This window comes from Oncorhynchus kisutch, linkage group LG1 (genome assembly GCF_002021735.2).
Source record: "Oncorhynchus kisutch isolate 150728-3 linkage group LG1, Okis_V2, whole genome shotgun sequence".
NCBI lineage: Eukaryota > Metazoa > Chordata > Actinopteri > Salmoniformes > Salmonidae > Oncorhynchus > Oncorhynchus kisutch.
The window spans coordinates 46,166,231-46,296,248 of record NC_034174.2 but is presented as its reverse complement, the minus strand read 5'-3'; the positions used below and the strand labels follow the sequence as shown (position 1 = coordinate 46,296,248).

Genomic DNA, 130,018 nt, shown 5'->3' with positions numbered 1-130,018 from the left:
GCAGTCACGAAAACGCCGAAGAATATTCCAAATGAGCTCCATAATATCGACAGAAACATGGCAAACGTTGCTTATAATTAATCCTCAAGGTGTTTTTCAAATATCTATTCGATAATATATCCACCGGTACAATTGGTTTTTCAGTAGGACCAATTGGAATAATGGCTACCTCCTGTATTTTACGCGAGAATCACTCTGTGAGCCATTAGGTGACCAGTTTCGCAATGTAGCCGCTTACGGGTATTCTTCAACATAAATGCGTAAAACTATGTCACAATGCTGTAGACACCTTGGGGAATACGGAGAAAAAGTAATCTGGTTGATAGCCCATTCACTGCTCAATACGGATGCATTGGAACACAGCGCTTTCAAAACATGAGGCACTTCCTGATTGGATTTTTCTCAGGCTTTCGCCTGCAATATCAGTTCTGTTATACTCACAGACAATATTTTTACAGTTTTGGAAACTTTAGAGTGTTTTCTATCCTAAACGGTCAATTATATGCATATTCTAGCATCTTGTCCTGGCAAAATATCCCATTTACTACGGGAACATTGTTTTTCCAAAAATGAAAATACTGCCCCCTAGTCAATGTTTTAATCAAACAGCACTTTGAATGGGTTGAAACCGGTACTTGCATGAACTCTACTACGATAGACCATCATGACATATGGTAGAAGAACATCCCAGTTCAACCCACTGTCCCCCATCCTGGATGGAAAAGACTGTCCCTGAGTCACTCCGAAGCCATGTGGTAACTTTGGACCACGCTAGTGGCTTCCGGTCTCGCACAGCTCGTGCTCCCAGAGAAAGTTGGTCTCCCGTTGACCTCCCTCCCATTGAAGGAGATTCGAGATTCGAGATTTGGTTCGAGATTTGTGGATGTTCAACACATCCACAAACTCCTCTGTCCATTTTGAGATATAATCTCACTCTACTAGGATGTACTTTTCCCATTGGCGGTTTTAGTGAGTGGAGCAAAGATATCCACAGCTATACGTTCACACGGCCAAGAGGTGACAGACAGGTTTAGGGGTGCACAGGGCGGCCGCCCTTGGGCTTTACGGGACGTGCAGTCCACACACTCCTTACACAATTTTGCGACATTGTCAAACTCCCCGGCCAGTCGAAACAATCTTTGGCTTTCCTCTGTAGCACTCCTAAATGACCCCCTGTTGTTGTGCTATGTAGAATGTCCAAAACTGTAGGCGCCACAGCTTTGCGGAGGACCACTTGTGTCTTACAAATGGCATCAGCATTAGGCAAGGGGACATGCACTAAACTCAGCCCTTGCACCTGAAGCTGATCCCATACTGGCACATATTAAGGCTTGATTATGCTACCTCCCTGCACTTGTCCCTTATACTCTACTTCTTTTAAGCTAGAGGAGGAGGCGTATTTCTGCGTCTTCTTGTTGGGCGTCTGAAAAGTCATCTCCCACCCCTGCTTCCTGTTCTGGCCATGCCAGCTGGTTGACATGCATCAATGCGCAAACCACAGGGCACTGATCAGAGGGAGGGCTTGACGCAACACAGGGCGTGGCAGAGAATGCTGGTAGCCTCGACAGGGTGTCTGCATTCGCATGCTGCTTTCCGGGGGCGGTGCACAATCTTATATTGAAAATTGGCCAACTGTTCCACCCACCGAGCTAGCTGCCCTTCTAAACCTTTAAAGTTGTGCAACCATCGTAGGAGGATGTGGTCTGTTCGCAGAATGAACTCTTTGCCTAAGGGGTAATGTTTGTAGTATCTTCTGAAAGTAACCATGCCCAACAGCTCCTCCTTCGTTGTAGCATACTTGCATTGTTGCTTTGTCAGAGCTCGACTAGCATATGCTACCATACACTCCAATCCTTACTACTTTGGTATGGTACAGCTCCAATTCCTTCATTGTTATCATCGGTACCTAGGATAAAGGTCTTGTTAGGATCTGGGTAGGACACGACTGATGCAGTAGTGAGGCTAACTTTCAACTGCGTGAATGCCCGCTGGTAGTTTTCCCGTCATTTGAAACTGTCTTCCTTTCTCAGTAAGCTGATGCAGATAGGGGCAAGATTGAACTGGCGCAGCTTGGAAAGAACTTCATCCAAATGGAGGAGATGTTCTTGAACGGTATGACCGGACACAATGTCATCCAAATCAACTAAACGGGTGGTCTACTGTGAATCTGCTAGGACTACATCCATCAATCTCTGGAAGGTACTTGGTGCATTGCATAAACCAAAATGTAAAACGTCTGGTAGGAAACACCGTTTTTGATCTGACTTTGGGTTCCAACCCGACTGTCTCGAGGGTGGAGAACCAGCGAGCCTTGTTAAACTGTCAAGAGCATCTTCAATTCTCCGGAGCAGGTAAGCATCTTTCTCAGTGACATCATTGAGTCTCTTTCTTTTACCAGAACGACAGGGGCTGTCCAGGGGCTACATGAGGGGCGGATGATGCCATGCTTTAGCATCTGCTAAACGTGGTCTACGGCTTCCTGTTGCAGTTGGAGGGGGATCCTGTGCGGGGCCATTTTAATGGGTTTTGCGTTACCAGTATCTATCTGATGCATCGTAAGGTGAGTTTGCCCTAGATCCGTATCTCCTGTTCACGAATGGAATGAAGTGCGTTCAAAACCTCTCGTTTCCAAACCAAATTGCGCCACAATGGTGTTTACAGACCAGGAAGTGGTGATGTCCTCTTTTCTCCGCTTTTCGAAGTCCACTGTTTCACTATCTACCTCCACCTCAGTAAACAGAGTGGCAATTTCCACGCCCCATTTTAGAATTTGGTTCTCATCAGTCATATTAATTACACGTACTGGCATTACCCCCTGGTCAACTGTCAAGGTGGCTCATGTCGTGTGTACATCACAATGGTTGAGCAAAGAGGAAGATGGTTCCAGCATGCCTTTGGTGTACTTCTTGGAAAGACCTTCAACTGCCCACGGGATAATTACTTCGCAACAGGGTGAGAGTACTGTATCATAGTGAACAGTAACAAGTTTGGGTTTGTTAGCATCATAGAACAAGAGAGGTAGCTTCTTTCCCATTAGTCGGTTTCATCTTCCCCCATATCAATCACATCACCAAATGTAGCTACAAAGTCAGTGCCAAGCGAAATGTCTTATGGCAGAATATCCACCATAAGAATTCAGTAACTACAGCTAAAGATTCAAATTGACAAATGGTCTGCTAACAGCCCAGGATCTCAATTCCCCCCCCCATTAGCTACAGCAACTTAGCCCTGGTAACCCATCAACTCAGTGTCTCCATTAGTGTTTTTTAGCAATGGAAACAATTGAAGCTTGAGCCCAGTTATCAACTGGTCGACGGTAGTCCCACCCACTTAGTTTAACATTGAGGTACACCCCAGAAGTGTTCTTGTCACATGGAGAGGCCATTCTAGAAGGAGGAGGAGGGGGGGTGAGCATTTGGCATGTAGTGCACACCCGCTCTAGTTTTCCGGCAGGTAGCGGCAGTTTCTGCGTGTATGACGGTTACATCCACATTCCTAGCAGAATTTGCTTCAGCCTCTGTTCCCTCGGTCATAAGCAAACCCGCTTTGTTCCCTAGTAGCGGGCCTAGCAGAACGAAGACTGACTCGCCAGTCCCCACTACATACATAATCAATAAAATGATCACGTGTAAACATATCCAGAGTAGTGGCATCTGCAGTCGGGTACGCTTTCTCCATTAACCGACATAGAGCATTGCCAAATTCCCGGGCTGTTTCGTTATGCAGCCTCCTCCTAGCCAGGAAGTTGGCACAGTTCCCATTGTGACTGTCACAAGGGACTAAACATTTCCCAATACCATTTTTCAACTGTGTAGTCACGTCTATCATCAACGGCGAGACCGCTATTAATGTCCTGAGCCCACCCTGATAGTAACAAAGAGATATATTTTATGCTGCATGTTGGGGGGATGACCATTATGGGGATGACCATGTTGGCTGACCATTATGTGGGACGGGGGCTACCATCTGGGCCGCACCTGTGCCTAAGTTTGTGTCCTCATGGTCTGACATATAAATATATATCCCACCAGTGTAATAATGCTCACAGGACCACACGATAGGTGGGGCAGTTACTGGATTGAGCAAAGTAGTGTGATGCAGCCACCATCTTTGTTTGACTGGTATGGTCCAGCGAGGTTAGGACACAAAGACAACACGGATATCTAAAACAATTATCTTTATTAACAACACAAGGCAGAGTGCATGAAATGCAGTCTGGAATCCCCTTTGTTTGCCCCACATACCCCACGTTATATTTTCAAAACATTTAACAAGACTAGGCCAACGAAAGAGGACATCTGACATGACATTGAACGTTTTAAATATAATGTTTATACTCACCAAAAGCTGAGTCTCCCCTCTCTTTAAAATAGTAACAGTAGTTGTTTTCAAAACGGTGTTTTAGCTGTGATTTACATTTTCAAATGTCATGTGCCTGCACTTTCAGAATGAGTCTCTCCCTTCACTCGGTGCACAAAGTAGGGAGAGAGAGTGAGAGCATACAGCAAAACAGGGACAGACATAGGACATGACAATAATACATGCCGCTAATGGCTAAATATACTGAACAAAAATATAAACGCAACATGCAAAAATATCAAATATTTTACTGAGTTACAGTATAAGGAAATCAGTCATCTGAAATAAATTCATTAAGCCATAATCTATGGATTTTACATGACTGGGAATACAGCTATGCATATGTTGGTCACAGACACCTTAAAAAAAGGTAGGGGCATGGATCAGAAAACCTGTCACTATGTGGTGCAACCACCATTTCCCTCGTGCAGCGCGACACATCTCCTTCACATATAGTTGATCAGGCTGTTGATTGTGGCCTGTGGAATGTTGACCCACTCCTCTTCAATGGCTGTGCGAAGTTGCTGGATATTGGCCGGAACTGGAACACGCTGTCGTACAAGTTGATCCAGAGCATCTCAAACGTGCTCAGTGGGTGACATGTCTGGTAAGCATGCCATTGGGACATTTTCAGCTTCCAGGAATTGCGTAGAGATCCTTGCGACAAGGGGCCGTGCATTATGATGCTGAAACAGGAAGGAGGTGGATGAATGGCCGAACAATGGGCCTCGTCGATCTCGTCATGGTATCTCTGTGCATTCAAATTGCCATCGATAAAAATGCAATTGTGTTCGTTGTCCGTAGCTTATGCCGACCCATACCATAACCCCAGCGCCACCATGGGGGACTCTGTTCACAATGCTGACATTAGCAGACCGCTCAACCACACAATGCAATACATGTGGTCTGCGTTGTTAAAGGTCAGTTGGACATACCGCTAAATTCTCTAAAACAGAGAAATGAATGTTAAATTCTCCGTAAACAGCTCGTGTGGACAGACCATCTTGAAGTCAGCATAACAATTGCACACTCCCTCAACTTTAGACATCTGTGTCATTGTGTTGTGACAAAACTGCACATTTTAGAGTGGCCTTTTATTGTCCCAGCACAAGGTGCAGCTGTGTAATGATCATACTGTTTAATCAACTTCTTGATACGCCACACCTGTCAGGTGGATGGATTATATTGGCAAATGAGATGCTCATTAACAGGGATGTAATTTGTGCACAAAATTTGAGAGAAATACGCTTTTTGTGTGTATGGAAAGTTTCTGGTATTTTTTTCAGCTCATGAAACATGGGACCAACGCTTTACATGTTGTCTTTATGTTTTTGTTCAGAGTAGTTAAACACTGATGTAAGTAGCCAGACTAGGCTACATGATATGTTTTGAATTGGCTATCTATTTTTTTATTTTATTCTATAGGCTAGTCTACCTGCTGCTGCATTGTCTCTCTCTCCTTGAGCAACAGCCCCCTCGACTTTCATGACCAAAAGAAAACTGTTTGCTGACCAACAATCTGCTATAACTGGGCAAATAACTCACTAACTAGCAAGGAATAGCTAAACACGGATTTAGTTTTAAATTCAAACCCGCTGGCACCTGAAGCCCCCATGAGATCCCAAACCTAGAAGAAGTACTGTAGCTAGCTAGCTAGACCTCCTCAGCAGCAATGTTATTAACTGTCATTGAAGTTGGTGGTCACTACTGGTTTCAGATGACAAGTAAAACTCTCCGCCATGTTTTGGTAAGGGCACCAAAGAATCCTCAAAACCAATCACGACAGATAAGTAACAGGGAATTGTTAATAATTTCCTTGTTTTTTAAAATCAAATGAATACATATTTTGATGCTCCTGGACACATAATCAGTGATGTAACCTGGAGTCATAGGGTGTTTCGGGGTCAACATCACACACCCTCGCTCAGGCGACCCAACCAAGGTTGATCAGATCCTGACTTGTCTCCAGGTAGCATTACGCTGCTCCCAATGGATCTCCTCTCTTGATCCAGAGACATTGTGCTGCTGATGGCTCTTTTCCTCTTCACTCCCTTGATGCCAAGTGCGCTGCAGGCTCTGTAGAGGGATTGCCCAGCAAAACCCTTGGAGCCTACCTCGATAGGCATGGACCTAGCCTTCCAACCCTGCTTCTGACAGTCGTTGACAAGTCCCTCGTACTTTGCCCTCTTCCTCTCGTACGCCTCCTGAAGACGATCTTTCCAAGGGACTGTCAGCTCAACAATAATGATGGTCTTTGTTGGACTCTGACACCAGGGTTATGTCTGGTCTCATGGTTGTCTTGACAATGTGCGACAGGAACTTAACATGGCTCATCACGTAATGTCTTTGATGACCCTAAAATGTTTGATGTTGATAGGCCATTGTGAAGTGGATTTACAAAAGATTGTACGTGTCCATTTAAATCTGATTTCAAGATTTATCAATAACCCTAAATTTAATGATGTTCCATAGGCCTACACACTGAATTAGGTTTTATTTGGACCTATGGTTTATGGACCTATGGTTTCCAAAATGTCCAAGATGGAGGAAAATCTACCCAAACAGACCTAATGAGTCCTTGAGGAAAATGTGTGCACCACGAGGAAAGACACCTACATACAAAGTTTCCCGTCACTAGGTGAAACGGGGCAGCAGATATGAAGGTTTAAGTTAGACTGCTTGTAACAGTGCCACCTATAGGCCAATCAGTGCCATTCTTTTTGACCAAGTTACTCTAGTTTCTATGTGAAAAATGTAGAAATAAATTATCAATCTATGTTTGAGTTATTTGACCATGTCAAGGGGGGGAAAAATGAAGAATCACAAAAAGGATGAGAAAGCACTGTGACAGCAATGAGATCCTGAGCACATTACAGACCCCTCTGTGGATGCCAGAGCAAAGAAACCAATATCCCTGTGTACTGTACATGCACTGTAGAAAATAACAAGAGTTACGTCAAGGTAGTTATATGAATTAAAAGAACAAAAAAAAAATCCACCTTTAAAAAAAAGGGTACTATACAATGGAAAAAAACTGTAAAAAAGGATGGTATAGAGACACGATTGTACGATTTTAGAGACGAGCGGATGGTTGAAGTCAATTTATTCTGCCTGCTTTAAATTTTACAGCGGAGAACATCTTAAACAGATTCAAAATATGCATGTGAAGGATAAAAAAAATACATTTAAGTTACGTGAAAGGAATAAAGTTCAGAGCTCTGGCTGTAAACTGAAAATATGAACATTTGCATGTTTTAAATGTTTATTGTAACCTATAACCCTTAATGCTTACCCTGATCCCAAACCCCCTCATTTGAGGATGCTGCTACTATCTAAATAAACACAAATCAATATTTTCTATCATCTGTCTTTCAGCTCCAATTCTTTACTTAACTTCAACAGTTGCATTTATGTGGGTGTTGATTTACAGTTACCCTCATGGAATTAGCTAAACAAATGAATAAAAAAGCTACTGTATTTAGCCCTTACGGTTTATCATAATGATCTTACACAAAAACATGAACTAGTAAAACATGAAATAAGTATAAATATAATCATTGAGCCAGGTGATAATACTGTAGCCATTCTCTACATACAACATCTTGTAAGAGGCTCAAAGGGTATGCAGACATAGGACATTTTGCCATCAGTAGCTAGTGCTGTGAAAGTTTTTGCCCCTTTCAAATTTTCGCTACTTTTGCATATTTTTGATACTGAATGTTATCGGATCTTCAACAAAAACCTCATAGTAGATAAAGGGGACCTGAGTGAACAAATAACACAACAATTACATACTTATTTTAATTTATTTCAGAAACAAAGTTATGGAGCACCCAATGCCTCTGTGGGGAAAAAGTAATTGCCCCCTTTCACTCAATAACTGGTTGTGCCACCTTTAGCTGCAATGACTCCAACCAAACGCTTCCTGTAGTTGTAGATCAGTCTCTCACGTCGCCGTGGAGGAATTTTGTCCCACTCTTCTTTGCAGAACTGCTTTAACACAGTGACATTTGTGGGTTTTCAAGCATGAACTGCTCGTTTCAAGTCCTGACACAACATCTCAATTGGAATTAGGTCTGGACTTTGACTAGGCCATTCCAAAACTTCCCATTTTGTTGCTTTTTAGCCATTTTCACTTGATTGTGTGTTTTAGATCATTGTCTTGCTGCATGACCCAGCTGTGCTTTAGCTTCAGCTCACAGACAGATGGCCTGACATTTTCCTGTAGAATACTCTGCCACAGAGCAGAATTCATGGTTCCTTCTATTAAGGCAAGTCGCCCAGGTCCTGAGGCAGCAAAGCATTCCCAAGCCATCACACTTCCACCATCACGCTTGACCGTTGTTATAAGGTTCTTACTGTGGAATGCAGTGTTTGGATTTCGCCAGGCATAACGGGACCCATGTCGTCCAAAAAGTTATACTTAAACTCATCTGTCCATAGAACATTCTCCCAAGAGTCTTGATCATCCAGGTACTTCCAGGTGCTTTTTGGCAAACCTGAGCCAACTGTTTGGACGAGATGTGTCCCATTATGTCAGACGAAAACCAAGGAAGCGTTTGGTTGCAGGCATTGCAGTTTTAAGGTGGCACAACCAGTTATTGAGAAAGAGGGGGAAATTCCTTTTTCACACAGGGAATTGGGTGTTGTATAACTTTGTTCATTAAATAAATAAAATAAGTATATTTCTTTTTTTGTTATTTGTAAACTCAGGTTCCCTTTATCTAATATTAGGTTTTGGTTGAAGATCTGATAAGTCAGTATTAACAATATACAAAAATAGAGAAAATCAGAAAGGGGTCAAATACTTTTTCACGGCACTGTAGAGAAAGTCATAGTTGTGGTTTCAAAACTACATCAGTAGGCTGTCCTGATGGGCTGAGGTTGCTGGTGTGGCGGGGATTGAGCTGTATATGTGGTATATATCAGACTAGAGAAAAGAAACAGGCAGTTACACTTTAGACCTTTTGAAAATACACATTGTACATACTGTATTATTGATTTAAGATTATTTAGACATGAAGTGCGAAAAATGCTAAAGTTTGTATCCTTTATTTGCATTGGATTTGTACTACAAATTGTAAAAAGTTAGCATTTGGAAATAGTAGCCAGGTAAATAAAAGCAAAGCATGGATTGTTGTCATACCTTGTCAAAAGGATGCTTACAGGGTAAGGAAACCAATTTGTAAATGTGTAATTTTGTTGAACTATCCCTCTAATTGAAGTTCCTACAATGCATTTGATGTGATATAAATACACTTTTTATTTTAAAGAAAACTATGATTTTGTCATTTCTTAGGAAAGCAGCTTGGGCAGCAACATCTGGGGAGACTGAGAATAAAACCAGTTTGGTCCCAGGTGGACAGCCCATTTGAAACCAACATTTACAGCCTACTTATTGCCCTAGCGGGAAAATTGGGGACTTGGGTCCCAGGTGTTTACCCAAATGGGTTACAATGCAAGTAAGTCCTCAATTCGCCCGCTAGGACAACTTATGAAGCCCAACATGGCAACCACATGTGGGGCCAACGTGGTTATTTAGGACAAAACTTTGCTGGCCCCTTGTGGTTATTCTTTATGAGGGCTCAAGTGTTAACCCTTCGGGGCAGCATTTTCACTTTTGTATGAAAAGTGTGCCCAGAGTAAACTGCCTGCTACTCTGTCCCAGATGCTAATATATGCATATTGTTAGTAGTATTGGATAGAAAACACTCTGAAGTTTCTAAAACTGTTTGATGTCTGTGAGTATAACAAAACTCATATTGCAGGCAAAAACCTGAGAAAAATCCAACCAGGAAGTGGGAAATCTGAGGTTTGTAGTTTTTCAAATCATTGCCATTCTAATATACAGTGTCTGTGTGGTCATATTGCACTTCCTATGGCTTCCACTAGATGTCAACAGTCTTTAGAACCTTGAGGCTTCTACTGTGAAGGAGGGGGGAATGAGAGGGGAATGAGCCAGGTGTCTGGCAGAGTGCCAAGAGCTTGTGACGCGCGTTCATGTGAAAGTAAGCTCGCGTGCCATTGCTTTTCTACAGATAAAGGAATTCTCCGGTTGGAACATTATTGAACGTTTATGATAAAAAGATCCTAAAGATTGATTCTATACTTCATTTGACATGTTTCTACGACCTGTAATAACTTTTTGGACTTTTCGTCCGACCTGACGGCTGGACTTACACATGCGTTTGGATTTGTTTACCAAACGCGCTAACAAAAGGAGGTATTTGGATATAAATTGAGGACATTATCGAACAAAGTAAACATTTATTGTGGAGCTGGGATTCGTGGGAGTGCATTCTGATGATCATCAAAGGCAAGTGAATATTTATAATGCTATTTCTGACTTCTGTTGACCACACAACATTTTTTTTTTTACCTTTATTTTACTAGGCAAGTCAGTTAAGAACAAATTCTTATTTTCAATGATGGCCTAGGAACAGTGGGTTAACTGCCTGTTCAAGGGCAGAACGACAGATTTTGTACCTTGTCAGCTCGGGGATTTGAACTTGCAACCTTTCAGTTACTAGTCCAATGCTCTAACCACTAGGCTACACTGCCGCCCCATGGTGGATATCTGTTTGGGTTGTTTTGGTCTCGGAGCGCTGTACTCAGATTATTGCATGGTTTGTTTTTTTGAAATCTGACACAGCATTTACATTAAGGAGAAGTATATCTCTAATTCCATGTGTAACACTTGTATTTTCATCAACATTTGAGTATTTCTGTAAATTGATGTGTCTCTGTGCAAATTCATGGAATGTTTTGGAGGCAAAGTCAAAAGTAAACTGAGGTTTTTGGATATAAATATGAACTTGTTTGAACAAAACATACATGTATTGTGTAGCATGTTGTCCCGGGAGTATCATCTGATGAAGAATATCAAAGGTTAGTGATAAATTTTATCTCTATTTATGCTTTTTGTGACTCCTCTCTTTGTTCGGAAAATGGCTGTATGCTTTCTGTGATTAGGTGCTGACCGAAAAGCCTTTTTGAAATCGGACACTGTGGTTGGATTAACGAGAAGTTTATCTTTAAAATGGTGTCTAATACTGGTATGTTTGAGAAATTTGAATGATGAGATTTCTGTTGATTTCAATTTGGCGCCCTGCAATTTCATTGGCTGTTGGCGTTCCCAGACAGGTTAACCCAATTGGGTTCAAATCTGGGGCCCACATGGGTTATCATACATTTGCACACTGTGGTCCCTCAATAAGACCAACATGAACCGACATAAGGGCCAACGTGGATACTGAGGACAAAACTTAATGGGCCCACTGTTGGGTTTCTCTAATGGGGCCCGTGGAACAGCCCTTCATTAACCGATATGTGTCCCACATGGAAATGTTGACTGAGAAGTTGGAGTGAGATGGATTTTTGTCCGTTATTCTGATCATTTTTATCATCGATAAAACATATATGATCTCAAACACAGTTTTCTGTTCCCAAAACGAAAATCTGTTATGAACAGAGTGGACTAAGTTTTACAGACTATCCTTTGGCAAAGGCGTTGTTGAGAAGGAGTGCAGGGGCAAATTGAGTTATTGCACACGTGCACTTCACAGAGTAGGTGTTCCCTAACAGAAATATGCAAATACATGCTAGAGCGTGCCAATGGGATCTAGTTCGTGCTTGGCTCTGCCCACCTCCTTGCTTGTTCTGTCCAACTATGATCCACTTGGATTATTTTGCTCCTATTGGAAACGACAGGCTGTGGTCTATCTTGGTTTAGTTATACAAATCTTTGCCTACATCTCCCAGAAAAGGATGTCAAGGGGGTATTTTTAGATCTAAGAAATATAAAATAAATAGTTAATAGTTCAAAATTTGTTAAGTTATCTTGGTAAAGTCTTTGATTACCCTAAACATTGTCAAGTTGATAGGTCATTGTGAAATTCATTTGCAAAGTATTTTAAAGAAACAATTGGATTCCCTGGTTTATCAATAAGTCAGCCATCTCTGAACTAATCACTTCGTTTAGCTAAATTAAGAGATGTACCATGGGCCTACTTACCGAATTGGGTGTTATTTGGACCTTTCCTGAGAATACACTTTTCAAAGTTTTGAAAAGATTTCCAAGATGGAGGACAATCTACCATGTCATTGAGGCAAATATGTTCAGCCTGAGGACAGACACCTACATACAAAGTTTCAAGTATCTAGGTCAGGGGTATTAAACAAATATTTCCCCAGGGGCTGCATTCGGTCATAAACGAGGTCCGGAGGACCCCTAAATAGTCCTCCACTTTTTCCACATTTTGTTATTCTAAAAATGAATTTAAAACAAAATCCCTCACCAATCTACACACAATACCCCATAATGACAAAGGAAAAACTGGTTTTTAGAATACTTTTCCGAATGCACTGAATATTGAGTTTGTTTTTCCTCACTTAAACCAGCTGTATATTTGACACTCCTGCTCTAGGTCAAACGGGGCAGCGGATATGAGGGTTTAAGTGAGTCTTCTTATAACAGCTCCACCTATAGGCCAATCTTTTTGACCAATTACTCATGGCCTCTAGTTTCCGTGTGCCAAATTAGAAAAAGAGTTACCAAACTATGCTTGAGTTGTTTGACCATGTCAAGTTATTTGACCATGATGATACTGACCTTGTGCTTTGATGAATTGGAAGGTATCTAGAAATAACAAGAAATTGAATTTTTTTCAAAACCAGTATAGATTGGCATGAGTCACAGTTCTATAGTAACATAATGTTAGTAACTATTCACACAAGCTCATGACATTATTACTTCAGATCAGACATCTTATTTCAATTGAACTTATTTAGTAGTAATGGCAATACTCCTCTAGGCAAAAAATAACATTCAAATCAAAGTAGAATGGACTGATAAAATGAGGCATCAACTTACCACAGCTGTAGAATGCTACAAGAACTTGGAATGGAGGAATAACTCACAGACAAGGAGGATGACCAAAAACAGATGACCAGCCATATCAGGGATGAACAATACCATTTTCACAGATCCTCCGACTCAAATCAAATTTTATTTGTCACATACACATAGTTAGCAGATGTTAATGCGAGTGTAGCGAAATACTTGTGCTTCTAGTTCCGACAATAGTAATCGACTCTCACAAACTACTAGGATTATGGTGTCTGTGACTTAGAGAACGGTTTGAATAGAGAGATAGATGAGAAACTTCCTTGCAGGAAAACCACAAACAAAGTCCATTAACTATCAAGTAGTGTCTCACATCATGAGGTTGGGGGAAGGTCAATCAGTCAATGTTCTGTAGTTATATTTTGCTCCAATATTTGACAATGAACCAAAAAGCGTTAGCTTCACTGTCCGAGTAAATTCATATGTTTTGTTTGAGGCCTATTTGACTGCGACACCTCTGAAAAAAGAAGTAAGGTTCATGTACAGCATTGGCAACACACAAAAGTTAATATTCTGGCTGTGACTCCATGTCTGGCTCTGTAACTCAACAACACTACATTTCTGTTGACATCTTGAGGTGCTTACAGAAGCATTCATATGTTTCTCATGTTGGTATTTTTAGTGGGTGAATTTAGTTTGGGTTTTCATATCTAGAATAGTCTGGTAAAGATGTTAAATGTAACCATAGCGTCAGTTGAATGTATCTGAGGTTTGGTTCAACTTCAACAGTTGCTTTTTATGTGTAAGGTGGATGTTGGTGTTGTTTTACAGTTTGCTTAACTGACACCTAATGGAATTAGCTAAACAGATGGGGGAAAAAAAGCCAAGCCACCTCAGTTTATCAGAATAAAAACATGAGAAATAGACTTACCAGAAATAGAATGACTGAGACAGGCGTAAGAGATAGGTAGGTGTTTAACAGAAGGTCTTATTGTCTGTCTATTAAACTCAAGACATGCTCTATATACAGCATCCTGTGAGAGACGAGCGTTTAACTTGTTGAGCAGAACTGACATATTACATTATACGAGAGGGGTATCTGGGATCTGTAGCTAGAGAAAGTGACAGTTGTGGTTTCACTGAGTTTGCTGGTCTGTCGGGGATTGAGCTGAACACGTGGTCTATATCAGACTACAAGACAGAAAGAGACAATTTGGCCTATGGTATTTTGCATATAAATGATATAGTAAGAACAATTTAAAGAAGTGCAGAACACAATCACATGGGTGATGGTGAATTAGACAAATTATGGCTCATTTTTACTTGTGCTGTACATTTTGAGATGCCTGCGTATCTACTCCAACAGTGGGCATTAATGTGGATGGTACAGAAGTGATCAGACTGTAGTTTCCTGTATCCCCTGATTCCACCTAGAAGAGAGAGAGAGAGAAAAATAGATCTTAGTTATCCTGTCTGTCTGTCTGGCACAGTAGTCAACCAACTGTTGGTTTGACACTTTGAATGTTCAACGGTCGTTCTTGAAATGCGAAGGCATTTGGGCATTAATACATTCTTGTTTATTTTTTATTAATTTTAATGTATTTGGGTACATCTTCCCATTATAAATCAACTGATATGGCAGCTCAATGACTTTAAATCATGTTTACCATGATGGTAACATTGTGCCATCAGTAGAGTAATAACACCAATGACAATGTTTTGGTTGTTTTAGTTAAATACCCTTTCAAGATAATTGACTAAATCGATATGATTAATAGTTTTGCTCACAATAAAATTGAGTTACACCAATGGCACTTTGTATTGAGACACACCAAATGATCAATGGAATCCTCAAGTGTATGGCATACTAAAAGGGAGGGATTCTTTTAGAATGTTCTTTAATGGCCTCCTGTGTGGTGCAGCGGTCTAAGGCACCGCATCGCAGGGTCACTACAGCCTGGGGTTGGATCCCAGGTTGTGTCACGACCGGACCGTCCCATTGCACTACTTTGTGAGAATCTTTTTTACTTAAAGTATGTGTTTACCAGCATTTTTACTTGAGTCTGATTAATTATCTGAAGAAAAAGTTCATCTGATAATACCTGTGGAATATAAAAATACTTGCTTGACATAAATTTGGGGTCATGTAGAAATGTTCTTGTTTTTGAAAGGAAAGCAATTTGTTGTATCTATTAAAATAACAAGAAATTGATCAGAAATACAGTGTAGACATTGTTAATGTTGTAAATGATACTTGTAGCTGGAAACGTCTGATTCTTTATGGAATATCTACAGAGGCCCATTATCAGCAACCATCACTCCTGTGTTCCAATGGCACATTGTGTTAGCTAATCCAAGTTTATCATTTAAAAGGGTAATTGATCATTAGAAAAACCTTTTGCAATTATGTTAGCACAGCTAAAAACGGGAGCTGATTAAAGAAGCAATAAAACTGTCCTTCTTTAGACTAGTTGAGTATCTGAAATAGCATTTGTGGGTTCGATTACAGGCTCCAAATGGTCAGTCTATTCTTGTTCTGAGAAATGAAGGCTATTCCATGCGAGAAATTGCCAAGAAACTGAAGATCTCATACAACGCTGTGTACTACTCCCTTCACAGAACAGCGCAAACTGGGTCTAATCAGAATAGAAAGAGTGGGAGGCCCCGGTGCACAACTAAGCAAGAGGACAAGTACATTTAAGTGTCTAGTTTGAGAAACAGACGCCTCACAAGTCCTCAACTCGCAGCTTCAATAAATAGTACCCTCAAATCAAGTCTCAATGTCAACAATAAAGAGGCGACTCTGGGATGCTGACTTTCTAGGCATTGTTCCTCTGTCCAGTGTCTGTGTTGTTTTGCCCATCAAAATCTTTTCTTTTTATTGGCCAGTCTGAGATGTTTTTTTCTTTGCAACTCTGCCTAGAACTCGGCCAGTATCCTAGAGACGCCTCTTCACTGTTGACGTTGAGACTGGTGATTTGCAGGGACCCCGTTCCGCCAGCAGAACCCCTCGCCAACAGCCAATGAAATTGCAGGGTGCCAAATACAAATCAACAGAAATCTCATAAATCAAATTTCTCATACATACAAGTATTAGGCACCATATTAAATATACAATTCTTGTTAATCCAGCCACAGTGTCTGATTTCAAAAAGGCTTTACAGTGAAAGCTCCACAAACGATTATGTTAGGTCACCACCAAGTCACAGAAAAACCCAGCCATTTTCTTCAGCCAAAGAGAGGAGTCACAAAAAGCTCAGATAGAGAGAAAATTAATCACTTACCTTTGATGATTTTCATCAGATGACACTCATAGGACTTCATGTTACACAATACATGTATGTTTTGTTCTATAAAGTGCATATTTATATCCAAAAATCTCATTTTACATTGTCGTGTTATGTTCAGTAGTTCCAAAACATGCAGTGATTTTTGCAGAGAGCCACATCGATTCACAGAAATACTCATTATAAATGTTGATGATGTTGATTCAAGTGTTATGCATGGAACTTTAGATAAACTTCTCCTTAAGGCAACTGCTGTCTCAGATGTAAAAAAACAAACAGAAAAAGCATACCATGCAATAATCTGAGTACGGAGCTCAGAGCCCAAACCAGCCAAAATAAATATCCGTCATGTTGCACAGTCAACATTAGTCAGAAATAGCATTAGAAATATTAACTTACCTTTGATCTTCATCAGAATGCACTCCCAGGAACCCCAGTTCCACAGTAAATGTTTGATTTGTTCGATAAAGTTCATTGTTTATGTTCACATACCTCCCTTTGTAAGGGTGTTTGGTAAACAAATCGAAACGCGTGTGCAACTTCCAGCGGAAAGGTCAGACAAATTCCAAAAAGTTATATTACTGGTCGTAGAAACCTATCAAACTATGTATAGAATCAATCATTAGGATGTTTTTATCATAAATGTTCAATAATTTTCCAACCGGAGAATTCCATTGTCTGTAGAAAAGCAATGGAACGAAAGCTACCTCTCATGTGAATGCGCGTGACTGAGCTCGGGGCTACTGGCAGAACTCTGACTCATTCCCCTCTCATTCGGCCCCCCTTCATAGTAGAAGCCTGAAACAATGTTCTAAAGACGGTTGACATCTAGTGGAAGCCTTAGGAAGTGCAACCTAACAAATATCCCATTGTGTATTCGATAGGGGCCGAGTTCAAAAACTACAAACCCCAGATTTCCTACTTCCTGTTTGGATTTTTTTCTCAGGTTTTTTCTGCCATATGAGTTCTGTTATACACAGACATCATTCAAACAGTTTTAGAACCTTCAGAGTGTTTTCTATCCAATACTAATAATAATATGCGTATATTAGCATCTGGGGCTGAGTAGGAGGCAGTTTACTCTGGGCACGCTTTTCATCCAAAAGTGAAAATGCTGCCCCCTATCCCAAAGAAGTTAATGAAGCTGCCAGTTGAAGACTTGCTGCCAGAGAGACTAGGCGATCACAAACTGTCTCCCAAACCCCCAGTGACCTCTGCTACCAGGTCACCAATAGGTTGCTAGGGAGCAGGACACCTGGAAGTCCTTCTGCCTGCTGAGGTCAGAGCCTCCCCAGTCTCTCTGCAAGTGGACAAGAGTGATGGAGTGCGTGGACAGAAGTGAGTGATGTTGTTATTGAAAGTTGTGCATTTATTGTTGGTTGTTACTATTGCTGATGGTTAATAGTAGTTCATGCTGTGTATTATACAGTACTTTTTTATGTCACTATCTCCTTATACAGTTAATATTATTATTGCTCATGTGCTGTTACTTATTCATTCTCATGCTATGTTTATTAGTATATTAATTCATATTATTCTCTGTTCAGAACCACATCCATCTCATATGTCCTCTGGAAATAAAGTAATTTAGTGTGAGTAACGCTGTGCGGTTGCCGTAATCCTCTGACTGGGAAAGGTGGGTTTTTCATGCTCAGTAGTTTACCACGTGTATCAAGAATGATCCACCACCCAACGGACATCCAGCCAACTTGACACAACTGTGGGAAGCATTGGAGTCATCATGGGCCAGCATCCCTGTGGAACGCTTTCGACACCTTGTGGAGTCCATGCCCCAACAAATTGAGGCTGCTCTGAGGGCAAAAGGAGATGCAACTCAATATTAGGAATGTTTTGAACACTCAGTATATGATGATACTATTATTCATAACAAAAAAACAGGTAGCTAAATATCACGTGCCTTTAATGAGAAGAGTTCAAATCTAGGTCTATTCATTTCATCTTTGGATTCTAAAATAGTTTGAAATCGGCATCTATTTCCTATTGTTCATTTCATTTCCATGATCATTGCAGAATAAATTCCTCACCTTTACTGACTGTGATGGTTTCATACTTGCGAAATAGCTTATAGGCCCTCTACAGCAGGGCTGCCCAACCCTCTTCCTGGAGATCTACCATCCTGTGGGTTTTCAGTCCAACCCTAATTTAACACACCTGATTCTACAATCTACTTCCGGCACCGACAGAGATGGCCGCCTCGCTTCGCGTTCCTAGGAAACTATGCAGTTTTTAGTTTTTTTACGTGTTATTTCTTACATTGGTACCCCAGGTCATCTTAGGTTTCATTACATACAGTCGAGAAGAACTACTGAATATAAGAGCAGCGTCAACTCACCATCAGTACGACCAACAGTATGACTTTCCCGGAGCGGATCCTGTGTTCTGCCTTCCACCCAGGACAACGGAATGGATCCCAGCCTGCGACCCAATACAACAACGTCGTAAATGAGGCAAACAAAGCGGTCTTCTGGTCAGGCTTCGGAGACGGGCACATCGCGCGCCACTCCCTAGCATACTACTCGCCAATGTCCAGTCTCTTGACAACAAGATTGATGAAATCCGAGCAAGGGTAGCATTCCAGAGGGACATCAGAGACTGTAACGTTCTTTGCTTCACGGAAACATGGCTCACTCGAGAGACGCTATCGGAGTCGGTGCAGCCAGCTGGTTTCTCCACGCATCGCGCAGACAGAAACAAACATCTTTCTGGTAAGAAGAGGAGCGGGGGCGTATGCTTTATGGTTAACGAGACGTGGTGTGGTCACAACAACATACAGGAACTCAAGTCCTTCTGTTCACCTGATTTAGAATTCCTCACAGTCAAATGTCAACCGCATTATCTACCAAGGGAATTCTCTTCGATTATAATCACAGCCGTATATATTCCCCCCCAAGCAGACACATCGATGGCTCTGAACGAACTTTATTTGACTCTTTGCAAACTGGAATCCACACATCCTGAGGCTGCATTAATTGTAGCTGGGGATTTTAACAAGGCTAATCTGAAAACAAGACCCCTAAATTGTATCAGCATATCGATTGCGCAACCAGGGCTGGTAAAACCTTGGATCATTGCTATTCTAACTTCCGCGATGCATATAAGGCCCTCCTGTCACGATCTTCCTCCTCTTCATCTGAAGAGGAGAGGCGAGAAGGATCAGAGGACCAAAATGCGGCGTGGTGTGTGTTCATGATGAATGTTTAATTAAAGAAAGAACTGAACACTGAATACAAAAACAATAAACAAATAAAGACCGTGAAGCTATCATAAGGACTGTGCTCACACAAGCAACTAACATAGACAATCACCCAACAAACAAACAGTACAACCCAGGCTACCTAAGTATGATTCTCAATCAGAGACAACTAATGACACCTGCCTCTGATTGAGAACCATACTAGGCTGAGACATAGAAATCCCCAAATCATAGAAAAACAAACATAGACTGCCCACCCCAACTCATGCCCTGACCATACTAAATAATGACAAAACAAAGGAAATAAAGGTCAGAACGTGACACCTCCCCCACCCTCCTTTCGGAAAAGCTGACCACGACTCCATTTTGTTGCTCCCTGCCTACAGACAGAAGCTAAAACAAGAAGCTCCCACGCTGAGGTCTGTTCAACGCTGGTCCGACCAATCTGATTCCACGCTCCAAGACTGCTTCCATCACGTGGACTGGGATATGTTTCGTATTGCGTCAAACAACAACATTGACGAATACGCTGATTCGGTGAGCGAGTTCATTAGAACGTGCGTTGAAGATTTTGTTCCCATAGCAACGATTAAAACATTCCCAAACCAGAAACCGTGGATTGATGGCAGCATTCGTGTGAAACTGAAAGCGCGAACCACTGCTTTTAATCAGGGCAAGGTGACCGAAAACATGACCGAATACAAACAGTGTAACTATTCCCTCCGCAAGGCAATCAAACAAGCTAAGCGTCAGTATAGAGACAAAGTAGAATCGCAATTCAACGGCTCAGACACGAGGTATGTGGCAGGGTCTACAGTCAATCACGGATTACAAAAAGAAAACCAGCCCAGTCACGGACCAGGATGCCTTGCTCCCAGGCAGACTAAATAACTTTTTTGCCCGCTTTGAGGACAATACAGTGCCACTGACACGGCCCGCAACCAAAACATGCGGACTCTCCTTCACTGCAGCCGAGGTGAGTAAAACATTTAAACGTGTTAACCCTCGCAAGGCTGCAGGCCCAGACGGCATCCCCAGCCGCGCCCTCAGAGCATGCGCAGACCAGCTGGCTGGTGTGTTTAAGGACATATTCAATCAATCCTTATCCCAGTCTGCTGTTCTCACATGCTTCAAGAGGGCCACCATTGTTCCTGTTCCCAAGAAAGCTAAGGTAACTGAGCTAAACGACTACCGCCCCGTAGCACTCACTTCCGTCATCATGAAGTGCTCTGAGAGACTAATCAAGGACCATATCACCTCCACCCTACCTGACACCCTAGACCCACTCCAATTTGCTTACCGCCCAAATAGGTCCACAGACGATGCAATCTCAACCACACTGCACACTGCCCTAACCCATCTGGGCAAGAGGAATACCTATGTGAGAATGCTGTTCATCGACTACAGCTCAGCATTTAACACCATAGTACCCTCCAAACTCGTCATCAAGCTCGAGACCCTGGATCTCGACCCCGCCCTGTGAAACTGGGTACTGGACTTCCTGACGGGCCGCCCCCAGGTGGTGAGGGTAGGTAACAACATCTCCACCCCGCTGATCCTCAACACTGGGGCCCCACAAGGGTGCGTTCTGAGCCCTCTCCTGTACTCCCTGTTCACCCACGACTGCGTGGCCACGCACGCCTCCAACTCAATCATCAAGTTTGCGGACGACACAACAGTGGTAGGCTTGATTACCAACAACGACGAGACGGCCTACAGGGAGGAGGTGAGGGACCTCGGAGTGTGGTGTCAGGAAAATAACCTCACACTCAACTTCAACAAAACTAAGGAGATGATTGTGGACTTCAGGAAACAGCAGAGGTAACACCCCCCTATCCACATCGATGGAACAGTAGTGGAGAGGGTAGTAAGTTTTAAGTTCCTCGGCGTACACATCACAGACAAACTGAATTGGTCCACCCACACAGACAGCATCGTGAAGAAGGTGCAGCAGCGCCTCTTCAACCTCAGGAGGCTGAAGAAATTTGGCTTGTCACCAAAAGCACTCACAAACTTCTACAGATGCACAATCGAGAGCATCCTGTCGGGCTGTATCACCGCCTGGTACGGCAACTGCTCTGCCCACAACTGTAAAGTTCTCCAGAGGGTAGTGAGGTCTGCACAACGCATCACCGGGGGCAAACTACCTGTCCTCCAGAACACCTACAGCACCCGATGTCACAGGAAGGCCATAAAGATCATCAAGGACAACAACCACCCGAGCCACTGCCTGTTCACCCCGCTATCATCCAGAAGGCGAGGTCAGTACAGGTGCATCAAAGCTGGGACCGAGAGACTGAAAAACAGCTTCTATCTCAAGGCCATCAGACTGTTAAACAGCCACCACTAACATTGAGTGGCTGCTGCCAACACACTGACTCAACTCCAGCCACTTTAATAATGGGAATTGATGGGAATTGATGTAAAATATATCACTAGCCACTTTAAACAATGCTACTTAATATAATGTTTACATAACCTACATTATTTATCTCATATGTATACGTATATACTGTACGCTATATCATCTACTGCATCTTTATGTAATACATGTATCACTAGCCACTTTAAACTATGCCACTTTGTTTACATACTCATCTCATATGTATATACTGTACCCGATACCATCTACTGCATCTTTCCTATGCCGCTCTGTACCATCACTCATTCATATATCTTTATGTACATATTCTTTATCCCTTTACACTTGTGTGTATAAGGTAGTAGGTTTTGGAATTGTTAGCTGGATTACTCGTTGGTTATTATTGCATTGTCGGAACTAGAAGCACAAGCATTTCGCTACGCTCGCATTAATGTCTGCTAACCATGTGTATGTGACAAATAAAAATTGGATTTGATTTGGAATTAGCTGTTCAACAAGACCTTAACTAGCTGAATCATATATGCTAAAATTAGGGTTGGACTGAACCATTAGACAGTAGATCTCCAGGAAGAGGGTTGGGCAGCTCAAATCTACAGGATCCGTATTTACAGGTCCAAAACAGCAAATGTCACTGCAAAATAAAACATTTTGCCACCTTCCAAAGACCTGGCTGGTTAAAGGAAAAGATTCAGAGTCATCATTGTCCAAGACCAAGTAAAGACCAAGTGAAAATGGCAACGAGACCGAGATACTCAATATGTGGTATCGAGACCGAGCTAAGAAACGAAGAAAAATACATTAGAAACATAGTGGGGATATTATTCTTGAGAACAAACGTTTAACATCTATATCGATTGCCATCAGTCAAAGTGCACAAGTAACATCATGGTAGTAACTTCCCACTGGGCAAAAACTGGTTGAATGATGTTTCCACATCATTCAACAAAAAATGCAATGTGATTACGTTGAATCAATGTGGAAAACTGATTGGATTTGAAAAAAGTATTTGATCTTTTTTTTCTTTTCACCTAAATCCAATGAAATTGGTGAAAGACCATGTGTTCTTAATGTTTTGTATACTCAGTATACAATATTCACATGAAATATGATCAAATTGATCAAATTAGACACTCAATACCAACGATATAGCTGTACACAGTGTATATATACTAGTGCAAGAGTTGGATCAGAGGAATAACTCACAGCAAAGGAGGATGATCAAAAACAGATAACGAGCCAGATCAGGGGTTAATAACGCAATGTTTCAGAGAAACAGACTATCACAAACTACATAATAAGTACTGTGTCTGTGACTGAGAGAATGCTTTTAATAGAGAGGAAGACGAGGAGCCTACTCACAGGAAACCACAAAGAAAGTCCATCAACTGGTTTGATTAGAGGTAAATGTATCCTGCTCCTAACATGAGCCAAAACCATTTGCTTATCTGTCAGGAAATAACTATATTTTATTCAGGATTTATTTTTAACTACACTGCACAATAAAAAGCAGGTTTCATGTACAACTACAGTATATATTGCCAACATCCAAAAGTAAGAAACAAGAAACAGTCTTGCTGTGTCTCCATATGACTCTCCACATTGTGCATTAGAGGCAATATTTTTCCTATCTACTGTAGTTATTAGCTTAATAAGATAGAGGTGCAGATACATACGCAGTGAACTACAACACTGAACTTTTCCATGGAAATATAACATGACAAGTGGTGCTTGTTGTAATGGTCAGAAGCATGAATACATTTCTCATAATGGTGAGTGTGAATTTTTGGAGTGTGAATTTAGTTGAGTTTTTTTTATATCTTGCTAAAATTGTCTGGTAAAGTAGTTGAATAGTTTCGATTAAATGTATCTGAGGTTTGGTTCAACAGTACTTCTGTCAATCTCCTCAACACAACTAGTCTCTGACATATGATGGGCTGAAGTTTCAGAAGGACAGGATGCGGCAAGAGTCCCGTCTAACTTTCCACCCTACTGTGGTGTGTGTGTGTGGGTGCGTGTGCATGTGTGCACTCGTGCACCTGATTGCAGGTGTGGATACGTGGCAGCATACACTTACTGGTTGGTATGTGATCTGTAAACTCTGTGACTGCTGCAGGAGAAAGCAGGCCACTTTGCCTCCCTCGCAGTAGAACCAAACCACAGTACAGATAATCTGTAAATTGTCCTTTGAATAATATTTTTAGTCCAGGACTAAGCATTATCTGTCTCTGGGAAAATCAGGGGAAAAGGGCCTTGGTCCGAGAGGTGACCAAGAACCCGATGGTCACTCTGACAGAGCACCAGAGTTCCTCTGTGGAGATGGGAGAACCATCCAGACAGACATCCATCTTTGCAGCACACCACCAATCAGTCCTTTATGGTAGAGTAGCCAGACAGAAGCCACTGCTCAGTAAAAGGCACATGACAGCCAGCTTAGAGTTTGCCAAACAGCACCTTAAGGACTCTCAGACCATGAGAAACAAGATTCTCTGGTCTGATGAAACCAAGATTGAAGTCTTTGGCATGAATGTCAAGCATCACGTCTGGAGGAAACCTTGCACAATACCTATGGTGAAGCATGGTGGTGGCGACATCATGCTGTGGGGATGTTTTTCAGCAGCAGGGACTGGGACACTAGTCAGGATCGAGGGAAAGATGAACAGAGCAAAGTACAGAGAGGTTAATGATGAAAACCTCCTCCAGAGTACTCAGGACCTCAGACTGGGGCGAAGGTTTACCTTCCACTAGGATACAGTGCCTTGCGAAAGTATTCGCCCCCCTTGAACTTTGCGACCCTTTGCCACATTTCAGGCTTCAAACATAAAGATATAAAACTGTATTTTTTTGTGAAGAATCAACAACAAGTGGGAAACAATCATGAAGTGGAACAACATTTATTGGATATTTCAAACTTTTTTAACAAATCAAAAACTGAAAAATTGGGCGTGCAAAATTATTCAGCCCCTTTACTTTCAGTGCAGCAAACTCTCTCCAGAAGTTCAGTGAGGATCTCTGAATGATCCAATGTTGACCTAAATGACTAATGATGATAAATACAATCCACCTGTGTGTAATCAAGTCTCCGTATAAATGCACCTGCACTGTGATAGTCTCAGAGGTCCGTTAAAAGCGCAGAGATCATCATGAAGAACAAGGAACACACCAGGCAGGTCCGAGATACTGTTGTGAAGAAGTTTAAAGCCGGATTTGGATACAAAAATATTTCCCAAGCTTTAAACATCCCAAGGAGCACTGTGCAAGCGATAATATTGAAATGGAAGGAGTATCAGACCACTGCAAATCTACCAAGACCTGGCCGTCCCTCTAAACTTTCAGCTCATACAAGGAGAAGACTGATCAGAGATGCAGCCAAGAGGCCCATGATCACTCTGGATGAACTGCAGAGATCTACAGCTGAGGTGGGAGACTCTGTCCATAGGACAACAATCAGTCGTATATTGCACAAATCTGGCCTTTATGGAACAGTGGCAAGAAGAAAGCCATTTCTTAAAGATATCCATAAAAAGTGTCGTTTAAAGTTTGCCACAAGCCACCTGGGAGACACACCAAACATGTGGAAGAAGGTGCTCTGGTCAGATGAAACCAAAATGGAACTTTTTGGCAACAATGCAAAACGTTATGTTTGGCGTAAAAGCAACACAGCTCATCACCCTGACCACACCATCCCCACTGTCAAACATGGTGGTGGCAGCATCATGGTTTGGGCCTGCTTTTCTTCAGCAGGGACAGTGAAGATGGTTAAAATGGATGGGAAGATGGATGGAGCCAAATACAGGACCATTCTGGAAGAAAACCTGATGGAGTCTGCAAAAGACCTGAGACTGGGACAGAGATTTCTCTTCCAACAAGACAATGATCCAAAACATAAAGCAAAATCTACAATGGAATGGTTCAAAAATAAACATATCCATGTGTTAGAATGGCCAAGTCAAAGTACAGACCTGAATCCAATCGAGAATCTGTGGAAAGAACTGAAAACTGCTGTTCACAAATGCTCTCCATCCAACCTCACTGAGCTCGAGCTGTTTTGCAAGGAGGAATGGGACAAAATTTCAGTCTCTCGATGTGCAAAACTGATAGAGACATACCCCAAGCGACTTACAGCTGTAATCGCAGCAAAAGGTGGCGCTACAAAGTATTAACTTAAGGGGGCTGAATAATTCTGCATGCCCAATTCTTCAGTTTTTGATTTGTTAAAAAAGTTTGAAATATCCAATAAATGTCGTTCCACTTCATGATTGTGTCCCACTTGTTGTTGATTCTTCACAAAAAAATACAGTTTTATATCTTTATGTTTGAAGCCTGAAATGTGGCAAAAGGTCGCAAAGTTCAAGGGGGCCGAATACTTTCGCAAGGCACTGTAAGGACCTTAAGCACACAGCCAAGACAGGGCAGGAGTGGCTTTGGGACAAGTCTCTGAATGTCCTTGAGCGGCCCAGCCAGAACACGGACTTGAACCTGATCAAACATCTCTGGAGAGATCTGATAATAGCTGTGCAGCGACGCTCCCCATCCAGCCTAACAGAGCTTGAGAGGTTCTGGAAAGAATGGGAGAAACTCCCCAAATACAGGTGTGCCAAGCTTGTAGCATCATACCGAAGAAGACTTGAGGCTGTAATTGCTGCCAAAGGTGCTTCAGAAAAGTACTGAGTAATGGGTCTGAATACTTTTTCAAATCTAATGTTCAGTTTGTCTAAAAGCCTTCGTCTAAAAATCTGTTTTTGCTTTGTCATTATGTGTAGATTAATGGGGGGGAGACTATTTAATCCATTTTAGAATAAGGCTATTACGTAACAAAATGTGGAAAAAGTCAAGGGGTCTGAATAATTTCCAAATGCACTGTATAAGGACTGAAAGAAAAATAGCACCTTGATCTTTACCACTGGCCAGAAAATGTGACGTTTACAACAGTACATATTTTTTGCATTATCTTGAATAATCAAGATCAAACTCAAATCATGTAAAATACTAACAAAGATGAGGGAATGTTTGTATTCAATTTATTCTTCTTACTTTTTAGTTTTACAGAAGAGAGCATTTCAAACAGAGAAAAGAAACATTTGTATTTGCTGTACCTTAAAGGTCTTATAGAAGAGGGATTTATTTATTTATTTTATTTCACCTTTATTTAACCAGGTAGGCCAGTTGAGAACAAGTTCTCATTTACAACTGCGACCTGGCCAAGATAAAGCAAAGCAGTGCAACAAAAACAAAAACTCAGTTACACATAAACAAACGTACAGTCAATAACACAATAGAAAGATATATGCACAGTGTGTACAGTGTATATGGGAGGTGAGGGGGGACCCACCCCTTTTCAACAAACAAAGCCATCCCCCATAGCATAATCGACCACCCTGACCGCTGGGCTCAAGTGTGCATCGAAACAGAATGTAAACTCATGGTAACTGGAAAACAATGTAATGAAGTTGTGTTCTCACACCATTTACATCTGAACCACTCCGCAGTCATTGGACTTCAAGGCTAGAATGTGTCTACAACACTGCACATTGAAGGAGCGACTGATGTGCTGTGTAAATTTAAATTAAACTGGGAACTTGGAAAATAACAAGTAAACATGGAGAAATTTGGAGATTTGAATAGCATTTAGGTCATCTATATTTTTCTTATTGTTAAATTAAAAAAATGTTTTGGGGGGGGGCTTATATTATAATCATATTTAAACACAAGATGAATTTCACCAAGAAAAATGCCTTATCAATACCACTTTCGATCTAATGACTTAATTTCAATTCATTTATCTTAATTTCCTATTTACCTGTTTTTTTGCATTGTGTGATGTTATACATTTACTGATTTTTAATTGTCTGTATCTATTGATTTTGATCACAAATATATTTTATTTAGTCAATTTTATCAAAGCGTTATGGAAGGAGGTATCACACAGATGACAGAATATATATAAATACAGTGTATATTTGGGCATTTACTTAAAAATATTTAAAGGGGAGTATGCCCCGGACACCTCCAAAATCCCCAAATAAAAATACTAACATATTAACAGATATTATGGATAGGCATGTAGCACAATCCAGGTTTCCATGTGTGATACAGTAAATTACGGCAGTTCCAAGCATTTTGAGGGCCCTAAGCGAGATTTGCCCACCTCACCAACAAAACATTTTAGTGACCCTGCTCATGGCGGCGAAGAGAAAAATTTGGAGCTTTAAAGTTAATGTTCTGCAATTACTCTCATTTTGCCATGGGGCGAGAGAACTTAATGTCCTACAATTCAACACAGTATGCCCATGTCGTTGAAATAATAACATTCGGTTTTAAAGCTAATTTACTGCAATTCTAAACATTTGCCATGACTTATGCCATGTTCATTTGATATCTGAGTGAGAGTGACTAACAAAATTATTGGGGGCCCCCTGGAGGTCAGGGCCCCTGGGCAGTAATTCGGCCATTACTACAAGGCTTAGATAGCTGGCGAAACTAACTGGGCCTAGCAATCTATAAAATCTTAGCTGTCATGGGATTTATTGAGTGACTGTCAGTGACTGACATAAAAAGAGAAAAACCTCTGACGAAGATCCACATTTCGAAACTGCACGTTGTGTATTCTACTATCCTACGGTTGTTTTTGGAGGGAGGAGGGGCCTCTAGCGGCTGCTTACTGTATGTCTCGAGCCAGTGGTATAGTTTCAGTGTGTCTGTAGAAAACTGTACAACCCATCCGGCTGGGCTGAGGTTGCTGGTCTGTCGGGGATCGAGCTGTATACATGGTACATATCAGTCTAGAGAAAATAAACAAACAGTTTAGCATCAGTCCTTTAATTCTACAGTACTGTAAATGTAATGTAATTTAAAAGGATGTAACATCAATCTGAAACTGAGAGCCGTTCACATTCACCAAACACACTGGGTGATTCTGAACTTACATTGTCGTTTTCAGATGACTTTCCATTTTCTTCAAAAGGACCTGTACAACACAGAGGGATCCTGAGTGAGTGAGTGAGTGTGTGGTTGCATGTCACTTTGCTATACTTAATGTCCCTTCACACTTCTCCTCCTGACTCAAACCATCCTGTAGACGTACAGCTCTATTCTCATGCTCTAACACATTATCTTATGTATAACTTATACACATACATGTGTACTGATATGACTACCTCAGACCAACAAACAAGCCTAAACAACTTTGAGTCCTATAAAAAGCCATACATGTTATGAAACATTGGGACAGAGTTTAACAGACAAACCTAATGATAAAGATGTGGATGGTACAGAAGTGATCAGGCTGTAGACCCCTGCATTCTCTGAATCAGCCTGGAGGAAAGAGAGAGAGAAAGATCCTTATTATCCCTCAGACTGTCTGTCAGACTGTCTGATACAAGTTTGTATCTATTTCCAAGGCTATTATTGTTGCTATACTTACATCTTCATTTGCAGATTGCTGCACAGGACCTGCATCTCACAGAGAGAGACAAAGCCACAAGTAAGAGGTTGTGTGTGTGTGGGGGGGGGGGGAAGAAGTGAAAATAACAGGGCTTGATGTCACTTCACACTTCTCCTCCTGACTCAAACCACCCTGGAGACTTACAGCTCTGTTCTCACGCTTTCAAGATGCTCTGACTAAAAATGTAAGTTTGTATGGTAGGCATTGAGTGATTAAGTGTTATTGTGCTGAGGGTCCCAAATTCACGTCCCAGGTGGGGAAGACAGGGACAGAAGACATTCTGTTACAAACTCACCTGAGTGCAAAAACGTGGACGGTACAGAGGTGATGAGAGAATAGATCCCAGCATCCCTTGAATCCAACATGCCTGCACTGCTCATAGCTCCCATCACCAAATCACCTACAACGGAAACAAAATGAAAAATTAAATTAGGATACGTGTTTGGACATGCATGTGTGTAGTTGTGTTAGTAGTGTGTGCAGTGTTTGATGTATTTTGTTTGGAACATACATTGTCTGTGATCATCCTGTCTGGCTGTAGGTCTGTACAACATAAAAGTATCAGAAGGTTGTGGTAAGAACATCTCATCATGGACAATACAGAACTAAAGGTTGATACAATCTGCATCATATTCACAAGGGAATTCTTACCTCAGAGAATTGGTTTTCTCTGAAAAACAAATTAGACTAAATGATTGATGTTGAATAATATACACTACACAATATCACCAAAATTTGTTGAAAGATTAACCCATGTCAAAGGCACTTACATTAATATGAGAAGGAAAATGTTTGCAAGTTATTTGTTATGCAGAATCAGAAGTACTCACTGGTCCTCCTGCAGAGATAGACAGCTGTCAATCCCATTAAGAACACGCCCACTCCAGAAGCCATACACACTGCTGTCTGCCATAATTGCACCTCTGTTTGGTGACATGATGACATCAGGAGAGGTCATTAGCTCTTAATCCAAATGTAAATACTTCAATGGTAGACAGGTGTTAGAATACCACTTTATTATTAGTCTTGGTAAACGTTTCCGTTTTCATATATGTGAGAAAAGACAGCCAGTTAGCTAAACATTTTACAGTTGAGTCTGTGAAGGAAAATGTTATGTTTGTGCTTTTCTAATAACCAATTGGACTGGGTCCATGCAACTGACTGATTGATCGTGACTGGGAGGAATCCTCACTATCAGTATAAGCAATTTGGCAGTGCGCCAAGAACATTGTTTTGAAAACTGAAAGGGGTGTCTCAGTTTCAAGGTCTCAGCTTGAAGAGAAGAAGCCTTGTGAGGTATTGGTTGGTCACATGCATGAAACAAACGTTAATGATGAATTAATTATGAATTTTGAGTAAGCTAAATCTTGCAAATATAACTTGTCGGTTTAAGCACTAATTAAGAGAACTAATGGGACTTCCCCGGCGGAGCAAGATAGAGGCATGCAAGATAGAGCAGTTTGTTAACAGTTAACACACATCACAACTAGTATACACCAATAAACAAAAATCGTGTGGCCATACAAACTTTCAGTTGGACTCTTTGGTGTGTCAGTTGTCAAAGTAGGATTAACAGTCAAATCTGGTGCAAAGCAAAGTCATTGGATCTGGTTATACAATAAAGTGTCTTCATAGGATGATTTAATCAATCCAAGATCAACCTCTTTTCTAGTAATTAGGCACATTTGTGATGAGGAAAGAATACAAAGACCTGGGTAAGATAAACTGAAAACAATTTACTTTTTTTAACTAACTAAAGATGACCAGCACACCTGATGTAGGATTCACTGCTGTGCTGGGGGCCAAAGGAGAGGTCAAACCTGGTGAGAAGAGATGAGAAATGTACATTTGTTTCATATCAAATCAAATAAAATGTTTTTTTTGTCACATGCGCTGAATACAACAGGTGTTACAATACAACCTTACCATGAAACACTTACTTTCAACAATGCATTTTTTTAAGTAAGAAAATATTTGCTAAAAAAATTCTAAAGAAATAAAATGTTAAAAATAAAAACAATAATGAGGCTATAGGTAATTCAGGTAATATGTATATGTGAGAAGGTGTAAAGTGACTACGCATAGGTAATAAACAACGAGTAGCAGCAGCGTAAAAAAGGAGATCAATGCAAATAGTCTGGTTAGCCATTTGAGCCTTTTGGACTTAGACTTGGCGATCCGGTACCACTTGCCATGCGGTAGCAGAGAGAACAGTTTTTGACTTGCGTGGCTGGAGTCTTGACAATTTTTAGGTCCTTTCTCTGACCCCGCCTGGTATAGATGTCCTGGATGGCAGGAAGCTTGTCCCCAGTGATGTACTGGGCCGTACGCACTAACCTCTACGGTCAGATGCCGAGCAGTTGCCATACCAAGCGGTGATGCAATCAGGATGCTCTCGATGGTGCAGCTGTATAACTTTTTGAGGATCTGAGGACCCATGCCAAATCTTTTCGGTCTCCTGAGAGGGCATAGGCATTGTCATGCCTTCTTCACGACTGTCTTGGTGTGTTTGGACCATGTCAGTTTGTGTATTACAGACTCGGTCAGGGAAAATGTCAGTGAAGACACTTGCCAGTTGGTTAGTGCATGTTCTCAGTATGCGTCCTGGTAATCCGTCTGACCCTGCAGCCAAGTGAATGTTGACCTGTTCAAAGATCTTACTCACATCGGCAACGGAGAGCGTGATCTGACATTCGTCCGAAACAGCTGGTGATTTCATGCAAGGTTAAGTGTAGCTTGCCTTGAAGCAAGCATAGAAGACATTTAGCTCGTTTGGTAGGCTTTCGCCACTGGGCAGCTCATGGTTGGGTTTCCCTTTGTAATCCGCAATAGTTTGCAAGCCTTGCCACATCCAACGAGCGTCAGAGCCAGTGTAGTAGGATTCAATCTTAAACCTGTATTAATGCTTTGCCTGTTTGATGGTTCATCTGAGGGCATAGCAGGATTTCTTATAAGCATCCGGATTAGTGTCTCGCTCCTTGAAAGCAGCAGCTTTAGATTTTTGCTCAGCGCGGATGTTGCCTGTAATCCATGGCTTCTGGTTGGCATATGTACGTACAGATAAAGTCGGTAATGTAGTGTACTCCTCAATGCCATTGGATGAATCCCAAAACATATTTCAGTCTGTGCTAGCAAAACAGTCATGTAGCATAGCATGCGTGTCATCGGACCACTTCTGTAATGAGCGAGTCACTGGTAAGTCTTGCTTAAGTTTTTGCAGGTTAGCAGGAATCAGGAGGATATAATTATGGTCAGATTTTCCAAATGGAGGGTGAGGGAGAGATTTGTACACATCTCTGTGTGTGGAGTAAAGGTGGTATAGATTTTATTTTTCTCTGGTTGCACATTTGACATGCTGGTAGAAATGAGGTAACATGGATTAAAGTTTTCCTGCATTAAAGTCTAAGAGCACTAAGAGCACCGCTTCTGGATGAGCATTCTCTTGTCTGCTTATGGCCTTATACAGCTCGTTGAGTGCGGTCTTAGTGCCTGCATCGGTTTGTGGTGGTAAATAGACAGCTTCAAAAAATATAGATAAACTCCCTTGGTATATTGTGTGGACTACAGCTTATCATGAGATACTCTACCTCAGGCGAGCAAAACCTCTAGACTTCCTTAATATTTTCACACCAGCTGTTATTGACAAATAGACAGACCTCCAGCCCTCATCTTACCGGAGGTTTATTGTTCTGTCTTGCCGATACACGGTAAACCCAGCCAACTGTATATGATCCATGTCCTTGTTCAGCCATGACTCGGTGAAACATAAGATACGGATGGTAAAGCAGGATTATCCACTTGCAGATTAATTCTCACCAAGCATCAGGATCTGCGGCCCCTGTATCGGTCGTCTCCTCTTCATGCGAATGACGGGGCTTATGGCCTGGTCCGTGAAAAGACATAAATCTTTCTCCTTCAATTCATTAAAGAAAAAATCTTCGCCCAGTGAGTAATCACTGTTCTGATGTCCAGAAGCTCTTTTCAGTCATAAGAGACAGTGGCAGAAACATTATGTGCAAAACAAGGTACAAACAACGCCAAAAAAACACCCAGAATAGCACAATTGGTTGGGAACCCGTAAAATGGCAGCCATCCCCTCCGGCGCTATTCATATCTAAGAAAAGTACAATTTAGAGTGACCGTACAAGCAGCCATGAATAAGTCTATGAGTAAACCTGTTGGAGCTTCAGTGAATTAGAGTGAACAAAAAATGTAATTGCAAAGTAAGGGATACTTACTAGTTGGTCTCACTGTGATGTCAGGGGTCAAAGTAGAAGTAACAGTCGAAACTAGTGGAAAGTATTAAAAGTTAATTCTGGATCTGATTACACAAGAAGAAAGGTATTCATTATTTCTGTTAGAAAACAACACAACTCAGTCAGTAGAAAGATTCACAATTTCAGAATTTTGAATATTATTGTTAAAACCCAGAGCCTTAAAAGCTTATGGTGTACCATGGGATGCCCCATTAACTTCTTATGGCTGGGGGCAGTATTGAGTAGCTTGGATGAATAAGGTTCCCAGAGTAAACTGCCTGCTACTCAGTCCCAGTTGCTAATATATGCATATTATTAGTATATTTAGATAGAAAACACTCTGAAGTTTCCAGAACTGTTTGAATGATGTCTGTGAGTATAACAGAACTCATATGGCAGGCAAAAACCTGAGAAAAAATCCATCCAGGAAGTGGGAAATCTGAGGTTGGTCGTTTCTCAACTCATTCCCTATTGAAGAAACAGTGGGATATTGGTCATGTTGCACTTCCTAAGGCTTCCACAACAGTCTTTAGAACCTTGTTTGATGCTTCTACTGTGATGTGGGGCTGAATAAGAGGGGATTGAGTAAGGTCTGCCATGAGCTGAACATGCGCTGACCATGCGCGTTGACGTGAGATCGAGCTCGGTTCCATCGCATTTCTGAAGACAAAGGAATTCTCCAGTTGGATCATTATTGAAGATTTATGTTAAAAACATCCTAAGGATTGATTCTATACTTAGTTTGACATGTTTCTACGGACTGTAATATGACTTTTCATCTGAACTTTTGCCTGGACCTGCCAGTCGTGAGTTTAGATTGTGTACTGAACGCGCGATCCAAACGGAGTTATTTGGACATAAATGATGGATATTATCGAACAAAACAAACATTTATTGTGGAATTGGGATTCCTGGGAGTGCATTCTGATGAAGATCATCAAAAGTAAATGAATGTTTATAATGTTATTTCTGACTTCTGTTGACTGCACAATACGGAGGATATCTTTTTGTCTTGTTTGGGCTCTGAGCGCCGTACTCAGATTATTGCATGGTTTGCTTTTTCCGTAAAGCTTTTTTGAAATCTGACACAGCGGTTGCATTAAGGAGTAGTGTATCTAAAGTTCCATGTATAACACTTGTATTTTCATCAACATTTATAATGAGTATTTCTGTAAATTGATGTGGCTCTCTGCAAAATCACCAGATGTTTTTGGAACGAACGTAAACTCCCCCAATTCCGTACAAATGTGCGTAACCACGGCATTCAAACGAGGCTGCAATGAAAACGAATGAGACTGTAGTGACTGTGTTGGCATCAAAATCCGGGGTGTGAAACTACATTTCGATTCAGCATTGATTGACATGGTAATGGGCTAACAGTATTGGAGAAAAGATGAAAAAACTAACCCCTCTGGTGCTGTACGTTACATCGTGACGTGTCACTACGTAACGTCCAGCGCGCATTTGCGACTCATTTTGTGCCGTACCGCCTCTTTCCACCAGGGGTAGCCCTTCTCTCGCAGATTAAAATCATGCTCAACCATATACACTTGTAAGAAAACTTCATTATTTTTGTCTAAATTAATATAATTATTGCTAATATTAAACTAATATTTAATGACTAGGGTGCCATTTGCAGTTTTTTGCAGGTCATTTCTGCGAGCCATCATGACACTCAAAAGCCGGAACAGCTGCAGTTCACTTGTGAGGCTAATGTTAGCGCAGCCCTAAACCCCTCTTCAAATTCGACACAAACCTTCAAACAGGTATGTGATGAGACATTACATAAACTCTTTATGTTTTATTTACATTTTAAGGTTTATTAGTTGGACAAATCGGGTGAAAAAAAAAACTGTTTTCTTCACACAACATATTACCCCCTTTCAAGATCACTTCGTAGCCTTCGCTCCCCACCCGCCATTTTTAAAAAGACCAGACGGAGCTCATTGCCTTAATGAATTATGCAGAGATGGGCATCATGAAGGTCTCATCATTAATTTAATTGGAAAGGGGAGAAATTGTGCTTTACATTGGTATTGATATTACAGTTGATCTGGAAGTATTAAGTTTTTTGGGCTCAAAAATAAGGTCAATTGTACGGATCAAGGCGATGTACAAAAGTGAGTGAGTTTACGTTACTGAACATTATGCGCCAATTTATGCTGAGATTTCTTTATATAAATATGAACTTTATCGAACAAAATATACATGTATTGTGTAACATGAAATCCTATGAGTGTAATCAGATGAAGATCAAAGGTTAGTGATTAATTCTCTCTCTATTTCTGATTTTTGTGACTCCTCTCTGGCTGGAAAAATGGTTTTGTTTTTCTGTGACTTGGCTCTGACCTAACATAATCATTTGTGGTGCTTTTGCCGAAAAGTCTATTTGAAATCGAACACTGTGGTGGGATTAACAAGAAGTGTATCTTTAAAATGGTGTGACATACTTGTATGCTTGAGGAATTTTAATTATGAGATTTCTGTTTGAATTTGGCGCCCTGCACTTTCACTGGCTGTTGTAATATCGATCCCGTTAGTGGGGTCTCAGCCATAACATCCCACATAATGCTTACATGGATATTCCCTTCATTAACTTCTAGAATGGACTCTGCTACTTACGATTGCCTGCTGTCTGTTAAATGCTCTACATTGGGTGTCACTCTAGTATGGAACCGTGAAATGCAGGGATTGGGGACTGACCTGAACTGGGATACCATTTAGGAAAATATATTTGTTACCTCTAAAAACCCAGCACACCAGCTTATACATTATAAGATCATACATAGAAGTTATGCAACCACATTTAGACATTTTAAGATGAAGCTGATTCCTACTCCAAAATGTGAGAGACGGCGTATGAATGCTGTTGTAACACAAATGTTTTGGGAATGTCCTGTGGTGTCCCAGTTCTGGTCACATGTTTCGGATTTCCTTACAAACATGTGTTTCCCTGTGAAGATCCACCTTTATTTTTGTTGAATGATAACTCTACATTTGTACTGCAACTGGTTCAGAAATAAAAATTTATGCGGTGTTAACAGCAGCAAAAAAAGGTTATCCTTAGTGGATTACCCCTACAATCCCCTTGCCTCAAACATGGTTATCATATATTCAAGATATTGTTCGTTTAGAGCGATCAGCGGGCATGATAAACAAAGCTCGGGCAAATACAATTGAGGTATGGGATGTATTATGCAAAACTCTATCAGATATCAGCACCTCTTGAACAAGCAATGGACCTACATGATAAGGGAGATGGGGGATGACATTTTATTTTCTGAGAATAATATAGAATATTTTTTATTATAAACTCCACTTCCTTCCTGTAAATGTCTAATTTGTCTGAGAAAAGACAGGTAGTCAGCTAGAGATGGATGCTTACCCAGAACGCTTTCTGTGGAGCTTTGACCTCCTGGGCACATGCAAGAGAGAGACTGTTTAATAACAGTTAACACACAACACAACTTATTACACCACTAAACTAAAATCATGTGGACTCTTAGGGGTGTCAGTTGTCAAAGTAGAACTAGAAGTCAAACCCGGTGCAAAGCAAAGTCATTGGATCTGATTATACAATAATAAAGGTATCTAAATGGGTTGATTTAATTAGTGAAATATCAATGTTTTTTTAATCAGGGGAAATTTGTGAGTAAAAACCTGGCTAAAATAAAGCTAGTCTATCTATTTGTTTAGGTCCTATCTGCTAACTAGAGAAAGATGGCCAACACACCTGATGTAGGATTCACTGCCGTGCTGGGGGTCAAAGGAGAGGTCAAACCTGGTGAGAGGAGATTACACAAGAACAAATGTAAATTCATTTAATTTATTAGGTCATTCAATAAGCAGAAATAGAGAAGTACACTACACATTACCTACAAATCAGATAGACTGAAAGTACACAAATCTAGACGAAATTACAGCAGCTATGAATGGGTCAATTCATAAATCAGAAGGATCTTTAGTGAATTAATGTAAACAAAAATATACATGTAAGTTAAAATGAGTGGATCTACTTACTGGTAGTTGGTCTCACTGTGGTGTCTGGGGTCAAAGTAGAAGTAACAGTCAAAACTAGTGGGAAGCAATATGATGACACAAGAATAAGATAAAGCATTAATCTAAACCCTTGACTACAATTGGTATTTGCAGAGATGGTCATTTAGAGGCCCAACATACCTTCTGTAGGACTCACTGTCATGCTGGGAGGCAAAGTATATCCAGGACCTGGACTTAAAACCACTGAGAAAACACATATTAATGAAATTAGCTTTTTATTCATGATCGTATTAATGATCATCATGGTGTTGTTGGCCTTTTGAAATACCTTCACGACTTATCTATTCAAAGTGGGAAAAGTAGGACTATAAAATCACTACGGACAGATTGCTTCCTGCCCTGGTAGATTATATTTCTCCTCGTTATAGAGATGATAAGACCAATTCATAAGGTGATCAAGTCTTTCAGGACAGATAAGGTGTTGATTGTTGTTGACAGCTTCCTAGAATAAAGTCACCATGTTATCTAACAGCAGAAGCCTAACGGCGTATAGATACGATCTCAACACTCGACTAGATGAACACAGACATTATAATACTTGTGCTGATGATCCCAGGCGTTGGTGTTGAGGCTGGTGTCATATCTATAGAACAGCTTCATTATCTAACAGAACAGCTTCATTTACACATTAACACAACTATTCTTATTGCTGAAACTTGTGTTGCTATAAAATAACAGCAGTGACACTTTAAAAGCACAAATATGTGGACTACCTGCTATAGAAGGTGTCTGAATAGTTGTTGGATCGCTGATGTGAACTCCCACCAGATCTGAATTCATTTGGGATTGAAATGTGGTATTTAGTTTGTTGGTCAGAATTAATATAGTCATTCTAAGAAGATGCTAAAATCAAAGTGAGTCAGATCATGAAGACCTGCAGCACTGATAGATTTGTTTAGATAATTACTCACGTGTAAAGCTGTACCCATCACTGCGTGGAGAGAGAGAGTTTGGTCCTGGGCTCACTCTGTAGTCACAGCTCACCTCCTTACGCCTCACTGACTGTAGACGACTGATCAGATCACTATGTTTTGGAGTGAATTGACAGAACCACTTTTTGGATGCTGAGGTGGCTTTTCTCTTCATGATCTTTGCTGTGAAGGATGGCTGACTCTCCTCTCCAACATACAGGTTACAGGTGGAGTCAGGACTGAAGGATCCAGGAATCAAACAGATGATGTTGAAGTCCTCATGAATATTGACTGTAATGTCTGGTTTTGGATCTGTTAGGAAAGGACAGAGACTCCTTTTTGCATCACTCTATTTGAATGTAATGTATATGTCACAAGTGACACTCTTACTAAACTAGAGCCTGCCATTCTCTTTATAATACGTATCAGCATGTCTTATTTGATATCATTCCTATTTATGAGTGCCATTTAATCATGTGTGCTGTGTGTTTACAACGATTGCCTTTCACTTAATTCCTTATATTCTCACGTGAGAATTGAAATTGAATAAAATTGAACGCACAGAATATTTTGCTTGCTTGTATGGTGTGTAGTGATTCCACAGATCTTCCTCTCCCTGCTCAGGAGGAAGAGCCGAACCCTGTTCGGGTAGAGCCAAACTAATCCTGCTCGGGTATAAGCGAATGAACAAACCCTACTCAGAAGGACCCAGGTATCACCTGCTGTGTTAGTTTGACCCGTTGCTTCTAGTTAGCCTACAGCCCTAAATCCCAGCCTATTTATACGTTTCTAATAGGACCGTAGTGATACTGTGTATTAATGTGTAACGCTGAGTTTATAAAGAACCTTTGATTGTACTTTTGCCTCTCTGTGGTTGTTTGCAGTGGGATCTTAGAACTCTACTTTTGACATATACATTTCAAATATTTATTGTCTTCACAACAACTATTTTGAAATGACATTGGATGAGATTGTGATTTAAACAGAATCATCCAAGACAATCTGAATATATAATTACTTACAAAGAATAGTAACAGAGACTGAACCACTGTGCATCGATGGAAAGTGAGTTTCTACAGTGTAAAAACATCTCAGTTTGAGCTCAGCAGATGAACTTTGACCTGCCCACGAGAGCAGCTCAGTCCACGTGAGTGATCGCGTACAGGTTGAGGGTTTAGGATCTCTCCCCTCTGTGTAGAAGTAACACTGAGACACAGAGCCAGATGGGGGAGTCTGACAGCTCAGCCGAACTGAGTCTCTCTCTCTGATGACTGTGGAACTGACTGTCAGCCTGGGAGGAGGTGGATCTGTGAGATCAGGGGAATAGTGTCACTTTGAAAGTTGTATTTCAAAACATCACAGGTAATCCATACATACTAACAGTATGGAAAATACATTAATCAAATGTTCAACAATTTAGCATTTATGTTTGTACAAAGTACAGTAATTTCTATCATTATGAGAAATTTAGACTTTCAGGAAATACGACAGAAGATCTCATTTTCAGAACGAGCATAATTAATACGGTATAACAGTGACGTGTATAATTTTATAAACCACCTACTTACCCTGAACAGTGACTGAGACAGGGTTGCTTAAAGGAGATGTGTGAGACCTCCCTACAGCATAGTAACACTTCACTTTGACCACATCTGGAAACGTTTGATCTGCCCTCTTGAGCAGCTCTGTTCCTGTGAGTGTCTGAGTACAGGATGAGTCTGGAAGATTCTTCCTCCCCTCTATGTAGAAGTAACAGTGAGACGCACGGAGAGATGGAGGAGTCTCACAACTCAGCTGAACTGATTCTGTCTCTCTGATGACTGTAGAACTCACTGTCAGCTGAGGAAGGTCTGTGAGAATAGGGGGATTAAGCATTTAGCATTTTGTGGTTTTGAGAAATGTACTGATAGCATAATCCCTCCTTGTTATTTCAGAAATAAGGATCTTGAGTCAATATTTTATGCAGCGACAGTATGGGAAATTAAGGAGATATAATATATTGCTTGATTGTTTCACGTAATAGATTATGACAACACACAGTATGATAACATATCCCAAGAGGAACATGGTAATGATGGCACAACAGTACATTGTTTACAACCATTCAAATAGTCTTCTTACCCTGAATTGTGACTGTTGAAGGCTCACTGTATATGGATCTAAACTGTGAACCTGTAGCATTGTACTAACATTGTATTTTGACCTCAGCTGGTGAACTCTGACTCTGACCTAAATGCGTTTTATTTACATCCTTCCACCAGGACATATGCTCATTTTGGAACGTTGCTAAATGGGCACAGCCAAACAACGGAAGTGATGGATTTCTTTCTGACCAGAACTGTCCCAGAGCTTGGGGAGGTGTGTCTGCGCTTGTGCTGCAGCGACAGGTGCACAAGACAAAACTTTACCAGCATCACACATATCGGTGAATCACTGTGACATATGAAATACAAGTGATCGTGTAATCAATCTGTAATAACTACGTAAAGAAGTAACAAATGTGTTAAATTATTATGTGACGTACAGTCATATCTAGGTCCTGATTGGTCAACAAGCTTATTTGACACATCAAACAGTGTTATTTCACGTGTATCTTTTTTGAAATGCAAAGACCCAAATGGAGTTCCATACTTTTACAGATGCACAATCGAGAGCATCCTGTCGGGCTGTACGGCAACTGCTCTGCCCCCCAACCGTAAGGTTCTCCAGAGGGTAGTGAGGTCTGCACGACGCATCACTGGGGGCAAACTAGCTGCCCTCCAGGACACCTACACCACCTGATGTCACAGGAAGGCCATAAAGATCATCAAGGACAACAACCACCCGAGCCACTGCCTGTTCACCCCGCTATCATCCAGATGGCGAGGTCAGTACAGGTGCGTCAAAGCAGGGACCGAGAGACTGAAAACAGCTTCTATCTCAAGGCCATCAGACTGTTAAACAGCCAACACTAACATTGAGTGGCTGCTGCCAACATACTGACTCAACTCCAGCCAATTTAATAAAGTCAGTTAAGAACAAATTCTTATTTTCAATGACGGCCTAGGAACAGTGGGTTAACTGCCTGTTCAGGGGCAGAACGACAGATTTGTACCTTGTCAGCTCGGGGGTTTGAACTTGCAACCTTCCGGTTACTAGTCCAACGCTCTAACCACTAGGCTACCCTGCCGCCCCATACCATGTGTATGTGAGAAATAAAATTTGATTTGATTTGATTTGATACTTTCCAGTGCACGACACACTGACATCACGTACAGATGCGCATGACTCTTGGCTGCATGTAAGAAAGCCACACCATCTGCTTACATTCAACATAGCCTAGATTTACGTTTTTATTAGTTCTAAACAAAATAACTTTTGGGGGGGCTCTCCTAACGCTTACAATGATGTGTTGATTCTTGCTTGAACAGTCACTAAGAATATAATTTGGTGTTGATCTTTGTAAATTAACTATTTTGGATGCATCAAGTTGTTAGCTAGAATGCTAAACACTCACTGACATGGCCATAGGCTGCAGCAAAAGATAGCCAAAGAGACATTTTACTGGTTGAAGTTGAAGTTATTTTTAAGTATAATGCATTTGATTTACAATGATGACACAAATGTTATAGTAAGCAGGACTTTCGTACGACCCTTAAACTCCAATTATAATCCAAAAGTAGTGTGAAATGCACTCATATGCAACATGTAAATAGAGGCTTTTTTTTGTTGGCATTCCGTTCTGTCACCATAGTGGATTGAGCAGTCAAATGGAATGGTAAATAGACAATATTTTTGTGTTTGTAAACATTGCCGCATGAGGGCGATGCGCGCAACGTTTGCAAACACAAAAAAGAGTCTATTCACTATTCCATTTGACTGCTCAATCTACTATCTCATCAGCCCAGCCAGGCAATTTATTATCTTGATCTCCACTGTAAAAAGCATTTAGATATTATATCCCATTTATTTTAGACTCGCATTTGGTTTTCAACAGTGGAGATTTGTATTAATCTTGCTGTCTGTCTCATTACATGGGGATGCGGACCTATGTTGACTCCAATCCTTCCCACAGTTGTGTCAAGTTGGCAGGATGTCCTTAGGGTGGTGGACCATTCTTGATACACACAGGAAACTGTTGATCGTGAAAAACCCCACACTGTTACAGTTCTGGCACCTAGTAGCATACCCCGTTCAAAGGCACTTAAATATTGTGTCTTGCCCTTTCCCCCTCTGAATGGCACACATACACAATCCATGTCTTTAACCTGTCTCCTCCCCTTAATCTATTTACTGATTTAAGTGGCTTTAACAAGTGACATAAATAAGGGATCATAGCTTTCACCTGGATGTGCCTGATCAGTCTATGTCATGTTAATGTTTTGTATACCCAGTGTATACAGCAGCTCATGGAAGGATGAAATCGTATGGATGAATTCATCAAAATTACGTTTTTATTGAAAATATTTCAATCATTATTTGAATATTTTGGTAACCCGTTGTTTTGTCTGGTAGCCCAAAAAGTTACATATTGCAGCTTAAAGTCCATAATAATGATACTGACCTTTGGCTTTGAGGTGCTGGAAGGTATCTAGACGTAACAAAATGGGTCATTATCATGCTCTTTTTGACATTATGAAAAATAAGAAAACATGAGATGGGAACACTTTACACAAGCTGGCGAAGCAGAACAGTCTGTAATGCATTCACAGCCATGTTATCAAGCAGTGGTCATTCTTATCTGTACAAAATGTAAAATAATGACAGAGAAATTAAAAATCAATAGGATGATCAATGGAATAAGACACTTATTATAACCATAACATGTTGAAATATTAAGAGTTCCTAAAGTAAAAGACTAAAAGAGGGGAAAGAATAATGGAATATCGAGTCGCACAAACAGATGATGGAACGGAAAAATAACTCACCGAAAAGGAGGATGAGCAAAAACAGACGACCAGCCATATCAGGGATGAACAATGTCATTTTTTAGACAGCTACATACATACTGTTAGTCTGACATCACAGTAGATGGTGGCAGTGACTGGGACAAAGATGAAATGTTTCAATAGAAAAGCAGATGTGGAGCTTGTTCACAGGAAAACCACAGATGTCTTATATGACAACTGTGGGCTAATGTCATGTTGCAGAGGACGAGGCTGAACATTCAGAATCATTCATCTGTAATTATTTTTAGGTTCTAAAGCTACCTGTCTTCAACAAAATGTGTTTTGTATCATTATTGCAGGCAATTCCATTTCTAAAACAAACTAACTAACTTGTCTTTCTGAGAAAAATATTTATCTTCGACCTTTTGTTTTAAGTTTTTAACAGCACAATGTTTAACTACAAAAACCCTGCATTTGTGGTTGAGAGTTTTAGAATCTCTAAAATGTAGAAGGGTTTTCATATTTCATTTATGTTTGGGTGAGTCACGTTTAATAATATGCCAGAGCAGTGACGGTAAACTGATAAGCGCAGTAAAGGAAAGGATGGATGGAAGGAAGGAACGAAGGAGAGAAGAAAAAGCGAGTTCACACTACTCGGACTGATCAGTTTACCTTTAATGCTCTAACTGGGATGTCAGCGCCTGTTCAGGTAAACCGCGTGCTTTGCTTGAAGTGCATAAACATTGAACGTGTGTAGGCTGAGAATGCAGTTGCTGTTTTTAAACTAATGTTTTTATGTTTTTACTTTGATATTAACCGTTTAATCATGCCACCTAAAAAAAGCAGCAACCGCTGAAAAAGTAACGGATATTTGGTTAGATCACGGTTGGTTGATACATTTGTCAATTTCATTGTTAGAATCCAGCAAAGCACCTGCTGTGGCACGAAAAACTCCTCTTCATCCACCCACGATGGTGTTGGTTAATGAAGCGCTGAAGGAGTTGGACTCTCGAATCGTCTCATCTCAGGCCATCCGTGGCGACATAACAGAGAAATATCCATCTGTGGACCTGATGAGGTTGAAGTACATGACACGCAAGATCCTGAAAATAGGAATCGAGAGCTGGGTATTGGTGAGGACATCAACTCGATAGCAAACGGCGGACAGGGGAGGTTTCGGGTAAGTGACCCATGCATGTCTAAATCTTATTAAAGTAAATAACCAGTGTTTCCAGATTTCTATGAAAAATGACCTATAATTTACAACATGAGTGAAATGGTTTTCCTTCCCAAAAATTGTAATTGAGTATGTTAAAGCAGCATTCCTGTTTGAATTGTGTTTTCTATTGATATATTACTCTATCACTACGTGTTACTACGTAATGATGAAGCCACCATAGGCTACTACTCACGATGATGGCCAATGCTCTCCTCTTGGCAATAGCCTATCTCAAGATGAGCTACTTTGAAAAACAGTGCTGCTGGTCACTAAAAATTGGAAGTTGAGAATTATATTGGTTCTAGAGACAGTCTTCTATTTTTAGAAGTAGACATTTGATTTCCAAACTATGTTTTTCCCGCAATTTTTATATTGAAACGTGCAAACAGACAGCTGCAAACAACTACATATCATCCATGGATGGCAGTTCCAGTTCAAATCAGGACTGGCAGCCATTGCTAGTGTACCCATGACTTACCATTCAAATTGCCAAGGTAAGAGGTTCCAAAAAAATCGATGTATTATGTCTATGTCCACAACACAACAAGCTGTACATTTGGCATGCATGCTGCCCAAATTGCAGCCTTCCCGACTGTAGGCAACCAGTAACTACCAAAATAAAGGAAACATTTGAATAAATGATGGACAAAGTTTATAGTGTGTGTGGGGTGCGTTTTCCTGCCATGGTTTAGATCAATTTCTAGAATTTATGCCAAGGCGCATTTAAGCTGTTCTTGCAGCTGGTGGAGGCCAAACACCCTTTTTAACACACTTTGTTGGCGTTTTCTTTATTTTGGCAGTTACCTGCATGCTCTTGTGATATAATTTAATCCAGTTATTTTTGAGAAGCTATTGATACTCTGTGGCTAAATATGTTCTCTGGTGTATTTTGAACATTGAGAACAGGTTCCCTGGTTGGTTAAAAAATAATTCATTTGTTGTTTTGCCTCTTGGGCCCAGCCCCTGACTCACATAATTGACCAGTCACATTTTTTTACATTTTTTATTTATTTCACCTTTATTTAACCAGGTAGGCTAGTTGAGAACAAGTTCTCATTTGCAACTGCGACCTGGCCAAGATAAAGCATAGCAGTGTGAACAGACAACACAGAGTTACACATGGAGTAAACAAGTAACAAGTCAATAACACAGTAGAAATGGAAAAGAAGGGGAGTCTATATACATTGTGTGCAAAAGGCATGAGGAGGTAGGAGAATAATTACAATTTTGCAGATTAACACTGGAGTGATAAATGATCAGATGGTCATGTACAGGTACAGATATCGGTTATTATGCAGTTAATTTTTTCAGTTAGCCAATCAAGGCAGGGCCCCCCATTTACCCAAACCTCTCCTCCCCCCCATCTGATGATTAGCAGAGTGGCAGTAGGAAGCTGTCTACACTCATTGAGAGCAGGCTCCTGAATCCTTCTGTGATTTGCGGTTGCAGTAAAAAATATATACTACATATCTAATATGTACTGTAAAATGTATGTATAAATTTGTGACGTTTTTTCTGCCTTCTGGGCCCAGGGGCTTCAGCCCCGGGAAGCCCCTTTGTTAATCTTGCCCAGGGCGTACCAATAGAATGGTGTGGGCATATACCTGTTTCAAAAAATATTAAATCAAGTATTCTGTTGATTGGCCAGCTCAGCCAGTATGATTTCATGTTCAATGAGGAAATGGCAAGCATTATCGAAACTGTCTGTTTTGTGTTGCAAGTTTAGATGTTTTTTTTTGTTGTCTTTTCAAGTGATGCTTTGGCTACAAATACCAGTATAGGATTAGTGATGGTGAAACAACGCTCCCTGGAGCGTTGAGATTTTCCAGCTAATTGTCTGAAATTGGTAAATGACTCAAGGCTTTGATCAAGTGCACACTAGTGCCATCTGCTGGTCAACGAATTTAGAGCAGCCAAATTATTATAGAATATGTCCCACACCCCATAGAGTGTGTGTGCAGTGTAGCCTTTTTGTCTTCTTCCAATCAGGTGGTTGTTCAACGAAACAAAGCTTTGGACGTCATTGATCACGTGCTTGTGATAAGGTGATATGGGCATCAGCACACTACGATTTCAACGCATACCTCAGAGCTCAGGCATCAAACATAACATCACTATACCGGAGTCCACAACATTATTTGGGTACAAATTAACAGAATATACATTTTTTTAAAGTGAGATCTCCACTGGACAGTTACTTTAATAGGCTCCTTGTGGCAACTAGGCTTTGTTAACCCAAGTAATTAAATCAAGAATAATGTGATCCAAGGTGAATGGACTTTATTTTCTGAATGTGATAGTAGCTTACCTGCCAAATGAACCAAACTTCATGGTACCAGTTTTGAATATAAAGTGGTGTGTTTATTAGATAAGTCAACATTATATGACAAACATATTGAACATGGGCTTGCTGTTTGATTTGATCACTCTTCCTTGCCAGCTGGCAGTCAGGTGTAGGGTCAAGGAGCCAAAGGCCACTGAGAACACTGATCCCAATGTGGAGAAGGCTCCAAAGGCTGCCAAGGTTGGAGCCAAGAAGACTAAGGACAAGGAAGCCGGTAAACTGAATCCACGGAATGTATTGTGCTCATCACTCCTAGGATTTAGACATCACCCTATAATCTGCCCAATTGTATGGGATCATTGTTATTGAGCTACACCCATTGCAATGGAGGACATTTAACATTGCTCATTCAATGACTTGTATGGGTATCTCACTTCTCATGATGTCCATGATTGCATGCATACACACACATCACTAACTCTTGTCTCTAGAAGCTGAGAAATGCAATAAAATGCTAATTAATTACTTAAAAATCATACAATGTGATTTTCTGGATTTTTGTTTTAGATTCCGTCTCTCACAGTTGAAGTGTACCTATGATAAAAATTACAGACCTCTACATGCTTTATAAGTATGAAAACCTGCGAAATCGGCAGTATATCAAATACTTGTACTCCCCACTGTATGTATGTATGTATATATAAAGCTGTTAAGTTCTTGTTTCTTGCACCTGCTTAATCAGTACCCTCTTCTGCCAGATTAATTGTATCACTAGTACAGTGACTTTCCAGTTCCTGGAAAATATTGATGGTTGATGGTTGTTTTCTACACAGTGAGGACTTTGTTGTTCATCCATCATAGGTTGATGACCATGGCACGATTCGTTGGGGAAATCTGGTACAGTGAGTGTGCAGATGGTTGAGATCCATCTGAGCCTGGAACACACTGGAGATGATATCTTGGTACCAGTCTCCTGAGGGACGACCCTGATACTGATTTTTCACTGTTCTCTCCACCATGGAATGTTTGATGCTGCTGGTTTGTGGTAGCAGTCTTTCTATACAGTTAGAACTAACCATCTCAAAACAAACTTTTCCCATAACTATGAAGCTATGGGAAGTTATTCTAAACTTTTCTGTTATGGGTCAGTGCCCACAATGGTGCAATGCAACATGTTGTACCACTTCAGTTTGTCCACAAGGGGGTGCAATAACTAATTGGGTCTTCAGTTTGGTATTCAAAGGTACCCAACCCAGAGCATTGCTGTCCGCTGGTGCTCCTTGTTTTTTATTCCCTGGAAGTTTAACCAGCTTTTACTCAACCACCCCTAAGGAGAAGAATACATCATTAATGCTGTTGACCTCAAGGCCTGGATTTGAAAAAGGATACACGGGAAGAGAGCATAGGCAACGCCATTGAAGCTGTCACATATGGGGCCTATCTTTTATCTTTTATTTTTTTATTTCACCTGTATTTAACCAGGTACGGTAGTTGAGAACAAGTTCTCATTTACAACTGCGACCTGGCCAAGATTAAGGAAAGCAGTGCAACAGAAACAACAACACAGAGTTACACATGGAATCAACAAGCGTACAGTCAATAACACAATAGATAAAAAGAAAGTCTATTTACAGTGTGTGCAAATGGCATGAGGAGGTATGGCAATAAATAGGCCATAGTAGCAGTGTAATTACAATTTAGCAGATTAACACTGGAGTGATAGATGAGCATATGATGGTGTGTAAGTAATGATATTGGTGTGTGTAAAAGTAAATAAAACCAATATGGGGATGAGGTAGGTAGATTGGGTGGGCTATTTACAGATGGTCTATGTACAGCTGCAGTGAACAGTTAGCTGCTCAGATAGCTGATGTTTAAAGTTAGTGTGGGAAATGTAAGTCTCCAGATTCAGCCATTTTTGAGACAAAGTAAGAAACAAGAAACAGTCTTGCTGTGTCTCCATATGACTCTCCATATTGTGCATTAGAGGCAATATTTTTCCTATCTGCTGTAGTTATTATCTTAATAAGATAGAGGTGCAGATACATAAGCAGTAAACTACAACACTGAACATTTCCATGGAAATATAACATGACAAGTGGTGCTTGTTGTAATGGTCAGAAGCATGAATACATTTCTCATAATGGTGATTTTGGGGTATGAATTTAGTTGAGTTTTTTTTATATCTTGCTAAAATTGTCTGGTAAAGTGGTTGAATAGTTTCAGTTAGATGTATCTGAGGTTTGGTTCAACAGTACTTCTGTCAATCTCCTCAACACAACTAGTCTCTGAAATATGATGGGCTGAAGTTTCAGAAGGACAGGATGTGGCAAGAGTCTCGTCTAACTTTCCACCCGACTGTGGTGTGTGTGTGTGGGTGCGTGTGCATGTGTGCACTCGTGCACCTGATTGCAGGTGTGGATACGTGGCAGCACACACTTACTGGTTTGTATGTGATCTGTAGACTGTGTGACTGCTGCAGGAGAATGCAGGCCACTTTGCCTCCCTCGCAGTAAAACCAAACCACAGTACAGATAATCTATAAATTGTCCTTTGAATAATATTTTTAGTCCAGGACTAAGCATTATCTGTCTCTGGGAAAATCAGGGGAAAAGGGCCTTGGTCCGAGAGGTGACCAATAACCTGATGGTCACTCTGACAGAGCACCAGATTTCCTCTGTGGAGATGGGAGAACCATCCAGACAGACAACCATCTTTGCAGCACTCCACCAATCAGGCCTTTATGGTAGAGTAGCTAGACAGAAGCCACTGCTCAGTAAAAGGCACATGACAGCCAGCTTAGAGTTTGCCAAACAGCACCTTAAGGACTCTCAGACCACGAGAAACAAGACTCTCTGGTCTGATGAACCCAAGATTGAAGTATTTGGCATGAATGCCAAGCATCACGTCTGGAGGAGACCTTGCACAATACCTATGGTGAAGCATGGTGGTGGCAACATCATGCCGTGGGGATGTTTTTCAGCAGCAGGGACTGGGACACTAGTCAGGATCGAGGGAAAGATGAACAGAGCAAAGTACAGAGCGATTATTGACGAAAACCTCCTCCAGAGTACTCAGGACCTCAGACTGGGGCGAAGGTTTACCTTCCACTAGGATAAGGACCTTAAGCACACAGCCAAGACAGGGCAGGAGTGGCTTTGGGACAAGTCTCTTAATGTCCTTGAGCGGCCCAGCCAGAACCCGGACTTGAACCCGATCAAACATCTCTGGAGAGATCTGATAATAGCTGTGCAGCGACACTCCCCATCCAGCCTAACAGAGCATGAGACGTTCTGGAAAGAATGGGAGAAACTCCCCAAATACAGGTGTGCCAAGCTTGTAGCATCATACCCAAGAAGACTTGAGGCTGTAATTGCTGCCAAAGGTGCTTCAGAAAAGTACTGAGTAATGGGTCTGAATACAATGGGTCTGAATAATGTTCAGTTTGTCTAAAAGCCTTTGTCTAAAAATCTGTTTTTGCTCTGTCATTATGTATAGATTATTGGGGGGGGGGGGGGGGGGGGGACTAATGAATCCATTTTAGAATAAGGCTATAACGTAACAAAATGTGGAAAAAGTCAAGGGATCTGAATACTTTCCAAATGCACTGTATAAGGACTGAAAGAAAAATAGCACCTTGATCTTTACCACTGTCCAGAAAATGTGACGTTTACAACAGTACATATTTTTTGCATTATCTTGAATAATCAAGATCAAAATCAAATCATGTAAAATACTAACAAAGGTGAGGGAATGGTTGTATTCAATTTATTCTTCTTACTTTTTTTGCTTTACAGAAGAGACCATTTCAAATGGAGCAAAAAACATAGGATTTGTATTTACTAACTTAAAGGTGTCATTGAAGAGGAATTTTTTTATTTAATTTTTTTATTTCACCTTTATTTAACCAGGTAGGCCAGTTGAGAACAAGTTCTCATTTACAACTGCGACCTGGCCAAGATAAAGCAAAGCAGTGCGACAAAAACTACAACACAGAGTTACACATAAACAAACGTACAGTCAATAACACAATAGAAAGATCTATGCACAGTGTGTACAATGTATATGGGAGGTGAGGGGGGAGCCACCCCTTTTCAACAAACAAAGCCATCCCCCATAGCATAATCGACCACCCTGACCGCTGGGCTCAAGTGTGCATCGAAACAGGATATAAGCTCATTGTAACTGGAAAACAATGTAATGAAGTTGTGTTCTCACACCATTTACATCTTAACCACTCCGCAGTCATTGGACTTCAAGGCTAGAATGTGTCTACAACACTGCACATTGTAGGAGCGACTGATGTGCTGAGTAAATTTAAATTAAACTGGGAACTTGGAAAATAACAAGTAAACATGGAGAAATTTAGCATTTAGGTCATCTATATTTTTCAGTTTTGCCAACAATGTAAACATTTTTAAAACCAAAATGTTATATTTTGTAGCTTGTAACAAAGTATGTGGGAAATATCAATATCAATACTTTTGCTATAAGATTGGGCTTTTGGGGTTGATAACTTTTGCCGCAAAAATTGTTAAATTAACATTAGACTTTTTTCCACAGTTTTTTTAAACACAAGATGAATTTCACCAAGAAAAATGTCTTATCAATACCACTGGATCTTAATGACTTAATTTCGATGAATTTATCTTAATTTCCTATTTACCTGTTTTTTGCATTGTGTGAATATGTTATATATTTATTTATTTTTAATTGTCTGTATCTATCGATTTTGATCACAAATATATTTTATTTAGTCAATTTTATCAAACCGTTATGGAAGGAGGTATCACACAGATGACAGAATATATATAAATAGTGTATATTTATTTGGGCATTTACTTAAAAATATTTAAAGGGGAGTATGCCCCGGACACCTCCAAAATCCCCAAATAAAAATACTAACATATTAACAGATATTATGGATAGGCATGTAACACAATCCAGGTTTCAATGTGTGATACAGTAAATTACGGCAGTTCCAAGCATTTTGAGGGCCCTAAGCGAGATTTGCCCACCTCACCGACAAAACATTTTAGTGGCCCCGCTCATGGCGGCGAAGAGAAACATTTGGAGCTTTAAAGTTAATGTTCTGCAATTTTACTCATTATGCCACGGGGCGGAGAGAACTTCATGTCCTAAAATTCAACACAGTATGCCATTGTCGTTGAAATAATAACATTCAGTTTTAAAGCTAATTTACTGCAATTCTAAACATTTGCCATGACTTATGCCATGTTCATTGGATATCTGAGTGAGAGTGACTAACAGAATTATTGGGGGCCCCCTGGAGGTCAGGGCCCCTGGGCAGTAATTCGGCCATTACCACAAGGCTTAGATAGCTGGCGAGACTAACTGGGCCTAGCAATCTATAAAATCTTAGCTGTCATGGGATTTATTGAGTAACTGTCAGTGACTGACGAAGAACCACATTTCGAAACTGCACGTTGTGTATTCTACTATCCTACGGTTGTTTTTGGAGGGGGGAGGGGCCTCTAGCGGCTGCTTACTGTATGTCACTTATAAATAGAAACGGTACTGTAGTAGATGTTTTAGATACTTATTTACAGTAACATGATGTGCGATAAATAAAGGACATCCTGAAAGAAACAGTATTTCTGTGAGACATACAGAGAGCCAGTGGTGTAGTTTCAGTGTGTCTGCAGAAGACTGTAAAACCCATCAGGCTGGGCTGAGGTTGCTGGTCTGTCGGGGATCGAGCTGTATACATGGTACGTATCAGACTAGAGAAAATAAACAGACAGTTTAGCATCAGTCCTTTAATTCTACAGTACTGTAGAAATGTAATGTAATTTAAAAGGATGTAATATCCATCTGAAACTGAGAGCCGTTCACATTCACCAAACACACTGGGTGATTCTGAACTTACTTTGTCGTTTTCAGATGACTTTCCATTTTCTTCAAAAGGACCTGTACAACACAGAGGGATCCTGAGTGAGTGAGTGAGTGAGTGAGTGTGTGGTTGCATGTCACTTTGCTATACTTAATGTCCCTTCACACTTCTCCTGACTCAAACCATCCTGTAGACGTACAGCTCTATTCTCATGCTCTAACACATTATCTTATGTATAACTTATACACATACATGCTTACTGATATGACTACCTCAGACCAACAAACAAGCCTAAACAACTTTGAGTCCTATAAAAAGCCCTACATGTTATGAAACATTGGGACAGAGTTAAACAGACAAACCTAATGGTACAGATGTGGATGGTACAGAAGTGATCAGGCTGTAGACCCCTGCATTCTCTGAATCAGCCTGGACGAAAGAGAGAGAGAAAGATCCTTATTATCCCTCAGACTGTCTGTCAGACTGTCTGATACAAGTTTGTATCTATATCCAAGGCTATTATTGTTGCTGTACTTACATCTTCATTTGCAGATTGCTGCACAGGACCTGCATCTCATGGAGAGATGGGGGGGGGTCAGAAGAAGTGAAAATAACAGGGCTTGATGTCACTTCACACTTCTCCTCCTGACTCAAACCACCCTGGAGACTTACAGCTCTGTTCTCACGCTTTCAAGATGCTCTGACTAAAAATGTAAGTTTGTATGGTAGGCATTGAGTGATTAAGTGTTATTGTGCTGAGGGTCCCAAATTCACGTCCCAGGTGGGGAAGACAGGGACAGAAGACATTCTGTTACAAACTCACCTGAGTGCAAAAACGTGGACGGTACAGAGGTGATGAGAGAATAGATCCCAGCATCCCTTGAATCCAACATGCCTGCACTGCTCATAGCTCCCATCACCAAATCACCTACAACGGAAACAAAATAAAAAATTTAATTAGGATACGTGTTTGGACATGCATGTGTGTAGTTGTGTTAGTAGTGTGTGCAGTGTTTGATGTATTTTGTTTGGAACATACATTGTCTGTGATCATCCTGTCTGGCTGTAGGTCTGTACAACATAAAAGTATCAGAAGGTTGTGGTAAGAACATCTCATCATGGACAATACAGAACTAAAGGTTGATACAATCTGCATCATATTCACAAGGGAATTCTTACCTCAGAGAATTGGTTTTCTCTGAAAAACAAATGAGGCTAAATGAATGATATTGAACATAGCCTACACTACACCATATCACCAAAAGGAGTTGAAAGATTAACCCATGTCAAAGGCACTTACATTAATATGAGAAGGAAAATGTTTGCAAATGATTTGTTATGCAGAATCAGAAGTACTCACTGGTCCTCCTGCAGAGACAGACAGCTGTCAATCCCATTAAGAACATGCCCACTCCAGAAGCCATACACACTGCTGTCTGCCATAGTTCCACCGCTGTTTGGTGACATGATGACGTCAGAAGAGGTCATTAGCTCTTAATCCAAATGTAAATTCTTCAATTGTAGACAGGTGTTAGAATACCACTTTATTAGTAGTCTTGGTAAACGTTTCCGTTTTCATATATGTGAGAAAAGACAGCTAGTCAGCTAAGCGTTTTACATTTGAGTCTGTGAAGGAAAATGTTATGTTTGTGCTTTTCTAATAACCAATTGGACTGGGTCCATGCAACTGACTGATTGATCGTGACTGGGAGGAATCCTCACTATCAGTGCGCCAAGAACATTGTTTTGAAAACTGAAAGGGGTGTCTCAGTTTCAAAGTCTCAGCTTGAAGAGAAGAAGCCTCGTGAGGTATTGGTTGGTCACATGCATGAACCAAATGTTAATGATGAATTAATGATAAATTATGAATAAGCAAAATCTTGCAAATATAACTTGTCTGTTTCAGCAGTATATAAGACAACTAATGGGACTTCCCCGGTGGAGCTCCTGACCAACGTGTACTATGGTACATTAAGTTTGTTGGAACCTCTCCAGCTTGTTGATAATAAATAATTATTCATTTAATATTGACTTCAGGTGTCCCTGATGGTAATTTCCGCGACAAGTAATTCAGCAGAGGCTCTTATCCAGAGCGACTTACGTGCATTCATTTGAAGATAGCTTGGTGAGGCAACAACATATCACAATCACAACAAGTACATTTTCCCTCAACAAAGTAGTTATCAGCAAAGTCAGAGCTAGCAGAAAAAGACAAGTGCATTTTTGCTGTGGAATTACTAAATAAGGACACTTACCCCAAACTCTTTTTTGACTGTTTGAATTCACAATGCTGTCTGTGGAGCTTTGACCTCCTGTGCACATGCAAGATAGAGACAGTTTGTTAACAGTTAACACACATCACAACTTAGTCAACACCAATAAACAAAAATCGTGTGGCCATACTCACTTTCAGTTGGACTCGTTGGTGTGTCAGTTGTCAAAGTAGGACTAACAGTCAAATCTGGTGCAAAGCAAAGTCATTGGATCTGGTTATACAGTAAGGTATCTTTATGGGATGATTTAATCAATTCAATATCAACCTCATTTCTAGTAATTAGGCACATTTGTGATTCAAAAAATGTATACAAAGACCTGGGTAAGATAAAATCATTAAATTATTTTCAGTTTTACTAACTAAAGATGACCAACACACCTGATGTAGGATTCACTGCTGTGCTGGGGGCCAAATGAGAGGTCAAACCTGGTGAGAAGAGAAGAGAAGAGAAATGTACATTTGTTTCATATCCAATAAAATTAAATGATTTTTTGTCACATCCCCCGAATACAACAGGTGTTACAATACAACCTTACCATGAAACACTTACCATGAAACACTTACCTTTAAAACACTGCATTGCTGAAAGTAAGAAAATATTTGCTAAAAAACTCTAAATAAATCAAATTAAAAAACATTTAAATAAGTAACAATAAAATAACAATAACGAGGCTATATACTGGAGGTAACTCAGGTAAAATGTGTATGTAGGAAGGTGTAATGTGACTATGCATACAGTTGGAGTCAGAAGTTTACATACTTCTGTTTACATACTGTTTACATACTGTTTACATTAAAACTCATTTTTCAACCACTCCACAAATTTCTTGTTAACAAACTATAGTTTTGGCAAGTCGGTAAGGGCATCTACTTTGTGCATGACACAAGTAATTTTTCCAACAATTGTTCACAGACAGATTATTTCATTTATAATGAACTGTATCACATTTGAAGTGGGGCAGAAGTTTACATACACTAAGTTGACTGTGCCTTTAAACAGCTTGGAAAATTCCAGAAAATGATGCTTGGCTTTAGAAGCTTCTGATAAGCTAATTGACATCATCTGGGTCAATTGGAGGTGTACCTGTGGATGTATTACAAGGGCTACCTTCGAACTCAGTGCCTATTTGCTTGACATCATGGGGAAATCAAAAGAAATCAGCCAAGAACTCAAATAAAATTGGAGACCTTCACAAGTCTGGTTCATCCTTGGGAGCAATTTCCAAACCCCTGAAGGTACCACGTTCATCTGTACAAATAATAGTACGCAAGTATAAACACCATGGGAACACACAGCCGTCATACCGCTCAGGAAGGAGACACATTCGGTCTCCTGGAGATGAACGTACTTTGGTGCGAAAAGTGCAAATCAATCCCAGAACAACAGCAAAGGACCTTGTGAAGATGCTGGAGAAAACAGGTACAAAAGTATATTTATCCACAGTAAAATGAGTCCTATATCAACATAACCTGAAAGGCCGCTCAGCAAGGAAGAAGCCATTGCTCCAATAACGCCATAAAAAAAGCCAGACTATGGTTTGCAACTGCACATGGGGACAAAGATCGTACTTTTTGGAGAAATATCCCCTGGTCTGATGAAAGAAAAATTTAACTGTTTGGCCATAATGACCATCGTTATGCACATGCGCCGAATACAACAGGTGTTACAATACAACCTTACCATGAAACACTTACTATCAACAATGCATTTGTTTAATGTAAGAAAATATTTGCTACCTTTGTTTAATTTTTTTTATAATTAAAAATAAAAACACTTTTTAAAAAGCAACACAATAAAATAACAATAGCGAGGCAATATAAAGGAGAAAATTCAGGTAGTATGTAGACGTAGGAAGGTGTAAAGTGACTATTTATAGGTAATAAACAAAGAGTAGCAGCAGAATAAAAAAGGGGGTCAATGCAAATAGCCTGGTTAGCCATTTCATTAACTCTTCAGCAGTCTTATAGCTTGGGGGTAGAAGCTGTTAAGGAGCCTTTTGGACCTGGACTTGGCAATCCAGTACCACTTGCCATGCAGTAGGAGAGAGAACAGTTCATGACTTGGGTGGCTGGAGTCTTTGACCATTTTAAGGGCCTTCCTCTGACCCCGCCTGATATAGATGTCCTGGATGGCAGGAATCTTGTACCAAGAGATGTACTGGGCCGTACGCACTAACCTCTGCGGTCGGATGCCGAGAAGTTGCCAAACCAAGCGGTGATCAATCAGTCAGGATGCTCTCTATGGTGCAGCTGTATAACTTTTTGAGGATCTGAGGACCCATGCCAAATCTTTTCAGTCTCCTGAGAGGGGACAGACATTGTCATGCCTTCTTCACGACTGTCTTGCTGTGTTTGGACCATGATAGTTTGTTAGTGATGTGGACAGAAAGGAAGTTGAAGCTCTCGAACTACAGCCCTGTCGATGTGAATGGGGGGGGGGGGGGGGGGGGGGCTGAGGAAGCGCTTGTTGTCTTGGCATCACACTGCCAGGTCTCTGACCTCCTCCCTATAGGCTGTCTCATCATTGTCACCATTGTGTCGTCGGCAAACTTAATGACGGTGTTGGAGACGTGCATGACCACGCAGACGTGGGTGAACAGGTAGTACATGAGGGGACTCAACACGCACATTTGACTTCCCCCTGTGTTGAGTATCAATGAGGCAGATTTTTTTGTTGCCTACCCTTACAACCTGGGGGCGGCTCGTCAGGAAGTCCAGGATCCAGTTGCAGAGGGAGGATTTTAGGTCCTGGGTACTTAGCTTAGTGATGAGCTTTAAGGGGAACTATGGTGTTGAACGCTGAGCTTTAGTCAACAAACAGCATTCTCACGTAGGTGTTCCTTTTGTCCAGGTGGGAAAAGGCAGTGTGGAGACGGTGGGATGATGGTGTTGATGTGAGCCATGACCAGCTTTTGAAAGCACGTCATGGCTACCGATGTGAGTGCTACTGGCCAGTAGTTATTTCTGTACAGCACTTTGAGATATCAGCTGATATAAGGACTATATAAATACATTTGATTTGATTAAGCAGATTACCTTGGCATTCTTGGGCACAGGGACTATGGTGGTCTGCTTGAACATGTCGTTATTACAGACTCGGTCAGGGAGAGGTTGAAAATGTTAGTGAAGACACTTGCCAGTTGGTCAGTGCATGTTCTCAATATGCATCCTGGAAATCCGTGTGGCCCTGCAGCCTTGTGAATGTTGACCTGTTTAAATGTCTTACTCACATCAGCTACGGAGAGTGTGATCTCACAGTCGTCCGAAACAGCTGGCGATCTCATACATGGTTCAGTGTTGCTTGCCTTGAAGCAAGCATAGAAGGGATTTAGCTCGTTTGGTAGGCTTTCGTCACTGGGCAGCTCACAGTTGGATTTCCCTTTGTAATCCGTAGAAGAATTGTTTGCAAGCCTGCTTTATCAGATGAGCATCAGAGCCAGTGTAGTTGGATTCAATCTTAGCCCTGTATTAATGCTTTGCCTGTTTGGTGGTTTGTCGGAGGGCATAGGGGGATTTCTTATAAGCATCCGGATTAGTGTCCCGCTCCTTGAAAGAGGCAGCTCTAGCTTTTTGCTCAGTGCGGATGTTGCCTGTAATCCATGGCTTCTGGGTGGCATATGTACGTTCAGATGAAGTTGGTGATTGATGTGGTATACTCCACAATGCCATTGGATGAATCCCAAAACATATTCCAGTCTGTGCTAGAAAAACAGTCCTGTAGCTTAGCATGCATGTCATCTGACCACTTCAGTATTGAGCGAGTCACTGGTAAGTCCTGATTGAGTTTTTTTTTTGCAGTCACGAAAACGCAGAAGAATATTCCAAATTAGCTCCATAATATCTACAGAAACATGGCAAATGTTGTTTACAATCAATCCTCAAGGTGTTTTTCAAATATCTATTCGATAATATATCCACCGGGACAATTCGTTTTTCAGGAGGACCGATTGGAATAATGGCTACCTCTGGATTTTACGCGAGAATCTCTCTGGGAGCATCAGGTGACCACTTGCAGTCACGAAAACGCCGAAAAATATTCCAAATTAGCTCCATAATATCGACAGAAACTTGGCAAACGTTGTTTACAATCAATCCTCAAGGTGTTTTTCAAATATCTATTAGATAATATATCCACCGGGACAATTAGTTTTTCAGTAGGACCGATTGGAATAATGGCTACCTCTGTATTTTACGCGAGAATCTCTCTGGGAGCATCAGGTGACCAGTTGCGCAACGTAGCCGCTTACGGGTATTCTTCTACATAAATGCGTCTTTACAGTTTTGGAAACTTTAGAGTGTTTTCTATCCTAAGCTGTCAATTATATGCATATTCTAGCATCTTGTCCTGACAAAATATCCCGTTTACTACGGGAACTTTATTTTTCCAAAAATGAAAATACTGCCCCCTAGTCACAAAAGGGTTTAATTAATGAAATATCAACATATTTTTTTAATCAGGGGAAATTTGTGAGTTAAAACCTGGGTTCAATAAACCTAGTCTATTTGTTTAGGTCCTATCTGCTAACTAGAGAAAGATGACCAACTCACCTGATGTAGGATTCACTGCTGTGCTGGGGGTCAAAGGAGAGGTCAAACCTGGTGAAAGGAAATTACACAAGAACAAATGTAAATTCATTTAATTTATTAGGTCATTCAATAAGCAGAAATAGAGAAGTACACTACACATTACCTACAAATCAGATAGACTGAAAGTACACAAATCTAGACGAAATTACAGCAGCTATGAATGGGTCAATTCATAAATCAGAAGGATCTTTAGTGAATTAATGTAAACAAAAATATACATGTCAGTTAAAATGAGTGGATCTACTTACTGGTAGTTGGTCTCACTGTGGTGTCTGGGGTCAAAGTAGAAGTAACAGTCAAAACTAGTGGGAAGCAATATGATGACACAAGAATAAGATAAAGCATTAATCTAAACCCTTGACTACAATTGGTATTTGCAGAGATGGTCATTTAGAGGCCCAACATACCTTCTATAGGACTCACTGTCGTGCTGGGAGGCAAAGTAGATCTAGGACCTGGAGTCAAACCCACTGAGAAAACACATATTAATGAAATTAGCTTTTTATTCATGATTGTATTAATGATCATCATGGTGTTGTTGTCCTTTTGAAATACCTTCATGACTTGTCTATTCAAAGTGGGAAAAGAAGGACTATAAAATCACTACGGACAGATTGCTTCCTGCCCTGGTAGATTATATTTCTCCTCATTATAGAGATGATAAGACCAGTTCGTAAGGTGATCAAGTCTTTCAGGACAGATAAGGTGTTGATTGTTGTTATCAGCTTCCTAGAATAAGGTCCCCATGTAACTAACAGCTGAAGCTTAACAGTGTACAGACATGATCAAAAACACTGAACCAGTTCAAAAAACGATTTGTAATTCTTGTGGAAATAATTCCAGGCGTTGGTGATGAGACTGGTTTCATATCTATGAACAAATTATATAAGGTTTCTACAGTAAAGTGTTCTTAACAACATCCTCCATCTTCAACACAATGAACTACAGAGAAAGACATTCCAACAGCTACACTTACACATTACCAAAGCTAACCCCCTTTTGTCTCCCTGCTGTAGAGGTTGTCTGTGTAGTTGTTGGATCACTGATGTGAACTCCCACTAGATTTACAACCACTTTGGGGTTGGAATGGGGTCTTTAGTTTGTGGGTCAGAATGTTATTTGGTGGCAGTAGCTCCCTGCCTGCCCTCATCCTCAAGGAGCATTCCCCTCACACCCAAGAGGAAGACCGAGAGCCAAGTGGTCCGGCCAGTTGGGGGACGACCTACACAACCTGGGACTCAACACCAGATCAGCCTGGGACCTGGCCCAGAATAAGACAGTGTAGAGATCCATATGTCAAGGTGCTGTGCTCGAAGGAGCGAGCAAAGAGTGAGTGATTGAGTGAGTGAGTGAGTGAGTGATTGAGTGAGTGAGTGAGTGAGTGGGGGATGGAGGGATGGAGGGTCAGAATGAATATAGTCATACTAAAAAATGTAAGGGGAGTCAGATCATGAAGAGCTGCTGCACTGATAGATTATTATTGTATAGATAATGACTCACATGTAAAGCTGTTCCAATCACTGCGTGGAGAGAGAGAGGTTGGTCCTGAGCTCACTCTGTAGTCACAGCTCACCTCCTTACGCCTCACTGACTGTAGACAACTGATCAGATCACTCTCAGCCGCAGAGAATTGACAGAACCAGCATTCGGAATCTTTGTGTTTCTTCTTCCTGATTAGTGCTCTAAAAAGACACTTACTCTTCTCTCCAACATACAGGTTACAGGTGGTGTCATTACTGACAGAGCCAGGAATTAAACAGGTGATGATGAGGTTCCCTTTCAGACTGACTGTAATATTTGGTTTCTGACCTGTTGTGAGAGGACAACGACTTAATGAAGTACAAGGCACACTATTCAGCATATAAAAATATATAAAAGAGCCTATAGTATTTAACAATGCAAGTTCAAATCATGATGGTCATAAACATGACATGGACTTATGATTTGTATAACTATTTTGAATTAAATTGGACTGTGATTTAAAAACATGAATTAAAAAGAATTGATTTGTTCAAAATAAGATAAAAATAGCATTTGCCCAATGGGCACAGACGTCAGTTCCACAGCTAGTTTTGATTTACATTTGATTTAGTTGTCAACATTTCAGCCATGTCATGGGATTTAGGTTCAAGTTGGGTGAAAAATTGAGCCCAGGCTCTGTCTCAGCCGGCCGCGACTGGGAGGCCCATGGGGCCTCATCGCGCACTAGCGAATCCTGTGGCGGGCCGGGCGCAGAGCACGCTGACCAGGTTGGTAGGTGCACGGTGGTTCCTCCGACACATTGGTGCGGCTGGCTTCCGGGTTGGATGCGAGCTGTGTTAAGAAGCAGTGCGGCTTGGATGGGTTGTGTGTGGAGGACGCATGGCTCTCGACCTTCGCCTCTCCCTAGTCCGTGCGGGAGTTGTAGCTATGAGACAAGACAGTAACGATTAACAATTGGATACCACGAAATTGGGGAGAAAAAGGGGGGTAAAAATAATACAATTTTTACTTTATTTTTTTTAAGTTGGGCGAAAAAAAGACAAATTTCCCCCCAATTATTTCAGCAAATCCAATACATTTCCACGTTCATTTAATGTCATCAGAAGGAGAAACATAGTATTTTTTTGTTGAAATGGCGTGAAAACAACATTGATTCAACCAGTTTTTGCCCATACCATTCTACACTTAAAAAATGTACATATAATACATATTTTTACATTTGTTTATGTAAGTATCTTACCTGTAATTATGTATTTATTACTGCGGGGAGACAGAGAGTGTGACCCTGTGTTCACTCTATAGTCACAGCTCACATCTCTCTCCAACTGCAGATGCCTGAACAGATCATTCTTAGTAACACTGAAGGTACAGAATAGTTTGGATGATGCTGCGTTAAATCTCCTCACCCAAGCCTCTTTGTAGGCCTGAGGCTGGTCTCCAGTGTACAAGTTACAGCTATGACCATCACTGACAGACTCAGGAAGTACACAGGCAATAGTGATGTCATGAGATGATTCGTCATTGACACTAATGTCTGGTTTCTGCATTTTACCTGTGAGGAGAACACATCAATAACTGTCCATACTGTAGGTTAATGAGAATACACACCTCTTTCTGTACCAGATAACGAAAAGAGTAAGAACTAAATAGTCTGTATATGTTAGCATGACATGACATATTCCAATCTGATTACAGTGAGCCAATCAGATCAGTGTATTCATAATAATAATACTATTTTACCAAGAATAGTGATAGGCGCAGGATGACTGTGCATCGATGGATAGTGAGTCTCTACTGTGAAAAAACATCTCATACCATGATTATTATAATATTTTTACTGGGTAACTAAAAACTCATAATAATGATACTGACCTTGGGCTTTCATGGATTGGAACGTATCTAGAAATTATAAAATAGATTATCATCATCTGCCATTCAAAAAGTATGTTTTAACAGGAGACACCTGAACACTTCACACAAGTTGGTAAAGTAGCGTAATCTACTGTAATGCATTAATGGGGATCAAGCAGTGGTCATTCTTAACTCAACAAATTGTAAAATAATGATAGAGAGAAATAAATAAGATGATTAATGGAATAAGATACAAGACACTCATCATAGCCATGAGATTCAGAAATATCAAGAGTTCCTCAATTAAAAGACAAAAAGAGTGGAGAGAAGAAGAGGAATATCCTGTAGCACAAACAGATGATGAAACTGTAGAAATGTAGAAATAACTCACCAAAAAGGAGGATGACCAAGAACAGATGACCAGCCATATCAGGGATGAACAATGCCATTTGTCAGTCAGCTACATACTGTTAGTCTGACTTCACAGTAAGGTGTGTGACTGAGTCAGAGGATTGTTTGAATAGAGACGTAAATGTGGAGCTTGTGCACAGCAAAACCACAGAGTGCAGAAACCTAAACAACAGTCTCATACAGCAAGTGTGAGCTAATGTTGCAGGGGTAAGGGTATCTGAACAATCAGAATCATTTATCGGTCATACACTCCCCTCCATATGCATTTGGACAGTGAAGCCCAAAAAATATGTATGGCTCTATACTCCAGTATTTTAGATTTAAGATAGAATGTTTTATATAAGGCGACAGTACAGAATTTCCCCTTTATTTGAGGGTGTTTTCATAAAGTACTCAAACCCCTTGACTTATCACACATTATGTTGTGTTACAGCCTGAATTCAAAATGTACTAAATAAATAAACAATCTCACCAATCTACACACAATACAATACACAATACAAATTGAAAACATGTTTTTTGTAATTTTTTGCTACATTTTTGAAAATGAAATACAGAAATATTTCATTTAGATAAGTCTTTACATCACTGAGTCAATACTTTGTATTAGCACCTTTGGCAGCGATTACAGCTGTGAGTCTTTCTGCGTCTCTAAAAACTTTCAACACCTGGATTGTGCAACATTTGGCCATTATTATTTTCAAATTTCTTCAAGCTCTGTCCAATTGGTTGTTGATCATTGCTAGACAACCATTTTCAGGTCTTGCCATAGATTTTCAAGTAGATTAAAGTCAAAACTGTAACTCTGCCATCAGGAACATTCACTGTATTCTTGGTAAGCAACTCCAGTGTATATTTAGCCTTGTGTTTTAGGTTATTATCCTGCTGAAAGGTGAATTCATCTCCTAGTGTCTGGTGGAAAGCAGACTCGACCAGGTTTTCCTCTAGTACTTTGCCTGTGTTTAGCTCCATTACATTTATTTTCTATCCTGAAAATCTCCCCAGTCTCTTAATGATTACAAGTATACCCATAACAAGATGCAGCCACCACTGTGCATGAAAATATGGAGAATGGTACTCAGTAATGTGTTGTATCCTATTTGCCCCAAACATAACATTTTGTATTCAGGACAAAAAGTGAATTGCTTTGCCACAGTTTTGCAGTTTTACTTTAGTGCCTTGCTGCAAACAGGTACAAGCTTCCTTCTTTTCACTCCGTCATTTAGGTTAGCTTGGTAGATTAACTACAATGTTGTTGATCCATCCTCACTTTTCTCCTATCACAGCCATTAAACTCTGTAACTGTTTTAAAGTCACCATTGGCCCCATGGTGAAATCTCTGAGTGGGTTTTTTCCTCTCCGGCAACTAAGTTAGGAATGATGGCAGTATCTTTGTTGTGAGTGGGTATATTGATACACCATCCAATGTGTAATTAATAACTTCACCTTGCTCAAAGGGATATTCAATGTCTGCTTTTTTTTACCAATAGTTTCCTTCTTTGTGAGGCATTAGACAACCTCCCTGTTTTTTTTGGTTGAATCTGTGCTTGAAATTCACTACGCGACTAACCGACTTTACAGATAATTGTATGTGTGGGGTACAGAGACGAGGTAGTCATTAAAAATCATGTTAAACACTGTTATTGCACACAGAGGGAGTCCATGCAATGTATTATTCAACTTATTTTGGATTTCCATAACAAAGTAATTGAATACTTATTGACACTTTTTTTTTTACAGAATTCCACTTTGACATTATGTGGTATTGTTTGTAGGCCAGTGACATAAAAAAATCTACATTTCATACATTTTAAATTCAGGCTGTAACATAACAACATTTGGAAAAAGTCAAGGGCTGTGAATACTTTCTGAAGGTATTGTATGTTTTACAAATTAGATAAAAAAGCACTTTATGTATATAGTCCACCCAATTCAAGAAGTCGTAAGTATTTGGACAAATTCATTTATAGTTTATTAAAGTAGTCAAGCATGATGTATTTTGGTCCTATATTCTTTGCACCCAATAAATGCATCAAGCTTGTGACTCAACAAACTTGAGTTTGTATGCATTTGCAGTTTGTTTTGGTTGTGTTTGGATTATGTTTTGCCCAATAGGAAATTAATTGTATCCAACTGTTATGGAAGAAGGTATCAAACAGTCAACATAATATACTTAAATACAGTAGATTTAGCATTTACTAGGGAGAAGAAATAAGAAAAATGCTCAAAGGGGAGTATGCCCCGTACCCCTCCAAAATCCCCAAAATATAAATATTAACACAGTAAGAGATATTATGGATAGACATGCAACAGAAACCAGTTGTCCATGTGTAATACAGTAGACATATTACCTGTTAATCAATGTATGTATTTGTATTTGTGTGAGATGTGTGAGAAAAATACAGAAGGCCAGAGGTGTAGTTTCAGTGTGTCTGCAGAAGACTGTACAACCCATCCGGCTGGGCTGAGGTTGCTGGTCTGTCGGGGATTGAGCTGTATACATGGTACGTATCAGACTAGAGAAAAGAAACAGATTCAGTTTAGGGCTTTGAATCTACAGTACAGTAAATGTAATTCATAAGGGGTATTTTATGAGGATGTAAGACCAATCATAAACTGAAAGTCAAAACACAGTGAGAGAAAGAGAGATACTTTTATCCTCGAGTCAGCCTGCCTGTGAAAACAATGCTATATATAATTATAATAATATAACAATATAATATAATACAATGAATAGGACATTTGTGCTGTACTTACATGTTTATTTGCAAATGCCTGTGAATCCACATCAATGGGACCTGCACATCACAGAGAGACAATTCCATGTGTATGTTTGTATGAGTGTGTGTTTGAGGGGGATCATGTGTATATTACATGTCTACATTGCATGTGTGTTACTTAGTCGAGTTTGCCCTCTTGTGTTAGTAACAGCCAAACAGAAGAAGTGCAAGTAACAAGGCTTGATGTAATTTCACACTTCTCCTCATGTCTCAAACCCCCCTGCAGATCTACAGATCTATTCTCACACTGCTGATGCTCTGACACATTCATCTCTGTTTTAAGTGTTATATATGCATTTTGATAAGGTTGATAAGGTTAGGCCCAAAGTTTAAGCATGTACAGCAGCTGTGCACTTGCAGATGGTCCCGAGATCTGAGGGACAAACCTGAGGGCATGAACATGGACAGTACAGAAGTGATCTGAGAATCGTTTCCAGCATCTCCTGAATCCACCTGTAGTAGAGAGAGAGGGAGAAGAAGAGAGAGAAGAGAGAGACTTTTTATCCTCCAGTCTAAAAACTGTATGTCTATTCTACTCTCTAACTCGTGACATGAACGGCACCCTCCTTTGTATAACAGGAAGTGTTAGTCGGATTTGTGTAATTCGGAGATCTACACATGTCCAATGCAATCATAAATAGTTTATACGACTAAACTCTGTACCTACTTAGGAACACATTTACAAGGTTTAACATGAATTAATGCATTAAGATATTATTTCTGGTGAAGAACATCTTATTTGGTAATAAATACAAATACAAATATAAATAATAAATCCATCTTTATATAGTAATTATAAATATTACCATATAAATACAGCTGTTAGTTTGATACTTTGAACATTCATATGTTGAAGCACTACTAATGTAACATTAAGGTCTTGATCCTCAGATCAGACAGACAAAGGGCAGAGGATGCTGGTGAGAGGAGTTATAGGAGGACGGGCTCATTGTAATATTTGAAATGGAATTAATGGAATGGAGTCAAACACGTAGTTTCAATGTGTTTAATTTGTTTGACTCCGTCCCATTAGTCCCATTAATTCCATTCCAGCCATTACAATGAGCCTGTCCTCCTATAACTCATCCCACCAGCCTCCTCTGTCAGAGGGGTACATGTGTACAGATTCCACTGTAATGTAGAATAATCACCATGACTCCACTGCTCACCGCTCCCATAGACACCAAATCATCTACAACAGAAACACATTGAAAATTGAATTACAGTTCTTGTACATGAGAGTATATAGTTCGTTGTATGTCGTATGTGTGTGTATGTTTGATGTATTTTGTTTGGAACATACATTGTCTGTGATCATCCTGTCTGGCTGTAGGTCTGTACAACATAAAAGTATATAAGAAGGTTGTGGTAAGAACATCTCATCATGGACAATACAGAACTAAAGGTTGATACAATCTGCATCATATTCACAAGCGGAATTCTTACCTCTGGGAATTGGTTTTCTCTGAAAAACAAATTAGGCTAAATTAATTAAATTGAATATAGTCGAACCTATACAATATGATCAAACTGAGTTGATGAATTAACCCATGCCAAAGGCACTTACATTAATGTTAGCACGGTAAATTTTTTGTTTTGCAGAATCAAATGTACTCACTGGTCTTCCTGCAGAGACAGACAGCTGTCAATCCTACCAGGAACACGCCCACTCCAGAAGCCACACCCACTGCTGCCTGCCATAATTGCCCCACTATTTGGTGACATGATGACATAAGGAGAGGTCATCAGCTCTTGTTCTTCTGAGAAAATGTGCACAGTTCTGTTTTCAAATGTGTGAGAAAAGAGAGCTAGACAAGGATACTTACACAAAATGCTTTCTTGACTGTTTGATTCCACTTCACTTTCTGTGGAGGTTTGACCTCCTGGGCACATGCAAGAGAGAAGGACAACTTAATAACAGAGTCATGTAAATATTTCTAAGAAGAGACAAATTGTTTGATTAATTCTAAAGCCTTGACTGAATTTACATTTGGCTATATTTGCAAAATTGGTGTATGCTTTAATAGACAAAAATATTTAGCAAACGAAATTAAACCTATTGGCTAAACTTACTTTCAGTTGGACTCGCTGGGGTGTCAGTGGTCAAAGTACAGCAAACAGTCGACCCTGATGCAAAGCAAATCATTGGATCTGATTATTAAAAAAAGGCATTAAATGTGTTGATTTTAATCAATCAAATATCAACCTCTTTTTGTAATGAGGCAAATTTGTGATGTGGAGAAAAAAAAACATGGAGAAGATAAAGCTACTCTATTTGTTTTACTTATATTTGCTAACTAGATAAAGATGACTAAGAGACCTGATGAAGGATTCACTGCCCTGCTAGGGGTCAAAGGGGAGGTCAAACCTGGTGAGAAGATATTACTCATATTACACAAGAACAAATGAAAGTTAATGTGATATGGTCTTTCAATAAGCATGAAGAGAGAAGTACACTACACATTACCTACAAATCAGATGGACTAAAAGTGGTTAAAATCTGGACTGAAATTACAAGCAGCTATGAATACATCTATTAGTTAACCGGTCAGAGCTTTAGTGAATGAATGTGAACAAAGATATTGTATTTGCAAACTAAGTTAAAATTGGTGGATCTACTTACTGGTAGTTGGTGTCAGTGTGGTGTCTGGGGTAAAGGTACAAGTAACAGTTGAAACTAGTGGGAAGCAATATGATTACACAAGAATAAGGTTTTACATTCACATTTGGTTCACTTAATTTACAGGCCCGTAATCTAAACTCTTGACTGTATAATTACTATTTGCAGAGATGGTCATTTAGAGGCCCAACACACCTTCTGTAGGACTCGCTGTCGTGCTGGGCGGCAAAGTAGATCTAGGACCTGGAGTCAAACTCACTGAGAAAACACATAATAATGAAATTATCATTTTATGAATGATCATATTAATAATCATCATGGTGTTTTTGGCCTTTTGAAATACCATCTTTTCAAAGTGGGAAAAGTAGGACTATAAAATCACTACGGACAGATTGCTTCCTTCCCTGGTAGATTATATTTCTCCTCATTATAGAGATGATAAGACCAATTCACAAGGTGATCAAGTCTTTCAGGACAGATAAAGTGTTGATTGTTGTTGACAGCTTCCTAGAATAAAGTCACCATGTTATCTAACAGCAGAAGCCTAACAGCGTATAGATACGATCTAAACACTCGACTAGATGAACACAGACATTCTATTACTTGTGCTGATGATCCCAGGCATTGGTGATGAGGCTGGTGTCATATCTATAGTTCAATCCTCGGGCCGACTCTTTTCTCTATATATAAATCAATGATGTTGCTCTTGCTGCGGGCGAATCCCTGATCCACCTCTACGCAGACGACACCATTCTATATACTTCCGGCCCGTAGCCCCACTGTGCTATCTAACCTCCAAACGAGCTTCAATGCCATACAACACTCCTTCCGTGGCCTCCAACTGCTCTTAAACGCTAGTAAAACCAAATGCATGCTTTTCAACCGTTCGCTGCCTGCACCCGCACGCCTGACCAGCATCACCACCCTGGATGGTTCCGACCTTGAATATGTGGACTTCTATAAGTAGCTAGGTGTCTGGCTAGACTGCAAACTCTCCTTCCAGACTCATATCAAACATCTCCAATCGAAAATCAAATCAAGAGTCGGCTTTCTATTCCGCAACAAAGCCTCCTTCACTCACGCCGCCAAACTTACCCTTGTAAAACTCACTATCCTACCGATCCTCGACTTCGGCGATGTCATCTACAAAATTGCTTCCAACACTCTACTCAGCAAACTGGATGCAGTTTATCACAGTGCCATCCGTTTTGTCACTAAAGCACCTTATACCACCCACCATTGCGACTTGTATGCTCTAGTCGGCTGGCCCTACATATTCGTCGCCAGACCCACTGGCTCCAGGTCATCTACAAGTCCATGCTAGGTAAAGCTCCGCCTTATCTCAATTCACTGGTCACGATGGCAACACCCACCCGTAGCACGCGCTCCAGCAGGTGTATCTCACTGATCATCCCTAAAGCCAGGTTGGCCGCCTTTCGTTCCAGTTCTCTGCTGCCTGTGACTGGAACGAATTGCAAAAATCGCTGAAGTTGGAGACTTTTATCTCCCTCACCAACTTGTAATTAGTCGCCTACCTCCTCATGCCTTTTGCACACAATGTATATAGACTCCCCTTTTTTTCTACTGTGTTATTGACTTGTTAATTGTTTACTCCATGTGTAACTCTGTGTTGTCTGTTCACACTGCTATGCTTTATCTTGGCCAGGTCGCAGTTGCAAATGAGAACTTGTTCTCAACTAGCCTACAGCTTAATTATCGAACAGAACAGCTTCATTTACACATTAACACAACTATTCTTATTGCTGAAACTTGTGTTGCTATAAAAATAAAAGCAGTGCCACTTTAAAAGCACAAATGTGTGGACTACCTGCTATAGAAGGTGTCTGTATAGTTGTTGGATCACTGATGTGAACTCCCACCAGATCTGAAATCATTTGGGATTGAAATGTGGTATTTAGTTCGTTGGTCAGAATTAATATAGTCATACTAAGAAGATGCTGAAATAAAAGTGAGTCAGATCATGAAGACCTGCAGCACTGATAGATATGTTTAGATTATGACTCACCTGTAAAGCTGTGCCCATCACTGCGTGGAGAGAGAGAGTTTGGTCCTGAGCTCAATCTGTAGTCACAGCTCACCTCCTTACGCCTCACTGACTGTAGACGACTGATCAGATCACTATGTTTTGGAGTGAATTGACAGAACCACTGTTTGGATGCTGAGGTGGCTTTTCTCTTCTTGATCTTTGCTGTGAAGGATGGCTGACTCTCCTCTCCAACATACAGGTTACAGGTGGTGTCAGGACTGAAGGATCCAGGAATCAAACAGATGATGTTGAAGTCCTCATCAAAATGTACTGTAATGTCTGGTTTTAGATCTGTTGGGAAAGGACAGAGAGACTCCCTTTTGCATCACTCTTTTTGAATGTAATGTGTATGTCACAAGTGACACTCTTACTAAACAAGAGCCTGCCATTCTCTTTATATTAACTAACAGCATGTCTTATTTGATATCATTCCTATTTATGAGTGCCATTTAATCTTGTGTGCTGTGTATTTACAACGATTGCCTTTCACTTAATTCCTTACATTCTCACGTGTGAATCAAATTGAATCGCATGGACTATTTTGCTTGCTGTGATTCCAAAAATTAACACAGACTAAACTGACATTGAGATGATTCTCTATCACCTTCTCCCTCCCTAAACAAATTGCTAAACACGCCCCAGAACTAGAGTTAAAAAGGAACTGAACCAGGGACATCTCGACCGACTTGCTTCTCGTTTCCGCTGGTCCCCTGCTGTGGGAAAGACACAAATCACAAAGCTCTTTATAACACTACTAAAGGAAAGTGCTTGTTTCGAACGTGTGTGTGACCCCAATTGTTGTCCAGTACATGCTCTAATTGTATGTTTTCTGTCCCCCACGACTACAGACACGGAGGACACGCTTGACGCCGCTGAGAGGCTACACCCAACTCTAATACACAGCCAGGCCGGTGCAGAGTGAGGGACAGAAGGCGACCTACCACTGAACACCAAACCAGCAATTGACTACCAGACCAGCCATCGACTAACGATCCCTGCTCAGGAGGAAGAGCCGAACCCTGTTCGGGTAGAGCCGAACTAATCCTGCTCGGGGAAAACCGAAGGAACAAACCCTGCTCGGAAGGACCAGAATGAACATTGGCCACCAATCGGGAGTCAACCGCTGTGTTAGTTTGTCCCGTTGCTTCTAGTTAGCCTACAGAACTAAATCCCAGACTATATACATGTTTCTAATAGGACCGTAGTGATACTGTGTAAAGCTGAGTTTATAAAGAACCTTTGATTGTACTTTGGCCTCTCTGTGGTTGTTTGCGTGGGATCTAAGAACTCTACTTTTGACATAAACATTTCAAATATTCTATGGATTTATTGTCTTCACAACAAACATTTTGAAATGACATTGGATGAGATTGTGATTTAAACATAATCATTTAAGACAATCTGAATAATAATTTCTTACCAAGAATAGTAAGAGAGACAGAACCACTGTGCGTCGATGTATAGTGATTTTCTACTGTGTAAAAACATCTCAGTTTGATCTCAACAGATTAACTTTGACCTGCCCACGAGAGCAGCTCAGTCCCCGTGAGTGACCTCGTACAGGGTGAGGGTTTAGGTAACACTGAGACACAGAACCAGATGGAGGAGTCTGACAGCTCAGCCGAACTGAGTCTCTCTCTCTGATGACTGTAGAACTGACTGTCAGCCTGGGAGGAGGTGGGTCTCTTTGAACGTTGCATTTAAAAACATTACAGGTAATCCATACATACTAACAGTATGGAAAATCCATTAATAAAATGTTCAACTATGTCAGCATTTATGTTTGTATAAAGTACAGTAAATAATATCATTATGTGCAATGAAGACGTTTCAGAAATACGACAGAAGATCTCATTTTCAGAACGAGCATAATTAATACGGTATAACAGTGAAGTGTATCATTGTTTAAACCACCTACTTACCCTGAACAGTGACTGAGACAGGGTCACTAAAAGGAGATGTGGGAGACTTCCATACAGTGTAGTAACACGTCACTTTGACCACAGCTGGAAATGTTGGACCAGACCTCTTGAGCAGCTCAGTTCCTGTTATTGTCTGAGTACACAATGAGTCTGGAAGATTCTTCCTCCCCTCTATGTTGAAGTAACAGTGAGACACAGGCAGAGATGGAGGAGTCTCACAACTCAGCTGAACTGATTCTGTTTCTCTGATGACTGTAGAACTCACTGTCAGCTGAGGAAGGTCTGTGAGAATAGGGGAATTAAGCATTTAGCATTTTGTGGTTTTGAGAAATGTACTGACAGACTAATCCCTCCTTGTTATTTCAGGCTTAAGGATCTTGAGTCAATTACATTATGCAGCTACAGTATGGGAAATTAAGGATATATAATATATTGCTTGATTGTTTCACGTAATAGATTATGACAACACACAGTATGATAACATATCACAAGAGGAACGTGGTAATGATGGCACAACAGTACATTGTTTACAACCATTCAAATAGTCTTCTTACCCTGAATTGTGACTGTTGAAGGCTCACTGTATATGGATCTAAACTGTGAACCTGTAGCATTGTACTGACATTGGATTTTGACCTCAGCTGGTGAACTCTGACCTGTCCACCTCACCAGTAGTGTTCCTGTGAGTGTCTGTTGACAGGGTGATGGAAGGGTGAATTCTACTTGCCCTTCCATTTTGAAGTAACAATCAGAGCCAGATGGAGGAGTCTGACAGTTCAGCTGAACTGAGTCTCTCTCTTTGATGACTGCAGGAATCACTGTTAGACTGGGTTGAGGAGGATCTGTGAGATCAGTGGGATGATGGAGTGTCTTTTTTAATTGAATTATAAATTCATTTTCAATGTTTTAATGTACAACTTAATATTATATGAGTTTGAAAGAGAAAACAATTCAGACACTGTTGTCTATTTAAGCAATAAACAATGAGAGCCCATGCCAGGAACAGCCCTTAGGAGGGAGTTATCACACAATAATCCTCGGCTTCGATGGCCATTTTGCTTTTGTAAAACGGTTGCCAACATTTAAACTAAACTAATGATTAAGGACCTGTCTTTCATTCAAGACGTATTATTGTTCTGAGTAAATGTGTTTTATTTACATCCTTCCACCAGGACATTTGCTCATTTTGGAACGTTGCTAAATGGGCACAGCCAAACAACAGAAGTGATGGATTTCTTTCTGACCAGAACTGTCCCAGAGCTTGGGGAGGTGTGTCTGCGCTTGTGCTGCAGCGACAGGTGCACAAGACAAAACTTTACCAGCATCACACATATCGGTGAATCACTGTGACATATGAAATACAAGTGATCATGTAATCAATCTGGAATAACTATGTAAAACAGTAACAAACGTGTTAATTTATTATGTGACGTACAGTCATATCTAGGTCCTGATTGGTCAACAAGCTGATTTGACGCATCAAACAGTGTTATTTCATGTGTATCTTTTTGGAAATGCAACGACCCAAATGGCGTTCCATACTTTTACAGATGCACAATCGAGAGCATCCTGTCGGGCTGTATCACCGCCTGGTACGGCAACTGCTCTGACCACGACTGTAAAGTTCTCCAGAGGGTAGTGAGGTCTGCAGAACGCATCACCGGGGGCAAACTACCTGCCTTCCAGGACACCTATACCACCCGATGTCACAGGAAGGCCATAAAGATCATCAAGGACAACAACCACCCGAGCCACTGCCTGTTCACCCCCCTATCATCCAGAAGGCGAGGTCAATACAGGTGCATCAAAGCAGGGACCGAGAGACTGAAAACAGCTTCTATCTCAAGGCCATCAGACTGTTAAACAGCCACCACTAACATTGAGTGGCTGCTGCCAACATAATGACTCAACTCCAGCCACTTTAATAATGGAAAATTGATGTAAAAAATGTATCACTAGCCACTTTAAACAATGCCACTTAATATGTTTACATACCCTATATTACTCATCTCATATGTATATACTGTACTCTATAACCCTACATTACTCATCTCATATGTATATACTGTACTCTATAACATCTACTGCATCTTGCCATCTTTATGTAATACATGTATCACTAGCCACTTTAAACAATGTCACTTAATATAATGTTTACATACCCTACATTACTCATCTCATATGTATATACTGTACTCTATAACCCTACATTACTCATCTCATATGCATATACTGTACTCGATACCATCTACTGCATCTTGCCTATGCCGCTCTGTACCATCACTCATTCATATAGCTTTATGTACATATTCTTTATCCCTTTACACTTGTGTGTATAAGGTAGTAGTTTTGGAATTGTTAGTTAGATTACTCGTTGGTTATTACTGCATTGTCGGAACTAGAAGCGCAAGCATTTCGCTACACTCGCATTAACATCTGCTAACCATGTGTATGTGACAAATAAAATGTGATACTTTCCAGTGAACGACACACTGACGTCACGTACAGATGCGCGTGACTCTTGGCTGCAGTAAGAAAGCCACGCCATCTGCTCACATTCAACATAGCCTAGATTTAAGTTTTTATTACTTCTAAACAAAATAACTTTTGGGGGGCTCTCCTACGCTTAAAATGATGTGTTGATTCTTGCTTGAACAGTCACTAAGAATATAATTTGGTGTTGATCTTTGTAAAATAACTATTTTGGATGCATCAAGTTGTTAGCTAGAATGCTAAACACTCACTGACATGGCCATAGGCTGCAGCAAAAGATAGCCAAAGAGACATTTTACTGGTTGAAGTTGAAGTTATTTTTAAGTATAATGCATTTGATTTACAATGATGACACAAACGTTATATTAAGCAGGACTTTCGTACGAGCCTTAAACTCCAATTATAATCCAAAAGTAGTGTGAAATTCACTCATAGGCAACATGTAAATAGAGGTTATTTTTGTTGGCGTTCTGTTCTGTCACCATAGTGGATTGAGCAGTCAAATGGAATAGTGAATAGACCATTTTTTTGTGTTTGTAAACGTTGCCGCAGGAGGGCGATGCGCGCAACGTTTGCAAACACAAAAAAAATGATCTATTCACTATTCCATTTGACTGCTCAATCTACTATCTCATCAGCCCAGCCAGGCAATTTATTATCTTGATCTCCACTGTAAAAAGCATTTAGATATTATATCCCATATATTTTAGACTGGCATTTGGTTTTCAACAGCGGAGATTTGGATTAATCTTGCTGTCTGTCTCATTCCACAGGGATGCTGACCCATGTTGACTCCAATCCTTCCCACAGTTGTGTCAAGTTGTCCTTAGGGTGGTGGACCATTCTTGATACACACAGGAAACTGTTGAGCGTGAAAAACCCAGCACTGATGCAGTTCTGGCACCTTCTACCATACCCCATTCAAAGGCACTTAAATATTGTGTCTTGCCCTTTCCCTCTGAATGGCACACATACACAATCCATGTCTTTAAACTGTCTCCTCCCCTTCATCTATTTACTGATTTAAGTGGCTTTAACAAGTGACATCAATAAGGGATCATAGCTTTCATCTGGATTTGCCTGATCAGTCTATGTCATGTTAATGTTTTGTATACCCAGTGTATACAGCAGCTCATGGAAGGATGAAATCGTATGGATGAATTCATCAAAATTACGTTTTTATTGAAAATATTTCAATCATTATTTGAATATTTTGGTAACCCGTTGTTTTGTCTGGTAGCCCAAAAAGTTACATATTGCAGCTTAAAGTCCATAATAATGATACTGACCTTTGGCTTTGAGGAACTGGAAGGTATCTAGACATAACAAAATGGGTCATTATCATGCTCTTTTTGACATTATGAAAAATAAGAAAACATGAGATGGGAACACTTTACACAAGCTGGCGAAGCAGAACAGACTGTAATGCATTCACAGCCATGTTATCAAGCAGTGGTCATTCTTATCTGTACAACATGTTAATAAACACTAGGATGATCAATGGAATAAGACACACTTATTATAACCATAACAGGTTGAAATATTTAGAGTTCCTAAAGTAAAAGACTAAAAGAGGGGAAAGAAGAATGGAATATCCTGTAGCACAAACAGATGGAAGGAAAAATAACTCACCGAAAAGGAGGATGAGCAAAAACAGACGACCAGCCATATCAGGGATGAACAATGCCATTTTTTAGACAGCTACATACATACTGTTAGTCTGACATCACAGTAGATGGTGGCAGTGACTGGGACAAAGATGAAATGTTTCAATAGAAAAGCAGATGTGGAGCTTGTTCACAGGAAAACCACAGATGTCTCATATGGCAACTGTGGGCTAATGTCATGTTGCAGAGGACAAGGAGGCTGAACATTCAGAATCATTCATCTGTAATTATTTTTAGGTTCTAAAGCTACCTGTCTTCAACAAAATGTGTTTTGTATCATTATTGCAGGCAATTCCATTTCTAAAACAAACTAACTAACTTGTCTTTCTGAGAAAAATATTTATCTTCGACCTTTTGTTTTAAGTTTTTAACAGCACAATGTTTAACTACAAAAACCCTGCATTTGTGGTTGAGAGTTTTAGAATCTCTAAAATGTAGAAGGGTTTTCATATTTCATTTATGTTTGGTGAGTCACGTTTAATAATATGCCAGAGCAGTGACGGTAAACTGATAAGCGCAGTAAAGGAAAGGATGGATGGAAGGAAGGAACGGAGGAGAGAAGAAAAAGCGAGTTCACACTACTGTTTGAATGTTAAATGACGAGACAGAGGCATTGATGCGAGTAACCAGTCTTGTTCGGTACATCACAACACATCCAGGTATCTCAAGCATCCCGGTAAAACACAAGAGTTGCAGTAATGAACATTTACCAACAGATGGAATCAGTGTGCCATTTTACACCCATAACTACTGCTCAGACTGATCAGTTAACCTTTAATGCTCTGTCTGGTACCTACATTTCAGCTCCCGTTCAGATAAACCGCGTGCTTTGCTTGAAGTGCATAAACATTGAACGTGTGTAGGCTGAGAATGCAGTTGCTGTTTTTAAACGAACGTTTTTATATAGCCTAAATTTGATATTAACCATTTGATCATGACACCTTAAGAAAGCAGCAGCCGCCAAAGAAGTAGCGGCTATTTGGTTAGATTACGGTTGGTTGATACATTTGTCAATTTCATTGTTAGAATCCAGCAAAGCACCTGCTGTGGCACGAAAAACTCCTCTTCATCCACCCACGATGGTGTTGGTTAATGAAGCGCTGAAGGAGTTGGACTCTCGATTCGTCTCTCATCTCAGGCCATCCGTGGCGACAAAACAGGGAAATATCCATCTGTGGACCTGATGAGGTTGAAGTACATGACACGCAAGACCCTGAAAATAGGAATCGAGGGCGGGGTATTGGTGAGGACATCAACTCGATAGCAAACGGCGGACAGGGGAGGTTTCGGGTAAGTGACCCATGCATGTCTAAATCTTATTAAAGTAAATGCCCAGTGTTTCCAGATTTCTATGAAATATGACCTATAATTTACAACATGAGTGAAATGGTTTTCCTTCCCAAAAATTGTAATTGAGTATTTTAAAGCAGCATTCCTGTTTGAATAGTGTTTTTTATTTATATATTACTACATTGGGCTATTAAATGCAATTTCCAGTGGCACACCGACTCACATAATGATGAAGCCACCATGGACTTCTACTCACGGTGATGGCCAATGCGCTCCTCTTGGCAATAGCCTCTCTCAAGATGAGCTACTTTGAAAAACAGTGCTGCTGGTCACAAAAAAATGGGAGTTGAGAATTATATTGGTTCTAGAGACAGTCTTCTATTTTCAGCAGTAGACATTTGCTTTCCAAACTATTTTTTTCCCGCAATTTTTATATTGAAATATGCAAACAGACAGCTGCAACCAACTACATATCATCCATGGATGGCAGTTCCAGTTCAGATCAGAACTGGCAGCCATTGCTAGTGTACCCATGAGTTTCCACTCAAAATGCCAGGATAAGAGGATCCAAAAATCGATGTATTATGTCTATGGCCACAACACAACAAGTTGTACATTTGGCATGTATGCTGCCCAAATTGCAGCCTTCCAGACTGTAGGCAACCTGTAACTACCAAAATCTATGCCAAGGCGCATTGAAGCTGTTCTTGCTGCTGGTGGAGGCCAAACACAAACACTGCATGCTCTTGTGATTACATTTAATCCAATTATTTTTGAGAAGCTATTGAACCTCTGTGGCTAAATATGTTCTCTGGTGTATTTTGAACATTGAGAACAGGTTCCCTTGGTTGGTTAAAAAATAATTCATTTGTTGTTTTGCCTCTTGGGCCCAGCCCCTGACTCACATAATTGACCAGTCACATTTAGTTATTATGCAGTTTATTTTTTCAGTTACCCAATCAAGGCAGGGCCCCCCATTTACCCAAACCTCTCCTCCCCCCATCTGAAGATTAGCAGAGTGGCAGTAGGAAGCTGTCTACACTCATTGAGAGCAGGCTCCTGAATCCTTCTGTGGTTTGCGGTTGCAGTAAAAAATATATACTACAAATCTAATATGTACTGTAAAATGTATGTATACATTTGTGACCTTTTTTCTGCCTTCTGGGCCCAGGGGCTTCAGCCAAGGGAAGCACCTTTGTTAATCTTGCCCAGGGCGTACCCCAACAATAGAATGGTGTGGGCATATACCTGTTACAAAAAATATTAAATCAAGTATTCTGTTGATTGGCCAGCTCAGCCAATATGATATCATGTTCAATGAGGAAATGGCAAGCATTATCGAAACTGCCTGTTTTGTGTTACAAGTTGAAGTGTTTTTTTTTGTAGTTTTTTTCAAGTGATGCTTTGGCTACAAATACCAGTATAGGATTAGTGATGGGGAAACAAAGCTTCCTGGAGCGTTGAGATTTTCCAGCTAATTGTCTGAAATAGGTTAATTACTCAAGGCTTTGATCAAGTGCACATCAAACATAACATCACTATACCGGATGAGTCCACAACATTATTTGGGTACAAATTAACAGAATATACTTTTTTTTTAAAGTGAGATCTCCACCGGACAGTTACTTTAATAGGCTCCTTGTGGCAACTAGGCTTTGTTAACCCAAGTAATTAAATCAAGAATAATGTGATCCAAGGCGAATGGACTTCATTTTCTGAATGTGGTTGTAGCTTATCTGGAAAATGAGCCAAACTTCATGGTACCAGTTTTGAATTTAAAGTGGTGTGTTTATTAGATAAGTCAACATTATATGACAAACATATTGAACATGGGCTTGCTGTTTAATATAATGTAGCTCAACGTGTGATCACTCTTCCTTGCCAGCTGGCAGTCAGGTGTAGGGTCAAGGAGCCAAAGGCCACTGAGAACACTGATCCCAATGTGGAGAAGGCTCCAAAGGCAGCGAAGGTTGGAGCCAAGAAGACTAAGGACAAGGAAGCCGGTAAACTGAATCCACTGAATTGATTGTGCTCATCACTCCTAGGATTTAGACATCACCCTATAATCTGCCCAATTGTATGGGATCATTGTTATTGAGCTACACCCATTGCAATGGAGGACATTTAACATTGCTCATTTAATGACTTGTATGGGTATCTCTCTTCTCCTCATTGTGTCCATGACTGCATGCATACACACACATCACTAACTCTTGTCTCTAGAAGCTGAGAAGAAAAAGGCTACAGCCAAAAAGCAGAAGGAGAAACCTTCAGAGGCAAGTGTGGTTTCAGTTATGTTCTGACTATTGGCATTGTTCAAGTGGTTTTGGGTTATAGGGACTTTTTTTACACTTTTGTCATGGGTACTGTTCCCTATTTGGGCTTTACCATGGTTGAATTGATTCTCAAATTGAATCTCATGTTTTAAATGCTACCACAAACTAGCAGCATTGCAAACCTGTCATTTTCATCTTTCAGGATGAAAACTCAGGAAGTCCGCAAAAGCATCTGCTTCCAAGGTGGCCCCTGCTAAGAAGCCCAAGTCAAAGAGGACAAAGGGGCAGAGAGGACAGCTGAGGATCAACCCAAAGCACAGAAGACTACCAAGGGTGAAGGGGCAGCCAAGAAGGGTGCAAAGGCCAAAGCTTTCCAGAAGCCTGCAGAGGGTGATGAAGGGGACACTGCTGCTCCTGAAGCTATAACCACAGGGAAATGAGGCAAGAGGGCAGCAGCAGAGTGACTGCACTCCTTTTATCCACATTGTATGTTTTTAAATAAAGCAGTTTTTTGTACTACTTGTTTGTGGCATTTAAGTGTAGACCGAGCTGCTGTAAAATGTCATCTCCACTTTTCCTGTAGAGAAGTGTTGGTGGTAGCTAGGGGTTTGTAAAGATGTTTAATGATTCACTGATGCAAGTTTAAATAATATATATATATATACACAGTATGCTAAGTTCTTGTTTCTTGCACCTGCTTAATCAGTACCCTCTTCTGCCAGATGAATTGTATCACTAGTACAGTGACTACCCGGTTCCTGGAAAATATTGATGGTTGATGGTTGTTTTCTACACGGTCAGGACTTTATTGTTCATCCATCATAGGTTGATGACCATGGCACGATTCGTTGGGGAAATCTGGTACAGTGAGTGTGCAGATGGTTGAGATCCATCTGAGCCTGGAACACACTGGACATGATATCTTGGTACCAGTCTCCTGAGGGACGACCCTGATACTGGTCTTTCACTGTTCTCTCCACCAAGGAATTTTTGATGCTGCTGGTTTGTGGTAGCAGTCTTTCTATACAGTTAGAACTAACCATCTCAAAACAAACATTTCCCATAACTATGAAGCTATGGGAAGTTATTCAAAACTTTTCTGTTATGGGTCAGTGCCCACAATTGTGCAATGCAACATGTTGTACCACTTCAGTTTGTCCACAAGGGGTGCAATAACTAATTGGGTCTTCAGTTTGGTATTCAAAGGTACCCAACCCAGAGCATTGCTGTCCGCTGGTGCTCCTTGTTCTTTATTCCCTGGAAGTTTAACCAGCTTTTACTCAACCACCCCTAAGGAGAAGAATAAATCATTAATGCTGTGGACCTCAAGGCCTGGATTTGAAAAAGGATACACAGGAAGAGAGCATAGGCAACGCCAGTGAAGCTGTCACATATCTTTTATTTTTTTATTTAACCTTTATTTAACCAGGTAAGGTAGTTGAGAACAAGTTCTCATTTACAACTGCGACCTGGCCAAGATTAAGGAAAGCAGTGCAACAGAAACAACAACACAGAGTTACACATGGAATCAACAAGCGTACAGTCAATAACACAATAGAAAAAAAGAAAGTATATTTACAGTGTGTGCAAATGGCATGAGGAGGTATGGCAATAAATAGGCCATAGTAGCAGTGTAATTACAATTTAGCAGATTAACACTGGAGTGATAGATGAGCAGATGATGGTGTGTAAGTAATGATATTGGTGTGCAAAAGAGCATAAAGGTAAATAAAAACAATATGGGGATGAGGTAGGTAGATTGGGTGGGCTATTTACAGATGGTCTATGTACAGCTGCAGCGAACAGTTAGCTGCTCAGATAGCTGATGTTTAAAGTTAGTGAGGGAAATGTAAGTCTTCAGATTCAGCCATTTTTGCAATTCGTTCCAGTCACTGGCAGCAGAGAACTGGAAGGAAAGGCGGCCAAATGAGGTGTTGGCTTTGGGGATTACCAATGAGATGTACCTGCTGGAGCACGTGTTACGGGTGGGTGTTGTTATCGTGACCAGTGAGCTGAGATAAGGCAGAGCTTTACCTAGCATAGACTTGTAGATGACCTGGAGCCAGTGGGTCTGGCGACGAATATGTAGTAAGGGCCAGCCAACTAGAGCACACAACTGATGGCACTGTGATAGACTGCATCCAATTTGCTGAGTAGAGTATTGGAAGCTATTTTGTAGATGACATCGCCAAAGTCGAGGATTGGTAGGATAGTCAGTTTTACTAGGGTAAGTTTGGCGGCGTGAGTGAAGGAGGCTTTGTTGTGAAATAGAAAGGCAATTCTAGATTTGATTTTGGATTGGGAGATGTTTGATATGAGCCTGGAAGGAGAGTTTACAGTCTAGCCAGACACCTAGGTATTTGTAGTTGTCCACGTATTCTAGGTCAAAACCGTCCAGAGTAGTGATGCTAGTCGGGCAGGCGAGTGCAGGCAGCGAATGGTTGAAAAGCATGCATTTGGTTTTGCTAGCGTTTAAGAGCAGCTGTAGGCCCCGGAAGGGGTGTTGTATGGCATTGAAGCTCATTTGGAGGTTAGTTAACACAGTGTCCAAAGAAGGGCCAGATGTATACAGAATGGTGTCGTATGCGTAGAGGTAGATCAGGGAATCACATGCAAGAGACATCGATGATATATACAGAGAAAATAGTCGGCCCGATAATTGAACCCTTTGGTACCCCCATGGACACTGCCATCCGGACAACATTTTACACACTGTACTCTATCTGCGAAGTAGTTGGTGAACCAGGCGAGGCACTCATTTGAGAAACCAAGGCTATTGAGTCTACCAATAAGAATACAGTGATTGACAGAGTCGAAAGCCTTGGCGCGGTCGATGAAGACGGCTGCACAAAACTGTCTTTTATCGATGGCCATAATGATATTGTTTAGTACCTTGAGCGTGGCTGAGGTGCACCAGTGACCAGCTCGGAAACCGGATTGCATAGCGGAGAAGGTACGGTGGAATTCGAAATGGTCAGTAATCTGTTTATTAACTTGGCGTTCAAAGACTTTAGAAAGGCAGGGCAGGATGGATATAGGTCTGTAACAGTTTGGGTCTAGAGTGTTATCGCCTTTGAAGAGGGGGATGACCGCGACAGCTTACCAATCTTTAGGGATCTCGGACGAAACGAAAGAGAGGTTGAACAGACTGGTAATAGGGGTTGCAACAATGGCGGTGGATAGTTTTAGAAAGAGAGGGTCCAGATTGTCTAGCCCAGCTGATTTGTACGGGTCCAGGTTTTGCAGCTCTTTCAGAACATCTGAGATCTGGATTTGGGTGAAGGAGAAGCTGGGGAGGATCGGGCAAGTAGTTGCGAGGGGTGTGGAGCTGTTGGTCGGGGTTGGGGTAGCCAGGAGGATAGCATGGCCAGCTGTAGAGAAATGCTTATTGAAATTGTATTGATTAATTCGATTATCATGGATTTATCGGTGGTGACCTTGTCGCCTAGCCTCAGTGCAGTGGACAGCTGGGAGGAGGTGCTCTTGTTCTCCATGGACTTCACAGTGTCTCAAAACTTTTGGGAGTTAGATCTACAGGATGCAAAATTCTGTTTCCTGACTGACTGTGTGTATTGGTTCCTGACTTCCCTGAACAGTTGCATATCGCGGGGACTATTCGATGCTATTGCAGTCCGCTACAGGATGTTTTTGCAAGAAAATGTCTTCCGTGTGTAAACAATTTCAATGGCTCCTCATCATCCTCCTCCTTTCCGCTAAGCCCTCCCTGTGTTGGCCTGGCTCCACCACATGCATCAGAGGCAGAGTACGGGTTTGTTAGTCAGTCATCCCCCGCCCCTCACACCAGGCCCCACCTCTGTTCCTCATTGTTCAGGGAGCCCCGCCCCGCTGTCGCCTCCCTTCGTCACTCATTGAGAGAGCCCCACCCCTGTAGGTCAACTCGGGGACATCAGGAAGCGATCCAGTTACTGCGAGATCACCTCCCAGTACCTCCACAGGAAGGCGAGGAGGACGACGAAGGTGTGGCTGCGCGTCATTAAACTCTGTTTTAAAGTCACCATTGGCCTCATGGTAAAATCTCTGAGCGGGTTTCTTTCTCTCCAGCAACTAAGTTAGGAATGATTCCAGTATATTTGTTGTGACTGTTTATATTGATACCCCATCCAAAGTGTAATTGTGTAATTTTACCAATAAGTGTCCTTCTTTGTGAGGCATTAGACAACCTCCCTGGTATTGTTGTTTGAATATGTGTTTGAAATGCACAACGCGACTGACCGACTTTACAGATAATTGCATGTGTGGGGTACAGAGATCAGATAGTCATTAAAATCATGTTAAACACTATTATTGCACACAGAGGGAGTCCATGCAAAGTATTATGCGACTTGTTTAGCAAAATTTTACTTCTGAACTTATTATGGATTTCCATAACAAAGGTGTTGAATACTCATTCACACTTTTTTTGTTGTTGACATTATTCCACTTTGACATTATTTATTTTAATGTTTTATTTAACCTTTATTTAACAAGGCAAGTCAGTTAATAACTATTTCTTATTTACAATGACAGCCTAGGAACAGTGGGTTAACTGCCTTGTTCAGGGGCAGAACGACAGATGTTTACCTTGTCAGTTCGGGGATTTGATCTAGCAACCTTTCGATTACTGGCCCAACGCTCTAACCAATGATGAGTCGGACCACAGAGTGAAGGAAAAGCAGCCAACAAGTGCTCAGCATATGTGGGAACTCCTTCAAGACTGTTACAAAAGCATTCCAGGTGAAGCTGGTTGAAATAATGCCAAGAGTGTGCAAAGCTGTCATCAAGGCAAAGGGTGGCTATTTGAAGAATCTCAAATATAAAATATATTTTGATTTGTTTAACACTTTCTTGGTTACTACATGATTCCCTATGTGTTATTTCATAGTTTTGATGTCCTTAAATGAAATCCTTAAATCCTTAAATCCTTAAATGAGTAGGTGTTACACTACACCGGTAGTGTATACAAATAATTTACTTTGCAATCTCATGGTAATTTGTTATAATTAGTATTACCCTATGGCATTCTTCTACCATGTTCCAATGCATCATTATATAATACAAGATAGGTAATCATTTAATGTAATTCAAACAATTGCAGTTCTGCTTTTCACATGTATTCTTATAACAAGACATGGGCTAGTTGTAAAACACAGTATGTCGTGTGACTGATGCAGAACCTACATCTCCATGTAAATGAAACTGGTATCTTAGTGGAAGACACACGAAGAATGCAGTTTGAACTCTGCTTCACTGTCAGGAATTACACTGCTCTTTAATTAATAATATACATGAGAAGAATAGTAAACTAACAAATGAAAATGGCAGACACTGCTCTTTGCTTTGGTATTACCCTGCCATTTGCAACATATCATGCCAAGGAAGAAGGCAGTAACTGCTGTTTAAGGGTCAAAGGTCATGTCAGAGGTCAGGGTCAACATGAATATAATATTAACTAATAGTAAGGCAACAGATCAGCAAATCTCAAATGATCTCCCCAGAATTCATTTGACTCAATACCAACGATATATCTGTACACAGTGTATATATACTAGTGCAAGAGTTGGATCAGAGGAATAACTCTCAGCAAAGGAGGATGATCAAAAACAGATAACGAGCCAGATCAGTGGTGAATAACGCCAAACTACACAATAAGCACCGTGTCTGTGACTGAGAGAATGTTTTTAATAGAGAGGAAGACGAGGAGCCTACTCACAGGAAACCACAAATAAAGTCCATCAACTGGTGTGATTAGAGGTAAATGTCTCCTGCTCCTAACATGAGCCAAAACCATTTGCTTATCTGTCAGAGGAAATAACTATATTTTATTCAGGCTTTCTTTTTAACTACACTGCACAATAAAAAGCAGGTTTCATGTACAACTACAGTATATATTGCCAACATCCAAAAGTAAGAAACAAGAAACAGTCTTGCTGTGTCTCCATATGACTCCCCATATTGTGCATTAGAGGCAATATTTTTCCTATCTACTGTAGTTATTATCTTAATAAGATAGAGGTGCAGATACATAAGCAGTAAACTACAACACTGAACATTTCCATGGAAATATAACATGACAAGTGGTGCTTGTTGTAATGGTCAGAAGCATGAATACATTTCTCATAATGGTGATTTTGGAGGGTGAATTTAGTTGAGTTTTTTTATATCTTGCTAAAATTGTCTGGTAAAATATTTGAATAGTTTCCGTTAGATGTATCTGAGGTTTGGTTCAACAGTACTTCTGTCAATCTCCTCAACACAACTAGTCTCTGAAATATGATAAGCTGAAGTTTCAGAAGGACAGGATGTGGCAAGAGTCTCGTCTAACTTTCCACCCGACTGTGGTGTGTGTGTGGGTGCGTGTGCATGTGTGCACTCGTGCACCTGTTTGCAGGTGTGGATACGTGGCAGCATACATGTACTGGTTGGTATGTGATCTGTAGACTGTATGTGACTGCTGCAGGAGAATGTAGGCATCTTTGCTTCCCTCACAGTAAAACTAACCACAATGCAGATCATCTGTAAATTGTCCTTTGAATAATATTTTTAGTCCAGGACTAAGCATTATCTGTCTCTGGGAAAATCAGGGGAGAAGGGCCTTGGTCCGGGAGGTGACCAAGAACCCGATGGTCACTCTGACAGAGCACCAGAGTTCCTCTGTGGAAATGGGAGAACCGTCCAGAAGGACAACCATCTCTGCAGTACTCCACCAATCAGTGGCCAATCAGAGTGGCCAGATGGAAGCCACGGCTCAGTAAAAGGCACATGACAGCCCGCTTAGAGTTTGACAAACGGCACCTTAACGACTCTCAGACCATGAGAAACAATATTCTCTGGTCTGATGAAACCAAGATTGAAGTCTTTGGCCTGAATGCCAAGCATCACGTCTGGAGGAAACCTTGCACAATCCCTATGATGATGCATGGTGGTGGCAACATCATGCTGTGAGGATGTTTTCCAGACATGTCAGGATCGAGGGAATGATGAACAGAGCAAAGTACAGAGAGATCCTTGATGAAAACATGCTACAGAGCACTCAGGACCTCAGACTGGGGCGAAGGTTTACCTTCCAATAGGATAATGACCCTAAGCACACAGCGAAGACAACACAGGAGTGGTTTTCAGACCACTCTTTGAAAGTTCTTATTGTGGTCCTTCCAGAACCCGGACTTGAACCCGATCAAACATCTCTGGAGAGACCTGGAAATAGCTGTGCAGCAATGTTCCACCTCCAACCTGACAGAGCTTGAGAGGTTCTGCAGAGAAGAATGGGAGAAACTCCACAAATACAGTTGCGCCAAACTTGTAGCATCATACCCAAGAAGACTTGAGGCTGTAATTGCTGCCAAAGGTGCTTCAGCAAAGTACGAGTAATGGGTCTGAATACGTATTTAAATATCAGTTTCAGTGTTGATGTCTAAAAATCGGTTTTTGTTTTGTCATTATGGGGCATTGTGTGTAGATTAATGGTGGGGGGGGACTATTTAATCCATTTTAGAGAGGCTTTAACGTAACAAAATGTGGAAAAAGTCAAGGTGTCTGAATACTTTCTGAATGCGCTCTATATGGACTGAAAGAAACATTTAAGGAAAATAGCACCTTGATCTTCACCAATGGCCAGAAAAAGGTGACATAGACAACCATAGTTTTTGCATTATCTTGAAAAATCAAGATCAAATAATGTAAAATACTAACAAAGATGAGGGAATGGTCAAAGTCAATTTATTCTGCTTAATTTTTTGTTTTACAGAAGAGAGCATTTCAAACAGAGAAAAGAAACATTTGTATTTGCTGTACCTTAAAGGTCTTATAGAAGAGGGATTTATTTATTTATTTTATTTCACCTTTATTTAACCAGGTAGGCCAGTTGAGAACAAGTTCTCATTTACAACTGCGACCTGGCCAAGATAAAGCAAAGCAGTGCGACAAAAACTACAACACAGAGTTACACATAAACAAACGTACAGTCAATAACACAATAGAAATATATATGTACAGTGTGTACAGTGTATATGGGAGGTGAGGGGGGAGCCACCCCTTTTCAACAAACAAAGCCATCCCCCATAGCATAATCGACCACCCTGACCGCTGGGCTCAAGTGTGCATCGAAACAGAATGTAAGCTCATATTAACTGGAAAAAAATGTCATGAAGTTGTGTTCTCACACTATTTACATCTGAACCACTCCACAGTCATTGGACTTCAAGGCTAGAATGTGTCTACAACACTACACATTGTAGGAGCGACTGAGGTGCTGAGTAAGTTTAAATTAAACTGGGAACTTGGAAAATAACAAGTTAACATGGAGAAATTTGGAGATTTGAATAACATTTGGAAATCTATATTTTTCAATTTTGATGATCTGATGTTGCCAACAATGTAAACATTTTTTTTAAACGAAATGTTATATTTTGTAGCTTGTAACAATGTATGTGGGCAATATCAATACTTTTGCTATAAGATCAGGCTTTTGGGGTTTGCTAACCTTTGCCGCAAAAATTGTTAAAATAACAGACTTTCCCCCCAGACTTATATTATAAGCATATTTCAACACAAGATGAAATGAAAATGTCTTAGCAATGCCACTTTGGATCTTAATGACTTCATATTAATTCATTAATCTTAATTTCCTATTTACCTGTTTTTTGCATTATGTGTGAATATGTTATATATTTATTGATTTTTAATTGTCTGTAACTATCAATTTTGATCTAAATATATTTGATTTAGTAAACTGTATCAAACTGTTTTATGGAAGGAGATATCACACAGATGACAGAATAGATATAAATACAATATATATTTACTTGGGCATTTACTGAAAAATATTTAAAGGGGAGTATGCCCCGGACCCCTCCAAACTCCAGGCCAGGTGTCAATGTGTGATACAGGAAATTACGGCAGTTCCAAGCATTTTGGGGACCCTAAACAAGATTTGCCCACCTCACCGACAAAACATTTTAATGTCCCCGCTCATGGCGGCAAAGAGAAACATTTGGAGCTTTCAAGTTTATGTCCTGCAATTCTACTCATTTTGCCATGGGGCGGAGAGAACTTTGCAGTTATTAAGCAAATTTCCTGAAATTCAACACGTTGTGCCATTGTCGTTGAAATAATAAAATTCAGTTTAAAGCTAATATCCTGCAATTCTACACATTTTGCCATGACTTATGCCATGTTCATTTGATATCTGAGTGTGAGTGACTAACACAATCATTGGGGGCCCCCTGGAAGTCAGGGCCCCTGGGCAGTAATTTGGCCATTACGACAAGACTTAGATAGCTGGCTAGACTAACTTGCCTAGCAATCTATAAAATCTTAGCTGACATGGGATAACTGAGTGACTGTCAGTGACTGAAATAACAAGAGAAAAACTTCTGATGTAGAACCACATTTCGAAACTGCACGTTGTGTATTCTACTATCCTACGGTTGTTTTTGGAAGGGGGAGGGGCCTCTAGCGGCTGCTTACTGAATGTTACTTATAAATAGAAACGGTACTGCAGTAGATGTATTAGATACTTATTTACAGTGACATGATGTGTGATAAATAAAGGACATCCTGAAAGAAACAGTATTTCTGTGATACATACAGAGAGCCAGTGGTGTAGTTTCAGTGTGTCTGCAGAAGACTGTAAAACCCATCCGGCTGGGCTGAGGTTGCTGGTCTGTCGGGGATTGAGCTGTATATGTGGAACGTATCAGACTACAGAAAAGAAACAGACAGTTTAACTTCAGTCCTTTAATTCTACAGTACTGTAAATGTAATGTAATTTAAAAGGATGTAAAATCAATCAGAAACTGAGAGTCGATCACAGTCACCAAACACAGTGGGCGATTCTGAACTTACATTGTCGTTTTCAGATGACTTTCCATTTTCTTCAAAAGGACCTGTACAACACAGAAGGAGCCTGAGTGAGTGAGTGAGTGAGTCAGTATGTGCGCGCACACACACACGTCACTTCTCCTCCTGACTCAAACTATCCTGTAGACGTACAGCTCTATTCTCATGCTCTAACATATTATCTTATGTATAACTTATACACATACATGTGTACTGATATGACTACCTCAGACCAACAAACAAGCCTAAACCACTTTGAGTCCTATAGAAGCCCAACATGTTATGAAACATTGGGACAGAGTTAAACAGACAAACCTAATGGTAAAGTTGTGGATGGTACAGAAGTGATCAGGCAGGAGACATTCTGTTACAAACTCACCTGAGGGCAAAAACGTGGACGGTACAGAGGTGATGAGAGAATAGATCCCAGCATCTCTTGAATCCAACATGCCTGCACTGCTCATAGCTCCCATCACCAAATCACCTACAACAGAAGATAAATAAAACTGAAATTAGAATTTGTTGTTTGTACATGCATGTGTGTAGTTGTGTTAGTAGTGTGTGTATGTTTGATGTATTTTGTTTGGAACCTACATTGTCTGTGATCATCCTGTCTGGCTGTAGGTCTGTACAACATAAAAGTATATAAGAAGGTTGTGGTAAGAACATCTCATCATGGACAATACAGAACTAAAGGTTGATACAATCTGCATCATATTCACAAGGGAATTCTTACCTCAGAGAATTGGTTTTCTCTGAAAAACAAATTAGACTAAATGATTGATGTTGAATATACACTACACAATATCACCAAAATTTGTTGAAAGATTAACCCATGTCAAAGGCACTTACATTAATATGAGAAGGAAAATGTTTGCAAGTTATTTGTTATGCAGAATCAGAAGTACTCACTGGTCCTCCTGCAGAGATAGACAGCTGTCAATCCCATTAAGAACACACCCACTCCAGAAGCCATACACACTGCTGTCTGCCATAATTGCACCTCTGTTTGGTGACATGATGACATCAGGAGAGGTCATTAGCTCTTAATCCAAATGTAAATACTTCAATGGTAGACAGGTGTTAGAATACAACTTTATTATTAGTCTTGGTAAACGTTTCCGTTTTCATATATGTGAGAAAAGACAGCCAGTTAGCTAAACATTTTACAGTTGAGTCTGTGAAGGAAAATGTTATGTTTGTGCTTTTCTAATAACCAATTGGACTGGGTCCATGCAACTGACTGATTGATCGTGACTGGGAGGAATCCTCACTATCAGTATAAGCAATTTGGCAGTGCGCCAAGAACATTGTTTTGAAAACCGAAAGGGGTGTCTCAGTTTCAAGGTCTCAGCTTGAAGAGAAGAAGCCTTGTGAGGTATTGGTTGGCCACATGCATGAAACAAACGTTAATGATGAATTAATTATGAATTTTGAGTAAGCTAAATTTTGCAAATATATCTCTGCTGTTTAAGCACTAAATAAGAGAACTAATGGGACTTCCCCGGCGGAGCAAGATAGAGGCATGCAAGATAGAGCAGTTTGTTAACAGTTAACACACATCACAACTAGTATACACCAATAAACAAAAATCGTGTGGCCATACAAACTTTCAGTTGGACTCTTTGGTGTGTCAGTTGTCAAAGTAGGATTAACAGTCAAATCTGGTGCAAAGCAAAGTCATTGGATCTGGTTATACAATAAAGTATCTTAATGGGATGATTTAATCAATCCAAGATCAACCTCTTTTCTAGTAATTAGGCACATTTGTGATGAGGAAAGAATACAAAGACCTGGGTAAGATAAACTGAAAACAATTTACTTTTTTTAACTAACTAAAGATGACCAGCACACCTGATGTATGATTCACTGCTGTGCTGGGGGCCAAAGGAGAGGTCAAACCTGGTGAGAAGAGATGAGAAATGTACATTTGTTTCATATCAAATAAAATAAAATGTTTTTTTTTGTCACATGCGCTGAATACAACAGGTGTTACAATACAACCTTACCATGAAACACTTACTTTCAACAATGCATTTTTTTAAGTAAGAAAATATTAGCAAAAAAATTCTAAAGAAATAAAATGTAATTTAAAAAAATAAAAACAATAACGAGGCTATAGGTAATTCAGGTAATATGTATATGTAGGAAGGTGTAAAGTGACTACGCATAGGTAATAAACAGCGAGTAGCAGCAGCGTAAAAAAGGAGATAAATGCAAATAGTCTGGTTAGCAATTTGAGCCTTTTGGAATTAGATTTGGCGATCCGGTACCACTTGCCATGCGGTAGCAGAGAGAACAGTTTTTGACTTGCGTGGCTGGAGTCTTGACAATTTTTAGGTCCTTTCTCTGACCCCGCCTGGTATAGATGTCCTGGATGGCAGGAAGCTTGTCCCCAGTGATGTACTGGGCCGTACGCACTAACCTCTACGGTCAGATGCCGAGCAGTTGCCATACCAAGCGGTGATGCAATCATGCTCTCGATGGTGCAGTTGTATAACTTTTTGAGATCTGAGGACCCATGCCAAATCTTTTCGGTCTCCTGAGAGGGCATAGGCATTGTCATGCCTTCTTCACGACTGTCTTACTGTGTTTGGACCATGTCAGTTTGTGTATTACAGACTCGGTCAGGGAGAGGTTGAAAATGTCAGTGAAGACACTTGCCAGTTGGTCAGTGCATGTTCTCAGTATGCGTCCTGGTAATCCGTCTGGCCCTGCAGCCAAGTGAATGTTGACCTGTTCAAAGGTCTTACTCACATCGGCAACGGAGAGCGTAATCTCACATTTGTCCGAAACATCTGGTGATTTCATGCAAGGTTAAGTGTAGCTTGCCTTGAAGCATGCATAGAAGGCATTTATCTCGTTTGGTAGGCTTTCGCCACTGGGCAGCTCATGGTTGGGTTTCCCTTTGTAATCCGTAATAGTTTGCAAGCCTTGCCACATCCAACGAGCGTCAGAGCCAGTGTAGTAGGATTCAATCTTAAACCTGTATTAATGCTTTGCCTGTTTGATGGTTCATCTGAGGGCATAGCAGGATTTCTTATAAGCATCCGGATTAGTGTCTCGCTCCTTGAAAGCAGCAGCTTTAGATTTTTGCTCAGCGCGGATGTTGCCTGTAATCCATGGCTTCTGGTTGGCATATGTACGTACAGATGAAGTTGGTAATGTAGTGTACTCTTCAATGCCATCAGATGAATCCCAAAACATATTTCAGTCTGTGCTAGCAAAACAGTCATGTAGCATAGCATGCGTGTCATCGGACCACTTCTGTAATGAGCGAGTCACTGGTAAGTCTTGCTTAAGTTTTTGCAGGTTAGCAGGAATCAGGAGGATGTAATTATGGTCAGATTTTCCAAATGGAGGGTGAGGGAGAGATTTGTACACACTCGTTTCTCAACTCATTCCCTATTGAAGAAACAGTGGGATATTGGTCATGTTGCACTTCCTAAGGCTTCCACTAGATGTCAACAGTCTTTAGAACCTTGTTTGATGCTTCTACTGTGAAGTGGGGCTGAATGAGAGGGGATTGAGTAAGGTCTGCCATGAGCTGAACATGCGCTGACCATGCGCGTTGACGTGAGATCGAGCTCGGTTCCATCGCATTTCTGAAGACAAAGGAATTCTCCAGTTGGATCATTATTGAAGATTTATGTTAAAAACATCCTAAAGATTGATTCTATACTTAGTTTGACATGTTTCTACGGACTGTAATGAGACTTTTCGTCTGAACTTTTGCCTGGACCTGCCAGTCGTGAGTTTAGATTGTGTACTGAACGCGCGATCCAAACGGAGTTATTTGGACATAAATGATGGATATTATCGAACAAAACAAACATTTATTGTGGAATTGGGATTCCTGGGAGTGCATTCTGATGAAGATCATCAAAGGTAAATGAATGTTTATAATGATATAAACAAAGACTTCTGTTGACTCCACAATACGGAGGATATCTTTTTGTCTTGTTTGGGCTCTGAGCGCTGTACTCAGATTATTGCATGGTTTGCCTTTTCCGTAAAGCTTTTTTGAAATCTGACACAGCGGTTGCATTAAGGAGTAGTGTATCTAAAGTTCCATGTATAACACTTGTATTTTCATCAACATTTATAATGAGTATTTCTGTAAATTGATGTGGCTCTCTGCAAAATCACCAGATGTTTTTGGAACTAACGTAAACTCACCCAATTCCGTACAAATGTGCGTAACCACGGCATTCAAACGAGGCTGCAATGAAAACGAATGAGACTGTAGTGACTGTGTTGGCATCAAAATCCGGGGTGTGAAACTACATTTCGATTCAGCATTGATTGACATGGTAATGGGCTAACAGTATTGGAGAAAATATGAAAAAACTAGCCCCTCTGGTGCTGTACGTTACATCGTGACGTGTCACTACGTAACGTCCAGCACGCATTTGCGACTCATTTTGTGCCATACAGCCTCTTTCCACCAGGGGTAGCCCTTCTCTCGCAGATTAAAATCATGCTCAACCATATACACTTGTAAGAAAACTTCATTATTTTTGTCTAAATTAATATAATTATTGCTAATATTAAACTAATATTTCATGACTAGGGTGCCATTTGCAGTTTTTTTGCAGGTCATTTCTGCGAGCCATCATGACACTCAAAAGCCGGAACAGCTGCAGTTCACTTGTGAGGCTAACGTTAGCGCAGCCCTAAACCCCTCTTCAAATTCGACACAAACCTTCAAACAGGTATGTGATGAGACATTACATAAACTCTTTATGTTTTATTTACATTTTAAGGTTTATTAGTTGGACAAATCGGGTGAAAAAAAAATTATCTTCACACAACATATTACCCCCTTTCAAGATCACTTCGTAGCCTTCGCTCCCCACCCGCCATTTTTAAAAAGACCAGACGGAGCTCATTGCCTTGATGAATTATGCATTTTGGCTGAAAGTGCTAGCAGATGCTACTATAAGGACACACGAACTGAAACAAAACGATATATTAGGTAAGTATGACAACCTCCACTACATTCTGATCGAAGACCATCAAAGGTAAGGGAATGTTTATGTTGTAATTTTGTATTTCTGTTGACTCCAACATAGCAGAGAAATATTGCTTACGTCTGAGCGCCGTCTCAGATTATTGCATAGTGAACTAATTCTGTAACGTTAAAAATAAATGTAACACAGCGGTTGCATTAAGAAGCAGTGTATCTTTCTAACTATATGTAGAACATGTATATTTAGTCAAAGTTTATGATGTGTATTAATGTTATCTGGCGGAGCTATCTATAATTTCTCCGGACATTTTTGAGCATTTTCTGAACATGGCGTCAATGTAAACAGAGATTTATGGATATAAATGGCATATTATTGAAAAAAACATAAATGTACTGTGTAACATGTCCTATTACTGTCATCTGAAGAAGATTTTCAAAAGGTTAGTGAATTATTTTTCTTTTAATCCTGCGTTTGTGATTGCATCTTTTGTTCGACAAAATGGCTGTATATCGTCTGTGTCTTTGTGGTGGTTTGACATAAATATGTGCTATGTTTTCGCCGTAAAACATTTTAGAAATCTGACACGCTGGGTAGATGAACAAGGTGTTTATCTTTCATTTGAGCTATTGGACTTGTTAATGTGTTGAGGTTAAATATTTCTAAGAATATTTTTGCATTCTGTGCCCCACTGTTTCAGTTGAGTGGGGGGGTGGGGGGGGGGGGGGGGTGGTACCCCTTGGGGAACATGTACCGTTAACAAGTTTTAAATGTAAACAAAAATATACATGTCAGTTAAAATGAGTGGATCTACTTACTGGTAGTTGGTCTCACTGTGGTGTCTGGGGTCAAAGTAGAAGTAACAGTCAAAACTAGTGGGAAGCAATATGATGACACAAGAATAAGATAAAGCATTAATCTAAACCCTTGACTACAATTGGTATTTGCAGAGATGGTCATTTAGAGGCCCAACATACCTTCTATAGGACTCGCTGTCGTGCTGGGAGGCAAAGTAGATCTAGGACCTGGAGTCAAACCCACTGAGAAAACACATTAATGAAATTAGCATTTTATTCATGATTGTATTAATGATCATCATGGTGGTGTTGTTGTCCTTTTGAAATACCTTCATGACTTGTCTATTCAAAGTGGGAAAAGTAGGACTATAAAATCACTACGGACAGATTGCTTCCTGCCCTGGTAGATTATATTTCTCCTCATTATAGAGATGATAAGACCAGTTCATAAGGTGATCAAGTCTTTCAGGACAGATAAGGTGTTGATTGTTGTTATCAGCTTCCTAGAATAAGGTCCCCATGTAACTAACAGCTGAAGCTTAACAGTGTACAGACATGATCTAAACACTGAACCAGTTCAAAAAACGATTTGTAATTCTTGTGGAAATAATTCCAGGCGTTGGTGATGAGACTGGTTTCATATCTATGAACAAATTACATAAGGTTTCTACTGTAAAGTGTTCTTAACAACATCCTCCATCTTCAACACAATGAACTACAGAGAAAGACATTCCAACAGCTACACTTACACATTACCAAAGCTAACCCCCTTTTGTCTCCCTGCTGTAGAGGTTGTCTGTGTAGTTGTTGGATCACTGATGTGAACTCCCACTAGATTTACAACCACTTTGGGGTTGGAATGGGGTCTTTAGTTTGTGGGTCAGAATGTTATTTGGTGGCAGTAGCTCCCTGCCTGCCCTCATCCTCAAGGAGCATTCCCCCAACTGGTCACACCCAAGAGGAAGACCGAGAGCCAGATGGTCCGGCCAGTTGGGGGACGACCTACACAACCTGGGAATCAACACCAGATCAGCCTGGGACCTGGCCCAGAATAAGACAGTGTAGAGATCCATATGTCAAGGTGCTGTGCTCGAAGGAGCAAGCAAAGAGTGAGTGATTGAGTGAGTGATTGAGTGAGTGATTGAGTGAGTGATTGAGTGAGTGATTTAGTGAGTGAGTGGGGGATGGAGGGACGGAGGGTCAGAATGAATATAGTCATACTAAAAAATGTAAGGGGAGTCAGATCATGAAGCCCTGCTGCACTGATAGATTATTATTGTATAATAATAATAATGACTCACATGTAAAGCTGTTCCAATCACTGCGTGGAGAGAGAGAGTTTGGTCCTGAGCTCACTCTGTAGTCACAGCTCACCTCCTTACGCCTCACTGACTGTAGACAACTGATCAGATCACTCTCATCCACAGAGAATTGACAGAACCAGCATTCGGAATATTTGTGTTTCTTCTTCCTGATTTGTGCTCTAAAAAGACACTTACTCTTCTCTCCAACATACAGGTTACAGGTGGTGTCATTACTGACAGAGCCAGGAATTAAACAGGTGAGGATGAGGTTCCCTTTCAGACTGACTGTAATATTTGGTTTCTGACCTGTTGGGAGAGGACAACAACTTAATGAAGTACAAGGCACACTATTCTGCACATAACAATATACTGTAGAGCCCGCAGTCTTTCACTATGCAAAGTCAAAATGTTCAAAATAAGATAAAAATAGCATTTGCCCAACGAGCACAGACGTCAGTTCCACACCTAGTTTTGATTTACATTTGATTTAGTTGTCAACATTTCAGCCATGTCATGGGATTTAGTTTCAAGTTGGGTGAAAAATTGAGCCCAGGCTCTGTCGCAGCCGGCCGCGACGGGGAGGCCCATGGGGCGGCGCACAATTGGCCTAGCGTCGTCCAAGTTAGGGAGGGTTTGGCCGGAAGGGATATCCTTTTCTCATCGCGCACTAGCGAATCCTGTGGCGGGCCGGGCGCAGAGCACGCTGACCAGGTTGTTAGGTGCACGGTGGTTCCTCCGACACATTGGTGCGGCTGGCTTCCGGGTTGGATGCGAGCTGTGTTAAGAAGCAGTGCGGCTTGGTTGGGTTGTGTGTGGAGGACGCATGGCTCTCGATCTTCGCCTCTCCCTAGTCCGTGCGGGAGTTGTAGCGATGAGACAAGACAGTAACGATTAACAAATGGATACCACGAAATTTGGGAGAAAAACGGGGGTAAAAATAAAACAATTTTTACTTAATTTTTTAAGTTGGGTGAAAAAAAGACAAATTTCCCCCAAATTATTTCAGCAAATCCAATACATTTTCCACGTTGATTTGATGTCATCAGAAGGAAAAACATAGTATTTTTTTGTTGAAATGGCGTGAAAACAACATTGATTCAACCAGTTTTTGCCCATACCATTCTACACTTAAAAATGTACATATAATACATATTTCTGCATTTGTTTATGTAAGTATCTTACCTGTAATTATGTATTTATTACTGCGGGGAGACAGAGAGTGTGATCCTGTGTTCACTCTATAGTCACAGCTCACATCTCTCTCCAACTGCAGATGCCTGAACAGATCATTCTTAGTAACACTGAAGGTACAGAATAGTTTGGATGATGCTGCATTAAATCTCCTCACCCAAGCCTCTTTGTAGGCCTGAGGCTGGTCTCCAGTGTACAGGTTACAGCTATGACCATCACTGACAGACTCAGGAAGTACACAGGCAATAGTGATGTCATGAGAAGATTCATCATTGACACTAATGTCTGGTTTCTGCAGTTTACCTGTGAGGAGGACACATCAATAACTGTCCATACTGTAGGTTAATGAGAATACACACCTCTTTCTGTACCAGTAAGAACTAAAGAGTCTGTATATGTTAGCATGACATTACATATTCCAATCTGATTACAGTGAGCCAATCAGATCAGTGTATTCATAATAATAATATTATTTTACCAAGAATAGTGATAGGCGCAGGATGACTGTGCATCGATGGATAGTGAGTCTCTACTGTGTAAAAACATCTCAGTTTGACCTCAGCAGGTAAACGTTCACCTGCCCACGAGAGCAGCTCAGCCCCCGTGATTGACCTCGTACAGGGTGAGGGTTTAGGGTTTTTCACCTCTGTGTAGAAGTAACACTGAGACACAGAGCCAGATGGAGAAGTCTGACAGCTCAGCTGAACTGAGTCTCTCTCTCTGATGACTGTAGAACTCACTGTCAGCCTGGGCTGAGGGAGGTCTGTAATATCAGAATCAGGAAGTAAACCACTCAACAGTTTGCTAAAATACATCGGATTAAATAATAAACCCTAAAATCTAAAAGTGCATAACTTCATCTCTTATTACTTCAGCCAGTATTTAAAATGTATATTATATAAATAATATACAATCATCTGGTGTGTTAATCTTGGACCAGAATAGAAAAACACTGGGGTATAATAATACATAAACTACCCTGCTTACCCAGGAGAGTGACTGAGACAGGGTCACTGTAAGGAGAGTAGATAGACATCTCTACAGCATAGTAGATACATCTCATGTTGACCTTGGTGGTTGGACCATGACCTGCCCATTCAAACAGCTTGGTCCCTGTGAGTGACTGCTGACAGGATGTGGTATGTTGGAGATGTTGTCTTTCCTCTATGTAGAAGTAACACTGAGACACAGAGGTAGATTTGGAAGTGTGACATCTCAGCTGAACTGTGTCCGTATCCCTGATGACTTCAGGACTCACTGTCAGCTGAGGAGGGACTGTGAGTTCAGAGGGAAATAGTATGTCAATCTAATATTCAACAGATTACTATGTACATAAAATCTTCATGTGTAACAGACCTGAGCATTTCAAGAACATGACTCATCACACAAATGACTTCTAGATTGTAAAAAGACAGTAAATCATTTTGTGAAACATTGTCTTTGAAATCAGAATTATATTGTTGCAGGTTAGTGTATTGTTTAAACGTGTTAACCCTCGCAAGGCTGCAGGCCCAGACGGCATCCCCAGCCGTGCCCTCAGAGCATGCGCAGACCAGCTGGCTGGTGTGTTTACGGACATATTCAATCAATCCCTATCCCAGTCTGCTGTTCCCACATGCTTCAAGAGGGCCACCATTGTTCCTGTTCCCAAGAAAGCTAAGGTAACTGAGCTAAACGACTACCGCGCCCCGTAGCACTCACTTCCGTCATCATGAAGTGCTTTGAGAGACTAGTCAAGGACCATATCACCTCCACCCTACCTGACACCCTAGACCCACTCCAATTTGCTTACCGCCCAAATAGGTCCACAGACGATGCAATCTCAACCACACTGCACACTTCCTTAACCCATCTGGACAAGAGGAATACCTATGTGAGAATGCTGTTCATCGACTACAGCTCAGCATTTTACACCATAGTACCCTCAAAACTCGTCATCAAGCTCGAGACCCTGGGTCTCGACCCCGCCCTGTGCAACTGGGTACTGGACTTCCTGACAGGCCACCCCCAGGTGGTGAGGGTAGGTAACAACATCTCCACCCCGCTGATCCTCAACACTGGGGCCCCACAAGGGTGCGTTCTGAGCCCTCTCCTGTACTCCCTGTTCACCCATGACTGCGTGGCCACGCACGCCTCCAACTCAATCATCAAGTTTGCGGACGACACAACAGTGGTAGGCTTGATTACCAACAATGACGAGACGGCCTACAGGGAGGAGGTGAGGGCCCTCGGAGTGTGGTGTCAGGAAAATAACCTCACACTCAACGTCAACAAAACTAAGGAGATGATTGTGGAATTCAGGAAACAGCAGAGGGAACACCCCCCTATCCACATCGATGGAACAGTAGTGGAGAGGGTAGTAAGTTTTAAGTTCCTCGGCATACACATCACAGACAAACTGAACACAGACAGCATCGTGAAGAAGGCGCAGCAGCTCCTCTTCAACCTCAGGAGGCTGAAGAAATTCGGCTTGTCACCAAAAGCACTCACAAACTTCTACAGATGCACAATCGAGAGCATCCTGTCGGGCTGTATCACCGCCTGGTATCACCAACTGCTCCGCCCACAACCGTAAGGCTCTCCAGAGGGTAGTGAGGTCTGCACAACGCATCAACGGGGGCAAACTACCTGCCCTCCAGGACACCTACACCACTCGATGTCACAGTAAGGCCATAAAGATCATCAAGGACAACAACCACCCGAGCCACTGCCTGTTCACCCCGCTATCGTCCAGAAGGCGAGGTCAGTACAGGTGCATCAAAGCTGGGACCGAGAGACTGAAAAACAGCTTCTATCTCAAGGCCATCAGACTGTTAAACAGCCACCACTAACATTGAGTGGCTGCTGCCAACACACTAACTCAACTCCAGCCACTTTAATAATGGGAATTGATGGGAATTGATGTAAAATATATCACTAGCCACTTTAAACAATGCTACTTAATATAATGTTTACATACCCTACATTATCTATCTCACATGTATACGTATATACTGTACTCTATATAATCTACTGCATCTTTATGTAATACATGTATCACTAGCCACTTTAAACTATGCCACTTTGTTTACATACTCATCTCATATGTATATACTCTACTCGATACCATCTACTGCATCTTGCCTATGCCGCTCTGTACCATCACTCATTCATATATCTTTATGTACATATTCTTTATCCCTGTACACTTATGTGTATAAGGTAGTAGTTTTGGAATTGTTAGCTAGATTACTCGTTGGTTATTACTGCATTGTCGGAACTAGAAGCACAAGCATTTCGCTACACTCGCATTAACATCTGCTAACCATGTGTATGTGACAAATAAAATTTGATTTGATTTTTTGCTGATTGAATCTCAAAATATGGTCATATATAATATGAGGGTCATGTTCACAATTATGTAAATAACCTGCTTACCTTGGACAGTTACTGAGCCAGGGTCACTGTGAGAGGATGGGGAAGAACTACCAATAGCATAGTAGTAACATCTCACGTTGACCACAGCAGGTAAACGTTGATCTGACCACGAGAGGAGCTCAGACCCTGTGAGTGTCTGCCGACAGGATGGTTTATAGTCTCCCTTCTCAGTGAAGAGATAACACTGAGACACGGAGACGGATGGAGGAGTCTCACAGCTCAGCTGAACTGAGTCTCTCTCTCTGATGACTGCAGGACTCACTGTCAACCTGGGAAGAGGAGGGCCTGTAAGATCAGAAGAGAGGAGTATTTCAAATGTTTGACTTGTTTTGAGAAATGTACTAACAACCATTCAATTGGATTTAAATATGTCTATTATAAAATCAAGTAAATCTATCAACATTTAATGTCTAAAAACATTTATCTTCATGTTATTTAGAGTAAAAGATTTTGATAATAAGGCCCATTCCTTCATATAATGATAGTATGTGAAGTATATATTGTTTTAAGTAATGGCTTATTACAACATACATAAAAAATATTCCAGATTGTGTTGAGGAAGATCTGAGAGGACAGAGGAACTGAGCATTTTGTTACTGGTTTGGGAAATGTACTGTCAGCCATTAAACATAAACAATCACACTTTGCTTTCTCAGACCCTAGATCTTTGAGAATAATTCCCAGCGATAGTATGGGAAATAATGGGGATATAATATATTATTTCATGCAATTGCTCTTTGCAAAAAGACAATATGACAATGTGTTTCTAGATGACCAACTGAGCAGAACAGTGTTTGCAGTGTTTACAGCTATAGACATTATTTTTCCCCTGAATTTGGACAGAAGTAGGTTCACTGTATACAGATTTAAACTGCCAACCTTCAGCACTGTATTGTATTAATCATTTATCCGTAATTCCTTTTGAATTCATAGTGTCAGATGGATACGCTATCAGCTAATGTTATATTTGAATGATTAGAATATAAACAATGATTATTATAATATTTTTACTGGGTAACTAAAAACTCAAATAATGATACTGACCTTGGGCTTTGATGGATTGGAACGTATCTAGAAATTATAAAGAAATTATCATCATCTGCCATTCAAAAAGTATGTTTTAACAGGAGACACCTGAACACTTCACACAAGTTGGTAAAGTAGCGTAATCTACTGTAATGCATTAATGGGGATCAAGCAGTGGTCATTCTTAACTCAACAAATTGTAAAATAATGATAGAGAGAAATAAATAAGATGATTAATGGAATAAGATACAAGACACTCATCATAGCCATGAGATTCAGAAATATCAAGAGTTCCTAAAGTAAAAGAGTAAAAAGTAAAAGACTAAAAGAGGGGAGAGAAGAAGAGGAATATCCTGTAGAACAAACAGATGATGAAACTGTAGAAATGTAGAAATAACTCACCAAAAAGGAGAATGACCAAGAACAGATGACCAGCCATATCAGGGATGAACAATGCCATTTGTCAGTCAGCTACATACTGTTAGTCTGACTTCACAGTAAGGTGTGTGACTGAGTCAGAGGATTGTTTGAATAGGGAAGTAGATATGGAGCTTGTTCACTACAAAACCACAAGGAGCAGAAACCTTAACAACAGTCTCATACAGCAAGTGTGAGCTAATGTTGCAGAGGTAAGGGTATCTGAACAAACAGAATCATTTATCGGTCATACACTCCCCTCCATATGCATTTGGACAGTGAAGCTAAAAACATATATTTGGCTCTATACTCCAGTATTTTACATTTGAGATAGAATGTTTCATATAAGGCGACAGAATTTCCCCTTTTTTTTGGATATATTCAAAAAGTTATCATTCCCCTACCCTTATTATTATTATTACTATTGTGTTACTGCCTGAATTCAAAATGTATTTAAAAAAAAACATGTCTGAACCATCTACACACAATACCCCATTATGACAAAGTGAAAACAGGTTTTTTGTAATTTTTTGCTACATTTTTGAAAATGAAATACAGAAATATTTCATTTAGATAAGTCTTTACATCAATACTTTGTATTAGCACCTTTGGCAGCGATTACAGATGTGAGTCTTTCTGCCTCTCTAAGTCGCTAAGAGCTTTCAACACCTGGATTGTGCAACATTTGCACATTATTCTTTTCAAATTTCTTTAAGCTCTGTCCAATTGGTTGTTGATCATTGCTAGACAACCATTTTCAGGTCTTGCCATAGATTTTCAAGTAGATTAAAGTCAAAACTGTAACTCTGCCACTCAGGAACATTCACTGTATTCTTGGTAAGCAACTCCAGTGTATATTTAGCCATGTGTTTAAGGTTATTATCCTGCTGAAAGGTGAATTCATCTCCTAGTGTCTGGTGGAAAGCAGACTCGACCAGGTTTTCCTTTTGTACTTTGCCTGTGTTTAGCTCCATTGCATGTATTTTCTATCCTGAAAATCTCCCCAGTCCCTTAATGATTACAAGTATACCCATAACAAGATGCAGCCACCGCTGTGCATGAAAATATGGAGAATGGTACTCAGTAATGTGTTGTATCCTATTTGCCCCAAACATAACATTTTGTATTCAGGACAAAAAGTGAATTGCTTTGCCACCGTTTTGCAGTTTTACTTTAGTGCCTTGCTGCAAACAGGTACAAGCTTCCTTCTTTTCACTCCGTCATTTAGGTTAGTTTGGTAGATTAACTACAATTAAAGTAGTCAAGCATGATGTATTTTGGTCCTATATTCTTTGCACCCAATAAATAAATCAAGCTTGTGACTCAACAAACTTGAGTTTGTATGCATTTGCAGTTTGTTTTGGTTGTGTTTGGATTATGTTTTGCCCAATAGGAAATTAATTGTATCCAACTGTTATGGAAGAAGGTATCAAACAGTCAACATAATATACTTAAATACAGTAGATTTAGCATTTACTAGGGAGAAGAAATAAGAAAAATGCTCAAAGGGGAGTATGCCCCGGACCCCTCCAAAATCCCCAAAATACTAATATTAACACAGTAACAGATATTATGGATAGACATGTAACAGAAACCAGTTGTCCATGTGTAATACAGTAGACATATTACCTGTTAATCAATGTATGTATTTGTATTTGTGTGAGATGTGTGAGAAAAATACAGAAAGCCAGAGGTGTAGTTTCAGTGTGTCTGCAGAAGACTGTACAACCCATCCGGCTGGGCTGAGGTTGCTGGTCTGTCGGGGATTGAGCTGTATACGTGGTACGTATCAGACTAGAGAAAAGAAACAGATTCAGTTTAGGGCTTTGAATCTACTGTACAGTAAATGTAATTCATAAGGGGTATTTTATGAGGATGTAAGACCAATCATAAACTGAAAGTCAAAACACAGTGAGAGAAAGAGAGATACTTTTATCCTCGAGTCAGTCTGTCTGTGAAAACAATGCTATATATAATTATAATAATATAACAATATAATATAATACAATGAATAGGACATTTGTGCTGTACTTACATGTTCATTTGCAAATGCCTGTGAATCCACATCAACGGGACCTGCACATCACAGAGAGACAATTCCATGTGTATGTTTGTATGAGTGTGTGTTTGAGGGGGATCATGTGTATATTACATGTCTACATTGCATGTGTGTTACTTAGTCGAGTTTGCCCTCTTGTGTTAGTAACAGCCAAACAGAAGAAGTGCAAGTAACAAGGCTTGATGTAATTTCACACTTCTCCTCATGACTCAAACCCTCCTGCAGATCTACAGATCTATTCTCACACTGCTGATGCTCTGACACGTTCATCTCTGTTTTAAGTGTTATATATGCATTTTGATAAGGTTGATAAGGTTAGGCCCAAAGTTTAAGCATGTACAGCAGCTGTGCACTTGCAGATGGTCCCGAGATCTGAGGGACAAACCTGAGGGCATGAACATGGACAGTACAGAAGTGATCTGAGAATCGTTTCCAGCATCTCCTGAATCCACCTGTAGTAGAGAGAGAGGGAGAAGAAGAGAGAGAAGAGAGAGACTTTTTATCCTCCAGTCTAAAAACTGTATGTCTATTCTACTCTCTAACTCGTGACATGAACGGCACCCTCCTTTGTATCACAGGAAGTGTTAGTCGGATTTGTGTAATTCGGAGATCTACACATGTCCAATGCAATCATAAATAGTTTATACGACTAAACTCTGTACCTACTTAGGAACACATTTACAAGGTTTAACATGAATTAATGCATTAAGATATTATTTCTGGTGAAGAACATCTTATTTGGTAATAAATACAAATACAAATATAAATAATAAATCCATCTTTATATAGTAATTATAAATATTACCATATAAATACAGCTGTTAGTTTGATACTTTGAACATTCATATGTTGAAGCACTACTAATGTAACATTAAGGTCTTGATCCTCAGATCAGACAGACAAAGGGCAGAGGATGCTGGTGAGAGGAGTTATAGGAGGACGGGCTCATTGTAATTGTTGAAATGGAGTTAATGGAATGGAGTCAAACATGTAGTTTCAATGTGTTTAATTTGTTTGACTCTGTCCCATTAATTCCATTCCAGCCATTACAATGAGCCTGTCCTCCTATAACTCATCCCACCAGCCTCCTCTGTCAGAGGGGTACATGTGTACAGATTCCACTGTAATGTAGAATAATCACCATGACTCCGCTGCTCACCGCTCCCATAGACACCAAATCATCTACAACAGAAACACATTGAAAATTGAATTACAGTTCTTGTACATGAGAGTATATAGTTCGTTGTATGTCGTATGTATGTGTATGTTTGATGTATTTTGTTTGGAACATACATTGTCTGTGATCATCCTGTCTGGCTGTAGGTCTGTACAACATAAAAGTATAAGAAGGTTGTGGTAAGAACATCTCATCATGGACAATACAGAACTAAAGGTTGATACAATCTGCATCATATTCACAAGCGGAATTCTTACCTCTGAGTATTGGTTTTCTCTGAAAAACAAATGAGGCTAAACTGATTAAATTGAATATAGTCTAACCTATACAATATGATCAAAATGAGTTGATAAATTAACCCAATGCCAAAGGCACTTACATTAATGTTAGCACGGTAAATTTTCAAATGATTTGTTTTGCAGAATCAAATGTACTCACTGGTCCTCCTGCAGAGACAGACAGCTGTCAATCCTACCAGGAACACGCCCACTCCAGAAGCCACACCCACTGCTGCCTGCCATAATTGCCCCACTATTTGGTGACATGATGACATAAGGAGAGGTCATCAGCTCTTGTTCTTCTAAGAAAATGTGCACAGCTCTGTTTTCAAATGTGTGAGAAAAGACAACTAGACAAGGATACTTACACAGAATGCTTTCTTGACTGTTTGATTCCACTTCACTTTCTGTGGAGCTTTGACCTCCTGGTCACATGTAAGAGAGAAGGACAGTTTAATAACAGAGTTATGTAAATATTTCTAAGAAGAGACTATTTGTTTGATTAATTCTAAAGCTTTGACTGAATTTACATTTGGCTATATTTGCAAAATTGGTCTATGCTTTAATAGACAAAAATATTTAGCAAACTAAATGAAACCTATTGGCTAAACTTACTTTCAGTTGGACTCGCTGGGGTGTCAGTGGTCAAAGTACAGCAAACAGTCGACCCTGATGCAAAGCAAATCATTGGATCTGATTATTAAAAAAAGGCATTAAATGTGTTGATTTTAATCAATCAAATATCAACCTCTTTTTGTAATGAGGCAAATTTGTGATGTAAAAGAAAACATTAACATGGAGAAGATAAAGCTACTTTATTTGTTTTACTTATATTTGCTAACTAGATAAAGATGACTAAGAGACCTGATGAAGGATTCACTGCCCTGCTAGGGGTCAAAGGGGAGGTCAAACCTGGTGAGAAGATATTACTCATATTACACAAGAACAAATGAAAGTTAAAGTAATATGGTCTTTCAATAAGCATGAAGAGAGAAGTACACTACACATTACCTACAAATCAGATGGACTAAAAGTGGTTAAAAATCTGGCCTGAAATTACAAGCAGCTATGAATACATCTATTAGTTAACCGGTCAGAGCTTTAGTGAATAAATGTGAACAAAGATATTGTATTTGCAAACTAAGTTAAAATTGGTGGATCTACTTACTGGTAGTTGGTGTCAGTGTGGTGTCTGGGGTAAAGGTACAAGTAACAGTTGAAACTAGTGGGAAGCAATATGATTACACAAGAATAAGGTTTTACATTCACATTTGGGTCACTTAATTTACAGGCCCGTAATCTAAACTCTTGACTGTATAATTACTATTTGCAGAGATGGTCATTTAGAGGCCCAACACACCTTCTGTAGGACTCGCTGTCGTGCTGGGCGGCAAAGTAGATCTAGGACCTGGAGTCAAACTCACTGAGAAAACACATAATAATGAAATTAGCATTTTATGAATGATCATATTAATAATCATCATGGTGTTTTTGGCCTTTTGAAATACCATCTTTTCAAAGTGGGAAAAGTAGGACTATAAAATCACTACGGACAGATTGCTTCCTGCCCTGGAAGATTATATTTCTCCTCATTATAGAGATGATAAGACCAATTCACAAGGTGATCAAGTCTTTCAGGACAGATAAGGTGTTGATTGTTGTTGACAGCTTCCTAGAATAAAGTCACCATGTTATCTAACTGCAGAAGCCTAACAGAGTATAGATACGATCTAAACACTCGACTAGATGAACACAGACATTCTATTACTTGTACTGATGATCCCAGGCATTAGTGTTGAGGCTGGTGTCATATCTATAGTTCAATCCTCGGGCCGACTCTTTTCTCTATATATAAATCAATGATGTTGCTCTTGCTGCGGGCGAATCCCTGATCCACCTTTACGCAGACGACACCATTCTATATACTTCCGGCCCGTAGCCCCACTGTGCTATCTAACCTCCAAACGAGCTTCAATGCCATACAACACTCCTTCCGTGGCCTCCAACTGCTCTTAAACGCTTGTAAAACCAAATGCATGCTTTTCAACCGTTCGCTGCCTGCACCCGCACGCCTGACCAGCATCACCACCCTGGATGGTTCCGACCTTGAATATGTGGACTTCTATAAGTAGCTAGGTGTCTGGCTAGACTGCAAACTCTCCTTCCAGACTCATATCAAACATCTCCAATCGAAAATCAAATCAAGAGTCGGCTTTCTATTCCGCAACAAAGCCTCTTTCACTCACGCCGCCAAACTTACCCTTGTAAAACTCACTATCCTACCGATCCTCGACTTCGGCGATGTCATCTACAAAATTGCTTCCAACACTCTACTCAGCAAACTGGATGCAGTTTATCACAGTGCCATCCGTTTTGTCACTAAAGCACCTTATACCACCCACCACTGCGACTTGTATGCTCTAGTCGGCTGGCCCTCGCTACATATTCGTCGCCAGACCCACTGGCTCCAGGTCATCTACAAGTCCATGCTAGGTAAAGCTCCGCCTTATCTCAATTCACTGGTCACGATGGCAACACCCACCCGTAGCACGCGCTCCAGCAGGTGTATCTCACTGATCATCCCTAAAGCCAGGTTGGCCGCCTTTCGTTCCAGTTCTCTGCTGCCTGTGACTGGAACGAATTGCAAAAATCGCTGAAGTTGGAGACTTTTATCTCCCTCACCAACTTCAAACATATGCTATCTGAGCAGCTAACCGATCGCTGCAGCGGTACATAGTCTATCGGTAAATAGCCCACCCAATTTTACCTACCTCATCCCCATACTGTTTTTATTTATTTACTTTTCTGCTCTTTTGCACACCAATATCTCTACCTGTACATGACCATCTGATCATTTATCACTCTAGTGTTAATCTGCAAAATTGTAATTATTCGCCTACCTCCTCATGCCTTTTGCACACAATGTATATAGACTCCCCTTTTTTTTCTACTGTGTTATTGACTTGTTAATTGTTTACTCCATGTGTAACTCTGTGTTGTCTGTTCACACTGCTATGCTTTATCTTGGCCAGGTCGCAGTTGCAAATGAGAACTTGTTCTCAACTAGCCTACAGCTTAATTATCGAACAGAACAGCTTCATTTACACATTAACACAACTATTCTTATTGCTGAAACTTGTGTTGCTATAAAAATAAAAGCAGTGCCACTTTAAAAGCACAAATGTGTGGACTACCTGCTATAGAAGGTGTCTGTATAGTTGTTGGATCACTGATGTGAACTCCCACCAGATCTGAAATCATTTGGGATTGAAATGTGGTATTTAGTTCGTTGGTCAGAATTAATATAGTCATACTAAGAAGATGCTGAAATAAAAGTGAGTCAGATCATGAAGACCTGCAGCACTGATAGATATGTTTAGATTATGACTCACCTGTAAAGCTGTGCCCATCACTGCGTGGAGAGAGAGAGTTTGGTCCTGAGCTCAATCTGTAGTCACAGCTCACCTCCTTACGCCTCACTGACTGTAGACGACTGATCAGATCACTATGTTTTGGAGTGAATTGACAGAACCACTGTTTGGATGCTGAGGTGGCTTTTCTCTTCATGATCTTTGCTGTGAAGGATGGCTGACTCTCCTCTCCAACATACAGGTTACAGGTGGTGTCAGGACTGAAGGATCCAGGAATCAAACAGATGATGTTGAAGTCCTCATCAAAATGTACTGTAATGTCTGGTTTTGGATCTGTTGGGAAGGACAGAGACTCCCTTTTGCATCACTCTTTTTTAATGTAATGTGTATGTCACAAGTGACACTCTTACTAAACAAGAGCCTGCCATTCTCTTTATATTAACTAACAGCATGTCTTATTTGATATCATTCCTATTTATGAGTGCCATTTAATCTTGTGTGCTGTGTATTTACAACGATTGCCTTTCACTTAATTCCTTACATTCTCACGTGTGAATCAAATTGAATCGCATGGACTATTTTGCTTGCTGTGATTCCCAAAATTAACACAGACTAAACTGACATTGAGATGATTCTCTATCACCTTCTCCCTCCCTAAACAAATTGCTAAACACGCCCCAGAACTAGAGTTAAAAAGGAACTGAACCAGGGACATCTCGACCGACTTGCTTCTCGTTTCCGCTGGTCCCCTGCTGTGGGAAAGACACAAATCACAAAGCTCTTTATAACACTACTAAAGGAAAGTGCTTGTTTCGAACGTGTGTGTGACCCCAATTGTTGTCCAGTACATGCTCTAATTGTATGTTTTCTGTCCCCCACGACTACAGACACGGAGGACACGCTTGACGCCGCTGAGAGGCTACACCCAACTCTAATACACAGCCAGGCCGGTGCAGAGTGAGGGACAGAAGGCGACCTACCACTGAACACCAAACCAGCAATTGACTACCAGACCAGCCATCTACTAACGATCCCTGCTCAGGAGGAAGAGCCGAACCCTGTTCGGGTAGAGCCGAACTAATCCTGCTCGGGGAAAACCGAAGGAACAAACCCTGCTCGGAAGGACCAGAATGAACATTGGCCACCAATCGGGAGTCAACCGCTGTGTTAGTTTGTCCCGTTGCTTCTAGTTAGCCTACAGAACTAAATCCCAGACTATATACATGTTTCTAATAGGACCGTAGTGATACTGTGTAAAGCTGAGTTTATAAAGAACCTTTGATTGTACTTTGGCCTCTCTGTGGTTGTTTGCGTGGGATCTAAGAACTCTACTTTTGACATAAACATTTCAAATATTCTATGGATTTATTGTCTTCACAACAAACATTTTGAAATGACATTGGATGAGATTGTGATTTAAACATAATCATTTAAGACAATCTGAATAATAATTTCTTACCAAGAATAGTAAGAGAGACAGAACCACTGTGCGTCGATGTATAGTGATTTTCTACTGTGTAAAAACATCTCAGTTTGATCTCAACAGATGAACTTTGACCTGCCCACGAGAGCAGCTCAGTCCCCGTGAGTGACCTCTTACAGGGTGAGGGTTTAGGTAACACTGAGACACAGAACCAGATGGAGGAGTCTGACAGCTCAGCCGAACTGAGTCTCTCTCTCTGATGACTGTAGAACTGACTGTCAGCATGGGAGGAGGTGGGTCTCTTTGAACGTTGCATTTAAAAAACATTACAGGTAATCCATCCATACTAACAGTATGGAAAATCCATTAATAAAATGTTCAGCTATGTCAGCATTTATGTTTGTACAAAGTACAGTAAATCCTATCATTATGTGCAATGAAGACGTTTGGGAAATACGACAGAAGATCTCATTTTCAGAACGAGCATAATTAATATGGTATAACAGTGAAGTGTGTCATTGTTTAAACCACCTACTTACCCTGAACAGTGACTGAGACAGGGTCACTAAAAGGAGATGTGTGAGACTTCCATACAGTGTAGTAACACGTCACTTTGACCACAGCTGGAAATGTTGGACCAGACCTCTTGAGCAGCTCAGTTCCAGTTATTGTCTGAGTACACAATGAGTCTGGAAGATTCTTCCTCCCCTCTATGTTGAAGTAACAGTGAGACACAGGCAGAGATGGAGGAGTCTCACAACTCAGCTGAACTGATTCTGTTTCTCTGATGACTGTAGAACTCACTGTCAGCTGAGGAAGGTCTGTGAGAATAGGGGAATTAAGCATTTAGCGGTTTTGAGAAATTTACTGACAGACTAATCCCTCCTTGTTATTTCAGACTTAAGGATCTTGAGTCAATTACTTTATGCAGCGACAGTATGGGAAATTAAGGAAATATAATATATTGCTTGATTGCTTCATGTAATAGATTATGACAACACACCGTATGATAACATATCACAAGAGGAACGTGGTAATGATGGCACAACAGTACATTGTTTACAACCATTCAAATAGTCTTCTTACCCGTAATTGTGACTGTTGAAGGCTCACTGTATATGGATCTAAACTGTGAACCTTTAGCACTGTACTGACATTGGATTTTGACCTCAGCTGGTGAACTCTGACCTGTCCACCTCACCAGTAGTGTTCCTGTGAGTGTCTGTTGACAGGGTGATGGAAGGAGGAATTCTACTTTCCCCTCTATTTTGAAGTAACACTCAGAGACAGATGGAGGAGTCTGACAGTTCAGCTGAACTGAGTCTCTCTCTTTGATGACTGCAGGAATCACTGTTAGACTGGGCTGAGAAAGATCTGTGAGATCAGAGAGATGATGGAGTGTCTTTTTCAATGTTTAACGACTCATACAGATAATGTAGCACGTAATATTATGAGTTTGAAAGAGAAAAACAATTCAGACACTGTAATAAATAAACAATGATAGCCTGTGCCAGGAACAGCCCTTAGGAGGGAGTTATCACACAATAATCCTCGGCTTCGATGGACATTTTGCTTTTGTAAAACGGTTGCCAACATTTAAACAAAAGATGAAGGACATGTCTTTCATTAAAGACGTATTATTGTTCTGACTAAATGTGTTTTATTTACATCCTTCCACCAGGACATTTGCTCATTTTGGAACGTTGCTAAACGGACACAGCCAAACAACGGAAGTGATGGATTTCTTTCTGACCAGAACTGTCCCAGAGCTTGGGGAGGTGTGCCTGCGCTTGTGCTGCAGCGGCAGGTGCACAAGACAAAACTTTACCAGCATCATACATATCGGTGAATCACTGTGACATATGAAATACAAGTGATAGTGTAATCAATCTGTAATAACTACGTAAAAAAGTAACGAATGTGTTAAATGATTATGTGACGTACAGTCATATCTAGGTCCTGATTGGTCAACAAGCTGATTTGACCCTTCAAATATTGTTATTTGATGCTTCAAACAGTGATATTTCACGTGTATCTTTTTTGAAATGCAAAGACCCAAATGGTGTTCCATACTTTCCAGTGAACGACACACTGACGTCACGTACAGATGCGCGTGACTCTTGGCTGCAGTAAGAAAGCCACTCCATCTGCGCCCATTCAACATAGCTTAGATTTCGTTTTTATTACTTCTAAACAAAATAACTTTTGGGGGGCTCTCCTACGCTGACAATGATGTGTTGATTCTTGCTTGAACAGTCACTAAAATTATATTCTGTTGTGATCTTTGTAAAATAACAATTTTGGATGCAGCAAGTTGTTAGCTAGAATGCTAAACACTCACTGACATGGCCATAGGCTGCAGCAAAAGATAGCCAAAGAGACATTTTACTGGTTGAAGTATGTTATTTTTAAGTATAATGCAGTTGATTTGCGATGATGACACAAACATTATATTAAGCAGGTCATTCATACGAGCCTTAAACTCCAATTTTAATCCAAAAGTAGTGTGAGATGCACTCTTATGCAACATGTAAATAGAGGCTTTGTTTTGTTGGCATTCCGTTCTGTCACCATAGTGGATTGAGCAGTCAAATGGAATAGTGAATAGACCATTTTTTGTCTTTGCAAACGTTGCCGCAGGAGGGCGATGCGCACAACGTTTGCAAATACAAAAAAAATAGTCTATTCACTATTCCATTTGACTGCTCAATCTACTATCCCATCAGACAACCAGACATCACCAGGCAATTTATAAACTTGATCTCTACTGTAAAAAGCATTTAGATATTATATCCCATTTATTTTAGACTGGCATTTGTTTTTCAACAGTGTAGATTTGTATTCACCTTGCTGTCTGTCTCCGATATTTGCAACATTGTTTCAATATTGAATTTTGATCATCTCCAGCTGTCACATAGTAATGAACGAATGTGTCGAGATGAGACAGTCTGGCAGCTTTTCTTAGCCAGTCAAAATCATGAATCAGTATTTTTAATTTTTATGGATATATTCAAAGAAATGACAATAGAAAAACACGAAATGCAGCTAGTTTACTGTCATTCCAGCTTCAGTTTGAAGTGATTATGTTAACTGTGTACTGTAGTGAGCTAGCTCCACTCAATAATGTCCTGGAGAGAGAGCAGACTTTCTATGCCAGGCGAAATCTCACATTGAGTCATTAGCTCATTGTTATGGATGTACCCCCCCCCCAAAAAAAGAGGTCTATAGAAAACAGCTTAAACAAATGCAAATTCAGCTTCTATGCTGTTATTCTGGCTGCACTGTTTGACGTGAAAGTGTTAAACGAAGTTGCCTAGCTAGCAAGCAAGGAATAAGAACGTTGACAGCCATCATGGATCGACCAGCTGCCTTGGGTACCAACCCTAGATTTGTGTCAGGATTACACTGAATATACCAAACAGTCGGACCATGGATTTAACAATGTGTCGAAAGCATTCCACAGGGATGATGACCAATTTTGACTCCAATCCTTCCCACAGTTGTTTCAAGTTGGCAGGATGTCCTTAGGGTGGTGGACCATTCTTGATACACACAGGAAACTGTTGAGCGGGAAAAACCCAGCACTGATGCAGTTCTGGCACCTTCTACCATACCCGTTCAAAGGCACTTAAATGTTGGGTCTTGCCCTTTCCCCCTCTGAATGGCACACATACACAATCCATGTCTTTAACCTGTCTCCTCCCCTTCATCTATTTACTAATTTAAGTGGCTTTAACAAGTGACATTAATAAGGGATCATAACTTTCACCTGTATTTTCCTGGTCAGTCTATGTCATGTTAATGTTTTGTATACCCAGTGTATACAGCAGCTCATGGAAGGATGAAATCGTATGAATAAATTAATCAAAATAACGTTTTTATTGAAAATATGTCAATCATTATTTGAATATTTTGGTAACCCGTTGTTTTGTCTGGAAGCCCAAAAAGTTACATATTGCAGCTTAAAATCCATAATAATGATACTGACCTTTGGCTTTGAGGTACTGGAAGGTATCTAGACATAACAAAATGGGTCATTATCATGCTCTTTTTGACATTATGAAAAATAAGAAAACATGAGATGGGAACACTTTACACAAGCTGGCGAAGCAGAACAGACTGTAATGCATTCACAGCCATGTTATCAAGCAGTGGTCATTCTTATCTGTACAAAATGTAAAATAATGACAGAGAAATTAAAAATCAATAGGATGATCAATGGAATAAGACACACTTATTATAACCATAACAGGTTGAAATATTAAGAGTTCCTAAAGTAAAAGACTAAAAGAGGGGAAAGAAGAATGGAATATCCTGTCGCACAAACAGATGGAAGGAAAAATAACTCACCGAAAAGGAGGATGAGCAAAAACAGACGACCAGCCATATCAGGGATGAACAATGTCATTTTTTAGACAGCTACATACATACTGTTAGTCTGACTTCACAGAAGATGGTGGCAGTGACTGGGACAAAGATTAACTGTTGTTTCAAAAGAAATGCAGATGTGGAGCTTGTTCACAGGAAAACCACAGATGTCTCATATGACAACTATGGGCTAATGTCATGTTGCAGAGGACAAGGAGCCTGAACATTCAGAATCATGTATCAGTAATTATTTTTAGGTTCAAAAGCTGTCTGTCTTTATTTTTTAAACCAACAAACTAACTTGTCTTTCTGAGAAAAATATTTATCTTCGACTTTTTGTTTTAAGTTTTTAACAGCTGCACAAAGTTTAACTACAAAACCCTGCATTTGTGGTTGAGAGTTTGACGATCTCTAAAATGTAGAAGGGTTTTCATATTTCATTTATGTTTGGTGAGTCATGTTTAATAATATGCCAGAGCAGTGAAGGTAAACTGATAAGCGCAGTAAAGGAAAGGATGGATGGAAGGAAGGAACGGAGGAGAGAAGAAAAAGCGAGTTCACACTACTCGGACTGATCAGTTGACCTTTAATGCTCTAACTGGTACCTAAATGTCAGCGCCTGTTCAGGTAAACCGCATGCTTTGCTGCGGTGTTGCTTGAAGTGCATAACATTGAATGTGTGACTGGCTGAGAATGCAGTTACTGTTTTTCAACTAACGTTTTTATATAGCCTAACTTTGAGATGAACCGTTTGATCATACCACCTAAAGAAAAAGCAGCAGGCGCCGAAGAAGTAACTTCACTTTCTGACGTGCCCAAAAAATATGGAAAAGTGTCAGGAAAAGCTAAATCAGGTTTGTAAAACCATGTGCGGTTTAGGCCAATTTGAGTAGCCTAATTTTACGGCTATTTGGTTAGATTACGGTTGATACATTTGTTTATTTCATTGTTAGAAACCAGCAAAGCACCTGCTGTGGCACGAAAAACTCCTCTTCATCCACCTACGATGGTGTTGGTTAAAGAAGCATTGAAGGAGTTGGACTCGTGAAAAGGGGTCTCCTCACAGGCCATTCGCGGCTACGCAACAGAGAAATAATCATCCGTGGACCTGGTGAGGTTGAAGTACATGACATGCAAGACCCTGAAAAAAGGAATCGAAAAAAGGAAACTCGGTAGCAAACGGCTAAATCTTCTTAAAGTAAATGCCCAATGTTTCCAGATTTCTATGAAATATGACCTATAATTTACAACATTAGTGAAATGGTTTTCCTTCCCAAAAATTGTAATTGAGTATGTTAATGTTGTAACTACCCATCCCGGATCCGGGAGCGTAATCATCAACTGACACTAATTAGCATAACGCAACGGACATAAATATTACTAGAAAATATTCATATTCATGAAATCACAAGTGAAATATATTGAAACACAGCTTAGCCTTTTGTTAATCACCCTGTCATCTCAGATTTTGAAAATATGCTTTACAGCCAAAGCAAGACAAGCATTTGTGTACGTTTATCGATAGCCTACCATAACATTATGCCTAGCTAGCAGCAGGCAACATGGTCACGAAAATCAGGAAAGCAATCAAATTAAATCGTTTACCTTTGATGAGCTTCAGATGTTTTCACTCACAAGACTCCCAGTTAGATAGCAAATATTATTTTTGTAGCCGAAATAACTCCGTTAGTTCTTCACTTTGGCTGAGAATTCGACCGGAAATTGCGGTCACGACAAAGCCGAAAATTCAAAATGAGCTCCATAATATCGACAGAAACATGTCAAACGTTGTTTATAATCAATCCTCAAGGTGTTTTTCAAATATCTATTCGATAATATAGCAACCGGGACAGATGGCTTCTTAGTAGGAAAGAGAGAAACAATGGCCGCATTTGTCCCTCACACACAAAACACTCTGAGAGACTCCAGCTGACCACTGACGCAATGTTGACGTTCAGGCAAATTTTTCAAAATGAAAGCCTGAAACTATGTATTGTGACACTAGACACATTAGGGAAGCCATAGAAAAAGGAATCTGGTTGATATCTCATTCACTGCTCAATAAGGACGCATAGGAACGCAGAGGTTTCTAAATAAGAGTCACTTCCTGATTGGATTTTTCTCAGGCTTTCGCCTGCAATATCAGTTCTGTTATACTCACAGCTGTCAATTATATGCATATTCTAGCATCTTGTCCTAACAAAATAGCCCGTTTACTTTGGGTACGTTATTTTTCCAAAAATGAAAATAGTGCCCTCTAGATTCAAGAGGTTAAAACAGCTCTCCTGTTTGAATTGTGGTTTTTATTGATATATTACTACATTGGGCAATTAAATACAATTTCCAGTGGCACACTGACTCACGTAATGATGAAGCCACCATATGCTACTACTCACAGTGATGGCCAATGCGCTCCTCTTGGCAATAGCCTATCTCAGGGTGAGCTACTTTGCAAAATAGTGCTGCTAGTCACGAAAAAATGGGAGTTGAGAATTATATTGGTTCTACAGACTGTCTTCTATTTTCAGCAGTAGACATTTGCTTTCCAAACTATGTTTTTCCCACGATTTGTATATTGAAATGTGCAAACAGACAGCTGCAAACAACTACATATCATCCATGGATGGCAGTTCCAGTTCAAATCAGGACTGGCAGCCATTGCTAGTGTACCCATGACTTACCATTCAAATTACCAAGGTAAGAGGTTCCAAAGAAATCGATGTATTATGTCTATGGCCACAACACAACAAGCTGTACATTTGGCATGCATGCTGCCCAAATTGCAGCCTTCCCGACAGTAGGCAACCAGCAACTGCCAAAATCAAGGAAACAATTGAGTAAATGAGGGACAAAGTTTATGGTGTGTGTGGGGTGTGTTTTCCTGCCACTGTTTAGGTAAATTTGTAGAATTTATGCCAAGGCGCATTGAAGCTGTTCTTGCAGCTGGTGGAGGACAAACAACCTTTTTGAGACACTTTGTTGGGGTTTTCTTTAGTTTGGCAATTACCTGCATATGCTGGTTATTACATTTAATCCAGTTATTTTTGAGAAACTATTGATCCTCTGTAGCTAAATATGTTCTCTGGTGTATTTTGAACGTTGAGAACAGGTTATCTTGGTTGGTTATAGACGTGTCCCCCTGCTTAAGCCAGTACATGTCCAGGCACGTCTGAAGTTTGCTAGAGAGCATTTGGATGATCCAGAAGAAGATTGGGAGAATGTCATATGGTCAGATGAAACCAAAATATAACTTTTTGGTAAAACCTCAACTCGTTGTGTTTGGAGGACAAAGAATGCTGAGTTGCATCCAAAGAACACCATACCTACTGTGAAGCATGGGGGTGGAAACATCATGCTTTGGGGCCGACTAAGAGACCTGATGAAGGATTCACTGCCCTGCTAGGGGTCAAAGGGGAGGTCAAACCTGGTGAGAAGAGATTGCTCATATTACACAAGAACAAATGAAAGTTAATGTAATATCTAAGGAATTTCAATAAGCTTAAAGAGAGAAGTACACTACACATTACCTACAAATCAGATGGACTAAAAGTGGTTAAAAATCTCGACTGAAATTACAAGCAGCTATGAATATATTTCATTTATATCATCCGGCGATCATACACTGTTTACCAGGGGGCAGGGCTACCGACGTTAAGGCTAATCTGAAGATGGTGCTGGCTAAAGCTAAAACTGGCGAGTGTAGAGAGTATAGAGATATTGTTATCCACGTCGGCACCAACGATGTTAGGATGAAACAGTCAGAGATCACCAAGCGCAACATAGCTTCTGCGTGTAAATCAGCTAGAAAGATGTGTCGGCATCGAGTAATTGTCTCTGGCCCCCTCCCAGTTAGGGGGAGTGATGAGCTCTACAGCAGAGTCTCACAACTCAATCACTGGTTGAAAACTGTTTTCTGCCCCTCCCAAAAGATAGAATTTGTAGATAATTGGCCCTCTTTCTGGGACTCACCCACAAACAGGACCAAGCCTGACCTGCTGAGGAGTGACGGACTCCATCCTAGCTGGAGGGGTGCTCTCATCTTATCTACCAACATAGACAGGGCTCTAACTCCTCTAGCTCCACAATGAAATAGGGTGCAGGCCAGGCAGCAGGCTCTTAGCCAGCCTGCCAGCTTAGTGGAGTCTGCCACTAGCACAGTCAGTGTAGTCAGCTCAGCTATCACCATTGAGACCGTGTCTGTGCCTCGACCTAGGTTGGGCAAAACTAAACATGGCGGTGTTCGCCTTAGCAATCTCACTAGGATAAAGACCACCTCCATTCCTGTCATTATTGAAAGAGATCATGATACCTCACATCTCAAAATAGGGCTACTTAATGTTAGATCCCTTACTTCAAAGGCAATTATAGTCAATGAACTAATCACTGATCATAATCTTGATGTGATTGGCCTGACTGAAACATGGCTTAAGCCTGATGAATTTACTGTGTTAAATGAGGCCTCACCTCCTGGCTACACTAGTGACCATATCCCCCGTGCATCCCGCAAAGGCGGAGGTGTTGCTAACATTTACGATAGCAAATGTCTATTTACCCCCCAAAAAATGACGTTTTCGTCTTTTGAGCTTCTAGTCATGAAATCTATGCAGCCTACTCAATCACTTTTTATAACTACTGTTTACAGGCCTCTTGGGCCATATACAGCGTTCCTCACTGAGTTCCCTGAATTCCTGTCGGACCTTGTAGTCATAGCAGATAATATTCTAATCTTTGGTGACTTTAATATTCACATGGAAAAGTCCACAGACCCACTCCAGAAGGCTTTCGGAGCAATCATCGACTCAGTGGGTTTTGTCCAACATGTCTCTGGACCCACTCACTGTCACAGTCATACGCTGGACCTAGTTTTGTCCCATGGAATAAATGTTGTGGAACTTAATGTTTTTCCTCATAATCCTGGACTATCGGACCACTATTTTATTACGTTTGCAATTGCAAAAAATTATCTGCTCAGACCCCAACCAAGGAACATCAAAAAACACAAAGATTCCTTGATGTCCTTCCAGATTCCCTCTGTCTACCCAAGGACGCCAGAGGACAAAAATCAGTTAACCACCTAACTGAGGAACTCAATTTAACCTTGCGCAATACCCTAGATGCAGTTGCACCCCTAAAAAATAAAAACATTTCTCATAAGAAACTAGCTCCCTGGTACACAGAAAATACCCGAGCTCTGAAGCAAGCTTCCAGAAAATTGGAACGGAAATGGCGCCACACCAAACTGGAAGTCTTCCGACTAGCTTGGAAAGACAGTACCGTGCAGTACCGTAGAGCCCTTACTGCTGCTCGATCATCCTATTTTTCTAACTTAATTGAGGAAAATAAGAACAATCCGAAATTCCTTTTTGATACTGTCGCAAAGCTAACTAAAAAGCAGCATTCCCCAAGAGAGGATGACTTTCACTTTAGCAGTGATAAATTCATGAACTTCTTTGAGGAAAAGATTATGATTATTAGAAAGCAAATTACGGACTCCTCTTTAAATCTGCGTATTCCTTCAAAGCTCAGTTGTCCTGAGTCTGCACAACTCTCCCAGGACTTAGGATCAAAGGAGACACTCAAGTGTTTTAGTACTATATCTATTGACACAATGATGAAAATAATCATGGCCTCTAAACCTTCAAGCTGCATACTGGACCCTATTCCAACTAAACTACTGAAAGAGCTGCTTCCTGTGCTTGGCCCTCCTATGTTGAACATAATAAACGGCTCTCTATCCACCGGATGTGTACCAAACTCACTAAAAGTGGCAGTAATAAAGCCTCTCTTGAAAAAGCCAAACCTTGACCCAGAAAATATAAAAAACTATCGGCCTATATCGAATCTTCCATTCCTCTCGAAGATTTTAGAAAAGGTTGTTGCGCAGCAACTTACTGCCTTCCTGAAGACAAACAATGTATACGAAATGCTTCAGTCTGGTTTTAGACCCCATCATAGCACTGAGACGGCACTTGTGAAGGTGGTAAATTACATTTTAATGGCATCGGACCGAGGCTCTGCATCTGTCCTCGTGCTCCTAGACCTTAGTGCTGCTTTTGATACCATCGATCACCACATTCTTTTGGAGAGATTGGAAACCCAAATTGGTCTACACGGACAAGTTCTGGCCTGGTTTAGATCTTATCTGTCGGAAAGATATCAGTTTGTCTCTGTGAATGGTTTGTCCTCTGACAAATCAACTGTAAATTTCGGTGTTCCTCAAGGTTCCGTTTTAGGACCACTATTGTTTTCACTATATATTTTACCTCTTGGGGATGTTATTCGAAAACATAATGTTAACTTACACTGCTATGCGGATGACACACAGCTGTACATTTCAATGAAACATGGTGAAGCCCCAAAATTGCCCTTGCTAGAAGCATGTGTTTCAGACATAAGGAAGTGGATGGCTGCAAACGTTCTACTTTTAAACTCGGACAAAACAGAGATGCTTGTTCTAGGTCCCAAGAAACAAAGAGATCTTCTGTTGAATCTGACAATTAATCTTAATGGTTGTACAGTCGTCTCAAATAAAACTGTGAAGGACCTCGGCGTTACTCTGGACCCTGATCTCTCTTTTGAAGACCATTTCAAGGACAGCTTTTTTCCATCTACGTAACATTGCAAAAATCTGAAACTTTCTGTCCAAAAATGATGCAGAAAAATTAATCCATGCTTTTGTCACTCACTTGCCTCACTTGCCTCCTGTCACTTGCCTCCTGCCTCACAGCTGGAGGCAGGGCTTTCTCCTATAGAGCTCAATTTTTATGGAACGGTCTGCCTACCCATGTCAGAGACGCAAACTCGGTCTCAACCTTTAACTCTTTACTGAAGCCTTATCTCTTCAGTGGGTCATATGATTGAGTGTAGTCTGGCCAGGAGTGGGAAGGTGAACGGAAAGGCTCTGGAGCAACGAACCGCCCTTGCTGTCTCTGCCTGGCCGGTTCCCCTCTTTCCACTGGGATTCTCTGCCTCTAACCCTATTACAGGGGCTGAGTCACTGGCTTACTGGGGCTCTCTCATGCCGTCCCTGGAGGGGGTGCATCACCTGAGTGGGTTGATTCACTGTTGTGGTCATCCTGTCTGGGTTGGCGCCCCCCCTTGGGTTGTGCCATGGCTGAGATCTTTGTGGGCTATACTCGGCCTTGTCTCAGGATGGTAAGTTGGTGGTTGGAGATATCCCTCTAGTGGTGTGGGGGCTGTGCTTTGGCAGAGTGGGTGGGGTTATATCCTTCCTGTTTGGCCCTGTCCGGGGGGTGTCCTCGAATGGGGCCACAGTGTCTCCTGACCCCTCCTGTCTCAGCCTCCAGTATTTATGCTGCAGTAGTTTATGTGTCGGGGGCTAGGGTCAGTTTGTTATATCTGGAGTACCTCTCCTGTCCTATTCGGTGTCCTGTGTGATTCTAGGTGTGCGTTCTCTAATTCTCTCTTTCTCTCTTTCTCTCTCTCTCGGAGGAGGACCTGAGCCCTAGGACCATGCCCCAGGACTACCTGACATGATGACTCCTTGCTGTCCCCAGTCCACCTGGCCGTGCTGCTGCTCCAGTTTCAACTGACCTGAGCCCTAGGACCATGCCCCAGGACTACCTGACATGATGACTCCTTGCTGTCCCCAGTCCACCTGGCCGTGCTGCTGCTCCAGTTTCAACTGTTCTGCCTTATTATTATTTGACCATGCTGGTCATTTATGAACATTTGAACATCTTGGCCATGCTCTGTTATAATCTCCACCCGGCACAGCCAGAAGAGGACTGGCCACCCCACATATGCTCTCTCTAATTCTCTCTTTCTTTCTCTCTCTCGGAGGACCTGAGCCCTAGGACCATGCCCCAGGACTACCTGACATGATGACTCCTTGCTGTCCCCAGTCCACCTGACAGTGCTGCTGCTCCAGTTTCAACTGTTCTGCCTTATTATTATACGACCATGCTGGTCATTTATGAACATTTGAACATCTTGGCCATGTTCTGTTATAATCTCCACCCGGCACAGCCAGAAGAGGACTGGCCACCCCACATAGCCTGGTTCCTCTCTAGGTTTCTTCCTAGGTTTTGGCCTTTCTAGGGAGTTTTTCCTAGCCACCGGGCTTCTACACCTGCATTGCTTGCTGTTTGGGGTTTTAGGCTGGGTTTCTGTACAGCACTTTGAGATATCAGCTGATGTACGAAGGGCTATATAAATAAATTTGATTTGATTTGATTTGATATTTATTAGTTAACCGGTCAGAGCTTTAGTGAATGAATGTGAACAAAGATATTGTATTTGCAAACTAAGTTAAAATTGGTGGATCTACTTACTGGTAGTTGGTGTCAGTGTGGTGTCTGGGGTAAAGGTACAAGTAACAGTTGAAACTAGTGGGAAGCAATATGATTACACAAGAATAAGGTTTTACATTCACATTTGGTTCACTTAATTTTACAGGCCCGTAATCTAAACTCTTGACTGTATAAATACTTTTTGCAGAGATGGTCATTTAGAGGCCCAACATACCTTCTGTAGGACTCACTGTCGTGCTGGGAGGCAAAGTAGATCTAGGATCTGGAGTTAAGCCCACTGAGAAAACATAAATATGAATGAAATTAGCATTTTATTCATGATCGTATTAATTATCATCATGGTGTTGTTGGCCTTTTGAAATACCTTCATGACTTGTCTTTCAAAGTGGGAAAAGTAGGACTATAAAATCACTATGGACAGATTGCTTCCTGCCCTGGTAGATTATATTTCTCCTCATTATATAGATGATAAGACCAATTCATAAGGTGATCAAGTCTTTCAGGACAGACAAGGTGTTGATTGTTGTTGACAATTACTCAAGGCTTTGATCAAGTGCACACTAGTGCCACCTGCTGATCATCGAATTTAGAGCAGCCAAATTATTATTGATTATGTCCCACACCCCATAGAGTGTGTGTGCAGTGTAGCCTTTTTTTCTTCTACCAATCAGGTGGTTGTTTGACGAAACAAAGATTTTGACATCATTGATCATGTGCTTGTGATAAGGTGATATGGGCATCGGCACATTACGATTTCAACGCATACCTCAGAGCTCAGGCATCAAACATAACATCACTATACCGGATGAGTCCACAACATTATTTGGGTACAAATTAACAGAATATACATTTTTTTAAAGTGAGATCTCCACTGGACAGTTACTTTAATAGGCTCCTTGTGGCAACTAGGCTTTGTTAACCCAAGTAATTAAATCAAGAATAATGTGATCCAAGGTGAATGGACTGCAGCAGCAGAGTGACTGCACTCCTTTTATCCACTTTGTATGTTTTTAAATAAAGCAGCTTTTTGTACTACTTGTTTGTGGCATTTAAGTGTAGACCGAGCTGCTGTAAAATGTCATCTCCACTTTTCCTGTAGAGAAGTGTTGGTGGTAGCTAAGGCTTTGTAAAGATGTTTAATGATTCACTGATGCAAGTTTATATATAATATATATATATATACACAGTATGTAGGTATGTATATATATATATAAAGCTGTTAAGTTCTTGTTTCTTGCACCTGCTTAATCAGTACCCTCTTCTGCCAGATTAATTGTATCACTAGTACAGTGACTTCCAGGTTCCTGGAAAATATTGATGCTTGATGGTTGTTTTCTACACAGTCAGGACTTTGTTGTTCATCCATCATAGGTTGATGACCATGGCACGATTCGTTGGGGAAATCTGGTACAGTGAGTGTGCAGATGGTTGAGATCCATCTGAGCCTGGAACACACTGGACATGATATCTTGGTACCTGTCTCCTGAGGGACGACCCTGATACTGGTCTTTCACTATTCTCTCCACCATGGAATTTTTGATGCTGCTGGTTTGTGGTAGCAGTCTTTCTATACAGTTAGAACTAACCATCTCAAAACAAACATTTCCCATAACTATGAAGCTATGAGAAGTTATTCAAAACTTTTCTGTTATGGGTGCAATGCAACATGTTGTACCACTTCAGTTTGTCCACAAGGGGGTGCAATAACTAATTGGGTCTTCAGTTTGGTATTCAAAGGTACCCAACCCATAGCATTGCTGTCCGCTGGTGCTCCTTGTTCTTTATTCCCTGGAATTTTAACCAGCTTTTACTCAACCACCCCTAAGGAGAAGAATACATCATTAATGCTGTTGACCTCAAGGCCTGGATTTGAAAAAGGATACACGGGAAGAGAGCATAGGCAACGCCATTGAAGCTGTCACATGGGGCCTATCTTGTATCTTTTATTTTTTAATTTCACCTTTATTTAACCAGGTACGGTAGTTGTGAACAAGTTCTCATTTACAACTGCGACCTGGCCAAGATAAAGCAAAGCAGTGCAACAGAAACAACAACACAGAGTTACACATGGAATAAACAAGCATACAGTCAATAACACAATCGAAAAAAATAAAGTATATTTACAGTGTGTGCAAAAAGCATGAGGAGGTATGGCAATAAATAGGCCATAGTAGCAGTGTAATTACAATTTAGCAGATTAACACTGGAGTGATAGATGAGCATATGATGGTGTGTAAGTAATGATATTGGTGTGCAATGAGTGTAAAAGTAAATAAAAACAATATGGGGATGAGGTAGGTAGATTGGGTGGGCTATTTACAGATGGTCTATGTACAGCTGCAGTGAACAGTTAGCTGCTCAGATAGCTGATGTTTAAAGTTAGTGTGGGAAATGTAAGTCTCCAGATTCAGCCATTTTTGCAATTCGTTCCAGTCACTGGCAGCAGAGAACTGGAAGGAAAGGCGGCCAAAGGAGGTGTTGGCTTTGGGGATGACCAGTGAGATATACCTGCTGGAGCACGTGCTACGGGTGGGTGTTGTTATCGTGACCAGTGAGATGAGATAAGGCAGAGCTTTACCTAGCATAGAATTGTAGATGACCTGGAGCCAGTGGGTCTGGCGACGAATATGTAGCGAGGGCCAGCCAACCAGAGCATACAGTTCGCAGTGGTGTGTGGTATAAGGCGAGTTGGTAACAAAACTGATGGAACTGTGATAGACTGCATCCAATTTGCTGAGTAGAGTATTGGAAGCTATTTTGTAGATGACATCGCCAAAGTCGAGGATTGGTAGGATAGTCAGTTTTACTAGGGTAAGTTTGGCGGTGTGACTGAAGGAGGCTTTGTTGTGAAATAGAAAGTCAATTCTAGATTTGATTTTGGATTGGGACACTGCCAGAGGTCCGGACAACATTTTACACACTGAACTTTATCTGCGAAGTAGTTGGTGAACCAGGCGAGGCAGTCATTTGAGAAACCAAGGCTATTGAGTCTACCAATAAGAATACAGTGATTGACAGAGTCAAAAGCCTTGGTCAGGTCGATGAAGACGGCAGCACGGTATTGTCTTTTATCAATGGCGGTTATGATATTGTTTAGTACCTTGAGCGTGGCTGAGGTGCACCCTCAAGGTGTTACTTCTGAACTTATTATGGATTTCCATAACAAAGGTGTTGAATATTCATTCACACTTTTTTTGTTGTTGACATTATTCCACTTTGACATTATTTATTTTAATGTTTTATTTAACCTTTATTTAACAAGGCAAGTCAGTTAATAACTATTTCTTATTTACAATGACAGCCTAGGAACAGTGGGTTAACTGCCTTGTTCAGGGGCAGAACGACAGATTTTTACCTTGTCAGCTCGGGATTTGATCTAACAACCTTTCGATTACTGGCCCAACGCTCTAACCAATGATGAGTCGGACCACAGAGTGAAGGAAAAGCAGCCAACAAGTGCTCAGCATATGTGGGAACTCCTTCAAGACTGTTACAAAAGCATTCCAGGTGAAGCTGGTTGAAATAATGCCAAGAGTGTGCAAAGCTGTCATCAAGGCAAAGGGTGGCTATTTGAAGAATCTCAAATATAAAATATATTTTGATTTGTTTAACACTTTCTTGGTTACTACATGATTCCATATGTGTTATTTCATAGTTTTGATGTCTTCACTATTATTCTACAATGTAGAAAATAGTAGAAATAAAGAAAAACCCTTAAATGAGTAGGTGTTACACTACACCGGTAGTATATACAAATCATTTACTTTGCAATCTCATGGTAATTTGTTATAATTTGTATTACCCTATGGCCTTCTTCTACCATGTTCCAATGCATCATTATATATTACAAGATAGGTAATCATTTAATGTAATTCAAACAATTGCAGTGCTGCTTTTCACATGTATTCTTATAACAAGACATGGGCTAGTTGTAAAACACAGTATGTCGTGTGACTGATGCAGAACCTACATCTCCATGTAAATGAAACTGGTATCTTAGTGGAAGACACACGAAGAATGCAGTTTGAACTCTGCTTCACTGTCAGGAATTACACTGCTCTTTAATTAATAATATATATGAGAAGAATAGTAAACTAACAAATGAAAATGGCAGACACTGCTCTTTGCTTTGGTATTACCCTGCCATTTGCAACATATCATGCCAAGGAAGAAGGCAGTAACTGCTGTTTAAGGGTCAAAGGTCATGTCAGAGGTCAGGGTCAACATGAATATAATATTAACTAATAGTAAGGCAACAGATCACCACATCTCAAATGATCTCCCCAGAATTAATTTGACTCAATACCAACAGTGTATATATACTAGTGCAAGAGTTGGATCAGAGGAATAACTCACAGCAAAGGAGGATGATCAAAAACAGATAACGAGCCAGATCAGTGGTGAATAACGCAATGTTTCAGAGAAACAGACTATCACAAACTACACAATAAGCACCGTGTCTGTGACTGAGAGAATGTTTTTAATAGAGAGGAAGACGAGGAGCCTACTCACAGGAAACCACAAATAAAGTCCATCAACTGGTGTGATTAGAGGTAAATGTCTCCTGCTCCTAACATGAGCCAAAACCATTTGCTTATCTGTCAGAGTAAATAACTACATTTTATTCAGGCTTTCTTTTTAACTACACTGCACAATAAAAAGCAGGTTTCATGTACAACTACAGTATATATTGCCAACATCCAAAAGTAAGAAACAAGAAACAGTCTTGCTGTGTCTCCATATGACTCTCCATATTGTGCATTAGAGGCAATATTTTTCCTATCTACTGTAGTTATTAGCTGAATAAGATAATAGAGGTGCAGATACATAAGCAGTAAACAACAACACTGAATATTTCCATGGAAATATAACATGACAAGTGGTGCTTGTTGTAATGGTCAGAAGCATGAATACATTTCTCAGAATGGTGATTTTGGAGGGTGAATTTAGTTGAGTTTTTTTATATCTTGCTAAAATTGCTAAAAATAATAGTTTCCGTTAGATGTAACTGAGGTTTGGTTCAACAGTACTTCTGTCAATCTCCTCAACACAACTAGTCTCTGAAATATGATTAGCTGAAGTTTCAGAAGGACAGGATGTGGCAAGAGTCTCGTCTAACTTTCCACCCGACTGTGGTGTGTGTGTGTGTGTGTGGGTGCGTGTGCATGTGTGCACTCGTGCACCTGTTTGCAGGTGTGGGTACGTGGCAGCATACATGTACTGGTTGGTATGTGATCTGTAGACTGTCTGTGACTGCTGCAGGAGAATGTAGGCATCTTTGCTTCCCTCACAGTAAAACTAACCACAATGCAGATAATCTGTAAATTGTCCTTTGAATAATATTTTTAGTCCAGGACTAAGCATTATCTGTCTCTGGGAAAATCAGGGGAGAAGGGCCTTGGTCCGGGAGGTGACCAAGAACCTGATGG

The 130,018-nt window shown here is 40.5% G+C and overlaps 4 protein-coding genes and 3 long non-coding RNA genes across 29 annotated transcripts; 2 read left to right on the top strand and 5 right to left on the bottom strand.

Moving 5' to 3' along the window:
- Positions 1 to 27,089: 27,089 nt before the first annotated feature.
- On the bottom strand, positions 27,090 to 43,982 carry LOC109885890 (mucin-5AC-like). Of its 2 annotated transcripts, XM_031834353.1 has the most exons (20): positions 43,663 to 43,982; positions 43,299 to 43,325; positions 40,324 to 40,605; positions 39,778 to 40,062; positions 38,756 to 39,067; positions 38,558 to 38,614; positions 37,965 to 38,027; positions 37,806 to 37,859; positions 37,519 to 37,566; positions 37,171 to 37,200; positions 33,768 to 33,818; positions 31,302 to 31,349; positions 30,360 to 30,452; positions 30,181 to 30,199; positions 30,041 to 30,072; positions 29,825 to 29,929; positions 29,509 to 29,537; positions 29,333 to 29,399; positions 29,012 to 29,052; positions 27,090 to 28,867 (listed from the first exon to the last, which is right to left on the bottom strand). In XM_031834353.1, exons 1-20 carry the CDS (start codon positions 43,718 to 43,720, stop codon positions 28,775 to 28,777), a joined length of 1,794 nt encoding a protein of 597 aa, XP_031690213.1. In that variant the 5' UTR covers positions 43,721 to 43,982; the 3' UTR covers positions 27,090 to 28,774. The 2 variants fall into 2 exon arrangements, with proteins under 2 accessions (XP_031690213.1, XP_031690222.1); XM_031834362.1 differs by lacking the exon at positions 39,778 to 40,062 and having other exon boundaries at positions 43,663 to 43,892.
- On the top strand, positions 43,869 to 82,124 carry LOC116375931 (uncharacterized). Its single transcript, XR_004211349.1, has 4 exons — positions 43,869 to 44,332; positions 44,542 to 44,803; positions 47,283 to 47,400; positions 80,884 to 82,124. It is a non-coding gene; the product is annotated as an uncharacterized LOC116375931 (long non-coding RNA).
- LOC116375906 (mucin-5AC-like) lies at positions 50,882 to 64,032 on the bottom strand. 4 transcript variants are annotated; one of them, XR_004211319.1, is made up of 18 exons: positions 63,567 to 64,032; positions 63,197 to 63,223; positions 62,565 to 62,876; positions 61,343 to 61,651; positions 60,250 to 60,312; positions 60,091 to 60,144; positions 59,804 to 59,851; positions 55,634 to 55,681; positions 55,388 to 55,441; positions 55,236 to 55,292; positions 54,341 to 54,433; positions 54,160 to 54,178; positions 54,020 to 54,051; positions 53,804 to 53,908; positions 53,519 to 53,536; positions 53,343 to 53,409; positions 53,017 to 53,057; positions 50,882 to 52,870 (listed from the first exon to the last, which is right to left on the bottom strand). XR_004211319.1 is itself a non-coding variant. In XM_031834513.1 (18 exons), exons 1-18 carry the CDS (start codon positions 63,622 to 63,624, stop codon positions 52,778 to 52,780), a joined length of 1,479 nt encoding a protein of 492 aa, XP_031690373.1. In that variant the 5' UTR covers positions 63,625 to 64,028; the 3' UTR covers positions 50,886 to 52,777. The 4 variants fall into 4 exon arrangements, 3 of the variants coding, with proteins under 3 accessions (XP_031690373.1, XP_031690355.1, XP_031690364.1); XM_031834513.1 differs by having other exon boundaries at positions 50,886 to 52,870; positions 53,519 to 53,547; positions 60,091 to 60,114; positions 63,567 to 64,028; XM_031834495.1 differs by having other exon boundaries at positions 50,886 to 52,870; positions 53,519 to 53,547; positions 63,567 to 64,026.
- On the bottom strand, positions 64,087 to 78,335 carry LOC116375881 (mucin-2-like). 7 transcript variants are annotated; one of them, XM_031834424.1, is made up of 19 exons: positions 78,157 to 78,267; positions 77,081 to 77,196; positions 76,738 to 76,764; positions 73,510 to 73,797; positions 72,956 to 73,237; positions 71,013 to 71,324; positions 70,815 to 70,871; positions 69,182 to 69,244; positions 68,990 to 69,043; positions 68,687 to 68,734; positions 68,440 to 68,493; positions 68,193 to 68,249; positions 67,985 to 68,077; positions 67,813 to 67,831; positions 67,670 to 67,701; positions 67,518 to 67,558; positions 66,753 to 66,819; positions 66,344 to 66,384; positions 66,237 to 66,260 (listed from the first exon to the last, which is right to left on the bottom strand). In XM_031834424.1, the coding sequence occupies exons 2-19, from the start codon at positions 77,136 to 77,138 to the stop codon at positions 66,252 to 66,254; spliced, it is 1,602 nt and encodes a 533-aa protein (XP_031690284.1). In that variant the 5' UTR covers positions 77,139 to 77,196; positions 78,157 to 78,267; the 3' UTR covers positions 66,237 to 66,251. The 7 variants fall into 7 exon arrangements, with proteins under 7 accessions (XP_031690258.1, XP_031690234.1, XP_031690251.1 ...); XM_031834398.1 differs by lacking the exons at positions 66,237 to 66,260; positions 68,687 to 68,734 and adding an exon at positions 64,087 to 66,102 and having other exon boundaries at positions 78,157 to 78,335; XM_031834374.1 differs by lacking the exons at positions 66,237 to 66,260; positions 78,157 to 78,267 and adding an exon at positions 64,087 to 66,102.
- Positions 78,292 to 80,682, top strand: LOC116375928 (uncharacterized). The gene is made up of 3 exons (XR_004211344.1): positions 78,292 to 78,405; positions 80,291 to 80,408; positions 80,629 to 80,682. It is a non-coding gene; the product is annotated as an uncharacterized LOC116375928 (long non-coding RNA).
- Positions 82,125 to 88,375: 6,251 nt separating the features above from the next.
- LOC109892689 (mucin-5AC) lies at positions 88,376 to 117,449 on the bottom strand. 13 transcript variants are annotated; one of them, XM_031834226.1, is made up of 32 exons: positions 116,299 to 117,449; positions 115,937 to 115,963; positions 113,035 to 113,322; positions 112,488 to 112,769; positions 110,547 to 110,858; positions 110,349 to 110,405; positions 108,515 to 108,577; positions 108,323 to 108,376; positions 108,019 to 108,066; positions 107,770 to 107,823; positions 107,523 to 107,579; positions 107,315 to 107,407; positions 107,134 to 107,152; positions 106,993 to 107,024; positions 106,841 to 106,881; positions 106,085 to 106,151; positions 105,676 to 105,716; positions 103,242 to 105,434; positions 102,198 to 102,482; positions 99,768 to 100,055; positions 99,259 to 99,543; positions 98,772 to 99,083; positions 97,587 to 97,895; positions 96,466 to 96,528; positions 96,307 to 96,360; positions 92,373 to 92,420; positions 91,431 to 91,523; positions 91,255 to 91,273; positions 91,113 to 91,144; positions 90,898 to 91,002; positions 90,525 to 90,565; positions 88,376 to 90,380 (listed from the first exon to the last, which is right to left on the bottom strand). In XM_031834226.1, the coding sequence occupies exons 1-18, from the start codon at positions 116,354 to 116,356 to the stop codon at positions 105,342 to 105,344; spliced, it is 1,686 nt and encodes a 561-aa protein (XP_031690086.1). In that variant the 5' UTR covers positions 116,357 to 117,449; the 3' UTR covers positions 88,376 to 90,380; positions 90,525 to 90,565; positions 90,898 to 91,002; positions 91,113 to 91,144; positions 91,255 to 91,273; positions 91,431 to 91,523; positions 92,373 to 92,420; positions 96,307 to 96,360; positions 96,466 to 96,528; positions 97,587 to 97,895; positions 98,772 to 99,083; positions 99,259 to 99,543; positions 99,768 to 100,055; positions 102,198 to 102,482; positions 103,242 to 105,341. The 13 variants fall into 13 exon arrangements, with proteins under 13 accessions (XP_031690086.1, XP_031690102.1, XP_031690112.1 ...); XM_031834242.1 differs by having other exon boundaries at positions 108,323 to 108,346; XM_031834252.1 differs by lacking the exon at positions 108,019 to 108,066.
- Positions 117,450 to 119,589: 2,140 nt separating this feature from the next.
- Positions 119,590 to 129,043, bottom strand: LOC116375933 (uncharacterized). The gene is made up of 4 exons (XR_004211351.1): positions 128,946 to 129,043; positions 124,804 to 124,866; positions 124,611 to 124,664; positions 119,590 to 119,740 (listed from the first exon to the last, which is right to left on the bottom strand). It is a non-coding gene; the product is annotated as an uncharacterized LOC116375933 (long non-coding RNA).
- Between the last annotated feature and the right edge of the window lie 975 nt (positions 129,044 to 130,018).

What these genes read in the sequence shown, in the direction of transcription:
- LOC109892689 (XM_031834189.1), bottom strand. Translation starts at nt 103,683, where the DNA reads ATGGCATTGTTCATCCCTGATATGGCTGGTCATCTGTTCTTGGTCATT. An exon ending in TGGCTCAGTAACTGTCCAAG is followed by an intron (nt 100,056 to 102,197) that starts GTAAGCAGGTTA and finishes CTGAACTCACAG; the next exon opens with TCCCTCCTCAGCTGACAGTG. An exon ending in ACAGGATGATCACAGACAAT is followed by an intron (nt 91,003 to 91,112) that starts GTAGGTTCCAAA and finishes CTTCTGTTGTAG; the next exon opens with GTGATTTGGTGATGGGAGCT.
- LOC116375881 (XM_031834374.1), bottom strand. Translation starts at nt 77,138, where the DNA reads ATGGCATTGTTCATCCCTGATATGGCTGGTCGTCTGTTTTTGCTCATC. An exon ending in CCAGTTCCTCAAAGCCAAAG is followed by an intron (nt 73,798 to 76,737) that starts GTCAGTATCATT and finishes CTGATCTCACAG; the next exon opens with ATCCTCCTCAACCCAGTCTA. An exon ending in CGGTGAGCAGTGGAGTCATG is followed by an intron (nt 66,820 to 67,517) that starts GTGATTATTCTA and finishes TCTCTACTACAG; the next exon opens with GTGGATTCAGGAGATGCTGG.
- LOC116375906 (XM_031834495.1), bottom strand. Translation starts at nt 63,624, where the DNA reads ATGGCATTGTTCATCCCTGATATGGCTGGTCATCTGTTCTTGGTCATC. An exon ending in CTTGGTCATCCTCCTTTTTG is followed by an intron (nt 63,224 to 63,566) that starts GTGAGTTATTTC and finishes TATAATTTCTAG; the next exon opens with ATACGTTCCAATCCATGAAA. An exon ending in CAGTCAAAAAAGAGTTTGGG is followed by an intron (nt 54,434 to 55,235) that starts GTAAGTGTCCTT and finishes GTCACCAAACAG; the next exon opens with CGGTGGAACTATGGCAGACA.
- LOC109885890 (XM_031834353.1), bottom strand. Translation starts at nt 43,720, where the DNA reads ATGACATTGTTCATCCCTGATATGGCTGGTCGTCTGTTTTTGCTCATC. An exon ending in TGATGGGTACAGCTTTACAC is followed by an intron (nt 38,615 to 38,755) that starts GTGAGTAATTAT and finishes AAATGAATTCAG; the next exon opens with ATCTGGTGGGAGTTCACATC. An exon ending in GACAGTGAGTCCTACAGAAG is followed by an intron (nt 37,860 to 37,964) that starts GTATGTTGGGCC and finishes GCTTCCCACTAG; the next exon opens with TTTTGACTGTTACTTCTACT.